We start from the raw sequence: 121,896 nt of genomic DNA, 5'->3' as shown, positions 1-121,896 counted from the left end.
ACGAATAGTTGTCAAAGGCAATTACAGTTACTGTATATTCTTCTTTTCATCCCTGTCCATGACATTCTCAGTTTTATAGCTAATGGGTGTTTTAAAAATGCTACTACATCACTCCTCTTTGTGGGCTCATTAAATCCCATCTAACTCTTTGCTTACAAGGCTCATAAATTTGAGAGGAAGATTTATACTGAGACCCTGCAACTTAGTTGCTAATAATAGGGAATTTGGCAGTATTGTGGCTTAGCTTGCTATGCAGTATTATCAGAATGCAATGCAAACAGAAATCAACCTTTGCAAGTGAAGAGGGCGGAGGTGAAAGAGACGTAGGCCTGGCTTTTACTTCAGGTGCCTGGTCATTTGTTGCCTCAGGCTTTAGTTAGTCATTGGTTCTTAAACTTTTCCCATGCGTTTATCTATTTTATTGGCTTTTAAATATTCTTAACATTGTTCTACTGTTGTAACTTTTAGTCTTGCACTATTTATTTGTACTTTACAGTGCTACTTTAATCTCACTCTGTGAAGCACGTTGTTTTTACAAAAGGTGCTATATAAAGATATTTGAGTTGAATTGAGCAACAGAGCACGTTCATACGGTGTGTTAGCATGTGTCTATCTCTGCCTTTTACCTCCAGAACGCACCATGGATTATCTGGCAAATTTCTGGTGAACAACTCATCTCTGAAATGTTCCAGGTTACCTATCCTATTTGCAACTTTTTGAACCATTATAAACAGTATTCATTGAGTAGAAACCACCATTCAGAAGTTGAGGCAGAGACCTGATGTGTCCCTCATGTAACGAAGCTGGTGCTGAAACCTACTTGTTGAGGCAGTGGAGTTTATAGTGAGGTGCTGGGCCTGAACTCTCTGGGAAGCCAGTGATTCATGTACTGAAGCTCCAGTACTTACAAACTACTTATTTTATGCCACTCAGGTCATTCACTCTAACTTGAATAATTTCCTCCTCTTTCTTTTTTCCTGTCACACCTTTTGTCCCTAGTACTCTGTGCACTGAATATAATGGGATGATGTGTTGGATATATGTGTGATTCATGGAAATTTTCTCACCCTAGAGGAAACTTTCTTGTCAGAAGCAGCCCTATTTCAAAGGCACTTCATTTAAATACATGCAGTTATTTGGCTTTTATCCTACTTTTTTGCTCTCCATCCCCTGCAAAACGCCCAATTCCAGGAGAGAGCTTTAATATCTCTCACAGTAAAGATGATACTACATGTCATTGTTCTGTGAAAAAAAAAAAAAGATACCAAACTTGAATATGTCTGTGGCATAAATGCTAGATATGCAATTGATATTTAAGAACACCTTGACTTTAATGTAAAATTCCTACCTGCTGTAGAAAACAGGTGCAAACATTCTTAATATATATCATGTTCAACATGTAGGGGTGTGCACTATCCACAGCAGTATGCATGGTAGTGTATAAATGGATTTGCTATTCCTATGGTACATATATTTCTCAGGTGAACAAATGAATGTAGCATGCATCCCCTTATACACAGAGAAACATGCTTTGACTCAGTTATGTTGGAACACTTCGTGAGGCCGGGTCTAGCCTCCTTTCTTAGCTTCAAACGTGCCACACATACAATAAGTTCTATGCATTAATATTTGGTGCAAATTCTCAGTCTGCAGTTTATCTGCCTGAACTGTCGCCAGCTGTGAAAAAGAGATGCAGTCTTCAGTGATTCACAACAGACGAGCTGAGTCTTTCTCAAAGAGGGGTAATTTTGGGATCCATCCACCATGTATGTAATAATAATAACTGCAGTTACTATCAAAGCATCATCTATATCAGTATGTGCCGACATGTATCTACAAGTGAGAAAGTATATAACCCTATCAAAAGCCACATTATAACTTTTATATGATTTATATAGTTTATAAACTCATGTTTAATGTTACAACAATATATGTTGTCATGTGTATTGGTCATATTTTGGTCATTTTTTCCCCCCTTATTGCTGATTTTAGATATTTGAAAAACTGCTGCAAATTCTGTCACTTTGACCAGCAGCAATCCCAACAAAAGTGTGCATTCCCAATGTCCTTCAGTACAAACATCCATGTATGTATGTTTATGTCTCTGCTATTGAATTTGAGCTGTGAAATAACCATAAGGAGTGTTGTATTCTCTATGGGACTGTTAACCTAGTTAGAACTGCATGCCATATTTTCAGTGCCATTACATGCATTCATGAATCTTAAAAATCACTAGCATTATCTCAATTTTCCTGAATAAACAAAAATCATTACTGGAGACATCTTTAGAATTGTCGCTCTGTATAATGCTAACCTTGTGTCTTTTTCCAGTTACAGTACAAAATACAGGATGTGTGTGTACTATGTGGCCAATGATGCGGCCAATATTTATGCAGAAGACATGTAATTCTGCTTGAGTCAGTCTAGTTTACATACACTGTACGTCAATGTCATTGGGGACAGATACTACTGCTATGTAATTTTTTCATGTACTTTGTGCACACATTGATAAGGACTGTATGTAGTATATATTTGTGTGTCTATACTGATCTCTTTTTGGCAAACTCGGCATTAGTTTGAAAATGTTTTTCCCATCTTACCAAGTAATACAGTTTTTTTTTTTGTTTTATTAACAATTTCATTCCACCAGGCCTTTTTCTGGGCTTTTAAATTAGTTGGTGTTGTGATATGGTTTTGAGTGGTAATAGGATTGGATGTGTTTAGATGAGAGACACAGGACCTGAAGAGCCTCCGGGCATGACATTCAAGAAGAGAGAACACAAGAGCGTCTTCAGCCAACGCGTGTGGTTTCCTAGCTAAAGGTCAGCAGCAAGTAGAGGGCTGAGATCGAGAAAAGGTCAAAGGCTCTTTGAAAATGCTGGTAACAAAATAGCAAGTATCATAAACAAGTGGAACATATCAGGTCCCTGAACTGATTATAGAGCAAATAGTCCCATTAGTTTTACAACAAAATATTGTGAACCGAGGAGATCCATTGACAGGCCGAGATTTTGAATAATGTGCCAATGAGTCTGTTGCCCAGACCAGTGTTGGAGAATGTCACAGCACTTATGGCACGGACAGCATAGATGTTAATGTGACATTTAAACCAGGCCACACAGTTGGATGTCTTGGCCTTCAAGTTTACATGGACACTGTGTCCCATGGTCCTCTAAGAGATATAAACTAAACGTCTGCTGTCACAAACATGACCTCACATGGTCAGCATTTTAGCAAACCATCAAAGCTAACCTTCGCTCAGTTCAGTTATTTCATTATTCAAAATCAGTTGTTGGTGCAATAAGTGAATAAAAATAAACTGGAAGTTTTACAATGTACTTTTGCCAAATCCAAGGTACTTCAAAGGGCTACATCCATGTGTGGTAAAAAGATCCACCTTTAACTTCATTAGCTAGCAAAGTGATATGATGAAACTATTAACGCCACTTGGTGCCTGTATTGTGCGTACATATTGTATATACATAGTTTCAGTCTGTGTATTGATTCCTTTTAATGGTGTCTTATTCTATCTGGTGAAGTGCAGTAAGATGACTTCTAATAGTGGTGCGTATCTGTTCTGAGAACACCTGAGTGTTGCATTTAGTTTCTCTGATATGCCTCTGTTGTTGTTGTGAGTGTATTTCTGTACTTGAATTGTGAAAAGAGGTGTTGAACTTATGGATACCTTTCATAACAGTGGAATTGCAACAGTCTTATAATTAAGTGTGTATTTTGCTGTAATGTCCAGATTTTATATGTCATTGTCGATGAACCAGTCTTCAGCTAAACCCCCTCACATAGACTAGTGGCAAACTTTGGCTGAGACAGTCTGTTTCTCAGTCAGAAACATAATAGTTTCTGACAGGGTGTGTGATTTCCTCAAAGCCATTTAGATATGGCCCAGGTCTCCTAAGAGCTAAAGACAGGATTCAATAAGTAATGCCTCAGCAGGCCCCAGCACCTGGCGATCCCCGTCACCCTCTGGCTGACTGTAATCATTTGTGATAGCCCCCGTACGATTGTTGGCCTCCCAACAGCACATGTTTCACTCAGGCTTTTAGACGGGCATCAAAATGCATTACCTCCAAAGCAGTAGATGGGGGCCCGGATGCGTGAAGCCAGGGTGGAAATAAAGACATTAACTTTGTCTGCTGGCCGAGATTGCTGAGCTTTTCTGTGTGACATTAGAGCCTGTTAGACATATACATCAAGGACCATTAATGCACTTATGTTCAGTATATGCTGGCCATTGTTATACATACATTTCAGCCAGCAGATCTATGTTGTCTATGTATATAGGTCTGAAATGTATAAACTGTTTTCTTCATTCTTCCCTGTCTATATCCTCTAACTAGCTCTCTTTCTCCTTCAAATTAAGTGGAAATAACTTGGTAGATCTTCGCAGGTTCTCTGCATATAGTGCTATTGAATGGTAAATATGGCTTTAATGACTTGGCAGCGGGGGGCTCGGCTGTTTAATGAGCAGGCTCTCCTGCTCCACCATGTTCAAATACGAGCCTAATTTGATTTTCCCTCTTGACCTCTATTCCTCTCAGAAAACAACAAAGCACCAGGGATTCTTTCAAACGTGTGTAGAAATTCAGAGGTGTGTGGAGAAAGAGTGGATAATGATGAGGTATTGCTTATGAGGATATGAAGAGTATTATACCCTTGCTAACACACACACACAGTATATAATGCACGCCTATTGTGTTCATTTATACATGCATGCACAAGGTTTCAAGGGCCAAATTAATGTTAACTGTGAAAAACAAAACAAAAAAACTCTTAAAGGAACAGTTCAACATTCTGGGATATACACTTACTCGCCGTGGACAGTGAGTTACATAAGAAGTCTGATACCATGATATCTGTCTATTGAATATGAAAATACCACCAGCAGCTGGTTAGTGTAACTATATTATTCTGAACCAAAAGAGTATAAAATGACAGCTGTTTTGTGAGGGTTTTTTTGCAGGACTAATTCTTGGCCAGGCACAATAACTTACTGGATTTTACGCTGGTTGGCCAACATCTTTTAGAGCCAATAACGGTGAACTATCATTTTTACAATTAGGGTTTTGAATGGATAAACACGTATATAACGGAGTATATGTGCTGGTTGGCAGATTTTGTTACCTTTGCACAGAGCCAGGCTACCTTTTATTTCCTGTTCCAGCCTTGTGCTACAACGTGCTAGCCATAGCCATATATTTCAATAATATGCGAGCACAGCGTGCAAGTAAAGATTACAACTGACTGTAATGTTTTTTCCCCTCTACTGATAATTGTTCAAAATCTACAAGTTGCACATTCCACAAGCTGCAATATGCCAATCACAGTAGAGATTCCAAAACAAACACGATCGACCATCTGATCATGATAATTTTTTAAGGCACATGGACTCCTTGGGGAAAAAAGTTGCATGGACCCCTGTATTTAAAGGAGAACTCTGATATTTTTAAACCGGGACACCTTGGAAACAGTTCTGTATCTTTCTGACCATTGGAGAGTGCCAGTGATATGTGTACCAGACCTTCATCATGATAACATTAACAAAAACGTGGTTAATGTTTTGCAACTGTTGCAGTTTTGTTCAGTTTAGGCACAAAAAATGCTTTTTCAGGCTTAGGGACCAAAACTACCTGGTTAGATTTAAAAAAAGATCATGGTTTGGGTTTAAATAAGTATGTTATTTGTGTAATTTATGTTACATTAAGCACATAACTTGTTAATTTACGTGATGTTATGTATGTGGCTTAAGTTAAGTATGTTATGTGCTGTAAGTTAACTTACATACGTACATTAAAATAAGTCAACGGTGACTTTTGGTTTCACACAGGACATGAACTGTGGTCTTCTGGATGAAAGTCCTGAGTTTAATTAATGCTTATGTTTAATTGTGTTTAATTTTATCTTGCAGAATGCTGTATTGATCAGTTTGTTTGAGTGACCTTGGAGTTTTAAAGGGTCGGAAACATCAAAGTAAAACAAAGTTCCCTGTTCTGCAAGGTAAAATTACTGATTTTGTCAATGAAGTTTGGTGGCTTTGAAGAGAGTGATATAAAGGCTGTTTCTTTGTTTAAAAAAAGGATCTTACTCTTTAGATTAGATAGATGGATTAGATGGACTTTATTGATTATTTAACTAAAGGGTCTCTCTCTGTAGGGATCGTGTCCATAATATTTCAAGACATTTAGAACAACAATCTTAGCATGGCAGTGGCAAACACAAGCACTTTTTATGGACGTACTTTGATGGGCGCACTTACCCTCAAGGATTACATTGCAGCCATTGCAGCCTGTTTTGCAGTTGCTGGCTGACTACTACTGAGCCAATTGCAAAACTTTCTGTATCTATTAGTCATTTAGATGACTTTAGATTTATATGTGCAAAAAGGGCCCAGGTTTAAAAATACCAGAGTTCTCCTTTAAGAGTAAGAGTCTGAGTGGCATTAGTCTTTTCACCCAACTCTCAGTAAGAAAGCAAAAGAGCTTATTTCCCCAAAAAGTTGAACTTTTGCTTGAAGCATAGTGTTTATTTTATATTGTGCTCAGTAATAAAAAAAGTATTAGATAAGCCAAAAGTCTCATTTTAAATGAAATTCATAGTGGGTAGGGATAAAAGTCAGTATTTGTGTCTGTTTTTGCAGGGCTCCTGTTGGAAACCAGTCCTACGGTTTGATCCCTTAGATGTGGTAGCAGAAAGGACCACTTCAGAAGCAACAAGCAGACCATAGTGTCGCTACAGAGGAAAAGGCACAGTGGGCGTCTAGACCAACAGTAACAACCTCATGTGCTGATACCACCACATCCACAGACCACATGTGTTCTGTCAGACTCATGTTAGCTGTGGCAACCGTTTCTTTTGTTCTTTGTTGTTTTTTTTGTTTACATATTGTAGCTACTTTTATGCCACCCAATAGAATGGAAAACACGTTTAATATAATAACGTTAAAGTAACTTTTGCTTGTCCAGAAAACACCTGCTAAAAGTCAATGTTTTTGTCAGCATTTCTGTTTTGCACATCCATAGACACACACACACACACACACACACACACACACACACACACACACACACACAAACGCATACACACACATTGTCAGTGATGCAGTGAAGTCACAGTCTCCTACTGAGCAGCTCCCCTGCAGCTGTAGGGGGGCTAAGTGCCCTACTCAAGGGCAACTCAGGAATAATCGTTGAGGGAATGACTCCTCATAACTCATTCGACTTCAGCAAGAAGATTTTATTTACTGGTTTGAGAATGCAAAGCAGATTCCCCTGCTCACATGTTCTAATATTATGAAGTAATTAACCATGGAGACATTGTCATCTCTACAGAGGGTGACAACAAAACTGATGTGTTAGCTCTCAATTGTTTATTTCTATACAGAATTTGTCAGACAAATTCAAAAAAACAACCACAGGTATGATGGTCTTTGCATTTGTCTTTCCTGTGCCCAGTGTAGAGACACAGCACATAGAAACATGTCATATATTTAGCTGCACTGTGGTGAAAGCATTCTAGAGATTATTTTCTCTGAATGAGACTAGCTCGTATAATTCACGAACTGGCTTTGGGAACTCCGAGCGCAGTCGCACAAGTCTGCATTTTTCATTTCACTTTTGTTGTTAAAATGGAATGTAAGGATCTTGCAGAGGTTCTGATGTACAGTATATTTTGTAAAAAAAAAAAAAAAAAAGGCAGGGAGTAACCTTAGGACTGAAGGTGGTGAAGGGATTCAGCTCAGCAGGGCTGTGAGACAAAATGCTTTCATGACACCTGCTGGTACAGCGTTCTGCTTTCCAGACTCTCTTCCTCTCCTCCCCCATCATCCATCCATCAACCCAGCAGTAGATGCACAGAGCATAGCCCCTCTCCATTTGTCAGTGCCCATCACAAGTTGTTACATTCTCATTACATGCCTGGTGACCCCTTTGAAGACTGAAATAAACTCTGGGGGTGTTGCAAGAAACTGTCACAATGGATAAAATGTGGCCAACCTCCTGAGCAAGATTAAGAGGCAAAGAAACGAAAGGGATTACATCAACACTTTTCAGTTTATCGCTTCACACCCAGTGTTGTTGTTGTGTAACATGTCATGTTTTTATTTCAGTGACAGGTGAAACCAGTATGCTTTGGAAGCAAAAAGAAAATGAAAGAGAAATGGCAGGATAGAAGGTGAGGAAGGTAACGAGGTGGAGGGGCAATAGGGGATCAGGAGATAATATTTTATTTCTTATACAGCTAATGAGACACAGAAGGTCAAAATAAAGCAAACCACAGGATATATTAAAAAGTAATTAGTTGCCTGTAAAGCAGCTTTCCTACCATGGTGTGGTCCAAACACCCACTCTGTTTCTCAGACTAGTACTAATTTTGATCATTAAGGCTTTAAATGTGCAGCAGTACAGCTTTTGAAACAACCATTAAATCAGCATGCTTCGCTTACTGAGCCAAACAGAACACGGTTAATTTTAGGAGTTGTTAGTTGCTGAATCAATCAATCCATCAATCAATAAATCAATATTGGATAATATGCAGTGGAAAAGAATAGATCGAATATGCATGGATGTCGTGATTAAATATCACTCCAAATGCTCTCTCTTCATCACTCAATAAATAACATCATACCTGGTCACAAAGGACGCTTTCCCTAATGGAGAGCACTTGATAATGAGTAGTAGCTGATCTCTAGTGACAGTCTGATTACCGATTCTGATTTTTTTTTTTAAAAGTGGGCAAGCGTGTATGTACATATATCACCAAGACAGAGACAAAGCAGAGTGGAAGAAACAGAAAGCACAGAATAAAGACAAATGAGACGGCTTAACAGCGAATGATGGACACGTCATTTAGATCATTAGGCTGTATGGATTATTATATGGACTATATATGTTGTGTCAACTTAGTAATGTAGACTGACATTATGGTGTTGTTCTTCAATTCCAATGTAACATTTAAAACTTTGGGTTTAAAATGTAAAAGGGTGATTTTTCTGTGGGCCTATCTAAGAAAACAAGACTAAAAGTCTGCATCCATTTGAGTGGCTCTGTGAAGACGTGTTTGGGCACAGTGGTGCTTTGAGCTAAATGCTAATGTCAGCATGCTAACATGCCGAGCAGGTATAATGTTTACCATGTTCATCATCGAGTGCACCTGAGGCTGATGGGAATGGCGTAAGGTTTGTGGGCATTTGGCCATAAAACAAAATATTGTAGAAATTGTTGTCAAGCAATTTCACTTATATGCAAAAATGTCAACCTGCTGGAGGCTCTCGAGGAACAGTCAGAGGCTCACCAAAGTCAGTTAGCTTCATCCTCTGGGGGGCATGAATGTGTGCACCAAATTTCATGGCAATCCACTTAGGAGATGTTGAGATAGTTCAGTCTGGACCGGAGTGGCACAGATGGACACTGGCACCTCAAGGGACATGCAGCAACTATGGCTAAACATGTCCATCTACGTACACACTGCTACAATCTACATAACTATATGGTGCACAGTAAAATCTCCAAGGCCACATTTTACTGCTCATGACAACTTAATTATGCGCTGCATCAATAAAGTAAAGTCATGTGTGGCTGATGCAGGATTTGGGCTTCAGGTTAGTGAATGATTTTCAGATGGTATTCAGATGGATCAATATTGTGTGTAATCTCAGTCCTTGTTGTGTTGATAATGACAGTACTGCAGTTCATTTTTAGTCCCAAAAGGATGAACCCCCCCCCCCCCACCACTGGGATTTGGCTGTAATGCAATTATCCCTTCTTATTCTGCTCGATCCTTCTCGTGTTCAATCAGATTGACTCTCACACGCTGGCAACAATTCTGTAAAAACGTTGAAATTTCATCAGTTAACTCTTGTGCGCCAATGAATCCAACACTTATTGTTTAATTAGTCACCTAGACAACCGTGTAGCATGCTTTATTAATTCCTTTGTGTGTCTCTGTGTGTGTTTTCCCCAAGGCTCTTGAGTGATGACACACACACGCACACACGCACACACACACACACACACACACACACACACTAGTTCAGTCCAACTATGTCAAACGTGTTGCCTCCTCTCAGCACTCGTTGGTAGGAATGTATGTCTTTGTTCTCAGTGTGTTGGTTCACAGTCCTCTTCACCTAGACTGTTGGTAAATAGCCGTGGCCCTGGAGACAGCCACACACTCCTCAGCCCCGGTTGTGCCATTCCCGCGGATCCCTGCTGTCCAGTTCAGTGTGAGCAGCGGCGCGCAGTGTGCAGTTCTCCTAAAGCGAGAGTGCACATCACATCCCAGCCAGTCCTCCTCCTCTCTCTCTCTGTTATTCACACCGGGATGGATCTACCCTCCTAGCAGAGCACAAGTCCGCTCCAGATCCTCATTCAGGAGTGAAACTGAACAGCTGAACGTTACTTCTTCAGCTGACAAGATCCGCTTCTTCTCCGCGCATCAACTTGGATGTCGGAAACCTTCAGGATGGAAGCGACCGGGATTCACTGGCGCGTTGTGCTCCTGCTGTGCTTCATCTCCACCGCGGCGTGCAATATGTTCGCCTTCACCGAGGAGCCGTCGGAGAGAGCCGGGAAGGCTGACGGGTATTGTAGCCGGATATTACGGGCTCAGAGCAGTCGGAAGGAGGTCAACAACGAGTTTCGCCTCCGCGTTGAGGGAGACCCGGAGAGCTATCAGCCAGGGAACACATACAGAGGTTTGTGTTTGTCCAAGAGATTTACGCACAGTGCGTTTGTTGGCACAGTGCGCGCACTGTCACATAAACACTAATCTACGAGCGTTAAGATATGTAAACTTAAAATAAGTTTCTAAAATAAGAGTCTTCACTGCGACGCTAGTGTGTGTGTGTCCTGAAGGGAAATTAAATTCGGTTAGTGAAGAGATGATTCTGTATCCCAATAACAAAATGCGCATTTGAACTATTAAAAGCCAAAGGTGACAACATGACAACAATTTACTTTAAACCCACGAGTAGATATAAAAAACCTCCTTTAAGATCAAAGTTTAAAAAGGTTTGTACCCATATAAAGCCAAATCCTCTGTGATCCCTTTCCTGCTTTTTGCATGAAAGAGACTTTCATAGTTAAAAACCGATTTTGAAAAAGCCAGCAGTCCCCGATTTAATTGCTTTTGTCTAAAGTGAAAGTTGTTGGGTTCAGTTAATGGACGTGTGCCATCTGCTGTGAGAATCTCAAAAGCTCATGCTGTTTGACCTCGACAATATGTTGCACTGCAGTTGGCTCATTCTTGTCTGATTTAATCATAGATTGTTTCATAGGAAAAAAATCCAAATGGAGTTAGGGACATAACATTTTTGCTATTGAATCACTGATACTAGAATTTGTCATTATGAAGTTAAACGTCTTCATTCAAGATGCCGATTAAGTTGTTAAATCAGAAATCTGGAAATAAATGAACACTCCTTTATGTCAAAGCTGGACTGCAACATGCAATAAACTATTGTAGAATCGTACTGAAATACTGCCCGGCTGAACCTAAACCTTTAAAATTACTGCTATCTGAGCTACATGCTCGATTGAGCTTTTTTAAAAAAAATTTTATATCAGCATACATTACCCTTTATCCACCAGAGTCCAACACTTGGTATTAATTATAAATGTAACATTGCTCAGGCAGGCAGCTAATTAGGCCCTCTTTCCTCTAGTGTTTGGATTTGAAGGTTGTCATTCAGCTGCTTTCCGAGTCAATTGATGCTTGTTCTCACTCTTGTTCTCTGATTTCCAGTGATAGTTTCTGCATCCAGCCCCTCCTACTTCAGAGGGTTCACCCTTATTGCCCTGAAGGAGGGCACAGAGGGAGACAAGGACGAAGACTACATTGGAAATTTCCAGGTAAGTAGCAGCTAATGATATGGCTGCTTGTACAATCAGGGAAAAAAAGCAATTTGTGTTTTTTTTTTTCTATTATCATGGTGCATTTACATGGTAATGAATTAACTCATCCTAGTCTGCCACACATGTAGGTAAACCCAGGTACTGAATGTCCATCTGTCACATCAGTGACAATGTACTTTTCTATTTAAGACTCAGCAGTGACAAAAGGCAGCAAACCAGCACAGTTAACCACACCTGTAATGTAATGTAGCTCCGGACTACGGCACAAGCAGTACGTACAAAGAGAGAAAAATAGACAGCTTTTACTGTAGATGGGGTGGGTTGGGGGTCTTGACAGATTTTCTGTGCACAGCCTTCCTGTCTTCACATGTCAAAGTGTGATTACTTTCACCTCATCTCCCCTAATAGGCTTGATATAGCATATGAAAGGAGCATACTCTCAGCTCAGCTCCATGTAGCTGTGCTTTGCGAGGCGATGAAAGTACACTCGCATGGAATTTGAGGGGTTGTGCGTGCACAAGCAGCCGTGCAGCTCAAGTGTATAGGAAGTGCACAGTTGGTGCAGTTGAAAAGCAAATAAGAATTTTGTACAGTCGGGTCCAGCTGGAGTAGTGTAGAGAGAATGGAGTGGGGCCAAGAGTGTGAAAGGAAGAGAGAGAAAGCAAAGAAACTGGTGCCGTTACGCACATGTGATAATGACTAAATATGTGAATAATTTGTTATTGTTATGCAGTGCGAGGAGTCAAGTGGTAGAGAGGAGATTGGTTGATGGGATATGTGGGAGAGTTCAAAAAGAGGAAGGATTAATGATCATGTGACACAATGATTAACTTTATTTTAATTCTAGGATGTTACAAAGTATTATATTCTGTGTATAAATAGTTCTATACATATAACACAATGTAATGTCTATATGTCTGTAGATGCTATAACAACTCATCCAGTGCGTAGAGGTGAAGTGTAAGTTGAAAAGCTGTTAAACCTGAATGCAATATTCCATTACTAACCTTTAAATATATTCTTCTGCACTGGGTCTTGTTCTGCCCTCGTGCCTTTTAGCCTCATGTGTCCTCCTAATGTTTATTTCATCCCAGTCAAGGCTGCAGTTCAAGAAATTCACGGAGCTACACACAGCACAAGATAACATCCTGTTTTCAAAGAATGTGAAAAGAACTGAGGAACAACTAAGGAATTGATTTTAGCCATATAAAATACTGACACATCAAATAACTACTGGAGTCTACTTCACAAAAGTAAACCCTGTGTGTTCTGTGATACAGTGTATTCTTAATAAGACAATGCAAAGCCCAAATATAGACATCCAGTTTTAACCTAAGCCAAATCCCCAGTCCTGCCCAGAACTTGAAATCGTGCGTTTTCTTAGAGCAGATTTTGTAAAGAAGCAGTTGTTAAGTGGGTTTAACAGCATGTGTGGAGTTCTTTTTTTCAGACTTTTGTGAACCTGCTGGTTTCAGGCGCTACCCACATAAAACCCAATGATTTTCTTGAACCTACAGCACAATACATGGGGAGATTTGTATAGCAGCCCTCAGGCTGCGCTGATCCTAGTTGCTGCCATGCTGCGGCCCTCTCTGTGAACCTGAGCCTTGAATAAGGGACCACGAGAAAAAAAAAATAAACAGGAACATTTTATTTTTGTCCTGTGTGCACCTCACATCTCATTACCCAGTGTTAACACCAGCACGTTTTTTTTTTTCCTCCATTTGTCCTTGCAATTGATTTCATGCTGTTGTTATTTAATGCCAGCTTTGAGTGTGCTCCTCAGCCATGTGGCAGAGTGTGGCGCGGTGTGACAGGGCGCTAAACGTCAAGAGTAAAGACGGGAAACACTACATCATTTAGTTCCATTCAGTCACTTTGCTCCACACACGGATGAGACTGAGTGTGGAGTGCTGAGTGCACAGAGAATGATAGATGTGATAGAAGGATGTCTGACTGAGCCTTTTGATGTTGCCATCAAAAGTAGAGAATATATATGCCATTACGGGGACCTACCTTTGATTAGGCTCCTGCTAGGTTTCGAGAAGTTGAAGGTCTCTTTCACAGCTGCAGATGATCACCTGTCTTCTTACAAGCACCATGTGACCGAGCGGTAAAAATACACCGCTGTCCAAAGAGATATCCCTCCATCATCACCTGCTCAGTCAGTCATTCGCGGTTTGTGTCTTTTATGTGACAAAAGCACACAGAAACACACATACACATGTACACACACACACACACACACACACACACACACACACACACACACAATTCCTCCATTCTGAAAGAGCTCTGTGTGGGCCGGCCTCCAGGCATTGAGGGGAAAGAAAGAGAAAAGAAGCTGCAACAGAAGACGTCAGGCTTTATTTAACATACAGCTCATTTGAAATCTGCTGGTGTGCCTCATCGCAGCCGTCTCAGGACAGCTCCCGACTTGATGAAAAGCACTTTTATTGAGCTTTCTGGGAAGGTCAGCTGCCACTGTGTGTGTGTGTGTGTGTGTGTTCTCAGCAAGGTGAGATGAGAGGACAAGACGAGGCAAAAAATCAGGGCCACTTTGAGCACATCGTATGACTTAATTGTAGACACATAGACATAAGAGACACCGTGGGTGCATTGTCTTCACATCATATTCACAGTCAAATTAAATCTAATATTAGTACAACACAGATGTTTGCAACCTCTGTGCAGATCGTGTCATTTGCATACACTTTTCCAAAGTCCCCATGTTGTTTTAGATTGATGCTGAATACTACTGTGGAGCTGAGCGCTCAACTTCTCTAGTAATGTGTCACATTTTCTCTCGTCTCCTCACTCCGTCTTTGGAGTTGAAAGCTTGAAATTAGACACGTACAAGAAGAAATGGGTCTGAGGTCATTTTGCAGCAAATTAGTTGGCTCCTTTTTTTGCAGATTGTGTTTAATGCATTCCCATGAGACTTTGCTGGTTTTAACACATGTTGCAGTCCAGTCAGGCCAGCCCAGGATGCCTGTTAGAAACCATGGGAACATGAGGGGGGGGTATAATCCGTCAGACCGAGATAGGCTGCATGCACACGCGCGCACACACACACACACACACAGCACCCAGGCTACCCTTCTCACTCTGCTTCTCCCTCTCTCACAGACTCTAACTCACACACACACACACACACACACACACACACACACAATCCACTTTCAGAGAGAACTCATTCATAACATGGCATGACAAAGGAAATTCTCTACTGACAGCTTTATGGAGTGAGAAAGTTCCCCGTCTTTACTGCCCTGATGTCACTTCCTATCAAACAGATCCTTGGTCTCTTGGCAGTGAATATTAGCCTGCTGGCTGAGCTCCCTCATGCAACCCACTCTAATAATTTCCTGTCCATTTAAAATCAATGAGGTGCTAGTGTCTCAGGTATGCACCTGAGTAGAGAGGACAGCATGCATTTGGACTCTTCAGTTTGAGCCAGAGAGTCTGGGGAGTTATTATTATTTTTTTTTATGCTGCCTACTGTGATCAGTAATCCTCTCTGTATTAATATGGCTTCTGATTGATACAGCAACCTTTCAGCACCAGGTAGCCGCCAAGTGGAGCCCACTAGGCTGACATATGGTGCGGAAAGTGGAAGAGGAGTTCAATGTGTCACCCATTCACAAGCCTGGATTAATTGCTTTGCTGTTTGGTGTCAAATGCCTTAACTAGCTTGTTTTGTAGTGCAATACACTGACATTGACAGATTTTCAGAAGGACTGGAATGAGGAAAATCTCAATATCCAGCAACAATTACACATCCATCGATGGCCCTACCTCTCTCACAGTGGTTCCCAACCTTTTTGAGTTGTGACACCTTAAAAAGAAGCAGTGCCTACTTGTGATTCCTTGTTGAAAGCTACATATATCTATGAGTTGTGAGCTTAATTTACAAGACCATTTCAGTATTTCACAAGAAAAAAAGTAAAGATTTGCGGAGCAACAAAACGAATGTGAACATGTTCTTTATGTAGCAGAGTGCATGTTCCTCCCCCCTCTCCTGTTAATCATTTCTCAGATTTATTTTGTGACAAATTAATGTACACGTACACACTGGAGTTTGCACCAACAGAATTCAGTTTTGTTCAGTGTAATCACAGCTAAAGTCAGATATGTTTAGATAAGCTTTATTAAGGTTGAATGGTTGAAGACTAACATGATTTAACTGCTCAACCCTCAGGTTGTGTATTTTTTATTTTTGGATTATTTATGTAAATTATAATCACATGTGGATGTTTCAAGTGCTATTCATGACTAATCTCTTCGTGTGTACGTGTGTTTGTGTTTGTGTGCACGCTTTACAGATAATTGACGAGGAGGAAACACAGTATATGACCAACTGCCCCCCTGCAGTGACAGAGAGCACTCCTCGCAGACGTACCAGCATCCAGGTGTTTTGGACTGCGCCCCCTAGTGGCTCCGGCTGTATTTTTCTTAAGTATGTATACAGCAGCTGATGCTGAGCCTGATGGGCAGAGGCGAGTCCTCAGCTCAAACGCTTAAAGATACACTATGCTCTACTGGCGGAGCATTCACTCGGATAAACAGGTTTTTGTACTTGGTGAGCTGTGATTCATTATGTTAACTTATAAGAGATCTGGCACTGTGTCGAGTGAGGCTGCACCCATTTGTCAAGATCTTAAATGGAGTTTTTTTTCAGCCTGGCTCAGGGTAGATTTGATTTCTGATTACTGCCTGCTGACTATTTTCTAAGAATACATTTAGATGGATAAATGTGTTCTTTCTGCCTTCCAGGCAGCCACGACAGGGTCATCAATGAAGGCAGATTAAATACCCCTCTGTAGACCACAAGCAACATCCTCCGATCTTATCGTTAAGTTTAATTTAACATCTATAAAACACTTTTGACAAAATATAATATAACATATATGATATAGTGTAATATAACATTCATGAAGGTAGTATAGCATGACTGTTGCATTGGACATTTTTCTAAAGTTAGTTATCTAACTTCTATTCATTTTTGTCATGCAGAGTCACATGCAAGTTTAAGCCATTTAATGTATAGTACTATTGTTCTCAGGGCTCGTGAGCTGTGCTACCAGCACATATCAAGTCGACATGTACAGCTACTCTTTTTCATTACTTTCCTTCCCCCGAGCAGTGTTCAATGATGAATGTCAAATTTCCATTCCCACTTGGCTTCATAAACTATTCATTACCTGTATTAGTTATACGATTGATTGACACCAATCACTTCTGTCCACTGTGTCCTGTGGGCTTACTTGGATGCAGAAGTACAGTCAAGTTCAGCTGAAGACAGATCGTGGCAGAAATGTGTTTATCAATGTAGTACTGTGGGGAAGTAATGAGAGGACAGGAGGTGAGAAGATACTGAGGGACTGTGACTCACAAGGCCTACTGATCAATGCATTATTAAACTGTTTACGCACCCAGTCGATTCCTCTGCTGCCTGCTTTGCATCTCCGCTGTTCCTCTGCACAAAGGGATAACAAAAAGGGTGCATTTCTTAGTAATGCATGTTATTATGTGAGTGCCACAGAGTGTGATGAGTTTACCTTTTTCTGTGTCTCTGTGTTTTCAATTTCCCTTGTCCTTATCTTCATGGAGTGTCCTCATGACCCGTGTGAGCTTTCTCATACTCACACTCGTGCGACTCTTCGCTGTGGCCTCCTCTCTTTTCATCCGTCTCTTCTTTTTCATCTTCACTGTGGTGTTGTCATAGTTTTCTCACTGCAGGTCATGTTGTACAGCACTTCTGCTCCCCTCATAGACACCAGTGGGAATTTAATTCAGTTAAGCACATGGACAAAGGAAAAAGTTGAAAGTGTGACAGCCTAGACAGAGATTCTGAAAAGTGTAGAGATGTGGATGTAATACCAGGGCGCAGACAATAGTGGAGGGAGAGAGTGCGAATGCCTCTAAAAATTGTGATTACAGTGAGTATTTGCCACTGTTCTTCTCTCTACCTGGAAGTTCTAAAGATGGCAAGGTTTTTGTACGCCTCTGTGCTGCCATATGACAAAAGCTTAATTGATGTAACTAACTGACAAGTGCAAGCGCCATCATAGCAGATACCAGCAAAGAAACATGGGTACGTAAACAATCACGTACTGTGCAGTCAACAAATACGCACCAAGAGACACAATGTGATAATTGTATTATAGATTAACATAGAAAGGACATTTTCATTCCCACCACAGGCAGGGTAAATGTTTGTACTTAATTTCATTTTGTATCCCAAAAGAGCTCAGTCTGCCTGCTTGTAAAACATCATGGGTTTAAAAAAATGACATCTGGCCATGGAATTAGAAGTGCGTGTGTGGCGTGTGTGTGTGTGTGTGTCTTTCTGTTTAAAAGCTCCTGAGACTCAAATGTTATCCCAGGAATCGTGCTCCTCCCGAGTGGTTTGCTGCAGTATAATTGATGGGCAGCTGCTGTCTTTCAGATGGAAAGTCTGAGCTTGGTGGTTTGGTTCAGTCTAAGGTTGTTCCATGATGATAGGGTCAGGCAAAGATGCTCATTCAAACTCCTGAACCTAGTGCACTGGCTTTGGAAGTCTTACCATCGAATCCAGTTATTTTCAGTATTTTTTTATATGCCAGAATCAAGTCACGCCAAAGTTTCCTTCACTGTGTCTCGCTGGTATCCCACTCTTGTTTTGTGAAAATGTGGGCTTTACATTGAAGTTTTAGTGGGTGTTGTGGAACTGACCCCTGCATTACTAAAATCTTGTTTTTGCTGGCTTTCAGTGGATGACTTTGTCAGTCTGCTGCAGTGGCACAGACACATATTCAGTACAAAGAACAGAATCCAGGAAGTCCTGCCTGATGAATTATCCTCAAGTAGTGTACAGACCACCATGGAAAAAGAAAACCAAGGCACTCCGTCTTCAGGTGAGAAAAAGATATTGTGAGTTTAGTCGCCGAGCATACATACATATACAATATATATGTATAATATATGTTTTTCACCCGAAGATGGAGTGCCTTAGTTTTCTTTTTCCTTGCTGGCCTGCACTACTTGAGGATGATTTATCAGTCAAGACCTCCTGGATTCTTTTCTTTGTATTTTCACCTGCCTTATTAAATAGCACATATGCGTCGTCAGTCATATGAGTCGTCAGATCCATGCAGTGCTTCCGCCTTTTGTTATAAAATGTATTCAGTACACTTTGACATCACTGTTAGGTGTGGATACAGGTGCAACGGCACACTCCTGACAATGTCCACAAGTGATGATGGGTGCTGGGTCCCTGATCAGATCTAATTAAGTTTAACTTTCCTTTGAATCTGTTATCATCATTCTGAAACTGTACAGCTCTCAGTGGTGGCTGAATTAATGTTGACAACCTGTAGCTACAACCTGATAATGAGATGAGCAACTGGCATATGAACTGTTGATTAAATATTGTGTATGTCGTTATAATCGTTATTTAATTGTATTTTTTGTCATTTACGCAGTTGTCAGTTCCTGGGACATGTGAGCCTTGTCCGGTAAACGCACAGCCTCCCTGCATCATTGACAGTTGTCAATGTGAATGATAAAAAATAATGGAGCTGGGAACCACAGTCGCGTGGGTGAAAATCACCCGACGTTAGTGTTTTAGGGTTAAGTAGCTTATTTTTCAAATGCCTGTCTCTCCATATACAACTGTTTAGGTTAGATTATCTTAATACACAGATATGCATAGCAATTTGAATTGGAAATGTTCCTGGTATTGGTGTGACACAAGCTAAGTAATTTCTCTGAGTTGCCTCTTTGTTGGTCTTACTGAACTACAAAAACACGCAGTCCACTCACAGTTGTACTGTGGTATTACAGAGTGATGCATCGTTTAACATTTCGTTAATTATTAAGTATTAAGTATTTTGTTAGTGAGTTACAGTTAATTATTGGTAGTGATATCAGTTATTTTGACTGGCGAATATAATATATAAAGAATATAATAATAAGAAGCAGCTTCTTGAATGTTTTGCTTTTTGGCAATATGCCATTAATACCATTAATGCTAACAACTGTCTGATATGCTAACTAACATTAGCAAACAAGGCCGTTGAATAACATTATTAATTTAAATGCTATAAAACCAGCAGCACTCAGTGTTTACATGAGTAAATACGGGTGTCCAACTCAGGAAGCAGTTAGCTAAATCACAGATGATAGCATCCTTTTGCCGACTCTGGTAAAGACGGAGCTTAAGAAAGATAAAGATATTCAATATTTGTTAAAACAAAGTTAGACGTAAACACCATTCAATTAATTGAAAAAATTACATGATTATTTATATCAGTAGTTAAAGGTACATTTTAATTGAGTGTTACAAAAAAAGTGTCTGACTGAGGAAATGGGTAATGTTACAACTTATGTGTTAACTTTAGGTAGCTGTTGAAGTTACTAGCTACCGTTAGTTAGTGTCTTTATTTTTTACTTTTTTTGATGGATTTAGCTCTAAGTGAGGTCTTCCACAGAGACTAATCCATATCTAACATCTCTACCCTTGCGTTTTTCAGAAAAGCGAAAAATAGGACACACCCGTCAGATCTAAACAATGTGGGTATTTGCTGTTGAACTTGCAGGCTTCATACGCAAACCATCACTGTGTTTTTTTCTTATTCTGAAAGCTTTCGGTGCTAAAGGAAGTGTGGCCTTAGCGAAACTACTGAAAGCTTGACAGGCCGCTTACGTACGATTGGTTAGTGGCCGCTGTAGAGAGCAGCTTAGCGACGGGTCAAGAGTGTGAAATCTTGCTTGGTGTTCCCAATTATTACCCGTTATTAGTGGGGCTTTTCCTGCTGCTATTTGCTAGAAATGGTAGATGAATGGATGCTAAATGCTCTGAAAATGTAAATCTTGGGATTGTAAATCTCCCCATCTCCCTTCATTTTTATGCAGACTGTAATTTAGTCAGTATCAGATCTAATCATCTTTGTTCTAAATCAAATGTTAAGCTTTATGTCTAATTGGATTGAAAATAACTGGCTTCCACTCTACTAATTAGATGGCACTTAATGATAAAATCAAATATGACCTGAAATTGTCAGATTTCAAAAAGTGGAACTTTAGTCAGGAGCTATTGTTCCCTGTGTTTAGCTCCATCCTGGTTGTTCCACAGAGCCAAAGTAACATCAAAATAGAATCCATATATTGCAGTCACCACTGAAGATGCCCCTATCTCTTATCTTTCCATTTGTAGGTAGGAAGCAATTTATTTGTCATCTTGCTCTGGCGTGCGATATGTTGGTTTGTGCAACATATTCTGATGGGCTGTCTGAGTCAGACAGTGTGTCAGTGATCACATGGATGTCACAACCACATGCAGCTGTCAGAATCTGTTTATCTCCTTCAGCACAATGATGGGACAGATCAAGGAGGACTTCGACGGGACGCAACAGTCAAGCACACCCATAGAAATTAAATGTAAATACATTTGCTTTTGTGCAGGGGATTTATGCATTATCTGGCATTTCTATTTTTTTTCCGGAAGTTCTGCAAGAGATAGAACAAATGGAAATAATTTTATCTGCGGTTGTAGCAGGAGCAGGCAGAAGAAAATGAGAATTATTTAATCTTTGGTTGTAGCAAGAGCAGACAGAATAAAATGAGAATTTATTGTCTTGTTTTACGCATCTATTGGGCATGCAAATGGAAATGTAGCCATAGAAAGACAAAAATCTATCAGACTAACTCTTTTCTTTCTGCTTTTTTTTGTCTCTTTCTCACTCTTTCTTCTCTCTCTCTCTTTGTTAAGCTCTCACACATGCATACATACTGCCTGTCACACACACACACGCACACACACACACACCCACACGCATTCAAATCAGTGCACTTTTGGGGTGATTGGGATCGTTGGTGATGTAGATCCGGCAAAGTGAGATAGAATTTAAATTGGATGTTAAATAAGCATTACTCTGCTTGATTGTCTGGGCAGCTCAGGAAAGTGGGCAAGCAGTGAGGCAGAGTGTGCTCCTCTCTCTCAGGGAGGTATGTGAAATAGGGGTGAGATTGAATTAAAGCGTGGACAATTAGAGATGTGCTGGTGGTGTCGCTTACCTTGAATCATTTCATCCACATTATGAAAGGCCGTTTTGGCCATAAATCATACTTGCTCTCTCGCACATACACTAATACTCGCCCAGTAGAATGCATGTGAGACAGTGGAAGGGTGTGTATGAGAAAGAATGATATTTTTAGGAGAGTGAATCATGATGTGCTTGAGCGAGATTTAAAATACAGAGCGTGTATAAAAGATTGTACGTGTATGTCAGAGAGAATAGTGTTGTGTGTGCGAGACAGAACAAATGTGCGCTATATGTGGAAGAGTGTAATTGTGTGTGTGAGCATATGGTAACGTGAGAGAGAGAGGGATTTTTTTTTGTGAAAAGGAATGGCACTGTGTGTGGTGGCATGTAAGAGAGTGTTTAAATAAAAAGGTACTGTGACTGAGAAGGAGGGCAGTTGTGGCTTACAGCCTCTTGGAATCAAATAAAAAGCTGTAAATAAATAGTGAATCTGCTCATAATATGCTGAAAGGCCAAGTGGAGGAATATTTCATTTAAGACACTTAAGACAACTTAATTTTTTTAAAATTTGATACTTATTTCTGATAATTTTCCTTCTCATTTGTGAAAGCCTGTCAGAAATGCAAATGTTTTTACCTTTTCAATTAAACTGTGACACTCAGCTATTCTTAATCACATATACAGTCTTATGAGAGTATGGTGATGAGTAGAAGTGTGGGTACTAGGATATAATAGTGTGTATGTAACTAGTGTGATTTATATTATGATTCACTTTTAGTTTAAATCCATCATATTCCTCCTTGCAGCGTGCGCGATATGACCCTGCACAACCATCTCTGTTTGAAATGGAAGTCTTGCAGCGATTTCCTGTTGTTTCCCTCTTTCAGTAGAAGTCTCATCTTTTGCTCTCTGATCTTTTGTTATTTTTCTTTCCATCCATCTCTTTTTCATACACACTGCTTGCATTAAAAGGGTAAACGAAGCTTTGAAATACCGACAGTGACAGAACAGACAGCGTCATGTCAGTAGATGTGTATCACTGTCATTCACTGTTACCGTGGAGATGTGGACTGTGCAAATTGCTATCTCCCAAACCAATCGATCGGACCTCGCATGCGAGAGCCACACATACGAGCACATTGACAATTTCCGAGTGATCCAAACCTGTTGTACGACTCACATACATTCTTCCGTGCTGCTATGATGCGTTTATATGGATGAATGTGGTGTTTTCATATGTCACAGAATTGGACTAAAATAAGTAAAATGAAGTTATAGCCACATGCATCATTATCATCATCGTTGCTTGGCACTTTACGCTTTAAGCTTTTATTTATTTAATTTATTTTAGGATTTTACTGGCATTTGATAACTTACATATTGCAGTAGTTACCAGGAAAACCCACTTCGATAGGTGCCTCAGGGTCTTTACACAGGTCTCTGTCCAGGATCAGCAAGGATCAAATCCCTATGAGGCCCAGTGTTATGTTACAACACGCATATCACTGTCATTCACTGATACTGTAGAGATGTGGCCTATACAAATACCCATCACCATGTGCATATGTTCCATTTATACAACTGGCTCATCAGTATACTTCTCTATAAAATTGGAATTCTGTTCAGTGAAATGAGCAGCCTTTGAGTTTTTACACATTTTCTGTCCCTGTGTCACTACGTGTAGATTCTTGCTGTGGGGACTGCTTCTGTGATCAGTTCAGCTTAGTTTGATACTCCAGAGTAAATGGTATCCAAACAGTCGAGCTGGATGGCACCCACCTGGATCAGACCTTACCCCAGCACCTCCATCCAGCTCCTCATTGTGGGGCTTCATTCCCATGGAAACCTTCCTGCAGCCATGGCTGGTGTAAAAGCCTGGTGTTTGTGAGGAAGTTAGGTGCCTGGAGGCTTGTTTTCTGATGTTGTTTTCTCAAGTCTGCTGGCCTCTGAAAAGGTTTGTTTGTGGCTGATTTACATGTCAAGGCCCCTCTCAGACCTGTGTTCCCTGCCACCCAGTGGAACAAGCTCTTAGACAGCTCAATCTAGAGAAGCTTCCCTCTGCCAGGCCTCACATTTTGGGGAGCATTACTGTTCGTCTGTCAATCAGTTCTTATCGACACAGTGCATACCCTTCTATACAGTGTGTCTGTGCATATTTGCTTTACAAAGTGCCATTCTTCAACGCAAAAAATATTCTTTTAGTTGCTCTCTTTCTCTCTTTTTCAGTTTTTCTTCAGCTTTTCAACCTCTCATTTCTATGGACGTGTATATCTCAATGCTGATGCATGCTTTTGTGGTCTTTGTATGAGACATTGAATGCCTCCCTCTGAAAGACAGCAATTTCCCCGTGGGCTCTGATACCTGCTTTTTGGAGTATTCTGAAAAAAAAAACAAAAAAACAGGAAGATGATTATGAATAACTCTGCACCTGTTCCATCTGCCACAATCCACTGTTCAGACTCAATCAGATCTCCCAAAAGCCAAGATTTTCTGCTTTTCCTGCTGTCTGGTGTCTTCTCTCTCTTTTTATAACCTCACAGCTTCTCTAAATGTTTCTCATCTTCTCCAGTCTTTTCCTGTTGCATCATTCACCCTTACTTTTGCCCCGTGTGTCTACATTTGCACTTGCTGCTGCCCCTAACAAACGTCACTCCTCACTGCCTCTGTCTCTTCTCTTTCTTTCTGTGTAGGGCAAGCATTGTGCAGAAGCGGATCATTTATTTCCAGGATGAAGGCTCACTCACTAAGCGAATGTGTGAGAAAGGTAAGCTTCTTTTATTGACATGGGATAAATAATTTACCATGAATTTCTTATTCCTTCAATCTCCCTGCTGGTACTCTATATCACTCCCTACTGATAGTCTCTTTTTTCTCTGTCTTTTTTTCTTTCATTCTTGATTTTGATGCAGGGACTTTTCTCTCTGCTGTTATGCTCTGGCATGTGAATGATTGTAAATGAGTGTAACCCCTGGCTGTGCATGACATTGGATGCCACACTGAGCAACACATCAAAAGAACCCTGCTGCACATTCTTCCCTTTCCTCATGCCCCTTCAGCTCCCCACTTTCTTAAAACACCCATCTCCTGTATGATGGGCACTGCTCTCATGCGCTCTTTATACTAATGAGCAATCTATGCCGATCTCATGGTTTTCTGGCTCTTTTTCTTTTCCCCTCCTCTCCCCTCCCCTCATTTCTGTACAGAATCACTGTATGGAGACATTACAGATAAACCTCTGCTGGAATGTTGTGCCTGTGGAACAGCAAAGTACAGAGTCACCTTCTTTGGGAACTGGTCAGAGAAGATTCATCCCAAAGACTATCCACGTGAGCACAAACTCCTCCTTCTCAGCTCCAGTACATGTTTAAAGAATGAGTCTGGTGATGTCCTCTTTTTTTTTTTATCGTCAAAAAAATCCTATTAAAAGACATAAACCAGCAGCAAATTGTATCGTCTGTGCAGCCAAAGCCTGTTATTGTTTACTCCATAGACTACCATGACATAGACCTATGCTGTTTCAATGTAAAACATGGGCTTTGTTGTTTATTTTTAGCTGATTCCACTTACAGTAAATATAAGTCCTGAATATGAATGATTTGCATTGAGAAACAGCACCAACACTTTGTTCATTTTGGTCTCTTAATAGGATTAGTTAAAATTAACAAAAATCATCAGCCTCATCCTGTAGACTTGATTGTAGCCCCAAAAACTCTACCGTGTGCTCCTGACATGTGGGTGGTTTATCCGCCAGACGTGGCTCTGAATAGTAATCCTGGTGGTGAGCGACAGTATAGTACTATTGTTCTGTGTAATGTGTGTATAACCTTGAGCCACACTATCAGGATGTGAATGGACTTAAGGATTACACTGGCTCTCTTGTCTAAATCAGGCTCTCGCTGGTCAGATCAATACACTGATTAGAGTGGAATAAGATAAACCCTGAGATCGAAAGGAGCCCTAATTTACTGTCTTACGGAGGGAGCAGTTGGTATGTGACTCACTCTCACACACAGATACGCAAACACACACCTCACAGATAGATCAATTTATAAGAGGATAGGGCAAGCCGCGCGGTTTCTGTTTCATCCCCACTGGTGGGATGCTACAGTTGGATTTCTCCTTGCACAAAGTCATATCCTAGGTAACCAGTTACTACAACACTGCCCTCATATTATTCACTGACTGCAGTACAGTAAGTACATGTTGATCTGTCCTTATTTGAGTTCAGATGATACTTTTTTGCTACAAGTAAACTTGGTCTGACTTTTCCTTTCTGGTGCAAGTAGTACTCGGACATTTTACGCTGCTTGAGATGTGCCACTATGTCTCATGCCATCCTGCTATTTTTAACATATGTCCTTCAATTGCAGGAGCCTTAGATCATTGTGGTGACACACATTCTGAGACCAAATAATTCACTATGAAACAGGCCAACCTGATTTTTTTTATTTGCCGACATGATAACCTTGACACTTCTATTTTCTTATTCCCCTTTGTCCCCACTGTAAGTCATGCAGCAATGCATGGCTATTCAAGCCGAGCAACGGCAGCTCACTTGGACACAGGGAGCACTTCAAGACAGAGGATGGCCTGGTTGTCAACAAAGACTATTTCATGGGGTTAGCAGAAAGAGAAAGAGAAAGATAGAGTTTAACATTCCTTTATTGACCAAATAAACCTCATCATAGCAAATTTCCTCTCTCGCAAGGGAAGCAATATATGGAAGTCTATGCTGAAGACATACAGTATAGACCAAAATGACAGCTGGCTTCTATCTCCTTTATTCTTTGCTTAGCCAACACCTTTTTCCCAATAACAAAATATAAGTTTCTTATGATTTCATATGAGGCTTGTGATCATTCACAAACACATTTGCCATTTCTTTGCAATAGTCAATACACAGTAGTTTAACTGTCTAAGCATCCGACAATACATACAGCAGATGTGTGTCAACAGGGCAAAGCTGTGCCCAACATGGGCACAGCTTTGCTGAAGTTAAATGCTTGATGCTGGAAAAGCACAGTTTACTCCTGTCTGCACCAGCTGCACAACAATCTTATTGACCTTTTCCCCAGAGATTTTTTCTACTTAATCAGGGGTCTGTTAAATTGACAAGTATTGTTCTGAGGTCCAGGAATGCACCATAGATCAGAGAATCCTATTAAGCTGTAGAGAGAGTTCAAAGGGGCAGTTACTGCCTTAGCCTTATAAAATTGTACCAGGTCATTAATAAATGCTATGTAGCTATTAGCACATATAGTGTCACTGCTCTTTTCCCCTCCCTTTTATCATATGAAACACATTTTCACAAATTGAAGAAGGAAACCAGCCACAACACTGGTCACAAGCTCTAATCCCTACCAAAACTGCTTTAAAAAGGAGGAGACTTTCTCCAAGTTATACCCACCTTTGAAGTAAACCAATACTGCCTCAGCCTTAGGTGAAAGAACCCAATGATGGATATAAAACTGCTAACTGGAGCCATAATTTTAAAGCTATTTAGTTATCGGCAATGACCTCCTGCCTGCCACGATCACACATTTATGAAAGCTGGAGGCACAAATGGCCTTAACATTTCATAAAGGACCATCAACAAAAGTATTAAACACCTATGTTTGAAATAATCTTGACAGTCAAGACAAAAATGGATTGAGGCAGGTAAGTTGGGGAAAAGGCATCCTCTGCTTACCTAAATCCTACCATTTCATAAAGTTGCTTCCATAGTTAGAAAGGCAGAGAAGCCTTTAATGATCAAATAAAGGAAAAGAAATGCCCGAAAAGAAGGGATTTATTATTTTTTTTTATCATGGTCCTCGCTACATGCAAGGCACCAACCATTTCTACTTCAAACAACTACAAACATTCAGAATTCCAAAATAAACTTGTCTCCGACTTCACATGAAGATTGAAGTACTTACAAAAATGAAAGACCATCTGGAGCCTTTCCTCAAATTAATTTCCCAGCAAAAGACAACAGCTTTTGGGCCATTCTAACCATTGCTGAGATGTTACCCTAAACAATCTGCTTTGCCAGATTTGGGCTCAACATGGATGGATGGACAGATGGATGTTTGGAAGTATGAAAGGGACGAAGAAAGGAGAGCAGGAAGGAAGGAAGGAAGGAAGCAGAGTGGAGTTAGAGTTCAGTGCCATATCTTAACAAGTGAGCGTCCGACAGGCGCATCACATCGCGTAACATCGAACTCTGGCTGTCCATCAAATATACGCTTCTGTCATATTGTAAACAAACCATCCAACTACCAGCTGCGCACTCAAGATCAGCCTGGAGATGTAACCACTCCAGTAAAAGATGAGCGAGTACTTCCTCTCTTCCCACGTATATACTTATTAAACTGACGATGCTTCATATTGTGATTTGTAGACATTTCTCAGACTGGAAATGCCACAATCCAGCCAACAACAATAGTTTGTTATTGTGGACGTCAGCTCTCTGTGACCTCTCTCCAGCCAGCTGCCTCCTGATTTAGGAGAAATGGAGGTTTAGAAATGGAGGTATCATACAGATAACTCCTCATTGCAACGTCACCAATCAGCTGTTCATTGTCCATTATGGCGCTTTCCGTACGTCAGAAATAGAAACCACGCATCCGACTAAAGTTCAGGGCAATCAAGCTGATTTAGTCTGCGATGCTTCGCTCGTGTCGCTTGCTGTTAGGAAATGGTGTAATTATTTGGCTGATCAGAAGATTGTAATTGGAGAAAAAGAGAAGAGGTTTTCTGTCATGGAAAAAAAATCAATCACTCAGCTCATGTACAGAAGCTAATGACATTATCTAACGCTGAGTAATGAAGAAACAAAGCATGTGTTTGAATAACAGAACTCTAGATTGGATACTTTGATATACTCCAACAGCTTGAGCAAAAACACCCAGCACTAACCTCCCCTCAGCTGACCATTTTTCAGCTTGGAGCTCTCAAGGTGCTTCTCTGTAAACTGCAAGGCAGATGAATGTAATGCACCTGAAGCACAAAAGCATTTAACAAACCCATTGCCAGCAATAAGGGCACCTTTCACTGCTAAAAACACATCCAGATCAGGCCCTAAGAGATGATATTGACATTGCTAGTTCGAGTTCCTCAGGCAGGTTGTTCCAAATCCTGGTCATCATCAGTCTTTAACCAGGACACTGGAAGAGTTAGATGGCAGGCTTGAAGAATGAGAAAAGATCAGAAAGATTACTGGATGCCAGGTCACATAAGCTTTAAAAGTAACAGAATTCTAAAACAAACAGGCAACCAGTAAACAGATGCTGAAAAAGGAAAATATCTTCCCTCTTCGTAGGTCAAAGTGAAAACTAATTTGGATTAGAACAAGGAAGCAGACACTACAGACCTATGGCAAGATTAAATGAATGCATTTCTATAGCTCTCTGTGCCATAGAGTCAATGCAATTCATGTTCCAAAAATAGAAAAAAAAGGAAAAAACTTGCATTGGCTACAGTAAATTAATGCTCATGACTCCAAGTTATATTGTGTTAATTGGCCAAGCAAGCACAGGTTGGATATAACTGTAAACATCCCCAAAGCCACAATTAATGACCTTTTTAGTTGAGAATTTGACAAATAATTATACACCTTGTACTTACTGTAGTTAATAGAAGTTACAATTGTATAGAGTACAGTGTCATTGTTTGGCTGACTGGAGGTGTGTAATCATTTTAAGAGATGTCCTCTGCCATGGCAAATGAACTAACCAAAGGAAAGAGTATACTAAGTATAGGAATTCTGCAAACACAGAGATTAGATTATCAGAGCGATTAATCTTCAGGCTCACACTGGGAACCAGCAGAAGTCAGAAAGGGTGACTTACAGAACTGCAGCGTAAGGGTTCTATTTAGGGCATAAAAACCAGAGACAGACCTATGCCCTATCTGAGTGAACCTCACCTTGACCAAATAGGTAGTAATAATAGTGTTCAGACAAAAGTTGTTCATGCAAAGGATTCTCTCACCTGGCACAACAATGACCTTCGATCTTCATTAGTAGCAGTGAAAAGCAACCAAAGTTTATATCTTCAAAAAACTCAAAGGACCCAAGCATACATTTTATGTTGACTGGGGCTTCTAAAATCATCACGGTGCTGTGAGGGTGATGTAGCTGGATGGATCGTTTACATGACCTGTAACCATCAACAGGGATCAGTGCTTGATGAGCAGCTGTCCTTATGGCAGGGATTTAGCTACCACTGTCTCTGAGTTAATTGTGTGAGGCTATAGCAAACTTGAGCTTTAACCTCTCTAACCTCTGATGGGTTGCAGAGGTTAAGTGCTGTAACCTCTGATGCATCATCATGAATTGCTGCATTCGCTGTCTGCTTACAGGTACAAAACAGATACAGAGCTCCACAGTGCCTTTGTCCATATGTCTCTTGGGCACCCACACCTTTGCTCAGCAAGAGAGGTAGAGAGAGAGAATGAAAGGATTCAATATTTTAGTAATATATTGTAGGTGGTTTGCAGCGACAAGGAATCATTTTTAGACGGAAGCAAATCACCATTTGTCAGTAAAATGTTGCATCATAAGAAGTGTTGGTTCTGTCAGAGTAATGTACCAATCAACTGATGGACCACTGGCATCTCAGGTTGGGATGTCCAGCTAATGAGGTGTTTTATTGTCATATTTCACCAGGTCGTGCCAATCACTGGTCAGCCATCATTGGTTCCTCCCACTCAAAGCGCTATGTGCTGTGGGAATACGGTGGCTTTGCCAGCGAAGGAGTTAAGCAGGTAGCTGAGCTGGGCTCCCCGGTCAAAATGGAGGAGGAGATCAGACAGAAGGTAAGATTAACCAGAATAAGGAGATGACTGATGCACTTTTCTATATAAAGTTGAAGAGAAAAGAATACAAAATTCAGGGTCATTTAACAAATGCATTAGTTTATTGATGCAAATATTCAGCTTTCTTTTCTGGGAGTATCTCAACTAAAACTGGTAAAAAAAAATGTGTTACATAAGACCACTGGGGCCTCGGAGGATGAACCAGAGTACACACACCTGAGGTCAGTATGGGATGACTGTAGTCAATGTTGCTTTGACATTGTTGTCCAGATTGATTAGTGCTTTCAAGCATCTATGCTATTCTTAGCCTGCTTCTACATCAGCTATGTACACTTAACCAATACAGAGGATCTGGGGGAGTACCTTTGTAGGACCTGATCTGGATGTTAAAAGAAAAGGTTAGAAGGAGATTTCACTTGCTGGTGTGTCATGAAATTAGGCCAATCCATACATAACTCTAAAACACTCAGCTTTAAATTCTTCCATATCAGTTCAACTTTGATCAGACTTTGGGCTTTGGAGGTAGCATCTGCAGGAGGTATTGCTGTATTTCCTTCATCAACCCAGTTCATTAGTAATTGATTCCAACCTGTCTCCCCTACTGCGCCCAAGGGAAATTTTCTCTAATTTCACTTTTAGACTGCCTTTCACAGCTTCCACCTTCCTTTTACATATTACTTCATAATTTTTCCCCCCTATATATATATTTCTTGTATACTCTACTTTTCTTGTTCTTTCCCCACATCCTTGGCCTCTGCTCTCTTTATTATTTCTGCAAATAGCATGGTATATTTTTCTTCTATCCTACTTCTCCATGGCTGTCTTTCTCACTCTGAGAATAACCCGTGCTGGCAGAGCAGATGGCCCTGCAGAGTGCTTATTGTTGGCTAATATTGAAGGACCTGGAGTCACAGCAGATAATGAGAGCATAGTGTGAGCAATAGGGTCTCTGTGTCGTTGCCGCCTTCCCACAGCTATTACAGCAGGCTTCTTTTTTTAGTGTCATTCTCATCTCTTGGCCTGGATTATTAGATTTATTTTTTATTTATTTATTTTTAAGATTAGACCTTGGAGTGAAATGGAACTTCATTTGATTGACCAGTAAGTGTGCTGAAAAACAACAAACATTTATTATTAATTTTTAATTAAATGTTAAATGTGTTTGCAATTTCTAGAGCTCATGAATTAATTTACCCACATAATCGATCATATACAGTGGGGCAAAAAAGTGTGTGCAAGTTCTCCCACTTAAAAAGATGAGAGGCCTGTAATTTCCATCATAGGTATACCTCAACTATGAGAGACAAAATGAGAAAGAAAAAAAATCCAGAAAATCACATTGTCTGATTTTTAAAGAATTTATTTGCAAATTATGGTGGAAAATAAGTATTTGGTCAATAACAAAAGTTCATCTCAGTACTTTGTTATATACCCTTTGTTGGCAATGACAGAGGTCAAACGTTTTCTGTAAGTCTTCACAAGGTTTTCACACACTGTTGCTGGTATTTTGGTCCATTCCTCCATGCAGATCTCCTCTAGAGCAGTGATGTTTTGGGGCTGTCGCTGGGCAACACGGACTTTCAACTCCCTCCAAAGATTTTCTATGGGGTTGAGATCTGGAGACTGGCTAGGCCACTCCAGGACCTTGAAATGCTTCTTACGAAGCCACTCCTTCATTGCCCGGGTGGTGTGTTTGGGATCATTGTCATGCTGAAAGACCCAGCCACGTTTCATCTTCAATGCCCTTGCTGATGGAAGGAGGTTTTCACTCAAAATCTCACGATACATGGCCCCAGTCATTCTTTCCTTTACACAGATCAGTCGTCCTGGTCCCTTTGCAGAAAAACAGCCCCAAAGCATGATGTTTCCACCCCCATGCTTCACAGTAGGTATGGTGTTCTTTGGATGCAACTCAGCATTCTTTCTCCTCCAAACACGACAAGTTGAGTTTTTACCAAAAAGTTCTATTTTGGTTTCATCTGACCATATGACATTCTCCCAATCCTCTTCTGGATCATCCAAATGCTCTCTAGCAAACTTCAGATGGGCCTGGACATGTACTGGCTTAAGCAGGGGGACACGTCTGGCACTGCGGGATTTGAGTCCCTGGCGGCGTAGTGCGTTACTGATGGTAGCCTTTGTTACTTTGGTCCCAGCTCTCTGCAGGTCATTCACTAGTTCCCCCCGTGTGGTTCTGGGATTTTTGCTCACCGTTCTTGCGATCATTTTGACCCCACGGGGTGAGATCTTGCGTGGAGCCCCAGATCGAGGGAGATTATCAGTGGTCTTGTATGTCTTCCATTTTCTAATAATTGCTCCCACAGTTGATTTCTTCACACCAAGCTGCTTACCTATTGCAGATTCAGTCTTCCCAGCCTAGTGCAGGTCTACAATTTTGTTTCTGGTGTCCTTTGACAGCTCTTTGGTCTTGGCCATAGTGGAGTTTGGAGTGTGACTGTTTGAGGTTGTGGACAGGTGTCTTTTATACTGATAACGAGTTCAAACAAGTGCCATTAATACAGGTAACGAGTGGAGGACAGAGGAGCCTCTTAAAGAAGAAGTTACAGGTCTGTGAGAGCCAGAAATCTTGCTTGTTTGTAGGTGACCAAATACTTATTTTACCGAGGAATTTACCAATTAATTCATTAAAAATCCTACAATGTGATTTCCTGGATTCTTTCCCCCCATTCTGTCTCTCATAGTTGAAGTGTACCTATGATGAAAATTACAGGCCTCTCTCATCTTTTCAAGTGGGAGAACTTGCACAATTGGTGGCTGACTAAATACTTTTTTGCCCCACTGTATGCCTACCCAGAGACCAGTTACATAAACCAAGAGGGACAATCCTCTGCTTTGCATAGGTAGTTTATGAATTGTGAGCATTATGTACAAGACATACAACAGTTGAACTGGGCAGTGCATTGCCCTTTTCTTATCAGCAGATACAGGGAAATGATTCATAGGAAAAAATGAAACATTTTTCTCACCACCTGCGATCACACCATCACCAGGTGAGGCATGGCTCAAGCTGTAGTTATCGAGAATAATTGCTCAATAGTGAAGGGGGATTCTCTGGCACAGGAATGCTGGGTGATGATTACAGAGGCGATCAATATACATCCTCATTAGTCTGATGCTAGCAAGCTGCATGTTGAATAATCAGCCTTTGACAACACTCTGTACGTGGCTTAGGTAGCATTTATGTTTGCGTGTTTCTTGCCTTTGTGTAAGTGGGACACCCAGTATGATCGTACTGCAAACAGGTGATTGTATACACACACACACACACACACACATATATATATATATATATATATATATATATATATATATATATATATACATATTCCTTATGGTTGACATTCACAGCTGCTGTGATACCGAAAAGCTAAAAAATCTTTTGTTGCCTCAGACAACTACTGCACACGTTCATTGTATCCACTTTTGTACAGCTCAGACAACACACAGAGTCTGGCGATGCCCTTGAGGTAAGGAGGCTGGGTGAAGGAGGCTCCCTCTTTTGAGCCGCCCAGTGCTTCTCGGTAAACGCTGACACAAACAGAAAGCTGATTCTCTTTTGTGTCAGGTTGGGGCGTCAGGGGGAGCAACTAGCGATGAATGCAAAATTGATATTCATAGCCAGGCTCCACTCCAGCCAAGGGGTGCGCTGATGGGAGTGTTCATACAAAGTTTCATTTGCAGAGCCAAGCAGGCATGCAGACCGTGCACCCATGTGTGCACACAGGCATACACACACAGAGCCCTTTTTATCCTGCTCATGTCGATTCAGAATGTGATGGCTTTATTTTATTTCGGAGTTTGGTGCTCCTTCAGAAGGGTGCTGCACCGCATGTGTCACTGTTAAACTGTAAAACGACAGCTGACAGTTGCAGTATTTTGTACGTTCTTAGAATTCCCCTTTTAGAAGACAGTTTTTACATGTTGAAAGGAGATGTACGGATCAAACATGCACAATTTTCTAAATTTATGTTATCCGTTCCCTCCGAGCATTCTGCTTGGCCTGCTCATTTCAGTGAAAATATGATTGCACATCAGAGCCTCCTCAAACACAGCCTTCACCCACACAGTCTCAGCACCTCTGCACCGCACACAAGCAATCATGACACCATTCCACTCGTCATAATTGAAAGGACCTGAGATTGTAAGTGTGACCATTACGGCCCTTGTAAGAATTCATATATTGAAATGAACAACATAAACCCCTAAAGAGTGGACGGAAAGGCGCTCGGCTTTGATTTATGATTGCTTTGATTTATGCTTGTCGCCAAAGATGTAGATCAAATGTGGAAAAAAGTGTAACCTTCTGTAATAAGTGGATTATCTTGAATAGGCGATATGTCTTCAGGTTTAGTGCATCCAGTAGTTTGAGTCGGTGAGTTACAGAATGTCATGCAGATTACAAATTGTGTTTCCAGACTGTAAACAGATGTGCAATACTGTTCCTTTTGCCAAATACGAATACCCTTATCAGAGGACATGGCAGCACGGAAACGCAGCCTGGGTCCGTTGTTGTTGTCCCTCCTTTCATGTCTGAGGTGATTTGTATATGCATTCAGTCATTACAGAAGCTCAGTGTGTCACTAATGAGAAGTTTAATGAGACTCTCTCCATGGACCAGCGGCCAGGGCCAAGGCCTCAGACGGATTATGAAATCTCCTATTTCCTCTCGCAGCGTGGGGCGTTTTTCATTATTGCACAGTGCGGATGCTTACGGAATCCTCTATTATCCTGAGCTCAACAGCTGGGACACAGAGCAGAGACGACACGACTCAGGCTGGAGCCAGAAAGAGACATTACAGATTAATGACAGTAAATAGAGATCCATGTCACTCGATATAGATGTGGTCTTTTGCCTGTCGATTGCCTGGCATCTCTTTATTTTTACAAGGATACATGTGCAGATGATACTTTCACGGATCATCTCAGTGACTCCTGGGACACCCCTAGATTCCTTTGTGAATGGAAGACGCCACTCAGGGGAATTTCTGAGCAAACAAAAGTTTTCAAATTGTGCTTAACTAATGCCAGTTGCTACCTGTTTTTCTTTTTTTAGCACAGTCAAATTACTGTGTTGAAGAAAGCTCTTTCACAGTGTATAAGGAGCATCAGAGGTGTCTTGCACATTTAGTCTGCATTGTTAGCAGGAGAACAACAGGTGTTATGGACTAAAATAGCTTGTTGTTTATCGTTCTCCTACTGCTTCTCTTTCTGTGCACCTTGCAAGGACTCAAATGATAATTTTGCAGTTCAGTTGTCGAGAGAACACTAAGGTCTGCCATCTGTAAGTGGGAGGCCTGCAGTCAAGAGCGTGGGTAGAGAATAATACTGTAGATATGCAGGTTCCTCTGGGTACTTAACTCTCACTGAATGAGCAGGTGTTTACATGTGTTTCTCTTTGTACACAGAGAGTTACTTCACAGCCACTCTTCCCCATGTGTCTGCGCTTTTAATTACCTCGTGTGGTAGCACTGACCATAAATCATAGATCTTGTCAAAGGTTAAGTCTGAAGAAATTATGTAACTATTTAGTGCAGGCTGAGGGAGAAGAGCTACTGTCTATTGTATTGATCTTGGAGATTGAGGGGGGTTTGTGTGAAGGATACAGTGAATTTATTTTGTTTCATTTAATCACACCAATCAACTGGAACTTTTTCCTGATTCCTTTTCTGTTATCTCTATCTGAGGAATGTATCCCAGAGTGCCTTGAGACCAGTGACTTATGCCGTAGCTGGTTTTCATTCTATTCATGTTGAACTAAAGGCACACTTGTAACACAATGTCTCCGGAAGAAACTGTTATGTTATTGCTCAAAAGTATGCTCATGTTGTGCACATAAAAAAATCACTCCATTTATTCCATTGAGTGCACAATTACATGACAAGAGCACCCTTCAAACACACATTACAAAACTCCAAAGTGAGAAAACACTTAATAACTGACATTTTGATCATATGCGACTGGGAGTTTCCTTTTTTTATAGGACCTATGCAAGGCTGACAGATAAAAGAAGATCGAACGACTTTATTTTCTTGTATCATTAAGTTTTGTAATGTCTTTTTGAGATCCAATCTCTCATCAGACAGTGAGACATGAAACTTCACCTTGATGTTATTCAGAATTGGTCTGTCAGCCCCCACATTTGATTAATTCCTTGGCCAACTAATTATCTAAGAGATAAGAGACTATCAGGTGGTCCGTGCAGCATGCAAACATGTATGATACATCAATGAAAATCACTCCCCTTTTATCTCCCATGAAAGGGCCTAGTTCGAGATTACTCACTGACTTATAAATTCCTGTGACACCTCCATGCCCAGGTGGCACTTTGAGAAGATTATGATTGTTGAAATGTGTGTATTAGACAATAGAGTCATTCTGAAGGCACTGTGCTGTACTCCGTATTGCAGTAAGTCATTAACACGGGAAGACAGGTGGCTTGTTGAAAGAGGTCAAGCTGTGAAGGAGCTGGGAGTTTAAACACTGTTAGGATTCACAGCGGTTCAGATTTTTCCTTTTAAGCGAAATCCTTTCTCAGCCATGTTAATAATATAATACGATATTGATGCACTGACCCATCCAGCACTCTTTAAAAGGAAGCTACGCACTGAATCTTTGCCATAGCAACAGTCTTTCTATTTAATGTGGATTAAGTAATGTTAAACATGCCAAAATGGTAACGTGTATTATCTTTAGGTACATCCCAAACTCTCTATCAAAACATTCCTGAAAACATCTGTCTGGAAATATTTTGCATTTCTGTGTAAAAAGGATCCAAAGAATACACTGAAGCAGGTATTTTGTAATGTGATGTCTTTGTATTTCTCATGCATCTTTCTATGCAAGTGGTGCTGCATGAGGTCAGGCTTGCTAAAGTGAGATAGCAATTAGCTATAAAAGGGCCCCCCCCAGAGGGTGAAGTCTTGACCCCACCTCTGAGTCAAACCTTGCCAAGCCATGTGGATCATGCCAAACCCCTGTGGGTGTGAGAGCATCCAGAAATTCCCTCGCTCTTCACCACCAACCCCCCCATGACCACTTCTCCTTTGCTATTTTTTTTGTTTTCTGGGTATCTTCTTGGCTGTCAGTTTAAAAAAAAAAAAACAGAGAGAGAACACCCAAGTTAATAATTCTTTAATTTCTCTCTGTTTTATGACCCAGCAGAGATATTCCTGTTTGGGAAAACAAAGCTCTCAAAAAGCTTAATGCCTGCCTTGGTTCCCAAGACTGTTATTAAGATTGTTGAAATCGAGCAGTACAGCCACAGGCTAGCACATTTTCAAATGGAGCAGGGAAGACTTGTTTGTGCATATGTGTGTCTCTGAGTGTGTACATGCACGTAGTTTTAGCATATGAGTGGGCTGTTTATTCTTATGAAGAAGTAGAAATGTGCTACCTTATTATTAACGGTCATAAAAGCTCCCCATGCAGGTTTTTCTCAATGTTTTTGGTTAATATGTATGACTAGCATATTCATGCAGCTCTATTTGCATGTTTCCTCCATTTGTGTGTGTGTGTGTGTGTGTTTAGCCCTTCATGTTGACTTAACCGATCCTTAGTGCTGCTGGCTGGCTCGGGTCTCAGGCTACATGCACAGTCACAGGGATAAAAACAGGATAATTTTGAAATCTAAGACATCTTGGCTTCAATGAAGCTATCCCAGCGTCCAGAGGACTGAATGAAATAAGGGAGCAGGAGGAGGCAAAGGAGAGAAAACTGGACTCTATTCTCTTCAGGACTGTAGTCTCTGTCCTCTTTGTGCATCATAGCATTCAAAGATTAGACATTTGCCTTGTTTGTCTTATTTTAATATGCCAGAACTTTTCTCTGAATATTTGTCAGTTCCTGTGAGTGTGAGATGACACAGTTTAAAATTAATATTAATAAGAATTTGAATTCTAATTTATGCCAAATATTGGAATGTTTTGAGTCAGTGTTGTATGCAGTCTCCGGGGCAAATCTTTTTCCCTTTTATCAGTTATTAATCAAGGCTATTAATACATCTCTTGTGGTGTTTCATGTGTTTTTGAGTTTTGAGAACTTAATTGGAGATGGCATCCTTGATGCATCACCACCTAGTTGTGTGAATGTGTTGTTGGTGCCATAATGGCTGCATCCTGCAAACATGCAGTAAAAGAAGAGAACAAGTTGTGAACAGGGGTCAGAAAACAATGTCAGAAAGTGCTTTTGTGGAGCAGATATGAAAATAACTGCATACAATGTGGACATGGTCAGAGGGACATGTGTGACACCATATGCCCCTACATGCTCACTAAACTGTAAACAGGTTTTTTGAGATGAAAGTAAGTATTCAGTATTACCCAGTGCATTTCATTTCTATCCCATCTGTTAGGAACTGCAGCTGCTGTGATTTACTCTACATCAGTGATTCTCAAAGTGTGGCTGACTGGCCAATGGCAGCCCTCAGAAACATTTTGGCCCCTGAACAGGACATGAAATGCACGCATTATATTTTGATCCTCCACCGGCCCACTTCAATACTTTCACTTTCAACAGCCTGCATTATAATGCACTGCTCGGCTACTGTGTCCCCTGATCCCTCTGGCATGTTGGGGATAACAGCTTGTTGAAAGCTACTGGTTGCACTGGGCGCTCTGTTATGTTGTAGTGCTAGTCAACCCTAGAACACCATCATTAACGTCGGGTATGTTTTACCTGATATAATATACCCGATAAAAAAATACTTCTCATCAAAATATATTAAAGTACAACAATACATGGCAAATTGAAGTACTCTTCTTTTCTTTTCCCCTATACAACATCTTATAAAACGAAAAAAAGGTATCATGGCTCTAAAATTAGTGAAAAATTAGGGAATCGTTGACGAAAAATTCCTTAAAAAAACAGACACAATGAAACGCAATGAAAATCACATGACCACAGTCGCGTGGGTGAAAATCACCCAACGTTAGTGTTCTAGGGTTAAAGTTAGCAATGTAGAGTTTATGCAGCAACAAATTCATCATCACTGTGACTTATCTTTACTACTACTACTATTACAAACATTAATAATAACAATTGTGTGTAATAGTGATGTATGGTATGCTGCAATAACTGCCAAAAGTGAGCATTTCTCTCTCTATCCCTCTGCTGCTGGGGAAGCTTTCTGGCGGCTTAATGTTTCATAATTAAATGATTGCTTCTGGAATTATTTTGTTTCATGTGTACATTTTTGTTGTGCCCTCAGTCATGTTGACACCCTAAATTGGCACTCAGCCATCAAAACTCCGAGAACCCCTGCTCTACATACAAGCTGGTTAACATTTGGTGTGTCCACCGCACATTACAACACAAATACTCAACTTGAGGGTCTTCTCAGTAGAAATTTGAGAAAGATGTTACAGCAGAACATGGATAGAACCGAAATGCTCCTAAATGAGATTTCGGCAATAGAATAGAGACTTCTCTCTCTCTGTTTTTTTTTTTTTTTAGGTCTTCATAAGATCAAGGCCAGCTAAGTACAAAAAAACCTTCATTTTAAACCTGTGTGATCTTTTATTCATGAGGTGGCCCTGACAAATGTGTTGTCAGCAATGGCTTTACCTGTTATGTTCTCCCTATGTAAATAGACCATGGCTTTGAGTCCTTTGCCCACCGCACCATTCACTGCAATCTCCATATGGTTTGTAGGTCGGGGACCTGGAGACAGAATGTGACTTACACATAAGGACATAGTTGACCACACACATATTTCTGATACACAGATCAAGCACAAGTGCAATGCAGCTTCATACCTCATAAGATTTGTCTTAATATTGCATATGATAAACGATAAGTACAATAGGCAGCATTTTGATTGTCTGTTGTAAACACTATTATTATCTCCTACTATCATTATTTTTAGTCCACAATAGCTTTTCATAAACCGGGAAGACGGCAGAGATTAATCATTCAGAAACACTGTTTTTGTCCTGCCACAGCTTTTGCTAATTCCAGGTTATTGCTTATTCCATTACTTTTAGTGCGGCATCTTTCATGTGTAATGTTGCATTATTTTGCCCCAAATGCATTAAAAAGCTCATTACTCTCTCTGTGTTAATGTGTGTGTGTGAGCACTCTGCACACAAACAGTAATAATAGTTACTCAGTGGATATGATTCTGCTCTGCTTGTAGAGAGAACGAACAAAAACATGACGTTTATGTTATCAGCTTAGGCTGGCTTCATATTGGATAATGGATGAAGGCAATGAATCTGCCCAGCCCTTGTAGAAGTGTATTGAAAGTTGACTTATTAGTTGTAAATACTACATTGTGGTTTCTGTTTCATTTATCAAACAGCATCTAAACCATCTTAGTCCTGACTTTGTACCGTGAGACTGCCTGCAACTCCATGCCATAACGTACCTGCACATAAAGGTTAATGGGAGCAGTGTTGTGGCACACATACATAACCCATTCTACAGGCCATTTTTAGTACCTTGTATAACTTTTAGGGTCATTTTAGGTGACGAATAAAATTTTGATTGCTGAAAATTAGAATCCACTGCATTTATTTTAACCCGTGATATTTCTTCCATAGCACATAACAGTGCTCTTGATGCAAAGTCTGGTTACAGTGTAAGTTCCTGTATGTGCTGTCTGGTAGGGCAAATGGACACACATGTTACACATTCAGCAATGAGGTGTAGCTCTGACAGTCTCTGTAGTCTTACATACTCAAGTAATGTTTTGCCTTTAGCATTTTTTCATTGTTGTGTTGTGTTTTGTTTTTCTCCTTGGAGGTAAAGCTGATGTTAATGTCTCTTGTGAGTTTTGGATTGAATTGTGTATTCTGGTGCATAGCTATGTGTTGCACAGGCGTGTGTGCTTCAGTAAGGATGTATAAGACATCTGTAATGTTTTATGGATGTATGATAAACGCATGGATGGATTATATGTGGCTTTAATTTAATTTTTTTTTTTTACTAATAGTGGTCAGTTTCAGGATCATCACACACTCTGCAGTGCAGTACATTTAGCCTCAATGGCCACTGACCTCCTTACAGAGCAAAGATTCTGGAAGTAAGAATGAAAGTTAGTAAAATGGAAGAAAAGCTTTAAGAGCGACAGGCAGCCTGAACTGGGTCATCAAAGGCAGTTACCTCAATTCATCTCTAATAATATCCCCTAGCCCTGGGCCCAGGTCTGCTGGAGTTGCCTGTATGATGGCTCAGGCTGCTTGATGAATGAGTGTGCCAAGCAGCACTATAGGCTTTCAGACTGCACTGCAAGTCTCAGAGATTGCCACCGAGGACAACCACAGTCAGCAAATCAATTCACATCCCTCTAGAGAAGTAGTCAGCGCTTACAAACTCATCTGCCTTAAGCACGGACGATTCTCTTGTCACCATGTTTCCTCCCTAGCCGGAGGGATGTTCCCCTGTCCTGTTTTGAGCATGATTTGTGTGACTGAAGTGACTTCACCTATGCAGTTTCTGAACTGCAGCTTATTCTGCAGGGCAGGATATGGGAATGTCAGTGGAGATTTAATTAACACCTGAAGGCTGTGTAAGCCTTTACGCTATGTGCTGATAACAGCCAGCTTGCATCCCATTGGAATTTTGAAGCAATTTTTTATGTCTATTAATAGTTTGGAGTACGTGCTGGGACAGACAGATCAGAGATTCCTGAGCAGAACTTTGATTACAACATCAGAGGAGCTCCTATCTCACTCAGGGAAATGGCTCCTTTAGACTGAGCGAGGCTTTGGCTCACAGCTCTTAATTTCTCATAATTGTGGTGTCCTAGGGGATAGTTTGACCACTTTAAATGCAGACTATCATTTTTAGGCGGGGCAGAATCTTTGTAAAGATAATAATAATAAAAAAATAAATAAAAGGAGTAAAATGTAGTTTTAAGCTAAGTAAGTAAACTTTGTTCAGCATCTAACATTGCACTTTCACATTAAGGGATTAAGTAGAAATTCAAGCAGTAGTCATTCTCCTGCTATCACAGACTGGATGTTTTCTCTGCCACAGTCTTCCGTCTCAGGTTGTTTGATATATTATAGAAGCGACAAAGCATATGAACGACTAATATGCATAGTTCTGCACTCAGAGGAAATAAGCTTTCCTGATAATATTAATGAAGTGAAAAAATAACAGACGTATTTGCATGGTAATTAGCACTAATGATCTTTTTAGCATGATGATTATACGAGTGTGTGCTGTGGCTGATATTCCAAAGGGATCTGAAAAGGCAGAAGCTCCAGCTGTTACAGCTTCTCATGGATGTCTTCCTGATATTGCAGATGTAACCTCCCTCATGTTGTTCGCATAGCCACCAGGAGCTGAAAATGGCCATTAGTATATGTTTCTCCAAAAACAGTGTGAATGATGTTGGCAACCTCCATAGTCATCTCCTCTATGCTGTTGTGTCAGTGTCTGATTGGGTTTTGTGGCATGGGAGATGCTAATGCGGTTTAATTTGCATTGAAAACCTTGTCATCTCCGCTACCTCATGTGTTTTCTAGAGCCAGACCCTTGGAAACACGATCATCACTGTGAAAATGAAACTTCAACCTTAAAGAGTCTCCGTTATTTCACGGACAGCAGATGCGTTCCAGAGACCTCATTAATGTTGATTCATTCAAAATTTGAATGCACAATTTCAAACACATTCCATCCACTCATACATACACACACAAGTGCGCACACAATTTATGTTGATGAGTTATAAGGCTGCAGGTCCTGCTTTGGTACACAGCCGCAGGATCATTTTCACATGATGGACCATTTGTAGCCTTGCGCAGTTTGTTTAATCATAGAGAATAGAGTAAAACCATCTTTGGTTCTAGAGGCACTGGTCTCACACATACACATATTGGCATTAAGTGGTACGCATTTAAAGTATACTTTAAAGACATATGGTGTAAAGCAGTCAAACAGTAAACATACAAAAAGAACAGTTCCCTTCATTCCATTGATTATTCTTTGTTTATTGAGTAGTTACTTTTAGGAATTAATGATGTGACGGCTCATTTTGTTTTCATCAGTGAAAACTGGTAGGCTGGTTGCAACTGCGGGCGGGATGCTGTATTCATTGTAGATGGTTTGAGATCAGCAATGATTCTCTTCACCAGAGATGCAATGTGGTGTTGTGAAAGCTGTGTGATATCGGGAACAAATGTTTGAGCTTTTTCTGGCAATTGTTAGTGTTCTGTAAAGTTTGTTCTTTCCTTTCAGGGCTGCCACAGCACAGTATGTTGAAAGTTTAAGCTAGTAGTTTAAGTTTCGTCAGCATCAAAGCAGTTGAGAATCCGCAAAAAAGGTATTGCTGGGCTTTGGTTTGTTGTGCATATCTGTTTGCACTCTAGATCAATTTATTCATGTTCCAAAGTTCTGTCGTTCTTTTGATCTCATGTCTATAACCACTTATTTTGTCTTGTTGGTGTTTAAAATTAGGGAACTGCTTTCATACTACAGCAAGAAAGGGTGGATTGGAGATCTGTAACATGCTTTATTGTTGGTTTGTGCTACATCATCTGCAAATCTGTTGATGCATCTATCCTGCTGTTATTATCATTTTGGTAGAGCACAAAGATTAATGGGGAGGGAACACATCCTTGGAGGGCCGATGTGTTTCTGGTAATGGAGGAGGATTGGAGCACTTTATGCACAAAAGATTCTGTACATTACATGTACAAGGTATACTTCATACTTTTTATGTATAAGATATGCTGTCACTAGCCAGGTATTCAAGTGCAATGCAAATTTTGACTGAATTTTCCATTAAATCTATGAAAGAAAATGGGAATCCATCCACCATCCATGTTATGGGAATATTAGGAGTAGATTCATCGGGATAAACCACCAACTTTTCCACCTCAGCCAAGTGTAAAAACCTTTTTCCGAAATCTTGATTTTTTTTCCCTCAAATTTTCAGTGTTTCCACTCAGGCTTTTATGCACAAATTGAAATCAAGTGGATGATTTATTTTTAAAAGAAAACCTTAATTCTTAGAATCAGCTGTTTGTTGATATTAATCTCCTAAAGCCTCCTTCCAAGATTAGTGAGAGTTTAAACCTGACTAGAACTCAGCAGACAGAATGTGTTTACAGGTGTTTATAGCTCAGGTCCAGTAAGATTTTTGACACATTCTGTTTTTCACCACTAGATCCCATTAACTTACATTTTGTTGTTGTCCTTTTTGGTCAGCCCATCCATATTCAGGAAGATATGCTGCGGGTAACTTTTATAAAAAAAAGTCTTTTGTCATAGTTACTGACATTGCCACTATATCAAGACAGGAAATCTTAGTGCTTCTAGTGTCATTTGCAAAAATTAATTGCCCTTGAATGAAAACAGCCAATCAGAGCAGGAGCAGTATCTAACACAGTGTCAATCACTGCTCGTGCGCACACTGCACAGAAATTTCATCATGTAGAGGGGAAAAAGAATCTGGGGATTTGAAACTCCAGGAGAACAGCAGGGAGATCGCCGGCCAGCAGTGGGCAGGAGCCTCAAGGCTCTGGGGAAACTGCGAGCCAGCAGCTCTGCCGGTCCTGCCTCCTGCCCAGGACTTCCACAGCAGGATAACTATTTCCCTGGAGCTCTGAGTGGCTCCAAGCTTCGTGGCCAGCTGGCCATTTGCTGTGGGCGCCATTGTATACCAAGTCTCATCAGTTGCTATGGTTAGCCCGCATGTGCATGACAGCCTTGTCTGTGGGAAGGGGTCTTGGAGGAGGAGCTGAAGCACAGCTGAGAAGGAGGGGAAGGGATCTTCAAATTATGAGGCTATGTCAACTGTCTTTTCAAACCTACCACCTGCTGCTTTTACACATCTTCAGATTGTATGTAAGACATCAATGTAAGTAATATGGATATTGACCTCAGCATCGACATCAGTGACTGAAGTGAAACTGCTGGCTATTTATTTAGGTGGGCCACTCTTCCTGTTGTGTTATTGTGTTTAAATTAGGGGATAATATCAAACGATTAAAAAAATGCCCTGATTTCCCCTGATTCCGTACATGCTGATTAGCTTGGGGAATCCCTAGAAGGTAAACGTAATCTTGTTCATTTTAAATGTATAATCAGTGTTACCCCCTGACAGCCAAATCTGTACTCAACACTTAGTTGAGATTCATGTAAATTTAATATTTTAAACATGCTTTGACTGTATGTGTTTAGTGCTTCTGAAAACAAATTAGTATTGATATCACAACAGAAATGCCTCCTTCAGACAGTACAGATTTGAGGTATTTTTTCTTGTTCATTCTGCTTTGTAAAAGCACTACTGTATGGCTGCCTTCCCATCCATATTCATATTAAACGATCACAGATGTCAGTGGAGCAAGCAGGCCATATTAAACCATATTAACACTGTGACTCTGTCCCTAACCATTTCTTATTTGCGATGATGCCAGTTTAAATGCTGTTTCTTGCCTAACAGGGAATTACAAATGCTAAATCAAGCATCACAAATGAAGGTTCACTGCGCTTGTCATGACTAGATGGAAATTATTCATGCAATATGAATCTTTTCCCTCCAAGATGAGAGAGTATGTCATCTGCACTGCATGATGTGTCTTCTCTAATGGATACAAGCACTTCTCTGCTCTGGAAATTACTTCACTGAGCTTTTTACATTATATATTTTTTTCACAACATAAGCTAGTTTGTTTGAATTGACAAACATATTAGAAAATAGAAACCTGTTCAGGCTAGACTACACAGGAGTAACCTACAAACAAAGTCTTTGTGTGTATATACTGAAGCTCAGCACCTTGGCATCTAGGACTCACAGGTGATTTTAGCATAATACTTTTGTATTTGCATTTGTGTTAAGAACTTAGATCTTAGCTAATGTACAACAAGCCTGAGCACCATTTCGGTAAACACCTAGATACCTATAGATGTCCTTGCTCAATGTCCATATATTGACCAGCAGAAGAATGTGCCATTGTTAAGGGAAAATGTGCCCCAAAACCAAAGATGACTGTTTAATTTTGCTGGTGAAGAAATGTGACTGATAAACAGTTTAAATTGAAAATAAGTATTTTTATGCCTCTGCGCCTCTGACAGCTGTTGCAGGAAGCTTTATACTTTCGATGCTTTCGGCTCCATCGGTATGTCCGTATGCCCCACTCTTATGAACGCGATCTAAGTGATCCTTTGAGGGAATTTTCTCAAATTTGGCCCGAACATCCACTTGGACAAAAGAATGAACTGAAATTTTGGTGGTCAAAGGTCAAGGTCACTGTGATCTCACAAAACAGGTTTTTGGCCATAACTCAGGAATGTGTCTCAGGGACACCTTGAAAGAATTTCTTCAAATTTGGCAAACATCCACTAAAGGATGAACTGATTTAGGTGGCTAAAGGTCAAGGGCTGTGTGACCCAAAAAAAAAACATACTTTTGGTCATAACTCAATAATTCATATCCTAGTTATGACAACAGTACAAGATAAAATGATGAAGTAATGACATTTAATGACATTATATCATGTCAACGGTCAAATTTACACTGTGACATCATAATGTTCTGCAAAAGCATGGATGCAAACTGCATCTTCATTGGTTTGGCGGAGGCATTCAACAGTGAGGCAGTAGTTCCTGTATGTTTTCATGACCCTGAAATCATAATATTTACCTTTCATAAATGACAGCCTGGTAGCTATGTAGCTGTAGGCAGAAATTACATCAATCACACATCATGCATTCATGCACTTTCACTTCACGCTGAAATTAGTCAGACATGGTATTTACATTTTCCAGCTTGTCAACAATGCTGCAGTCAATGTAAATCTCTTTATGGAGTCTTTGTCCACAGATGATGTATCGCCTGCATTGCTGAACTCCCCATCAACACATACCACAAGGTACCTCAGGTATTGCAATCAGATGTTTCTTAGTTGTCAAAGGTACCAGCTTAAGATTGATGTAAATATGTTTACCACCTTTTTTTTTTTTAACATTTTATGAAATGGCTCACTTATTCATGTGAAGTTCATTGTGTTCATGTGTGGATTGCTCTGTTTTGGCCTTGCAATTTTTAGCTTTAATTTCATGCTTGGTCTCCTTTTCACCTGTCTGCTAATTTGTAAAGTCTTATTATTCATATAAATCCATGTAAAGAGCTTCTCAGCGACCATTATCCGGTATGACTGCTGGAGAGTTTTCTCACTATCTTTTCACTGAGCTTTAAAAAAAATAATAAAAAGTCACCATTTGAGTTAGTATGAAGTGAAACTGGAATTGTCAAATGCTGAATTGTTTGCCTTGTTAAACAAAATTCATACTATGTATATTATGTAGTATGTACAGGCAGAATATTTTATACAACATTATTATAATCGCTCATATCAGTCCTTCATTTAACTTGGATTTTGATGAAAGTTCTGTTCACCTTAATGTCAGCAGTGCATAAACATTTGATTTGAAGCTTGTCATTCATGAAAGCCTCTGCAACAATATCTTTAATATGCATGTAGGAGACTTGTAATACTGAATAGTTACTCAGTACACATGATCTGTATGCCAGCCTCCCATTCTCATGTCCAATTGATTTGCATTTACGACTTTCAGTCTTACTGCAGGTGCCATCCAAGGCACTAATTTCTTTAGTAGTCCACTCTTTTCCTGTCTCTGTCTATGCTGTCTTATCTAAACTCCCAGTGTCCCACCCTGTCACATTCATGGAAAGTTAAATTTGCAATCGGTCTGACAGACAGTCTGTAGAATTGTTGAGTGGGTTTTGAAAAGAAAAAATGCTTAAAATAGCGACATTATCTGTAATTTTTGAAGCTAGGAAAAGAATATGCATTTTAATGGCCAATAAACCATTAATGGAATCTAGGCACAGTTCTTCCTATATGTGTAAAGTATATACTGTAAACCACTGCTTATTGTACCAGTGTTGATTTGAATATGGTAGAGATGGTTTGTATTATTGTTGTTGTTGTTTAAAGCCACATCATGGAGAATATTTGTGTGTTATAGCATCTGTCAAGTTATTTTGATGGCATAAGACAGAAAATTAAGAAAAATGAGACAAGCCGGTGAAAAGTTTAATTATTTGGGTCAAACTCTTTCACAATGTCTTTTTGGATGCTTGAACTAGGAGGGCACCTTAGGAGAAACATTAAAATTCCAGACACAGTGGCAGTAAGATTTATGTTGTAAGTATTGATAAAGTTGAAGTTACAGGGAAATTTGTTTTTGGACTTATAAGCTTGCAGAAATAAATCCTTTCAAATCCTTCAATGTGATCACTCAAATTTTAGACTGCAGATCACACACTCATATAGGAGAACACATTTACACAAGGATGTGCATTTATACTACTTTTATTATACTTATTTATACTAGTATATTGGAAAGGAATAATTACTGTTGTACGATATTCCTTTGAAGACCACCTTAACCCTTGTATTACCAAGATGCTGCAAAAAAAAGAATACTTCCAAGCAAACCAAAATGTAATCAAGCACAAAGAGTGACACCCTTTACCCCACAGAGAGGCGTCTCAACAGAGAAAATTGTGCTTCGTCTAACACTTGTAGCTATGATATGATGTCAGTGTGCACTTTATCGGTAGTCCCTGTGAATTTACACATACTTTTGTGTATTCACAAAGGGGAGCTCTCTGGTACAGTCAGTACTAATTTCCACTGATAGATGTGCTGAAACAACTCTGGGTGTGAGGACTTTTGCTAAATGGAAAGAAAAATGGGGAAAAGCTATTTTTCCACTTCATTGTGTCATGTTTTAATGGTAGATACTGAGAAAAGGTACTTGGACTGATACATTTCTACCAATATTAGTCACTTTGTGTATTTTACTCAGTTTGTGCTAGTTCTCTCTGGTGTGCAAAACAAAATAATATACGTAATAAAAGTTAGTGAATAGATCATCCAGCAACTGCAGCATTATTCATTTGCATAATTTGGTGTGATGTTGCGCTTAAATGATGATAATAAACCAATAAATAACTATGCCAAATAGATAGGTCAGGATTGCAGAGGCCTATACTAACTGCGCGTATTGCCTCACTTTGAAAATATGGTTGAGATGAACCTATTTGCCAATTTGACAACAGCCATCAGCTTATCTGTGAGCCAACGCGATAATTAACGCTGCACACACGCAGAGTGGTTTACGATGGTGTCAGCTCTGGTCACACAAACACACACGTGTGCAAACACTGACATCCACAGCTGTTCAGATTCACTTACACTGTATGACCAGGTTGGCATTTGAAAGCCAATTACTGCATGAGCAGACATGTAATCATGCCACCCTGTCAATAAAAGGCTCAGGTGCAGCACAGGTCAACATGCACAAAGACACAAATCACACATGTGGAAATGCATACAAACACACACACACACACACACACACGCACACACACACACTGCATTACATGCAAATAGACAAGAATATATTCCCCAGCTTCACAGCCGTTTTTTCTGAGACAGCACCTGCGCCAGAGACAACACAACATGTGTTATCAGTGTTTCCTCACAGGTTGAGTTTATTTTTGATGGTCTGAAACCTTCCACCTGAGGGCGTGACTTCCAAACAGCACTGCATTCACAAGTAACCACAGTCATTTGTTAAATATTATACCATTTGGGAAGATATTTCAAGTAATCCACCCTTTGAACTTAAATTTCACACAGACACATGTAAAAAACATCGAAGTACGAACAAAAATCATTTTTAGGTTTTAGGTTGGTCACATAGTTCAACACATGGGTAAAGTGACTCAACACGTCACAGAGAGCTTACTTTGAGTTTCACCATTAGGATCACAACAGGGTCAGTTACTCTTAAGTAAATTATGCTGTAGAAAGTACTGGCAGTGGCAGACCAGAGGGTCATAGATTAAACATGCAGAAAAAGGTATTGCCTGAGAAGCACACATGCAACATGGAGACCATGTGAGCATGAAAAACAACCACCCTGCACAGTTGTTCTGATAATGGAACAAAAGGAAAAGACGTGAGAGTTTTCTGTGCCAGTGGGAGAACCATGCACTACTCTGGCATTATTTCGCTGAGGCTGTTCTTAAAGACTACACCCTCAGCTCGCCTTGAGCCAATTTCATGGCTGATACCCTCAGTGTGGGGGACTGTGACAGGGCGATTCCACCCCAGCAGGACACACTTGGCCTCTGACAGTGGGCTCACCTCCAGAGTATAAAGCCATCATCCAACAGGTCAATGGCAAAATCAAAAACAAATGATCATAATCAGATGCTGAAAGCACAGGAAGCATTGCTACTAGCACACACAGTGTGTGTGTGTGTGTTTTTTTTAATTTTTTTTAAAAAGATTCTGTTTTTAAATTCACCATTCAACAAACCAGTTGGAGGTTAGAATGTTTGTGGACACGTTTTAGAAGCTTTAATACTTTAGGAAAATTAAAAATTGTCATTGTTATCATCATAAATATATGTCACATCAAGGACACATGGGAATTTCCAGCCTCACAAGTAGAGATGCCAACGAACAATTAAAATGTGTTTACTTCTGAAAGACAACACACGGTCCTTCCCTTCTGCCCGATTATAATTATAGTTGTTTTGTTAATCAGGCCAACAGTTAACACACCCCCTGAAGTATCGTTTTGACACATATTTTCAGTATCCATAAAAGTGTCAGTCAAAAAACGTAACCAGTTTTATAAAACACTGTAATAATTTTAGAAAATGTGCTTAAAATCTATACCAGAGCTGAAGACCTCAAGATATGGCCACTAAACAGCAACATTCATTAGTAATATAAATGTTTTTATAGAAGCAAGGTAAAAATTCACATTGGCACATGATGTGAACTTTGGGTTATCAATTATTAAATGGAATGCTCTTTAAATTTGCTGCCACACAATACATGAGTTTCTTTTGAATTAAAGAAAAATGTATGAGAAGGGAATGACAAGCCCTACATTGATAAAGGAGTGAAATAATTGACATGGAGCAGATGTTGTGTTATTGTATCAAATATTTACATTATATTTATATTATAATGCTGTGTGTGCATCGAGCCACAGCATTATATTAAAATATAAATATTCTATACATAAATATTTTATTGCCCTGCTTCGCTCGATTATGGTGATTTGGAGACGGTGGTATGGAGATAATTGGCACAGAGCAGATGTTGTGTTATTGTATAGAATATTTATAAAGTATTTGTAATATAGGCAAATTCTATTTATATTTGTCCACTTGGGCTGTTGTCTGACAGCAAATGTAATGGGGATTTTCACAGGAGTGATAAAAAATAGTCCAAACCTTTGCTCAAAATAAGCAAATGCTTGTTTTAAATTGAAAGTCCAAATCATGTAGACTGCAGAAATGTAGTAAAAAATATCTTTTCTGAGCCTCAGAGTGCAGCAAAGACAAAAAGAGAGAAAGAGATCAACTGTAATGCATCAGTATTCATTTATTCAGTGGATTTTATGGTGCTGCACAAGTGATGAAAGCACTATATTTCCTAAGTGCATCTATTCAAGATTGCAATAAATCAGCCTTATTTTTTAACTCTCAGAAATGTTTTGGACCAGCTCTGGTTTTGAAGGAGCTTGATGGAACTCAGGGTCATGAAGCTTAGTAAGCACAAACAATACTATTTTTCTAAAAAATTTCAATTAAAATGAGAAAACACTGAAACTGGAATCTTGAAATATGACAGCAGTGAGTAGAAGGATCTAGGTTTATTAGTAGCTAACGGCTTGGTGTACTAAAGCATATAAATTGAAAAGACACTTCTTGAGCCCATTCTAATGAGTTCCTGAGAGGCTCTTCCTTACCTGCTATGCCATGCTATGGGATACAACAGAATTATAGCTTTTGCTCAATTTTAAATTAGTAGGGGAAGTGACAGGCTCTATGAAAAGCTAACTAATGCACGTGCTGGGCAGGAGAAGCAAGGGACAAGTTACATTGCTAATAGGGTTCAGCTTTAGACATCCCTGTCATTAGTGGAGATGCACTCCATATGAGCAGCAGAAGGTCTACTTACATGTAATCCTTGAAACTCTATCCCTCTGCCTGCCTTTGAGGTATACATGGGGAAAAGCAGGGAGTGGATTTAGAAATAATTGTGCCAGTGGGAAGACTTTTTAGTAATTAGTGGTGTAAGTTGTCTAATTAAATAGTCTAATAGTTAACCAGTAGATCCGTCAGTTACTGTTCTGAAAACAGAAAGCTACGGTGGTGCTTGTGTGGAGAAACATTTAAGAAAACAAGTTAAAAGCAAAAACATAGTCGTATTAAAACACCTTCATAAAACTGGATTCAATTAAACAGAAAACAAGTTGACAAAAATAGAAAAGAAAATTTCAAAGTAAATTGAAGGCAGTTATGCATTTGCTGGCAGGCAAGGTAGGTTTCCCTTTGGAAATAAAATAGTGTACTGTTTCAGTAGCCAGGAGGCTCTTTACCTTGAAGCAATGATTTGTGTGGGAAGGGTCTAACTTTGGTCAAGTAAGTTAGTACTCCTGTAGTAATTTTGGAAACTATGCACGTCTCTAATATGTCTGTTATGTTATTCTAGGATGGTCTTGGTTACTCTATAACAGGAATGCAGTAAGTTTCCTCTGTCTTTGGTTCTTGCTGTCAGTGAATCTTATTCTGGCATACTAATGGTTTAACTGAGCACTTACACTTGTAAATTGAGAGATGCATTCGGCGTCTTCGAATTCTGTGCCAAGTTAATGATCTGTTGCACATTTTGTCATTAAGCCAGTAAATCTCTGAGGTACCAGTCATTAAATCTCGCCACAAAGCTGTGCGAAGCAGTAAAAGCGAGTTTATATATGGGAGCATACTTTAATATTTGTGTCTAATGGATGGGCACAGTAGAAGGTTGCTGCTTTCTCTCTTGAGTCCGTATGGGGGGATGTTTGAGTCGGCATACATGAGAGAGAGACAGTACTGCTAATAGAAGCTAATAATGCACTTTTTATTTAACAAATTATATTTAAGAATTTCATTTCAGTTTCTCTCACAAAGATGCAAATTCAAACCTTAATGGAAGTCAAATTACAATATAGACAAGCAAAGCCCAGAATCCAGCAAAGGTTTGTGCAGATGTGATGAAGCCATAATGCCAGAGCCAGTTATAATGAGTGGGAAAGCACTCCTAGGGCCTGTGTTCCTGGTGTTAATATGTATTTGTTTACTTCTATATTTTCAACTTGTTCCAAATGTATTTACGGTTGTAGTTTATATTTTGTTAAATAAATTGCTGAAAAGCTAAAAAAAAAATTCTATTTTTGAAAACGTGACATTTTATGACATTTTTGAAAAGCCGTTGAACTCTAGATAACTCATAGAGTGTCATAACCGATTTCATGGCAGCCTGGTGAGCAGTTGACTTACTGTATCTTTCTACATGCACAGAGAGTTAAAAGCCCTCAAGGAGGCCACATGATTTGCCTTCAAGGCTAATTCTGCTTGAATTATGTGAACCCAAGAAATGAATACATTTGTAAGGAATACATGTACATTGTTTATGTAGAACAGAAATGCAAAATGTATCGCAGGACATTTTTTTCCGTTATATTCTGTCTTATGTTCATTCTCTTAAAATGTTGGAAATAACTTAGTAAACATCACAGATGCTTTCTACTAAAACAATGCTAAGAAAGACGGAGGAATGTGAGAATGATTTATTACATTGTCAAAAGCAGTCCATTAGGGTGCAAGGTTGCCGATTTAGTAGATTAATGTTCCAGTAGGAGTTTACAAGCTGTGCTTTTGGTGGTGAAGGAGGCTATTTGCTTGTGTAACGCTCTTGATTTGCATGATTTTTTAGTCACTAAGATGAAAACTCTGAGCACTCAGCTCAAGCAACATAGAAAATAGAAGTCAATTTCAAATGCAGATTGCCCCCCCAACACAAATTTAATGAATCCGAACTCAGTGTCAGAAGTTAGTGTGTTTTCAATTGTGCAACTAAACAACACGTAATAAAACTGTTCAGTCAGCAAACTACAGCAGTATATTTTAGCATAGAATAAAAATGGTATGGTGATGTATTTGATGCTGCAAATCCATCTTCACCACTGATGATATCACTTGTAAGGAGATAAAACATGAATCATTCTGTACCGACTGGCAGATGAGCCTCTTGCCACGGCTTAGCTTGCGGTCACTGTGCTGACAGGACTGTATTATATACTTATATACTTAATTAAGAAGCGTATCCATTCCATCAAATGGAATCTGTCCATTCCATATTCGATGGAATTCCATATATTAAATGATGGGTTTCTTTTAATCAGCAAGTAATGATGAGAAATATTGGATTACATTCTCTGTATTGACCCTACAGACTTTTTACGTTTGACTGAAGACTCAATTATGTCTTAATGGAATGAGAGCCAGGCAACACTGGTTCCAGGTTCGAATCCAGGTTTGAACATGGAGTCTTTCTCTGTCTAATCTATTCTCCCCGTGCTTGTGTTGGTCTTCTCCAGGTACTCCAGCTTCCTTAGGTTCATTGGTGACTCTAAATTGCCTGTCTGTTATTATTATGATTATTATTATTATTATTGTTATTATTATCTAACAGTTCAGTAACTGAAATTTAGTCATTCAAAGTGTCAGTGAGTTAGTGAGTTTTGCTGAAATCATTGGAAAGTTTGATTGAAGAGTACAGTGTCCTGGGGTCACAAGCTGATGTGATTTCTTGGGGTAATTAGCTGGTTTCCCCTGTCCATGTAATTGTGTCATGTAATGGAAAAATACTGAAATGACAATTAGTTGTTGATGACCTTTGAAAGACCAAGTGTAACAACACTGAAACATGCCAAATGTATATATCTGCCCTGCAACTGATCCTAAGAAAAGGACATGGCGAAAACAGGAAAACACCTGGAGTTGAGTTTGAGGGCATTTGATCAGAAAACAGGAAACCACCTTGATTTTAGCATTAGGGAGGATGACCAGAAATTAGGGAGTTACCTTGGCTATTGTCGCTCTTTGTGTCTGTGATTTATAATGCTATGTTTTACTTAGATTTTTACCTTATAAGGAAGAAAACCATTTGTGCTTATGATACGCCCAATTGCCTATAATACTCTGTCTCATATCTCTTTGTGCCAGTCAACTCCTTCACTCTCTTGTAGTGTGTGTGACTTGACTCTCTTGCAAGATCTGCTGATATTAAATAACTCAGTTTGCTTTACATTGCACCGAGCTTGGTTTTATTTCATATAGCGATTTTTCTACAACAGTCACCAGTGGTAATTCTGCAGAGTCTGAACTGGACCTCCAGCTCTGGTAAACAGAACTCAGATACTAGCAAGATGTGATTGGTCCATTGGAGATTAGTGATCGAAGGAAGTATGGTGTGGGAGAGGGAGAAGTCTTAATATCTTGTGTCAGAGGTCAGGGGGAAGATGTGTTTTGATGCTGGAGTGAAGATGTTTGCAGAAGTTTAATATGTGTCATGGTATTTTTTGTGTGAAAGGGCTTTGGGTTAATGTGTAGATTTGACTGATTAAAGACTGAGTGATGTAGCTAATGAGCATGACAGCCTGAAAATGGCGCTCTGCGTTTAAAATCAAAGAAAAGTTGGTGTTATTTAAGAGATTATGGTACACCTCCATTACACAGACAACTTACATCATCGAGACTTGAATGTGTGTTGCAAACTAGTTTTTGGACCATACTTGGGATTGCACTTGTAGTATTTTCACAACCAGAGGCACACAGTGTGCCTGCTGATAACTTGTGAAGCTGGCATCAATTACATCCAATCATATCAGCTCTCCTGATCCCCGTTAAAAGTGATGCCCTGACTGGCATGACTTACTGACACTTTGTGGAAGGAGTAGAGTCCGGATTGTCCTCTCCTAAGGAGAGACAAATATTCTTATCAGAGAGGCACAGGGTTGCACCACTTTAAAATCCACACACTTGTCTACACTTTGATATTTTATAATCACTTCATAGTGGAGAAATGCATTTTCCTCACATTTTCACACCTTCAAAGCAGAATCACGCTAATCTTACACAATTTTAGGGGGCCAAGCTGATTCAAAAAGCCCATTGTATATATGGCCATTTAGGTATGGTTATTTTGGTTCAATGGCAAAATAGAGAGATTGAGGGAAAGAGTGAGAGACTGAGAAAACCGTTATGTTTCTGGGGTTGCAGGTGCAGAACATGAAATGTATCCTTTTCAGCAGTTATGAGTCATATCTTGACAGTTCAATTTGTTCTGCAAATGGCTGCCAAAAGACCAAATTGTGGAGGAAGGTCTTTTATTTGCTCACTCATAAGTGATCCTTGTCACCGTCTTGGACGCCGCTAGTAGTGAAATATCTGTTTCTCTAAAGGTCTCGCAGCAATATTTGGTTGCTCTGTTTTGCATCAGACCTTTGTTTCTAGGATCTTTTCTTTTCACCTTCTTGCAGGGAAACAGGATGATGAAAGCGTCTGTTCTTCATCAGATTTAAGAGTTAGTAATCAGTTAAAAACAAAATGAGGGAGCTTTTCTTTCAGTATATTGACCGGCAGTACATAAGAAGTTGTATTACTGTCACAAAATATGTAACTAGTCTATCTTAAGAAAATAACAGTTTTCCCAGTACACACACACACACACACACACACACACACACACACACACATTTTTTCACTATTTCAGTTCACCTGATGATGACCTGAACCAAAAGTAGCACCTAGACATTTTCACGCTTGTCAACTGCTGTTCATTGCAAAGTTCATTGCAAAAAAGTGCCTCACTAAATATGATTTAATAGTGGCTGAAATGTTTCCTCCAAAAGCAAGAGAACAGAAAGCACGCTGTGCTATCATTTGCAAATAAAAAACAACTCATAAATGTAAAGCTTCCTTAAACTTGTATGACTACATCATATTTGAATCCTAGCACAGTCACAGCTCTTCAGTAGCATTCTTGAATCTAAAATAGGATTAGTCTGCTTTGCTTATTATCAGCCTGTCAGATTTGCTGCAATGAAATTCACTAACAGAGCAAGAGATGGGTGCGCTGTCATTTTGGTCACAACATTTTTTTGGAACAAGAAAATAATATCTGACTACAGGAAGTAGGTTTACTGACATCAGTGCAACAATTAAGCACATCACAAACATACTTTCACACCTTTAGTTATTGAGAAGTGGTAATTTACATGCAGTAGTAATTACTACTTTTAAAGTTGTTTGTTTGTATGTTTGATAAGTAAGATTCACCATGAGGGATTCTCATCCTCTGTGTGTCTGGCATATACCTCTGTTCTTGAAGGTAGATACAGTTAATGTTTTACTGCTTAGACAAACCTTCAACAGGGGTTAGATAGAATAACACAAAGCCATATACAGTACAATGTCACCCCACACACTAGCTCTGCAATAAAAATGTATTTGTGAAGCTTGTAATGTTCATGTGTAACGGAGTTAAAAATGCACTTTATTTTCAATTCATGTTTGTTAATTTTATTATTTAATCATTGTGAATTTTATCTTTATGAGTTATTTTTGTTTATACTTTATTTTATAATTTCTCCTGTGGAGATTACTTTTAATCGATTTGCCTTTTTATTGCCTTCTGGGTTTCCGTAGCGCATGTGTTTCTCTAGCTCCTCCCCTTTACCCCGCACAGTACTGCTGTGCCTTGCTGGGGGTAGGTTGCGTGAGTGAAGGCTGCTGTTGTAATTGTGTTGTTTTCTTTGTAAATGTAGTCGTTTAAGTTATTATCTTCGGTGTATTTTATTTATCGATGTATACTTTTGTGTTGCCAGGCTGTTTTGTGTTGTTTTTGCCGTTAGTATAAGTTTTATAGATGTTTTTAGTGTTGTTATTTTGGCGCGAACAGCAGCCCGCCCTGTGTTAGCTAGTTTCCTTGTTAACTGTTTGTAATGTCGTTTATATGTTTAGGAGCAGGAAAGGAGAAAACAAACCCAGAAGACATTTGTTATGTTTGTCTTCTTCAGGTATGTGCTTCACTGGGTAATGTAATTCTGTTGATGTTTAATCACTCCGTCCCTTACGGACCCCCATGGTACTTTCGCCACCAGGTGGCATTGTTTTAGTCCTCTGGTTTTGAGGAGATTTGTTATATATATTAAGAATGTTTCCTCTGTAATGTAAAACACAGTACTGCTGTGCCTTGCTGGGGGAGCAGGAAAGGAGAAAACAAACCCAGAAGACATTTGTTATGTTTGTCTTCTTCAGGCTGTACTAAATAAATTCTGGGAAACAGTCTATGGAGTGGTCCTGTTGGTGATGCCCATCCACACACCCGTTACACTGGTGCCGTGACCCCTTGGATCTTCAGATCAGCTTGATGCTCGTCGCCGTGGATGCTGTGCAGCCGTCTTGATCCATCAGTTCAAGATTTTTATGTGATCAGGTTTATGAAAGACTGTGGTTTAGGACACTCCATTTTATTTTTTATGTAAAAACACAACGCAAGTACATTTAATGGTTAAACGCAGCTGCTAAAATAACAATGGATAAGTTTTCTAGCCCCACTTTACCTAAAGGTAGGGGTCTTTGGTTCAGTGACATTGCTGATAGTAGGGCTGTGGGACATTCAAAGTTCACACCTGATGGTTGCGCAGAATCAGGGTTGGGTCAGAGCCCAGGTTGTACTCCTGTTAGTGGGTTAATGAGGGAGGGTCCCCTTTCTTCCACACCCCGCAGTGATGTTGATGCCATTCACCACCTTACAGACATGGTAGGGCAGTTGGGTGCTCAAATAGGTGAATCCATTGTTGCTAAGCTAATGTCAGCTGGTGTTGTGAACATGAATAGTGACCAGCAGACTGCCTCTTCTGCCCAGGACTCACAATGTGACGTTAACAAGCATGTCCTTCCACATGTGACAGTCCATGTTAAGTCTGATAAAGTACTGCAGACATTCAGAGGTGACAACACTGACAAATACTCAGTCCAGGACTGGATTGACTTGACTAAAACTCACCTCAGAAAACAGGAAATTCCTGTGTGTGAACAGGCAGAAGAAATCACAAGCCACTTAATGGGCAAGGCCAGGGATGTTGTGAATATTGCCATGCGTTCTGATCCTACCCTTGATGTTAAAAAGAAACCTGAACTAGTATATGATGTTCTTCTGCACTATTTCAGTGAAGCCCCCTCCTGTCTCCCTCTTGCTGACTTTTATGCTACTCTGCCCAAGCACAGAGAAAATCCTGTCGACTACTGGATAAGACTCAATAAGGCAGCGGACCTAGCTCTTGACGGCCTGCGCAGACAAGGGAAGCAGACAGAGAGCATGAATGATGAAGTGGCTCTCATGTTCGTCAAACACTGCCCTGATCCAGAATTATCCTGCACCTTAAAGTGTAAGCCAATTCATGAGTGGACCTCGCGTGATGTTCAGCTGAGGGTTGATGATTATCAGAGAGAGTTGAGGGCTAGTAGCAGAATCACTGGTGCTACACAGCTGAAAAGCCAAATCGCCACTATCACCTCTGAGCAGCCCAGCCCAACATCATCCAGCCTAGCAGCATATGAGCAGTGCCACACCCCAAGTCCAATACCCTCGCCCTCTTCTCTCCAAGCCCAACGTCATGTGTGTCACCCTTCATGCCCCTCTCCAGCGCATGTCTCAGTTAAGGATGGTTCCCAACATGCTCAAAGCCAAGCCTCTGTGCCAGTTGTGGCGCAAAATCTCCAACAGTCAGAAGAGAGACTTCTCACTCGTATGGTGGACATGTTTCAGGAGATGATGGAGAAAATGCAGCAACGCAACACTTCTCATCCAATTCGAGGTGGGAGGTTCCAGCGTGCCCCTCGTGAGCGACGTACCAGAGAAGCAGGCTGTAAAGTCTGTAATGACTCAAGTCACACTACCATTTCACACTGCATGTCTGAAAGACTTTGTTTTGCCTGCTTCACCCCTGGCCACACCAGACTGAACTGCCCTGCTAATAATTCTTCCCAATCCCAGTCTGAGGGAAACTAGCCGACCTGTATTCGGAGGGAGGCAGTACAGGTCACACCACAAACTCCCATACTGATGACATGTCAGATGCTGAGACTGTTTACACATCTGTGAGAGACTCATGTAATGACGCTGAAGTTGCTGTTTATCAGAATGTTCACAGAGTTGGCAGCAGTAACAGTCTCTTCTACACAACTGTGGACATGGGTGGGACAATGAGAATGGGCGGGATGTTGGACAGTGGCTCAATGGCCTGCAGCATCAGTGAGACAGCTGAAATGAAGCTGAGGGAGGCTGGAGTGATAACAGACCAAAAACTGATTGATGTGAATGTGGTCCTTGTTGGATGTGGCGGACTTCGTGTTAAGCCAAAGTGTGCTTTTGATGTGGAGATGGAAGTGTATGGCTGTAAAATGTTAGTCCCCACACTTGTTGTTTCCGGACAGCATGATGAGTTGATACTAGGGACAAATGTCATAAAACACGTCCTGCATCAGTCCAAGCTATGTGAGTCCTACTGGAGGACAGTGTCCGGCCCCTGCCCATCTGGAGACCCAGAAACTGAACATTTCCTGTCCATGCTGTCTGGTCTGAATCCCTGGAAAGGTGAAGATGTTCCTGACAAGGTCGGTACAGTAAGGTGTAACTCAGCTACCTGCCTCGAGCCTGGGCGTGAATATCTCATCTGGGGGAAACTGCCTAAAAACACAGCTGTTTCCCCAGGAAGCACCGTCATGACAGAGCCCACTTCATCCCGCTCAGCTCCCAGAGGTGTTCTGGTCGCAAAGATTGTAACTACATTGTGGGGAGACAAATGGGTCCCACTAAAGCTCATCAATACATCTAGTAAGCCAGTGTTATTGAGGCGCAATGCAAAGCTGGCTGATGTCTACCCCGTCATGGCACTTGAGGACATGGATGTTGCTGAAAGCTCTGAGGTTCCCCTTGCTAGCTACACTCAATCAGCTGTGCCGCCTACTGCAGACGCAAATTCTGCCAAAGACAAACTCATGTCAGTTGGGCTCAGTAGTGTTGATATTCAGTCATGTGAAGTATCTGAGGACTGCAAGAGGAGAATGGCTGCCCTTGTTTTACAGTATGAGGATGTCTTTTCACGCCACCACCTTGACTGTGGAGAGGCGACGGACTTTGTGCACCGCATTCACCTGTCAGACAACAGACCATTCAGGCTCCCATACAGGCGAGTGCCCCCTGGCCAGTACCAGAGGCTGCGCCAAGTGCTGAGTGAGATGGAGGAAAAGGAGATCATCAGAAAATCGACAAGTGAATATGCATCTCCATTGGTGCTCGTGTGGAAAAAAAATGGTGATCTCCGAATCTGTACAGACTTTCGCTGGTTGAATAAGAGAACCCTGAAGGACGCCCATCCCCTTCCTCACCAGGCGGATTGTTTGGCGGCACTGGGAGGGAACTGTCTGTTCAGCACAATGGATTTGACCTCCGGGTTCTACAATATGCCACTCCACGAGGACGACAGGAAGTACTCAGCCTTCACCACTCCCATGGGCTTGTATGAGTACAACCGTCTGCCGCAGGGCCTCTGCAACAGCCCTGGGAGCTTCATGCGCATGATGACCAGCATTTTTGGAGACCAAAACTATCTGAGTCTACTGTGCTATTTGGATGATCTGTTGGTGTTTGCACCTGATGAGGAGACTGCCTTGCAGCGGTTGGAAATGGTGTTTGAACGGCTGCGTGGTCATAACTTAAAGCTGGCCCCTAAAAAGTGTTTCTTTCTCAGGAGGTCTGTCCGGTTTCTTGGCCACATAGTGGATGAGAATGGTGTTTCGACAGACCCCAGTAAGATTGAGAACATCACAAACATGTCACCCACCGATCTCATGGAGCCTGATGGTGTAACCCCATCTCAGAAGCGGATACGGTCCTTTTTGGGGATGATTAATTACTATCAGCACTTCGTGCCCAGGTATTCTGCCATTGCAAAGCCGCTCTTTGATCTGCTGAAGGGTGGAAAAAGGAAAGGCAAACTGCATGTGAATAAACTTTCATGTAGGAAGTTGTGTGCTTCTGACTGGACGGCGGAGCAGGGACAGGCTTTTGAACACCTGAAGTCCTCGCTGATTCACAGTGTTGTCCTGGCTCATCCAGATTTTACCCGTCCCTTCATGCTGTCAACTGATGCATCCCTGGATGGCATAGGTGCTGTTCTGTCTCAGGTTCAGGAGGGTGAAGCACGAGCCAGACCCATTGCTTTTGCCAGCAAGTCATTGTCTCAGTCCCAGAAGAACTACCCAGCTCACCGGTTAGAGTTTCTGGCCTTGAAATGGTCCGTCTGCGACAAGTTCAGTCACTGGTTGAAAGGCCACAAATTCACAGTCTGGACTGATAACAACCCGTTGACTCATATACTGACAAAGCCAAAACTAGACTGTTGTGAGCAGCGCTGGGTAGCCAAGTTGGCGAGTTACAACTTTGACATCAAGTATGTCCCTGGTCAACAAAACATTGTGGCTGATGCCCTGAGCCGTGTGCCATTTGTCAAGGAGAATGTTGGCCATAGACTGCTCGCTGAACCCTATGCAGGTCTCCTCACCGAGGTCAAGGATGTGTCAAATTCCTCTGTCCAGAATGCCTTCCGGTCATCCAGTGGTCACAAGAAACCCTCTCCGGTGAGCATCGATGCTCAGTCCACATGCAGTCCACTACAAATGCACACTCAGTCTGTTGCGAGGGAGGATGTGTCTGCTGTACTACAGTCGCACACTGAGTGGGATGCTGGTCCGAGGGCCCGTGCTATTGAGGTGTTGCAGTACCTGCCTCAGTTGGTTCCACCTGGACAAGACGCCTTACCTGCCTACACTGAAAAGGACCTCCGTGACAAGCAGTTGGAGGACGGAACTCTCTCTCGGGTTCTGTACTATGTTGAGAGACGTCGGAGGCCCTCCAGGAGAGAAAGGTTTAGGGAGTCTGTCTCTGTAACAAAATATTTGAAGCACTGGGATAAGCTAACTGTGTTCAACGGTGTGTTATACAGGACTTCAAGGGACCAGAAAACCAAGGCAAAGCGCTTCCAATATGCTGTCCCTGACTCACTCAAGACTGAGGTTCTGCGGGGAGTACACGATGGAGCAGGACATCAAGCTCAGTTCAGGAGCCTCAGCTTGACAAGACAGAGGTTTTTCTGGCCAAACCTTGACAGAGATGTGAGAGACTATGTTCGCCATTGTCAGCGATGCATTGTCAGTAAGACAATCGAGCCTGAGGGAAGGGCCCCCTTGGAGACCATAAAATCAACAAGGCCGTTAGAGCTGGTATGTATTGACTTTTGGTCAGCCGAAAACTCCAGAAACAAGTCTGTTGATGTCTTGGTGATAACGGACCATTTCACAAGAATGGCTCAGGCGTTTCCATGTAAAGATCAGACAGCTAAGCAGGTGGCGAGGGTTCTCTGGGACCGGTATTTCTGTGTCTTTGGTTTTCCTGAAAGGATTCACAGTGACCAAGGCGCTAACTTTGAGAGTCAGCTTATAAGTGAGCTCCTCAGAGTCTCGGGTGTCAGAAAATCACACACAACCCCTTACCATCCCATGGGAAACGGGAGTGTGGAGCGATTCAATCGGACCTTGGGTGCCATGATCCGTGCGTTGTCCCCCGAGGAGAAAGCTGATTGGCCACGACGCTTGCAGACACTGACCTTTATGTATAACTGTGCAGCCCATGAGACAACAGGTTACCCCCCCTTTTACCTCATGTTTGGCAGAGTACCCCGTCTGCCTGTTGATATTCTCTTTCAGACTGTCCTGCATGACTCTGCTGTGGTGAACTATGACAAGTATGTGATATGTCTTGCCAATGACCTGAAAGAGGCGATGGTGATTGCTCAGGACCATGCTTCAAAAGAGCAGAAGAGGCACGCTCAGTTGTATAATAGGAAAGTGAGGGGATCAAACATTGACGTTGGCGACAGAGTTCTCTTGGCCAACAAGAAAGAAAGGGGTAAGAAGAAGCTTGCTGACAGGTGGGAATCAACCATCTACACTGTGGTGGACATTAACCCAGAGACGCACACATACCGGATCTGCGACACAATCACTGGACAGGAGAAGGTGATCCACAGAAACCTGCTCATGCTGGCCAATTTCCTCCCTGTGGAGGCCGTATGTGAAACGTCTGACCCTGCCTCTTCCGTGCCTGCTACAGAATCCTCAGTCCCAGGAACTGATGATGTTAGAGAGGATGGAGAGATCGTGTATGAGAGAGAGAATGAGACATGTGCAGCTAGTGTGAGCCTTGTTGCTGGAAGTGACGGGAACTCGCCTATAACTGCAGGAGAAGGAGAGAGCCCTTTAACTAATCCAGAGCTTGTGGATTCTGAGAGGAGAACCATAGACTGGATCACACAGCTATCTGCACCAAGCCTGTCTGGAGGAGAGGTCACTGACTTAGAGAGCACGACCTCTGACCCCCGGGACTGTTCAGTCTCACCTGAGAGCCACACAACGGATCAGTCTGTGACTTGTGACTCTGCCCCTGTGACTGTTGTTGACGTGCCAGTACGTGTGAGACAGCCAGGCTCTGCTCTCAATACCACGACACAGACAGACAATGCCTCAGACATTCTGCACACTGCTGACCAGACCTCGACCTTGCACTGTGACCGTTCTAATGCACAGGTTAGGTCAAGATTTGGCCGTCTGGTGAAACCTGTGAACAGGCTAATACAAACCATGTCCAGGCAGGACGTTGTTCAAGACAAGTTCAGTGTTAAAGCTGTTTGCAAATCTGTGTTCCAGGCTTTTGCTGACTAAAATCTTATTCAGATAGCCTATGCCCCTTTTGGGTCTGTGAGTTTTTGTATTGCTGCAATGTTTTTCATGTCATGGGTCTACACTACACTTTGTGTCGGGGTTTTGTGGGGTGTACAAGGCACCCTGTTGACAGTTGCTGGATTGAGGGATAAGCGCTGCCCTCATACCACTTCATCCTTATGGGATACATTTTGTGTTGGTTTTCTCAGTGTTGACCCCTGGTAAATTGTGAATTGGTACTGTTTTGTATAGTGTATACTGTGTAGTTGGCACTCATGTTCGATTAAATTCAGTGGGGGTGGGTGTAACGGAGTTAAAAATGCACTTTATTTTCAATTCATGTTTGTTAATTTTATTATTTAATCATTGTGAATTTTATCTTTATGAGTTATTTTTGTTTATACTTTATTTTATAATTTCTCCTGTGGAGATTACTTTTAATCGATTTGCCTTTTTATTGCCTTCTGGGTTTCCGTAGCGCATGTGTTTCTCTAGCTCCTCCCCTTTACCCCGCACAGTACTGCTGTGCCTTGCTGGGGGTAGGTTGCGTGAGTGAAGGCTGCTGTTGTAATTGTGTTGTTTTCTTTGTAAATGTAGTCGTTTAAGTTATTATCTTCGGTGTATTTTATTTATCGATGTATACTTTTGTGTTGCCAGGCTGTTTTGTGTTGTTTTTGCCGTTAGTATAAGTTTTATAGATGTTTTTAGTGTTGTTATTTTGGCGCGAACAGCAGCCCGCCCTGTGTTAGCTAGTTTCCTTGTTAACTGTTTGTAATGTCGTTTATATGTTTAGGAGCAGGAAAGGAGAAAACAAACCCAGAAGACATTTGTTATGTTTGTCTTCTTCAGGTATGTGCTTCACTGGGTAATGTAATTCTGTTGATGTTTAATCACTCCGTCCCTTACGGACCCCCATGGTACTTTCGCCACCAGGTGGCATTGTTTTAGTCCTCTGGTTTTGAGGAGATTTGTTATATATATTAAGAATGTTTCCTCTGTAATGTAAAACACAGTACTGCTGTGCCTTGCTGGGGGAGCAGGAAAGGAGAAAACAAACCCAGAAGACATTTGTTATGTTTGTCTTCTTCAGGCTGTACTAAATAAATTCTGGGAAACAGTCTATGGAGTGGTCCTGTTGGTGATGCCCATCCACACACCCGTTACACATGCACAGTTTGTGGTATTTTATTGGATTTCATCATATTGTACTCCTTTATATGTGCATTGTTTTTACTTTATGGTGAACCGGCGGGCCTCGCTTCAGATACTGTGTGCAAAGGCCCATTTTGTATATAACTTTTAAAAATTACAATGAGATTCTACTAAATCCTCATTTCTGTTTTTGAGCAAACAGTGGTGGAGATGGGACATCACGCACCAGTGGCTGTCAGGGTCACGTCATAGGGAGCAGAGACATTTACACCTCAGGAGTGTCAGCATGAATGTTAAAAAGCACTACAGTTATGGTTTGATAAATGTGATTATAATGAATTTGGTTAAACCAGGGATGAACATTGTATTAAGGATGTGACAACCACCGTCTCGCTGTGAAAATGCATGTTGAGGCTGATGAACTTAGTGTGATCTCAGTAGCCCATTTTTAGAGCATTATGTCCTGCGCTTCATAAAATCTCCATTTCAGCCAAAGAATTACAAGTGAAATAGCACGAGTGTAACATTATTATTGCATAAACTTAACATGTGATCATTTATGACATTTTTCTAACTGTGTATCTTAATGAAAAATGGTACACTTGATTGAACGATGCACACAAGATAGCCATTACCATTGTCTGTAAACTTGAGAGCATGTTGAGTTAGTTTTCCTCATAAATGTATGGCACCATTGTAACCCATCCGATGTGGGGGTTATTATTGTTTTCAAGTTATGCTTTAGTGCCAGTTGGAGACTTATGCAGCCTTGTAACCTTCCTGTGTCCCTAGAAATTATCTGCAATGATCTGAAATGATATGAACCTTTTCTTAAATGTAATTTCCTTGGCATAGTTTGTCAGAGCAGTTATTCTGACTTTGCTCTAAGTATTGGAGCAGAACCTAAGTACCTTTCTTTCATTCCAAACTGGTTTCAGCTGTCCTTTGCATTTGTGTCATAATTCTGCCATATATTTAGTTGCAAAGTCTTCTCTCATCTTCTGTTGAGAACATTTAGTTTCAGGTTCTCTTTAACCTTTTGTGCTGTGTTTCAATTCCAATCAATCCCTCTGAAATTCGAATGAATCTTAGTTCTATAGCTACATTTTCATAAGTGCATTTCTTATCTATTTGAAGTTGCATTTATAGCTCTTTTGACCACACACACTGTACCACCTTTATCCACTGACCATAATTATTTCATAGATTAAACTGTGGAGATGGGGAAAGTCTTCCATTGATCCTTTTTAATCATTCACCTGTGAAGCGTGATGGTTCAATAGTGAAGTGCTGATTATTCCGCTGAACCGAGATTGATTTTTTTTGTCTTTTTTGTCTTTTTGCCCATCTCTCTTCTGCAGGGTGATGACGTCCTCACAGTCATCAAAATGAAAGCACAGTGGCCAGCCTGGCAACCACTTAATGTGTAAGTTATATCTCCTGCTTATCATAATGTTATCCTCATCTTTCACCATCAAATCTTCAGACTTTCATTGCCTACAACAAAATTCATAAATCACAGAAATCATGGATAATAAACTCTCTTAAATCATTATATTTTCTAACGAATCACTTTCCACATAATTAGTTATTTCCTAGCCTGTAGTATCTTGAAGGTAAAAGAGCTATAAGGAAAAGACCCTGAGGAAAAATGGATTACATTGGGCGGTAGGACATCAGGACTAGTGGAGTAAGGAACTTCAAAATCATGCACTGTTTTTTGTCATTCTGTCTTTTAAGTCAAACGGATTATGTGTGAACAGGAAACAGGCGGAGAGAGAGACATGCAACAACAACCTTAAGTAGTTTGTAGAAAAAGGAGTTGTTAAAATGTTGATCTACAACAGTCCTTTAATAGGTGGAGTCTTGGTTTCAAACAGGCTTTCCTTTTATGTCCTGCTTTACTTTTTATGTTGAAGTTCTTCTAAATACTTGTTTCACCCCTTCAGTGAATTTGTAATAGGCTGGGCTTTAATCATTCTCAAGCAACTATGCGTGGTCTGTAATGGGTCCATGGTATGGTCCAAGTGCCTCCGCTATTTTAATTTGACAATGGTGTTGGACGTGTTTTGAATTTGAAGTCATATCAAATCAGCCACTTATCTGGAATAAGATGCACTCTTTAAAACGTAGGGCACAGAAACTGTTTGGCATGCGCCTTAGTAAATACACCCACAGTGGTGGTTTAGCTCAAACACTTTTTATCTTATACCGCATTAAAATAAGTGGAACCCAGTATGTGCCTGCAAGGTAGGAAATCTTTCTAAAAATTTAATGGAATGTTTTTGAAAATAATCTACATTTATATAAAGCATCTACAATTTGTAGTTAATGGGCCAAGACATCCTCCAACACTGGTAAACTGCTTAATGTTAATCAATTCAAATATATGGTACCGTAGGTCCTAAGCTTTTTAAGGCGTAAGGTGTCAGAACAAGAAGTTAGTATCCAAAGTTGGACCCAAAGCTTGCTGATCAGGGGAAACCCAGCTCAAAGGTGCCCTGAAACTGCCAGCTACACCATTCTCACAGTGTGTGTGCTCATTTAGTCCTAAATTCATAAGATCCATTAATCTCTTATTCATGAGAAAAACAAGAAGCTTGTTGGCTCAGCTCGCTCAGAAGAACTTCAGTGGTAAAAGCCTGTGCAGTGTTATTTCCTCGACCACAGGGCGTCAAGAGAGGGCCATGAGTTTAGTCTCCAAATGGAAGAACACAGCCTGGACTGGAAGCAACAACATCCACCCGGGCTAATTAGCTCATTCTGTGCTGTATAAGCAACCAATTAATTGTTTCACACAATGATTATGTACCGCACATGCAGGAGTGTGTCAGATCAATTACGTTGGTTGGGAACGAGAAGGGGAAGGTCATTTTTTATCGATCACTACATGGAAGTGCCCTCTCGTGGAAGTAGTTAAGTCTGCATTTTACTCAACAAACTGGAAGATGTACTCTGTTCTTAAAAAAGTCATTAGAGAGTTTATTAGCTTTACATATGACCAGCATGAAAAATGCATGAGTGCATATTTATGCTAGCATATTTCATAGGTGGATCTCTGGGTTTCTGTGCTACAATTCCACTAACACAGTGTAAATATGCAAACTTTTTTGAAACACAAAAAATCGTGGTTGTCAATTCAATCTTCCAATGTTGCTTTAACAAATATGAGGATGAGAAAGACAGAAGGCGTGGGAGGGCAACCATAAGGGATATCAACAAGGAAGTGATTAAGAACGCTTCTGAGAAGGCTGGAGTTTAATTACATTAGTAGGGCTTATTTTTTAGGTTAACTATGTGGTTAACAACTGGTATGTGTGCTGCAGCTGCATTCTGTAAAATGAAGTGCCTCCTCTTAAACCAAGCATTCATTCTAATTTGACTATAAAGAACTAAGTGATTGCTGGAACAAAGGGCAAAGCGGCAGAGATGTAGAGATGTAGAGGGGGAGGAGAGTTGGGAGATGAGAAAAGAGCTAGGCTGAAGAAGTGACAGCCATTATCACACGTTACAGCTGTATGTCCACAGCAGTGCCTCTACTTAGAGCCAATACAACAGAGAAGAAGACAAAGTTGAGAATGTTAAGGTCCTCTCCACAATATAAGGTACAATAGACAGAACCATAAGAGATGTCTTAACCACTTATCCATATGTGTCAGGGTCTCTGGGCTTTTGCTAAATGAATACAGTGCTGTAGAATAGAAAAGCACATCAATATTCATATTAATCATCATGTCAATATTCAAACAATAAAAAACATAAAACAGTAAAATAAACTGAAAACACATGCCAGATGCTGGTAGTTTAAATTTCAAAGGGATATTTCTCTGCTAATTATGTGGCTGTCCAAACTGTGGAGGTCTTTGCAGTCCATTAAAACTACAATCACTTTGGCACCACAGTGCATAGTGACAGAGAAATTCTCATTCTGTTGCTAAGCGAGCCTGTCCCACTGTGCCTACATGTACCGAACCAGCTCAGCTGACAAGAGCGCAGATGTTCTTAAGATCACTTTAATTGTCATTTCACATAGTCTTTTCACTGCCATGTTATTTTGCAGCCAGACTATACGGAAATGACTTTGAGCAGAGACACTCTTTGTGTGTTTTCAACCTTTAAACGCTGTTTCCCTTCTCATTTTTAATCAGCAGTATTTTCCATCTGATCTTACTCAGCCCAAGCAAGTGACTCAGTTTGTGGTCTTAAAAGTCAGTGATTCTAAAAAGGGTGAGTTAATCAATGAATGTCATTATTCATGATGACTTCCTGACCACATGTGAGGCACATTTCTTTTCTATCCTCAAACAACCTCAAAATCTGTAAGAGGAACAAAAACAAATGTGAGCGTACTATGTACTCGTATAAAAGAAATTGCCCCACAATGCAGTGAGTGGCCTGAGTGACCCCCCCACCCCACCCCCCCATGTGCAGTGGCAGCCTGGACAAGTTTTCTGTATGCTGTCTAAATGCCGTTTTTATCAGAGCACAGTTTTGTATGTATCAGAGTTTCTTATGTCCACAGTATAAATCAAACCTTAAGAAACACGGACTGACAAAACTCACAGCCCCTTTTTCTGTGAAACAGTTCATGGATAATAGATGTGGATCCAAAATGCCTGTCTTGTAATGCCTAGTGGAGCAGTTGTCCTGTAATAAGAGATCAGATATCAGCCTTGAAACAAGTATTTTAACGATTTGAAAGATTTCAAGGAGCAGGTTGTTGGCCTTATCCCAAAAGAAGCAAAATAACATATACCATTAATAATTTTGAGCAACTGGAACATCTTTCAAAATCAGGGGAGTGCAGTCAACCAGCCTCAGTTCCCCTCTTACTGTAACCATTTGGACAGAAGCATTGTTTGTGATGGTTGCTCTGTACGTTAGGAGACAAGACCGAGGCTGATGAATTTCTTCATCTGCTAAACAGAACCTGATTAGTTTCCTTGTCCACTAAGCACTGAGGACGTCGAGGTTCTGTTTAAGTCTGTTTATAACATATAGTTGCATTTGCTGAAAGTAGTGATGGAAGTTTTATGTAGAACTTGATATTTAGATTTCAGTTATGTCGCTGAGTTAGTTCAGTTAGTCCAGTCATGTCAAATACTGACTGACATTGCGTGTATGTACTAATGTCAGTGCAGCTGCTGTAGCTTCAGTATCGCCTCTGGTTACTGCAACAGAAACTGACTACTGTAGACATATTGCATGCCTGTCAAAGGGCATCTTTATTTTTTTTTAAAGTAATGCTAACTTAAGCCTACAATTTCAGTTCCACAAGCTAGTGTTTTCAACATTATCTAGGATGACACCACACATTTTATTAAAAAAATTCCTTGCAGTTCTGTTTTGCTCATTCTGGTATAGTACAAACCCACAATTCAAACCCACTTGTTAGCGAGAAAGGACCTTTCCTAATCAACACTAAACACACACACACACACACACACACACACACACACACACACCCTGTCACTCACAAAGGGAGCCCAGATTCTGAAGCAGCAAAGTTTCTCATACACCTTAATAGAATAAAAAATTCTCAAGTCCTTACAAAAAAGCCTGACAAAAAACAAACTCTGACTCTTTGTTGTATCCTCCCACTCTCTACCAAGTTTCGCTACACACAGCAGTGTCTTCCTCCTCTAGTTTCCTCAGTAAATTTCTCTTCATTAGTCCAACCTCTCTCAATGCCACTTTTCCCACTGTATATTGGATTAAACAGGTGGCATCCATGACAGCTACTCCATGAGACTGAACTGGCTCCTAGTTGTCTCCCCACTCCCCCTCTCTCTTGTCAGGCATCTTCCTAATAACGAGAAAACTACTTTGGTGTTCTGAGGGTTACATTTGATTAGCGGCTAAAACAATAAACTGGTTGACAATGGAGTGAAATAAGGAGCTTTTGAAGACAAGAATACAGCTGTTAATGAGCTGCCTTTTCTTTTTTGCTGTTGCTCTCAGAATTTCTTTTTGGGGTTGATAACTATGGTTTATGTGTGTGTATAGTGTGGTATGGTAGTGTGGTGAGCTGTGCCCCACTTTTGGGCTAGCCCCTCTAGAATTTTTACATACTACAAACATATGAAACATAAGACTGCTATTACTATTATTGGACGTTACAGAGGTTTTGTGACAGGAAGAATTTATTAAACCAATTGTAATTTCCATGGGTGAAGAAAAACAAGTGTTTTTTGTTTCTTATAAAGCAATGTTTCCCTTGTCTTAAACCAAATAGTTTTTGTTGCATGAACTTAACCTGACATATCATAAAATACTAATTTGCCACCAACAGAAATCATTTTTGAAACAGGCAAATGTAAGGGAAAAAGTGAGCACAGGAAAATATTGCCAAATATCCATGTAGTAACACCATGACACCTACTAATATTCATATCAACACCTCTCCAAAAATGCGCTTGCCTTTGTATACCAGAAACAGTTTTGAATAACAAGCATTTCATTGGGGTTATCTAGGGTAATTAATCCCCTACTCATTTGCTACCAGACTTGCTCTGCCTCTCCTTTTCTGTCAATTACACTTTACCGTTTTGTAGAGCCCAGGTAGCTGCCTGAGATAAGCCTCAGACTTGCAGTACTCACTGAGCAGGGCCCAGGAGAGTCGATTCAAGTTGTGTGTTCCCAGGGGATAAAGTCTATTTCACATCCTCAGAAGCCATCATTAGTAGAGTGCGCAAGGGCAGGACTGACTTGGCTGAAGTCAAATGGATTTGTATGGGCACCATGACAGGTGGAAAGAAATCACTGGCTAATTGTCTATGTTACTACAAGAATCTTCCCAATTAATCTTGTATTGGCTGGGAAAAGTCGTGTAATTAGTTTAGCTGTCAGTCACTGGTCAAGACAGATGGCCAGAGGTGTGTGCGTCTCCTTTGCTGGAACAGAGCAAATGCGGTTTGGATAGATGTGATCTGGCAGTGTGAATCTAGAATATGTCAAGTAAATATGTGCCAGTCACTATGATTTTTAGGCACCGTTAAGTACTTTTCCTCGAGAGTCGAAGCTCCTCACTTCCAGGCTTCTCTAGTTTTGCACCCATTTCATAATGTTTCTTTTCATCTTTCCACTTTCATTTTCAGTGATTGTTTCTAGCTGACAGAACAACTGCATCTCCATTGAGTCACTGACATAGGTGCATTCAAGCCTCATCTAACTGTTGAATGCTGACAAAATTATAAGTCGTAAAAGGATAGGGTGTGCAGGTGTGTGAAGACGAAGGATCGGTATCAGGGCTAATTGTGGCACATTTTGATAGATTGGTATCGGCTAAAATAAACCTCATCAAATCCTTTTTTTAATGTATGGTATGCTCTGTACTATTTTGTGCACTTAAGCATGTGAGTTTTGCATTACTGCTTTCCTTTTCAACAGCTGGGCTCTACAGTGTGGCCATTTTGCTTGTATATGCAAATAAAAATTAGTGTGTGAATGTGAAACTGGAGCAAGTGACTTAAAGTTCTGATACCCGGAAATACATGGATTATCGAATCTTGGAATTTCAGGAGTCGCATTCTCCCAGTTAAATTTTCTCTGATATCATGTCAATAATTTAAGTTTATGAACTTAATAGTTTTGAACCGGGAGCTTCAGTATTTGACCAAGACCAAGTTGTTTGTAAAAGATAAGGTGAACTTTACACATTTGATCTATATTGCATATCTTCTGTTGATGTTTATATTATAACGTTTACTATGTATACTGAGTAACTTGGACAAAAAACTTTTGGGATTAAATAAGTTCAACCTCATCTCATTTTCAGGTTGCATCTTAAGTGTGCACTGGGCAGCTGTGTTATTTTGATAAATATATGTAAGTAACGGATTGGCCTTGGTATTAGCACATAGTCAATATTAAAGGACTCAGATTGGGCCTTGGGCCAAAAAAACCTGATCTGGATATGCTTTGTGTGTACCAGACTAGTGGACTGATTATATAAACCTTCCCAGTGGCTGACTCTTGCATTAAATTTCCTACAGCCTCCTATTCAGTGTATAGTGTGGTATAGTGTAGCTAGTCTTGCCCCATGTCAGGGTTAGCCTCTGTTCCACTAGCTACTGTGCAACCAAGTATTTGTGTATACTAGAAATGTTGTAAACCCTTCTTTCACATTTTTAGATCCATGAGAGAACTTCATCACTCCAGCAATAATTGGCAGAGACTTCAACACTGCCATTAACGCTCTGCATGACAGAGCAGCATCAGCGCTTCATTCCAAAAAATGTCACAAAACTGAAACAATGAAACAATATATGGCAGACTTACAAAACCCATCCACGCATGACTGCACTTTCTTTTCACCAGTTCAAAAATTTAGGATAGACTATTTCCTGGTTAGCAGCTCCATAACTGCAGATATATCAAAAACCATAATTCAGCCAATTACAGTCAGTGGCCATCCCCATTTCAGCAAATCTTCTAGCACCCATTGGCCCTCAACATCTTGCCACAACAACATTTTACACATTTTTTAGGACAGAATGGGCCTTTCTCAAGGAACATAACAGTGCCCCAGAAATAACACCCACCCCCCTCTGGGAAAAGGCAGAAACATCTTTTTCTCTTAGGAAGAATAATTTCACACTTTGCTAAAAGGACAAAAAAAATAGAATGGGAAAACAAAGTAGAAATCACACTTAAACAGCTTCACCATCATTATTCTTCATTATGTGTCTGACCAAATTCTACAGGAAATCAATGAAACAGAATGTTACAATACCTTTTTATATAGATATAATATAGGAAATCACTTAACATACCAACTAAGAAGAAAAATCATTAACATCTCGCCTCCTGGACTGAATAACTAACAAATCAATGTTACAGGTTCCCCATTTACCATAATAGATCAGAATTCCCTAACAACAAAGCACTAGGCCTGGATGGCTACTCTATACGATTCTATAAACCATTTCGGGAAACAACATCACCTCTTTTCATCAGAATGGTAGATGACATAAAAAATGCAACCTTATAGTTGACTTATATGAAGGCTGCTCTTATCTCAGTAAACCAAACCAACCAATAAGTAACAAACCAAATAAAGACTCTAGTCTTTGGCAGAGTTATTGTCCCATCTTTCTTATGAGCACAGATTTTAAAATCACGAGTAAAATGTTAGAAAAATCAAACAGAACAAGTCATTCCAAATCTGATTCACCTGGACCTTTTCAACCACATGAACTACCAACAAAATACCTGCTACTGCCAAATTAGTAAACACTGAAAAAGCATTCAGTCATGTAAACTGCTGTTCTCAATACTCAAAACAATTAGATTTTGACAGTCATTCATTTCAGAAAACTACAACTCACTCCAGGCTACTGTCATTACTAATGAATCATCAAATTTTGCGCAACAAGACAATGTTGCCGTCTTTCGCCACTACCATTCACCCAGAATAACAAGATTACACGCATCCTCATCCACTACCACAGCTGCAGCAACCCACAAAATTAATCTTTATACAGATGATGCCATCCTACTCTTCAAAAATGAACTTATCTTTAGTGGAAATAATACAGTTTTACGAGATTGTCCTGTTAAAGTTGTACAGGATTATAGCATATATTTTGGATTTAAGATCTCAAAAAAAATCTATAAAAAAAGTTTTGCTCAAATTTAAATTTGTTAAACTTTTTTACAATTTTTTAAAAGCAGAAACAGAAACAATCGTTTTAGAATTTATTTGAGGTTATAAAAACACAGATTATAAAAAACTCACTCTGAGTGGAGGTTTAGGCCATTCAGTATTTAAGATTAATATTGGACAGCTATTGGGCATTGGCATACTGGCAAAGGGCTTCTTTAGACAATTAATCACACACAGCATATGTCCTTAATAAAACCATATTCCTCATGGTCCTCCAGTCTTTTCTTCTTTTTTTTTTTTATATAAGTCAAAGTTTTGCTGTCAGAAGTTCACTGAAGATTTTGACTTAAACATATTTACATTGTCCCTATTTTGATTTACACCACTTTGCCACAATCGTGTCTTTCTGCCAGCAGTACTGGTCAACACATTTGCTACATGGTGTGAAAAGGTATCAAGTGCATAAAGAAGTCTTTTGGTCAATTAAGCTTGAAATCCAATCGACCTCGCTATAATTTTTTTTTGTTATATGCAACTTATAAGCCATTTTATGTCCATTTGTGAGAGATACACTTTTTCAGAATTGCTCTCTCTTTCACCAGACAGTAAGAAGCTTATCACCAAATAATTGAAATTCTTCCCTAAGAATCCTGCATCTGTCAACTTTATTAATAAGAAGCCTCGGGAAAATTAAATAAATGTGGTGCTGATAAAATACGGAGGACTGCACTTTCCCATATACACATTGTATATATGGGTATATTGTTCAATAAAGAGCAGACACAGGTTAATTCAGTTCAATGTGATTCACTGTTTTAATTATTATGAAATCATGTTACATAAATTTTACCCTCTGATTCTCCAATTTATGATAAATATGATCCGAATAAATACATTATTGCATATCCATTCTGGGGTATACCATAGGACTCTCTCCTGACAGGGACTTGGCTCTCTTTGGATGCTCAGAGGAGTCTTTAATTCTTCCTTCACACATTTAAACAGCTCTTTTGAAGAGCAAGGTGCTAGCAAAAAGGCTTATTCTCAAATAGTAGATGACACCAACTCCACCCCGGTCCAAAATGTAGTTGCATGAATCTGTTTTGGTTATTCACATAGAGAATTAATTAATTAAAATGTCAACATAAGTGGGAAAAGTGGGAAGAATCTTGGGGTCCCTTTTTGACTGCATTTGTATTTGTATATTGATTGGATTGTTTCGTCTTTGTTTTGTTCCTTTATACACATATTCTTGATGAACACCTTGTATGTAACAGCCACATGTGGATGATATGTACTGTTATGAGCTTTTGTGTCCTTGACACTCAATTGTGTATATTTAAGTTGTGCTTTGTGCATTGTTTTTGTGTGGTTTATATATCATTATTATAATATATAAAATATCAAAATTCCTCTGACCCACGCATACACCCTGCCAGTGAGCTAATGCCACCCTGTCACTACTATCATTTTCAGAAAAAAGAAAAAAGACATTAACAAAAGAAGCATAATTGAAGTTGTCTAGCAGTGCAATTACTTATTGATCAGACTGAGTTTTGAATATCCTAAGCACTGCTTCAGCAAATCTTCCTGCAGGACTGAATTGGAGGCTGTAGGGAAATAATGCTGTTGCCATCTGGATAACTGTTAACTTGGTACACTGCCAGTAAAATGTCATCACTTTTTAACTTGGGTATCAGAAACTTGTCATAGTTTTCCTCTTGTGTTTACACTTTATTGGCCATTTTACATCACGTTGCTGGTGACACAATTGGAATTGTAGTTCATGAGGAGCAACTAAATTCATTATTAGGTTTGGCTTCATTTAGGCTGGACATCTCATTGAAGGTGGAGTAGGCGCAGCCTCGCTGCAGGTCTTGTGAAGGACACAACTTCATGGGCTGCACCCTTCAGAAGTTGCCACTTGTCATTAGGCTAACATTTCTGTCTCTCTCTTACTCACACTTACTTACAAACTACTGTGATTCACAAAGACCTCATTGTCACTGTTTTCCTCAGGCGAGCTGCCCCCTCAGCTGAATTCTCAGTGGACCGGACCCGTCACCTCATGTCCTTCCTGACCATGTTGGGGCCCAGTCCAGACTGGAATGTGGGTCTGTCTGCTGAGGATTTATGTACCAAGGAGTGTGGTTGGGCCCAGAGGGTGGTCCAGGACCTGATCCCCTGGGACGCAGGCACTGACAGTGGGGTGACGTACGAGGTCAGTGTGGACAATCAAACATTTAGATATTTATTACTAAAAATTGTAGCTCATTGAAGCCTTATGCCACTTCAGTAATATGCTCCCAAACGTGCATACTGACTAACTAAAATCACATCGATTGAAATGTAGATTTTGAAATGTAGACTGTTCAAATGTATTAGATAAATAACTTGTATGTGTTAAAATGTAATGTTGATCATTATTTTAATTAAAAATTTGGGGAGAAAAGGAACTTCCTGTCATCATCATGTAACAAAAATAGCAGGGTCCCTCTGAATGTGTGACTCAGGTTACAACCCTGCAATCACAGCCTTTTGCAAACTGTTATTTTCTCCACCTTTTACCCCCCGTATAGCCTTCCTTCTCACTCACATCACCAGCTGAGTCTCCCCTTAACACTTGCAATTTGACCTTGTCATTATACCAACCTCTTCCTCTTCCTCTACATTTACAATCACCCCCTCTCTCACCTCTTCACATACCGCCAGTCTGCAACAATTCAAGTGTCATCACCCATCCAATTCTCCTTTAACAGCCTTGAACGGCTTCCCCTTCCACCCTCACCCCGAGGTGCGGTCTGCTGCGTGCTTGGTATCTCTAGTCAGCACTAACAGATTAGACTGTGTGTGTGTTTGTTCGACCAAACTCTATGACGACATGTGTGAAACCTTTGGCTGATGCCTCGGAGCTCACAGATGAACCCACTGAACTGTGCTCTCCTGCTTGTTGTGGCCAGCTTCAGGAATAATTCTTCCTCTTTCTCACACACACACACCCTCCTTTGTCCATCACACCTGTCCTTGCGCACAGACACTGTGTGGCTCACACGGACTAAACTGAACTGCACTGTAAGGGCATCTCAGGAATATTGAGGTACCTTCAGTTTGTGTTTTGTTTAACTAGACCAACAATGTCCTCTGTTAGGAGACTGAAAGGAGCTGTCAAAAATACTGAAGTCTATTCATGCTGGTGTTTTCTAATTTTTTTCATTGCAAATACAGCTTCAGCTTGCTGTGCCATGACTGTATAGTCTGATGCATTCATTGTTGGACAGCTCCATAATCCTTAACAACAGCAAAAACATGTCACAGGAAAACAACTGTAAGACCTTTTGTAAATTGAAAGTGCAGACATTTATTAGTATACAGTGGGTATTTTCAAACTGTGAGGTATACCTCCCACAGGCAGAAGAGGCAGAAGGCCAAGATATTTCGTGTGATGAATTGAATAGGCATTCTTAAAACCCGCTGATTTGGCCTGCTAATCAACACATTCAGCAGTTGGAGCTGCAACAGTGGCCATGACACACGGCTCATGAAGGCAATTAAGGTACTTTGGTGCCCTCAGCACCTGATCTCCGCAATTAGTGTCAAAAATCGTACTTCCTCTTGAATTCATTACTCTGTCAGATCTGAGCCTACGGACTTGATAAACATCTTTTTAGAAATGGTGTGATTTATACTTTCATCTGAAATATCATTATCTCTGATGTCCATCGGATATAAACGTCAATGAATTTGCTTAGAAATCATAGAAAAAATGGGAATCAGGACAGAACCTACAAGTATTATGTTTAAGTTTTTCAGAAAGTTCAATGAAATAAGCCATCTATCCAAAAATACTTACAGCCGAGGATAGTGGAGCAGAGGCTATTCTGGAAGTAGGGTGGGACTTGGCTCTCTCTTACAAAATTGTTAAAGGCACAGGCCTTTAACAGAGTAATGAGATTCATCCTTTGTGCCATTACTTTTACTGTATCTTTTAATTAGTGACCACTCATTACCCTTCTCCTTATCTCCCTCTCCCACAAACACAAACAGCACAGCTCTTTCCCTGATTTTTTTTTTTTTTTCTGGGTGGCCTCAGTCGGGGGTGAAGGATGAGCTGGTCTTCTGCCTCCAGACAGCCTCTGGCGGTGATGCTTCTATCAACCCCATGCTGGCAGACCTTTACTGTTGACTAATAAGAGCATCTCCCGTATAAACTACAGCACTCCTCCACAGCTGCTCTTCGACTTTGTGACTTGTCCTTTGCGTGACTTGTGCTGTGTGTAACTTTCAGTGACTTTGTGCTCATTGTACTTGCACAAATGTATATTTCATACACATCCTGACAGTGGCTTATTTTTGAAATCCCAAAGATCCACAGCTTTATGTTTTTTTTTATCTTCTTCTGTTCCTCTGGGTGTGTCCATTAGTCTCCCAACAAACCCACCATGCCCCAGGACAAGATCCGTCCCCTGACCAGTCTAGATCATCCACAGAGCCCATTCTACGACCCAGAAGGGGGCGCCATCACTCCCGTGGCCAGGGTGATAGTGGAACGCATCGCCAGAAAGGTCTGTTTTCCTACTTGATAGCCTTTGTATCACGAATGCAGGTGATTGCATCATGGTAGCACATTTTAACAGATAAAGGTTAACATTCAGACCGTAAAACAATGTTTCCGATTGATAATCATAATAATGTGCTATCAAAATTTTAATTATATTGTGCATATTACTGCAGAGGGCAGTACAGTGACCCAGCGATTAGCCCTTTCATCTCATAGCTTGCTTTATTTGTAGTTTGAGATAATCCTCCTCTTTACATACACTACATACTAAGTTTACTCTTAGCATTGATTCAAAGCAACGCTGATAAATTAGAGGAACATGAAAATAGAGCTGGCATCCTTTAATATCTGCCATCGAAGTGAAGTATAGATGCCTTTGCAAGCTTCAAAAGCAGAGACACAGAGGAAGGGAGAGAGACCTTTCCTTCCTCTTTATCACTGCTCAGCAGGTACAATGATGAGTTCAATCCTGCCCATCAATACAGCTATTGATCAGTGTTGGATGTACTTGTATTTGTGGTATGTGCGGTAGGTGTTGTGATTCCTAAGGTGAAAAAGAAAAAAAAAAAACGTGGGACACCTGCCAACAAGTTTGCCGCTTTGCAATTTTTATAAACATGAAATATAAGCATGCTGAATTAGAATTTGTTATCAAATGCCAGTTGTTAGTAATAGTAAGTAATGTGCACATCAGTTTCAAGTACATCAAACAACTCTATTTCAAAGTAGGTAAGGTATAATTATAAAAATGGAAATGTGATATTTCTTCAATCAGTATTTTATGATTGTACCGGCTAAAGTCATCTCGTGGCACCATGTAAGGGTGATACCAGAGAGGCTAGAAAGGTTAGCAGTCCTTCAGTGGCACCTAGAGGCTGCTGTGGGGAACTTGGAGGATATTTTTCTTTATTCTGTCACCCTTTCACCTCAGCCAGTTTCTCATCATTTACTCACACAAACAACACACACACATTCGCATAAACTCAGTTTACACTTGAATAATGCACGGACATTCATTCTTATACAGTATGTCTTCTCCCTGAGCACTGTGTGGATATCATGGTTAAGAGCATTTGTATGCTAATGCTAACCTTCCAGTTTACCAGCTATCACTCTCTCTGACAGCTATCAAAATATATATATATCTATAGGGCACAGATTGAAACCCATAGCAACAGAGCATTTACAGAGGGCTGGAATATGTCACAACAGCACTGTGTATCTGTGTGTCCACAGGGTGAACAGTGTAACATTGTGCCGGACAATGTGGATGACATTGTAGCAGATATTGCCCAGGAGGAGAAGGAGGAAGGTCAGGATCCTGCTCCCATTTCTCTCTCTCTCTATCTGTGTTATACAAAATTAGTAGTAACCAAACAGTTTTTGCTATTCTTCATTCCCTTTTCCATCCTCCAGATGATACTCCTGAGACATGTATCTACTCCAACTGGTCTCCATGGTCCGCCTGCAGCTCAGCCACTTGTGAAAAGGGCAAGCGGATGAGGCAGAGGATGCTAAAGGCCCAGCTGGACCTCAGCGTGGCCTGCCCACACACCCAGGACTTTGAGCCTTGCATGGGGCCTGGATGCAGTGATGAGGGTGAGTATCTATCCAAAGACTGAAGGTTACTATTTAAATTCATCAGTTTTCTAAATATTCCACCAGCACTTTCATGAGCATCATTAATCTCTTTTAGAATGTGTATTGAAATTTCAGGATTGTTGCCTCCATTCTGACACGCAGAACAGTTTTTATTGTTGTTGGCCATCAATAATAGCCAAGGTACTATTTTACAGCAGCAATTAAATGCGAGCAGAAGAAAAGTCAAGGGGACCCCTTTGTTTATATAGGAGGTTTTTATTTTTAGATATTCAAGTTAAATTGTGTGATGCCGCTGAATATATTTTGTAAGATGATAAAAGTACTCAACAAATGATGTGTGCTGGTTTTTCAAGGTTTGCTTTTCTTTTTTCATCTTCTCTTTTTATCTATTTGTCTCCCAGCAATACAGTCCCTGACAAAAGTCTTGTCACTTACCGAAGTTATTGGAACAACAAATAACAACTTGACTTGTAGTTGATCAATTGGAATCTGAAATGGCTTATAGAGGCAAAGGCCTCTGGATTATGTGTATTGTACCAAAATAAGGTTTTGTATCATTCATTGAGTTTTATCATTTAATTAGAACAGAAAGGATTAGAACAGATTTGGCTTGGACAAAAGTCTTGTCGTGCCTTTAAATGATTCAACCAATCACAGATTAGAGCTTCACCTGTGACAAATATTGTAATTAACACATTCCCAGGTGTGTATAAAAAGAACCCCAGCACACCAGACCTTCATCTGAAGTGCAACCTGACCTCTCACAACATGCCAAAGATTCAACCACAGATCAAAGTGCTGATCATCAAGAACCTGAAGACCAAGTCTGCTGCTGAGGTGGCAGACATCTTCAGTGTATCCAAACGACAAGTGGAGAGGATAAGAAGACAATTTGTTCATGACAAGCCCAGGTCAGGCAGACCCCGTAAGACAACTGTTCGAGAGGACTGTTTGTTGCTTCGACAGTCCAGTGCCAGCCCTTTTTCAACTGCAGCAGAGCTGCATGAGAAGTGATCACCAGAAACCCCTGTATCTCGAAGAACAGTTTGTTGAATTCTCTCACGCAGTGGTCTCCATGGCCAAATTAATGCTCAGAAGCCAGCATTAAACAGAAGGCAACTAAAAAATCGTGTTGCATTTGCAAAGGCCCACAGCTTGGTGAAAGGATGGACAGAGGAAAAGTGGCAGAAGGTAGATTTTTCTGATGAATCATCCATTGAACTGCATCCCAAACGCAGCAAATACTGCAGAAGACCTGTTGGAACCCGCATGGACCCAAGATTCACCCAGAAAACAGTCAAGTTTGGTGGAGGAAAAGTCATAGTTTGGGGTTACATCCAGTATGGGGGTGTGCGAGAGATCTGCAAAGTGGATGGCAACATCAACAGCCTGAAATATCAACAAATTCTTGCCGCCCACTACATTCGAAACCACAAGAGAGGGCAAATTCTTCAGCAGGATGGCGCTCCTCCTCATACCTCAGCCTCCACATCAAAGTTTCTGAAAGCAAAGAAGGTGCTCCAGGATTGGCCAGCCCAGTCACCAGACATGAACATTATTGAGCATGTCTGGGGTAAGATGAAGGAGGAGGCTTGGAAGATGAAACCAAAGAATCTTGATGAACTCTGGGAGTCCTGCAAGACTGCTTTCTTTGCCATTCCAGATGACTTCATCAATAAATTATTTGAGGCGTATGGATGCAGTCCTCCTAGCTCATTCTTTTTCCCAAGGGACCATAGCTTTATGCTGTGATGTTATTGTAGCATGTTTGTGTATTCAAAATAAAATATAATTTCTACCATAAATTTTTTTTGTATGCGACAAGACTTTTGTCCAAGCCAAATCTGACCTTTCTGTTCTAATTAAATGATAAAACTCAATGAATGATACAAAACCTTATTTTGATACAATACACATAATCCAGAGGCCTTTGCCTTTCATATAAGCCATTTCAGATTCCAATTGATCAACTACAAGTCAAGTTATTATTTGTTGTTCCAACAACTTCGGTAAGTGACAAGACTTTTGTCAGGGACTGTACATGACAAGTGTAATGGATTCCTTTTGTCCATTAAAACCATGTTTCTATCGCCAAGAAACATACACAACAAGGTTTTAGTTATTCAGCAGGTTACTCAAGGTTCCTGTAGTGGTCCAGTTGATGTTGAATGATGTTGAAAAAGGATATACCGCTGCAACCCACAATAAAGAAAGAAAGTAAACTTAAAAAACATTCTCATACCTTAAATGATGAATATGCAGAAATATTAAGACACCCACTTACAATAATGAGGTAAACTTTTTTTATTTATACAGCACCTTTTAAAACTACAAACACAACGTGCTTTTTGTGGGTGGTGTTTTAAACACTTCAGGATGCAGCTAAATGAAAAGTCAGGCAAACAACAGCATAGAAGATGAGACATAATACAGCACAATAAAGTAATTCACTTTCACAGATGGTCAGTTTTTGTCACTTTGTCCAACCCTGCTGCTCATATTTTCCAATTAAATGTGCTAGTAGCCTATAGCACATGTACACAGGTGTTATTCTTTAGCATCGACACATCAAATAGCATCATGGAATGACTATGTGTAAAAAGGACTAGAATTCCTACATATTTCACCTGATGTGGTTGTTACTACCCTGAAATTAAAGCTGAAAGTTTGCATTGTAACGTTACAATCGCTGCTTTATTTTAAATCCAGTAAGTGTTGTGTTAATACAAGAAAAAAAGTCACTGTCCTAAAATTTATCTTCTGCCACTTTACATCCACACTCAAGGCTCAAGTGCTATGGGACAATAAGCCCAATTCCCAGAATTAAAAGACTCAAATGAGTCGTTATTGGCCTTTTATTCATTTTTTACATTTCCAAATAATTTATTCATTAATTTTCCATGTCATTACAAGGGTTCATCTTCTCACTGTGCAGTGACATTTCTGCACACATGTAGACAGCTGGTGTGTGTAGTGTGCACATTGTAGTGATCTTTTAATATTCAAATTAGTGCCCACTGCTGCTAACTACAACACTAACTACAACACTACAACACTAACTTAATGCTGATAAAATCATGCAAATATGCAATACAAATGCCATTTCCACCCTTGGATATAAAGCATGCAGTGACAAACTACTGAGCCCTGGCTGTTGGTCAGGTTACGCGGTAGTAGCGTCTTGCATCACTACTTTATTTCACCTTTCGTTCCTTTTGACTCTGATGTAACTTGTCATTAATTGATCTCCACTCATCAGGTCTAACTGTTTTTTAGATTAAAAAAACCACAACACGCTATTTTTAAAAGAGAAATAGTTTTTATCTGCATCCGTAGCTGTTCTTCTTGCTGATGGAGCTACTTACTTCTAAACTTCTTATAAGCAGAAGAGTGAAGCAGAGCTGCTACTGACATCCATTAGAGTTGCCTGTGTTCATTAGTCTAAAATTACAGGCATAAATCAGAGTAAATGATCCCTACATCTGAGACTATTGTCTTTTTTCTGTGCTGTCTGTCTACTGCATTTGAAAAAAAAACAAGACAGAAGTTGTCATTGATTTGTGTGATGTTGAACCTGGACATTTTTAATGAGCCCACACTGACAGCTTCAATGATGTTCAGACTTATCATGATTGCATAAACGCATAAAGCAGAACAGCATCCAAAATTAATGTACAAGCTATTTGTATTCACAAAAAAGTATCAGGTTCTAGTATGATTACATTTTTTATATTATTATTAGCCCCATAGAACATTTAGTACAAAAAATCCAGCTCACAGTGATTTACATTGTGAGAAAAAAATTGCAGACAACTAAAACCCCATAATATACACCTACAGTGGGGCAAAAAAGTATTTAGTCAGCCACCAATTGTGCAAGTTCTCCCACTTGAAAAGATGAGAGAGGCCTGTAATTTTCATCATAGGTACACTTCAACTATGAGAGACAGAATGGGGGGAAAGAATCCAGGAAATCACATTGTAGGATTTTTAATGAATTAATTGGTAAATTCCTCGGTAAAATAAGTATTTGGTCACCTACAAACAAGCAAGATTTCTGGCTCTCACAGACCTGTAACTTCTTCTTTAAGAGGCTCCTCTGTCCTCCACTCGTTACCTGTATTAATGGCACTTGTTTGAACTCGTTATCAGTATAAAAGACACCTGTCCACAACCTCAAACAGTCACACTCCAAACTCCACTATGGCCAAGACCAAAGAGCTGTCAAAGGACACCAGAAACAAAATTGTAGACCTGCACTAGGCTGGGAAGCCTGAATCTGCAATAGGTAAGCAGCTTGGTGTGAAGAAATCAACTGTGGGAGCAATTATTAGAAAATGGAAGACATACAAGACCACTGATAATCTCCCTCGATCTGGGGCTCCACGCAAGATCTCACCCCGTGGGGTCAAAATGATCACAAGAACGGTGAGCAAAAATCCCAGAACCACACAAGGGAATGACCTGCAGAGAGCTGGGACCAAAGTAACAGAGGCTACCATCAGTAACACACTACGCCGCCAGGGACTCAAATCCTGCAGTGCCAGACGTGTCCCCCTGCTTAAGCCAGTACATGTCCAGGCCCATCTGAAGTTTGCTAGAGAGCATTTGGATGATCCAGAAGAGGACTGGGAGAATGTCATATGGTCAGACGAAACCAAAATAGAACTTTTTGGTAAAAACTCAACTTGTCGTGTTTGGAGGAGAAAGAATGCTGAGTTGCATCCAAAGAACACCATACCTACTGTGAAGCATGGGGGTGGAAACATCATGCTTTGGGGCTGTTTTTCTGCAAAGGGACCACGACGACTGATCCGTGTAAAGGAAAGAATGAATGGGGCCATGTATCGTGAGATTTTGAGTGAAAACCTCCTTCCATCAGCAAGGGCATTGAAGATGAAACGTGGCTGGGTCTTTCAGCATGACAATGATCCCAAACACACCGCCCAGGCAACGAAGGAGTGGCTTCGTAAGAAGCATTTCAAGGTCCTGGAGTGGCCTAGCCAGTCTCCAGATCTCAACCCCATAGAAAATCTTTGGAGGGAGTTGAAAGTCTGTGTTGCCCAGCGACAGCCCCAAAACATCACTGCTCTAGAGGAGATCTGCATGGAGTAATGGGCCAAAATACCAGCAACAGTGTGTGAAAACCTTGTGAAGACTTACAGAAAACGTTTGACCTCTGTCATTGCCAACAAAGGGTATATGACAAAGTATTGAGATTAACTTTTATTTATTTTATATGTTATTGACCAAATACTTATTTTCCACCATAATTTGCAAATAAATTCTTTAAAAATCAGACAATGTGATTTTCTGGATTTTTTTTCTCATTTTGTCTCTCATAGTTGAGGTATACCTATGATTACATGAATTACAGGCCTCTCTCATCTTTTTAAGTGGGAGAACTTGCACAATTGGTGGCTGACTAAATACTTTTTTGCCCCACTGTATATTTCACCCATGTGTAAAAAAAAAGGTTGTGGGAAGGAAATGTTAATTAACTTTTAATGTAGCAAAATGATCCATAATGAGGTCTGTAGAACAGCTGTATGGTGAGTTAGGAAGCAGCCACATGAAAGACAATGAAAGCTGATTTCAGGATCTGTCCTAAAACTAACTGGAACTTAACATAAAAACAAAGAGCATGTGAGCTCTTTTCTTTGGTCCAGTTAAAACTGTTTGTAACATTTTGAACAAACTCTGCCTGAGAGTAAATACACTGCAGCAATCAATGTATCTCAGATAATGGTGCTCATTTTTTAATAATTACAAATGAAAGTTTCTTGCTTTACTTACATTCCTTATGTACAACTGGAAAGTTAGATCAGACTCAATGATTTATTTCCTGCTCTGTAATTTGCAATGTGACATTGTGACAAAGTGAATTGTAATGACAGTGACCACTGCTTTATTGAGCAGAACTTAGTGTTTCTTTTCAAATCTAATTAATCTTGAATAGGAAATAACAAACTCCATGAACATGAACTGTAATGCTTTCGTGTGTCACCACTTGACCTCTTGCTTTCAATCTATGTCTTAAGTGTAAGTTGGTTAATCGCAAGACAGTGCATTATGGAGCTAAAATTAAAGTTACAGGAGACTTGTTTCTTACTATGTCCTCCTACATCGTTATGTAAGAATACATGTGATGTGCTGTGCAAATGTTTTAAAGTTTCACAAAACCTCACCAAAGTAAAAATCACAGCTGATTTTTCCAGAAGTCCAGATGAGAGGGGTGTTTTAATTGAAAGCAAATCAAATCAATGACGACTATGGAAACAACTGAGTCTTATGTTGTAGGTTGCTATGGCAACACACAAACATGGCGCACACTATAAAGGTCCATCAAAATTGACACACTTAACTCTTCTCCAGTACACCATGCTTTATTCACCAACTGGTTTTTGGCTGTCTTTCCTTCAATATAAAGGCAACAGAGGAATCTCACAGCCATAAATTTTATATTGGACTGCGATGAGCCTACCAGCAACCAGACTGACCATACACTGACGAGTATCAGTAACCTGAAGATCAATACACAGATCCACTCAACAAGCCCCGAAATGACAAAAGAAGCTGCACACTGCACTCTGTATACCTGTTTCCCTGGATAGAGAGACAGGGAAGATTTACCCATGCAGCAAGCTGTAAAATGTTACATGCCCGCTCCAGCTGTAAAACATGTTTCATAGTCACACCCACAAATTCACACAAATCTCCTTTTTCTTTGTCACTTGGATAAGAATAAGTTCTGTGTTTTAGATTCTTCCACCTGTATGATGTCAGAGTGGATCACCTGGTCTCCGTGTAGTGTGTCGTGCGGGGCGGGCTCACGTTCCCGGGAGCGTTATGTGAAGCAGTTCCCTGATGATGGCTCAGTGTGCACCCTGCCCACAGAGGAGACTGAAAACTGTGTGGTCAATGAGGAATGCTGTGAGTTCTCCCCCTCTCTTTCCATGTGTCAAACTTCTCTGTTGACACATGATCTGCCAAATGTATCAATGCATACTGTAGATCCAATATAAGTGGCACCGTTGGTTTATCCTACCTCGTCTTTCCTTCTTGGCCTTAGCTCCCAGTAGTTGTCTGGTTACCGAGTGGGGTGAATGGGACGTCTGCAGTGCCACTTGTGGTCTTGGCATGAAGAGGAGAGAGCGCATGGTGAAGATGCCTCCTGCAGATGGCTCCATTTGTGGAGCAGAGGTGCTAGAAGTGGAGAAGTGCATGATGCCAGAATGTCGTGAGTAGCAGCGTTTTGAGGACCACAACTATCCTCGCACCTCCTACACGTCAGATCTGGTGAAAACTGTCTCATTAAGCAGTCGGGCACAAGGGGCCAGTAGTCTAACTGCAGATCCACAGAAGTACTGATGAGACATTCTTTTCCTGTAGACAATCAAAAAGTTTTTTTTGGTTGTTTTTCTTTTTCAGATTTAACTCTTAATGAAGGAATTCAGAACAATAACCAAAACGTTTTAATCATCTTTTGTCCCCTTGTCCCTTCATGATTAAATTGCCATTTGCTGTTCAAAAAAATAATTGAATCAGTTCCGTCCCAGTTAAAAGATTTCACACACGCCAGTTTTTGATGTCACAATACACGTCTGAATGCTAGAAGTATGTGTTACTAAGTGACTGCTGACTGTGTGCAGACACAATCCCCTGCATGCTGACTCCATGGTCTGACTGGAGCGACTGCAGTGTGACTTGCGGGAAGGGCATGAGGACACGACAGCGCATGCTCAAGTCCCCCGTGGAGCTGGGAGAGTGTACGGAAGAGTTAGAGCAGGTGGAGAAGTGCATGCTACCAGAGTGTCGTAAGTAACACACATCTGTACACGTGTAATCCATGGAGATGAATGGTAATTTCATTTTTGTTAGAAATACGTATTGTGCAGCAATTCTAAATTTACAGTAATTTGGTGCTTGATGGTGGAAATGAGAGTTGATGTGCTGCATTTCACATTTAAAATGGAATTAAAACTCCTGTCAAGCACTTTTAAATGACAGATATGAATGTTTTAAATGAAATATTAAAATTAGGAAGGTTAAAATTTAATTTAGGAACAATGTCTCCATTGCGTAGTTTGTTCTGCTCTATACTTATTGTGGTCACAGGATTCTGTATCAGAAATGTTTTTTCATGTTGTGTTTTTATGTCAGAAAAAAGAATATTGTCAACAATATTTCAATATTTAATCTCTCAAATTCAGATATTGGTACATTGGTTTGGATCTACTTCTTATTTACTGTCTGTTTTCCTCTGTTAAATCCTGACAGATATTCCATGACGAGCTGTGTGATTATCAAAAAAAAAAAAACGTGAAGTAGGGGAATATTTTTTAGAAATATGCCCCTTAAATAGAATGTTGGCATCTTTATCAGTCTTGAAATAAATCACACTTGACTCCTCAAAGAAGCAAGAGAAGCTGTTGCCAAACCAGCCAAAACCATAAACCTGCAAGGATTTTAATACACGCATAAATCCATGTCGTGTGTGCTTTTTGTGTCAGTGCTTGTTAGTTTACTGCAGCGGTGAGGATGCTGCATCAGAGCCATGTGGTTCTGTGAAAACAAATTACACCCTCCGGGAAACCAGAAAAGTATTCTCCGTGGTGCCGCTGTATAATTTAAGATAAAACGCACTATATTCCTATTTCCCCTGGATGTGGATTCATATATAATCCATTTGTATAATTTGTTTTACCTTCCTTCGTCTTCACTATCTACCATCCTCCTCATCAGTTACCACTCTCACATCACTTTTCTACTCTGTCATAACTTCCTCTTTCCTTTTTGTTTCCCATTCTGCCTCCTCAGCCATAGACTGTGTCATGTCAGAGTGGACTGAGTGGTCTGAGTGCAATAAGTCCTGTGGTAAGGGTCACACGATCCGGACACGCATGGTCAAGCTGGAGCCTCAGTTTGGAGGAGACCCCTGTCTGGAAACCATCCAGAGGAAGAAGTGTAAGATCAGGAAGTGCAACCGCGGTCAAGCCAACAGCGACGAGAAGAAACGCCGCAAGGAGCAGCGCGAGAAGAGAAGGAGCAAACAGGGCAGAGCTGAGGTGGCCTCCGAGCATCCAGGTTGTCATCCGTCCTTGTTTCATCAGAACCAGATCATTTTAAAACGAATGACACGTTATTCTGACAGTCTCTTGCTTTTTTTTTCTCGATCTCTACCTTTAGGGTGTAAAATGAGGCCGTGGTCGAGTTGGACAGAATGCACCAAGCTGTGCGGTGGAGGTATTCAGGAACGGCTCATGACAGTGAAGCAGAGGTTCAAGACGGCCCAGCTGTCCAGCTGCAAGGACAGGAAGGAGATCAGGGCCTGTAACGTGCACCCCTGCTAGGAAGGAGCTGGCGTAGAGGGTGGAGGGAAGGATGACAGTGGGGCTGGGAACAGGACAGGGCATGGCACAATGTCGCACAATGATCCAATGCACTCCGTTTAGGGCTGAAATGGCACATACTTGAATCTGTATTGGTTAAATCCAGAGCTCGGGTCAGTCGAACTTAAAGATCTCACTGGAAAACTCTGGATTTAAACTTGGCCGATTCTGTGCTTTCAAACTAGCTCTGATACACACACACACGACTCTTTTGCAAGGTTACTGTAAACTTGTTGTGGTATAGTATATCTTGACAAATATAATTATGAAATATAAATTGATTTAATAATAAGATAAAGAACTGTTATATCTTGTGGTATCCTTAAGTAGTACAGTATACTCCAGACTTCAAAGCACAGGTGCCCAGCCATTCCAGTGTTTTATATGCCTTCGATCGTTCAGTTGTTTCTAGGACACAAAATGCCCAGTTGACTTTTTACCCAGCTATATTGTTGTACATGTAGATGCACCACGACTGAGATCTATATGATTTGGAGCATTTTTAGAAGATTTTGTTATTTTTTTGCTGTTGAATTTTTTGATAAGAATGTGTCCCAAGGTTCTTACCAAAGTCTTGTGTAGATGTTTTCTAGATCTCTTCTCCTCCTTTTCTTTATCTCTGTTCCTCTAACATATTAATATTTTGGAATAATATCACCTTTACAATAAAAGTAAATGTGACAACTTGTTACTGGATCTGTCTTTTTATTTGGGGGTTAAAGATGCAACATAGGCGGCTGATGGTGTACACACCTGCTGCCACTAGGTGGAGCTAACTAGCTTGGTGAATCCTTATGCTGCAATGGTGCTCCTTACCTCTTTCTATAGATAGAACAGCCGCATGGGGGCAGTGTGTTGGCTGCAAGATTAATTCAGATAGGTAATTTATTAATTTTTGTGTTGTAATTTGGTATAAAAGCAATACTTGAAAACAGCCTGAAGCTATATGCAGCACTATATAATATTTACCGCAGCAAAGTGGATATCTTTTTGTCAAAGGCAACGGAAGAAGAAAATGATTTTAGAGTGATGACTTTCTAGACAGAAATTGAAAGCATTCAAAGGTCTTTTGCTACTTTACTGTATGAGAGGGTGTACTCTCACTTTAAAGGAATGTGAAGGCTGGGTTGCAGCAAGCTTTTATGTACATGTGCCAGCTGAGATCTCGAAAGAATCTGCGCGCCCCCCCCCCCCCCACACACACACACACACACACACGCCCCCACACCCCACCCAGTACACACACACACATACTGGTGTAATCGGTTGGGGGGAGGGGATGGCTTTCCTCACTGTGGAACTCTGGGAACAGGGGTGAAAAAATTCAGTACACACACATCACAATGCCATTCCTGTTTCCATGCCAACACAACCACACATGGGGGTAGCCAACACACTTCACAGGCAATGGAAACATGGAGGGGGAATTATTATGGCTGCGATTAAGCTGTTAAAAATGAAATTGCTGTGGAGACTGTGACAAGAGGTGGATAGGTAAAAAAAAAACCCAAAAAAACAGAAAGCGATGTGAGCTTGCTTATCTCTGATTTGAAACCCCTGTAGACCTCACCCAGTCTAGTGCAGTGCAGTGCAGGGTGGGGATTATGGAGCCCAGCTGCACTTCTAAAATCAGACTGGAGATCAACTTAAAGATGCAGTTATGCCAGTAGACCTTCTAAGTCTCTGTATTATAATGAGTTTCCTCTGTCTGTAGACATTTCGATAAATATTTATATTATGGGGTCAGGCCACACTGCTCACATTAAAGCTGAACTCTCCGACCGCTTCCCCATTTAGCCAGTTTCTCACTGAGCTTGCAAGTTTTCGATAACAGAAAAACTAATGTCCGTGATGTTGGGATGGAGGTACTCACAAGTAGCATCACCCAGCTAAACCACCACCATTTTGATAGATTGGTATTATTTTTATGCCATAAAACCTGTAAGTTGCAGCAACACCTCTATTCTTATTTATGCCTCAGGCACAACACCGTGTGGTGAAGGCAGTGCGTTTATGTCCAAGAGGTTTTACAGTATCTATAAATCTCAGCAAACATGGATCATTAGTCTCTGATATATTATTTATAAAATCGTTTCATCTTTGACAAACCCTTCCCATTATGATACAAATACTAATTTGATCATCGATGACCACACCGTGCTAAATCTGTGACAGGGCTGCAATTCTTTCAATCATCATTTTTCTAAATGGAAACATCTGTCTGCATGGGAAAGTCACTGGATCAGCAAAGTCTTTAGGATTCATCATGTGGGGCAACATGAATGTCTATTCCAGCTGTTGTACCAATACGTTCAGTACATGTTGAGATATTTCACAGAATAAGCGAAAGCTTTGACCTGCTGGTGGCACTGGAGAAAAGGTCAGGGAATCACAAAAGTCATTTTCCCTTCAATCCACTGGGGACCATGAATATCAGTACAACATGTCTTCTCAATCCACCAAATGGTTGTTGAGATAACGTCAGTGTGGACCAAAGTAGGATTAACCGACCGGTAGACTGACACTGTCATCCCTTGAGCCATGCTGCTAGTGTGTCTAAAAGTTACACACAACACACAAGTGAATTTATCCTGACAAATTTGATGGTAAGTTATTATCCAACATGCCACAAGAAGAAATAAATGTTGTGGCTTCAGAATAGGGGAGGACAGGGTTAGCTGTTTCATGGGTTGGTTGTCACAATGCTTATCGCAGCCAAATTAGAGGGCGCTGTTTCATCATGTTGATATACACTTCCCCTCTAATGTGGAAATGACTATTATAAGATGCTCTGATGAATAAACCATGGTCTCCCCTTTTTCATTTTACTAAGATTCATCTGATTAGCAGTGAGAATGATTCACATCTGATACCAAATCAAAAAGATTTGCTGCCTCTCTGTCTGGCGTCTTCCTGGTTATCAATGCTCACAGAAAAGAAAATGCCTTCACAATGAATCCAGCTTTGCAGCAAACGAAAAACACATCGATTTTCTTGACTACTGAAGGCATATCATTTCCTGTGTGTGTGTGCTTGTTTGCAAATACATAGTTGCCAATTATTTGGGTACATCAAGCTAAAACCAACGCAGTCTGGGGCAGCAGACCTAAAATGAAGCCTGACTTCAAACTGAAAGTTCTAATATAACTTTTGTGTTTTTGTTTTCTTTTTTAAATTTTATGGTGCTGCTGAGATTTGCTTGTTTCTAGTTTTTTGCCATCCCCATTTATATTACCCATTGATTTTGGGCTTTACAAATCAACGTGACTTGACTTGACAAATAGAGGCTGAAGCCTGTAGCTGTTCTGTCGAGAGCCCATGATTGGTGTGGCAGGAAGATAAAAAGTTTTTTGTGAAGAGATTAAGACCTCTGTGACAGTCTTGTGAATATAATGTGGTTTCTGCTGTTTTAACCCATTAACTACAAATTGGCACACCTAAGAGCAGCATTTATGAAAACATTGGCTACCTTAATGTTTTAGTTTTATTTCTTACCTTCCAGGCAGGATCATTTCATTTCTGTGCACGGAAAAGGAAATGATAGATATGTCACATTTGTTTTAGATAAGTAATTAAAAGTGAACAAATTGCTATTTTTGTATCATAGTTACATCGTGTTCATATCCATGATGTAGTATTTAACATATGTGATTTATTATTCTAAGAGCATGTCAGGTGTGATATTTCATGACTTTTTTCGAGCAATACCAGGATGAAGGAACTATTCAACTGATGCAGATCGTAGCGAACAAGGAGTGAGAAAGAAAACACTTTAACTTTGACCCCATGTTAGTCTTGCTTCTAAACTGAAGTGGAAATGCTTGGATGCATTTTCATCTCTGATACAAAATAAAATTGAACCAAAAGTCAGTTTAATAGTTTCCATTTTGTTTGTCTGTATACCTCCTCTCCTACGTGTTCACTGGCTCACATGCTTGTTTAATGCAGTACATCAGCGATATATCCTCGTTTAATATGTGTTCTAAGAACCATTTTATATAAACCAAGCCTTGTCCTCAAATTGTTACATGACAAATAGTCCCATGATTTGACAAGCTCTAATTTCTGTTGAGCAGTTTCAACAATCACTTGTCTCCCTTGAAATTATTCTGAATGACAGGGACAAGCCTCAGCTGAATGGGGTCTGTTATATAAAGTGGATTATTATTGTTTTCTTCCATTTAACAGCAGACATTTTGTTTGGCTTTGTGAGCCGTGAAAGGAAAAAGCTGTGTGCAACTTGGTTGGTGGGTGACTGAGCTGGCAACTTGTGCTAGCTTTTGGTTTGATTTGCCCTGGAGCCTTTTTGAATGTGACAGGGTCAGTCTATTCATTGACAAAACCTACAAAAGGAAGAGGGAAATAAATCCAGCAGCCTTTCAGGTGTTTAAACGAGGAAGGAAATACAGGTATGGTGTAGTTTCCCTTTTTTATTGGCCGGGCAGCCATTTCCTCCACCTGGACACAGAGGCAGAGGAAATATAGGATTTCATAACCTAATAAACCTCAGAGGGGAAATCAATATGGTGGCTAGCCCTGCAAAAGCTCTTTTCAGCAAATTTATAGACCACAGCAACAATCAATGTCCTGAGTTTATAACCTGTTAAGACTTTGAACAGGAGGAATCTGAGAAATGTCAGTTAGCATTAGAGCTTATTCAGAATATTTACTTAAACAAACAATTACAGCCTGTTAGGCAGAGCCGGGGCATTTCTGTGTGAAGTTTGCAGCCCCAGGCAGCAGATGAGGGTATGGCTCATTATCTGGCTCCAGTGTTGTGCATGTTTAATTTCAAAACAGAATTGGCTATTCTGCTTATGGTCTTGCTCATTTTTTTTCTCTCCTTAATTTACTGTCACCCCTTTCTAGTGCTGGCAAACACTAGGAAAACCCTTTTACAGTGATAGCACAAGATGATTTTCCTGTCATGTTATCTCCCTGTTGCTGGGGAAACGCATTTTGCAGGGATTCACAGGGCACTAATCTGAAATTGACTGGCATTCCACAGCAAGGCTGTAGAGACTTCAGGCTTCTGCAGAGCCTGATTGTCATTGTAAATTAAAGTTTGAGTGGGTGACAACACAAATGAAAAACAGAACATCAAATAATATGAGATTGTTGTCAGACGTGCTAAATAGTTTAGCTATTATAGTCTCAAATTATAGCTGCAATTATAATTCATAATAATATCTGCTGATGAATTTACTCTAAAGCTTGTCTCACTTTGTTCATTGCCTTTGTGAGCTACAATCTCAACAAGATAAAGGTCTGGGATTAATCTATTTCAGAACAGCCCTAATGCCCCATGGGACGTGCAGAAAACTTTGGTAGGTGGATAGTCTTTCACCCTGTGCATGCCAGAGTCTATATCAGTTTGTGGGCGTTGTATGGTGAATTGGCAGATTCTCTCTGCACGGATGGGAATGAAGTCCTAGTGATGTACAAATACGGCCTCTTATACCTCACCATGCCTGTTGGCCTGTGTATAAACAGTGAATGTGGTGGCAAATACTCACAAACATTTCTGAAAATTGAAAAAATAGAAAGAAAAATGGGAACATTAAACCTACTTGGACATTCTAGTTATCTAAATTAAAATGTATCCGGCTGTAATAGTGTGTGTGAGTAAGGGAGAGAGCAATAAGGGTTCTCTTCTGTTTCTGTGTAACACATAAATCAAATGATGTGAGTGTCTTTGTAAAGGTGTGTTGCCTTGAGTACATCCCTGTCATACTCCGGATATCAATGGGGAACTGAACGTTTTGCAGTGTTACAATTCAGCTTTAGGCTGTCATTGTTACCATGACAACACAGCCATCACCTTAGTAATAACACTTAAGGTATCATATGGACTTCAAAGGGGTAGCTCGCACATGTCTCAATAATTCTCCTGCCTTCAAAATTGCTTTTCTTCCGTTGAGTCACAGACGATCTCGAACCAAAAGCAAGATTTTGCCCGCTGGTTCAAGTCAGGTTTCGTGTCGCCGTCAGCATTGTGCCACATTTAACGACTTTTTAACAATGTAGAATACTTTACATCAAAGAGCTTTCAACTGTTATCCAAATTTCAATATTCACTTTTAACTTCCAAGAGTTTGAATGTTGCCTTAAATCACATTAAAAATTTGTATCAAGGTGTTTTTTATTTGTATAATGGTAATAAAAAGTGGGAATTCCAGTGAGGCACAGATCATGGTGTATGTTTATTAAATAATGTTGGTACGCGTCAGTAAATAGATCTGCTGTTTTCTCTAGAGACGATTTTATAATCCATTCTAATGTCTTATTAAACAATCCTCATTTGTTTTGAGACAACACTGTTGTTTGTTGTTTGCTTGTGTGTCCATATGTGGATGTGCATACAATATGTTTGTGCGGTTACATCCAAAGAGAGTATGAATCCCCCCCCTCTCACCAGATCTGTTGATTCTTTCCCTCCATCCAGATTGGTCTGGGTCACGATGCATCAGAGGGAGACGCAAAGAAAAACCAGCATCACACATCCATCTGTTATTGTTATCAAGTATTAGAACAAAAAAAATCAGGTAATTAGGAGACACCACGAGATAAAAAGCTCCCACAATTTTGAACAACTATGTAACTTGAGGCTGCGTCAACAGATTGAGTTCCTATTTTTTGAAGTATCGGGTTTAGCAGTTTTCTCCCTCTGGTGACATAGCCTTGAGATTTGGATTCATGTCTCTATCCCTGTTAGTTTGATAGCTGAAAACAACAGTTTTGATAGTCATGGCTAAATAGGGTAATTGTCTCAGGATAAAAATCCTAGATCCAGATTACGACCAAACCAGAATCAATTATTTCATGGCCTGAGGACTATCGGTCTACTGAATTTCATGGAAATTTCAGATACACTACAGACTATCTGACACAAGACATGACCTCCTCTGCAAAGTTAATTATTTTTGTGGGTGCTTGCGATGGATATAAAACGATTTTGTGAAGTTGTAAGGTTGGCTGTAGGCTAATTTATTCTGCTGGTGATCCTCTGGTACTTCTCACTTTATTTAGCATTGCCAAGACTTATCAAATGCTTTGAGACCTCAAGGTTGGGATAAAACTGTTTCCTCATTCAAAGACACATAGCGGATCAACATGCTTCATGTCACTCTTTTCCACAGAATGCTGCCAACCCCAAGCATAGCTTTTGGCTTACAGTATTTCACACATTTGTTAATACTCAATTTATTGTATGTTCGTTGAGAGAGAAAGTCACACGCAAGAGGACACACTGTTTCATCAAGGGAAGTGTTGTTTTTGTAGTGCCTCTGATTGGCTGAGACCCGCTCTCGTCTTTGCACACTTCCTACGTTGTACACAGTCTTATATGCTGCTCACATGTGCCATCGGGTCTTTCACGGCTTCTGGCAGGTCACACAACACCATACCACAAAGGGCAAACAGAGCTAAGATGGTGCTATGGTTACAGCAGGGGAGGGAGCTTTTTCCTTACACGTTGCCATCAACAAGGGATGCTTCTTGTCCAGACTGATTCTCCGCAATAGAAAGAGCTCACAGGTCAGCCAAAACCCTTTTGGCAGCGCTAACACGTACTGTGGTGCTGACCAGACTGTGCTCGGTTAGTGTGAGCAGGAGGAGCAAAGACAGATTATCTGTGAATCAATGAGTAAAGCTCAGTGGAAGAATGACCTGTTTATATAAGCTAATGGCTCCCAGAGCAGCACCAGAGCATGTAATGGTTCCTACTAATGTTTTCTCACATCGTTTAAACTCTCTCTCTCTCTCTCTCTCTCTCCCGCGCTCTCTCTGTAATTCTCTCTCACCTCCTGTCTCCTCAAGGAATTCTTTATCGCAGAGCAATATAACTCCTGCTTCTTCAAATCCTGTCTTTTTCTCCCAAATTGACTCTAGTGCTGCTCCCTTTAACCGAAACGTTTCAAAATATGTTTTTTTTTTCAGGCATCATTTGGCATTGCAGGCCAGCACGTGAAGTGGGAAGTGTGTGTCGATGCGTTGGGTTGTATCTTCTGCAGAATAAGCTGATTCAAAGGCAAAGTACCTGGGTGAGGAAGAGTCGTACGCAAACATGCTTCTGTAAATCTGGCTCTCACACATATGCTTTGCTCCATCCAGCCCCACTGATCAATAAAGACGGACTGCATATCAAATATCAATGGGGCGATTCAAGCCAGTGCCTCATTGACGGCTGTGCCTTTTCTGCTGAATGATACAGTGATCTGTTTGGACAATACTGCTGAACACCAAAAAGCTCACATGTTTATATCTTTTCATGACTATGTGGTAGCCTTCAGTCTCATTTCCTTTGAATTTTCCGTGATGTGGAAGTATTCCATGATCGTAATGAAAGTGTGCAGATGCAAATGAAGCATGAGGAGAACTTAATGGAAGCGCGGACCGTGGTGTCACATCCGGAAGGTTTCAGTAGGACTGGTGGAATTGTTTGTTCAGACGCTTCATCTGAACATCTTCAGCAACATCTTCTGAGGCATGCAGCTCAGCTCAGACAGCAGGCTGCTCCATCTCATGAGAAATATTGACGCTGTTGAAAAGATGCCTTTTCAAGTGTAAGCAACACAAGCAGAGAGTGGTCTCTGACTGCCATCGCTGCAATACTTCTATTAAACGCATATAGATTCTTTCCTCGCATGCAGTTAGTGTACGTGGAAGAATGAGTGGAATATTTATTAAAAAGTGTAAAGAACTGACATGATATTGTGCCACTAACATGGCTCAGTGGTGCTCATATGATGCTACATGTCAAAATGATGTATTGTGGCAGCTATTCTTTTCCTGTTAAGAGACACAGTTGTGCCATTTGTCATGGTTATTTGCATCTTAACAGGTTCTGCCACCCTTGTGACTAACACTGTTATCATATTGCGCTTCACAGCCATACCCCAAACACACAATTTCTTAATTAGCTTACTTCTGTGTTGCTAAGCAATCTCAACTGTACCAACAGATATAAAAGCCAAAAGCTGTTTTTTATTGAAAGATCGACCTCATTCATAGATGGTTTTGGCTACAGAGGATGTCACTTTTTCCACAGGACTTACTGAGTGAAGCATTCACGTTGAAAAAGCACTCTCCTTAGAAATTTATATCTGAAATTTATTGCAACACACAGACGAAAATTTTAACAGGAATTCATAACTTTGTAGTGATAACAGTACCAAAGACTCTGGTCAGCTATACTCTAACTCCACATGGTCCACTGAAGTGTAGATGGAACAGATTTCTAACCAAAAGGCATCAGTGGATTCATCAGGTTCTCCCTCTCCTGTGGTTTGTTAAGTAATAAACGGGTAGTTAGTCTCAGTTCAGGCCATTCCCAGCTGTTCTGCACCAGTGCTACCCTAATTTGACACTTGGTGAACAGAATAGTGATCAATCCCTTCACCTAAGAATGGAAACAGACGGCCATAACCAGAGACATAAGAGCTATAGAGGTACTTGCTGCACTGTTACCACGGCAACAGGCCGTGCGGGCTGGGGGTTGGGGGGTTGGGGTGGTTTGGGGGGGCTCATCATCGGCTCCCTGAGATTGGCTGTTAGTGGTTTGGTGCAATGGTTCAGCGTAGTTGGCTGTTCTGCCCTCAGAGAGACACAGAAAGTGGTTGACTGATTTTCAATCTACCTTGATCTGGTGGAAGCTGCGCAGATTCATGATGGAGAAATGGGGAAGACTGTAGATCTGACAAGTGACAGCGTGGGATAATCACCAGGAGCTTGAATGTATGATTCAATTACATAATGGCAATATCAGACTTTACAATTAAAGAAGCTTCCTGGTCCTTTTGTGTACATTACAAATCGCTGTGGTCTATTTACACTACAATGATGGAAGGTAAGGGCTGACAACTGTTTGCTTTTTTATTTTCATGATGAATATAATACTACATTTATGGCAAATCAAACACACCAAATAAAATCAAATGTGATTACCGCTCCTACTATACTAAAAGGTGATGAACAGATTAAATATTTATTACTCTATCATATCATGCATATGCAGTACTTGTATGTTCCCTAATTGCACTGCTGTGACTATAATATTCAGTCAGTGAAGCTTGTTGTGCATCCCTCACCACGCTGAACCCAGGGGACATGTGTGCAATATACACATCCAGCCCAACAGATTCTATCCGATAAAGTATTACTGGCAGGGTAACACAGTCACAGACATGAGATATCTCACTGTCCCTCGGTGCATACTGTATGTTCAATACGAGTCCAGAAAACATGCATTATGCAGTATATCTAAGTACACACATTAACACAAACAGATGCATGCTTGCACACACACACACACAAACAGACACATGACTGTGAATCTTAGCCCTGCCCTGCTCCCCTGAGTCTCCTTACAGAGCTCTCTCACTAAGATGCAGACATACAGCAAGGATAGTTACTACATTGTTCACACTGGTAACCGCCCTCAGGATGAGGATATCACTCAAACACAATCAATCACAGGCTGCTACACACAAAACCTCCAATATATTATTACATGTTGTTCACAAGTGTTCATGCTCACTGACAACAAGGTGCAACCATCCTCCTACTGAATGTAACACCCCAATTACTTATAGCATTTTGTACTTACGCATATAATACTTTTAGAACAAATGTCATTTAAAATGTGTTTTCAATGACAACAAGAAGAAATGACTGATCTGTCAACAATAAATTCTCCAGAAAGAAAATAATATTGAGGAAATGTTATTTCATTCCCCGATTATTTCATCAAACTGTGACAAATAGATGTGGTAATATCAGCTCCATTGTTTCCTCATGTTTATGCAAATTATTTCATTTCTAATTGCTATAATGGGCCATGACCAAATATGGAGCATCTGGGAGTCTGCTACAGACTATATGCCGACAAGCAATTTAGTGTTTTGTGAGTGATTCAAATTGCAATAATGATTAGCAATGCAACAACATTCCTCAGTACCCCAAGGCTAAATGAAATGGAGAGCAACTAAGCATTGCAAAATGGGCTCAACCTTTCAAATGTAATTTCATTTTATTATCAAAAAATGAAGGAATTCTGTTTCACAGCTGTGGGGCTGTGTGAAGGCTGTGTGAAGCATCAGCACTGTAAACAGTTGTGTCACATATAGTGCCAATACAAGGGGAACATAACTCGTGCTTTTCATATAATTACGCAATTTATATTCTACGATCAACAGGTGTTGTATGAAAATTCGACGTATAGATTTTACACTGTACTGGCATGCAGCTGTTATAGAGATGGTCACTTGGGGGAAGAGATCTATTAAAAGAGCGAGCTGGCATCAACTCCAGGCTCCTTGTGTCGATCCCCTGAAAAACATTGACATCTGATGGTAAAAAACAGATACGCACAGAGGTCAACAATTGTTCAAACTGTGTCATGATTTCATATGAAAGCCAATTTAATTTATCTCTGCCCAGTACAGTAGATATGCCAGCAGGAGCTGGAAGCTCTGTTTATCTTCCACTCTCCCAACTAAATCTTTGTTATAGGAGCATCCTCCCACGAGCCTCAGCAGGTTTAGCAGGTGTTAACCTCTCTCTGGGAGGTTCTCTCCTGAGGCAACACACAGTCTAACAGAGCAGCACTTCTCATTCCCTGTGCAGTTAGCAGACTGCCAATCACACAGGTGGAGATGATGGGCAGGCAAATGAGTCTCCATCAGTCGCTATATAACTTTCTGATCCTGTTCAGGAAACACACACACACACACACACACTGATTACTATCTTTTGCATTGTATTAACTATGCACGTGCTTCAATACAATATTTGCATTTTCAACAGCCGAGTTTAGCTTTATGTGCATTGTGGTTTCAGAAAGGATACTATGTGTGTGTCAAGCATGCTCCAAGGTTTTGGTGTTCATATATTCATGTGTTTGGCACTTTCAGGACTCACAGAACAAACTGATCTCTGTACAAATTTCTCAAATCAAACAGTTTTGCTGTTTATAAACTCATGTCATGTTGTGTTGCAGTTTAATGAACAGTGTGCACAGACATGTCACAGCAATGGATATTTCCACAACAGCGGGTCATCACGTGACTCTTGTGGGGCCTCTTGTTCCATTAGCTGTGGGTGCAGATACTACTGTTGCAATTTAGAGCAATGGTTTGTGGCGCTCTGGGACAGTTATTTTATATGCCTCTTAGGTCGTGATATATTTTTAAAGGGTGTTGTGTTACATTGCACTATATTGTAAAGCACTCCTGTTATTTTGTCTGCCTCCTGAGACGGACAAAAAGATGATTTCAGCTCATGAATACAGCACAACTGTCCAAAAGAGGTTTGCAGACGGAAAGCCTGATTATGTAGGAATCTAACAGCAAAATAATCTTTTTTTTCTCCCTGTGAATGTTTAAGCTTATCAAAACTGCATCTCGGCCTTAACATTGTGTCAGCTCCCTGTTTTATTATTGTGTGACAACTGCAGTAATGATGGTTAATGAGTGTGAGAGATTGTTACCTCTAGCCACCGTCTCGGCAGGCCTCGGAAAGTACTTGCTGTACAGAAAGTAAGATGAATCAGTGCTGTGGGAGAGAAAAGTTTCCTCATGGTTCATGAGCTAATCTCATGTCATCATACGGGGAAAACTATCGTGTGATATATTCAGAGAAGATAACAGCAGCGGCATCATATTTGCTTTGGGAGCTTGAGAGCGTGAGATGGAGCCCCAAAGCATGTTGCATTCCAAAAACATGCCTCATGTCACTGCTCTGTTACTCATTGTAAATGCAATGAGGAAAGCACCAGAGGTTTGTAAGGTGTGTATTCATGACTATAGTAGACATGAAATATGTGATATGAAAGTTTAGACTAGAACTAATGGGACTCAGGCTGTCTCTGGGGTCAACTTTTTTCATTTGCTTGTCCTCTCTTATGTCTTGATACAGTCAAATCGACATCTATGAGACCTTTGGGCTTCATGTTCAGAGGAAAGAAACACACAGCAGACCTGATGCTACATGTTCAACCTACTGCGAGTCAAAAAATGACTCCCTGATATAAAAAAAATCTAGCCATACATATATCATATGTGCCACTGGCAATTAACAGAATCTAAAAAGCAAGACGGAGGAAAAGTAATATCTAATGTCTAATTCTATCTAATTAAATTCTCTCTGGTTACAGAGAATAGCATATGCCTTTGTAGTTATTTTTAGCGTCATTCACATATTAGTTTGCATTCAGGCATGCAGACAGGATGGTGGCCACGCTTCCATCCAGTTAACACTGAACGTTTCAAAGTCGATGCTTTCATGCCTGACATTAATTGCCTATTTCTTTTTAATTAGCAGATGCTTATCTTCAAATAAGATGATTGGAATAAATGGACAATTTGGTGCACACTTGGGAATTTGCAGGTCTGATTGTTGTTCACATAATGGCACAGTCATTTTCCATGTACTATTAGTGCACTACTGGCTGTACTGCTATTATAGCAGTGGCTGTCACAGTGTCCTGGCTGCATCATTACTGTACATCGATAAGTCTTGTGGGATACAATGTTGGAAATATGCCATAGATGACTCAGTGACCATAGATGTAACTCTGCAGTAAAGCTGTCTCATCATGCATTATGAACATACTTCAATTCATCAAATATCATAGTGGTATGTAGTTATTAATAACATAAAATAATGATTATAATTTTCCAGGTTGACATTGTAATTGCACGCTGCTAAGACAAACTCGAAAGTAGTCTACTCGATACAGCCTGGTAGGTGCTCTGCATGGAGTCTGTCCACTGAAACATTAGTGCTTTAAGATTCAGAGTCACTATTCTGAAAACCAGTCTGACTGCTAGTGGCTATTCATCTATTATTTCCGTTATTTTTTAATTAGAAACACATAGAGTGACTAAAAAGTAAAGGCCGGAAGATATTAAATGACTTGATTAATTGTTTCCACTACCTGGCTCACTAGAGTATACTGGTAGCAGCATACTGTAAAACTTTTAATTCCCGAGGGCAAATACTGCAGTGCCTGCACATGCCACTGCATGTGATCATGTCCAACAGGAAACACTCACCTCTGATGCTCCCACTGTCATACTGTAGCAGCCCCCCACACTTAACTCTTGTTGAAAAAAAAAAAAAAGATGTCTTTGTGTTTGAGTCTGTATGAGTGAGTTGGATAATTAGCAAATAACAGTGGGCTATTAGTTGGAAGAAGCTGAGCTCAGCATTCTGTCGTTCTCTCTCTCTGTGTGCAGGCCACAAAACCAAAGGAGGAACAGGCACTTTTTGTCTTAGCTCAGCAACAAAGCCCAGGGATGGTAAGCTGATACCCGGGGGCTAAGTGTGTGAGTGATCATATCGCTCAGTGGAAGGCTCCTTCGTTATAGACAGAGCATAACTGGGATTATACTGTGTCTTGGTAAAGTCCTGCAGCAATCATCTCAGAGATCATTGTATCACTTACGGAAATCTCTAAGCCACGTGCGACTGATACACGTTGTTCAGTTTGATGTAAGCAACATAGGTTTAACTCTTGCCTCATCTTTTTCAGGTGTTGTTTTTACCCTCCTCATGATCACAGGGGAATACAGCCTTGGCAAGTACGTTTAACACTCCATCAAAAACAATGAACAAGACTGAGCTTCTTCTTCATCAAGACAACAATAAAAGTATGAATTCTTGACTTGTAAGTACAGCTACCCATCAACACTAATTGTTGTCTCACATGAAAAGCTGACATGAAAAGTTTTTTTTTTCTCTCTCTCTAGTACCTCAGGTTATAAATGCACTAAAGGAAGCTAAATCGATGAAACCACCGGTGTAATGGAGTGGACTGTTCAGCCATTTATACCAGCTCATGCTGAAGTGGTGACTGAATGGGTCTTTTATCTTTTGCAGAACAAATTGTTTGAAGAGTATAAAAAAATTCAGTAATAATATTTAAAAAAAAACTTGATGGTACTGTGAGAGCAAGTAATGTTTTGCCAGTTCAAAATATCAAACTGTCATGATGTGACACCTGCATACACTCCCTTTCTCTTATGTCTGCGTCTTATTGTGTTGCCTTGGCTGTAGCCCACCTGCCCACAAGGCCCCTTTGGTCCGTTTCCTGTACACCTGCTTCCCATCAACTGATTACCCCTGTGACCCCGCTACCAGCCTGCACAGCTGTCTCCCTCTGGCTCATTATGCTCCCTGTAACTCTATAAGAGCATCTCCCCCAAGAGGGACTCATCGCATCATCTAAGCTGCTGTATAGCCGAGGCCATTCTAATTACCGCACCTTGCGCCTTATCTGCTTATGTGATTACACGTCGTCTTCCTCGTCTCACAAGTCTCCTCTCGCATCGCGCCAAGGTGCATGTGTGTCGACCTTCACAACTTCACAGCTCCGGCATAATTTGGGTTGTGCATGAGAAAAATGTGCCGTGGAACAATCTTGTCAAAAACTATATGCATTTCTATGAGGCCACGAGCACAGTAGTGAACTGCGCTGACAGAATAATGACTTTAAGACTCAGATGTATTTGTGCAATGCAACACAACTGATGGCTTCTGACCAGATTCAACCGCTAAGAGAGGAGAGGATGTATAATGTAGTGCTACCGCAGTGCTGAGGTTTTTAATAGGAGCCGTGATGATCCTCTTTTCAAAATTCCATTTCAACATATGTGTGTAATGAGCTCACAGTTGAAGGTTGTGCTACCAACATACATGAAACAACTTGAGGTATTCATTAAGGAACCCCACCAGTGAACACTAAAACACTGTCATATCTTTCTTTTAAATGATCTCATTAACAATTAAGAGCTGAACATCAAAGGAAATACTTTTTTTACAAGTTCATTTCTGTGATATTTGCCTACATTAGACAAAAATAGATTATGTTATTTAGCAGTTTCTGTCGGTTTTATGCAAGTATGCCAAAAATGCGTAGCCAAATTTAACATTTCTAGTTCTTAAATTCTAGTTCTTTGAGCATCTATGTCATCCTTGGATGATATATGTACAGCACACAAATCCCAGTCTAAGAAACCTCTGTTGGCTTTATGGTGAATGAGTGTATTGCCTGAGTGTATTTTTTTTCTCTCACTTACAGTTTATCCTTCGTATCCCCTCCCCCCACATACCAGCTCCCCACATTATTCGGTTCTTCATTTACACAGTGTGATCTCGGTCACCGTCTCTCACAAACCAAAATATCTCGAATTGGCTTTGCCTTTGTGCCTTTTCGTTTTTGGAGACCCGTTACTCAAACCCTCAAGGCCTCTCTTTTAGCCACAGAGAAAAATAGAGGCAGAGAAAAGAGCAATTGAGATGAGAGAAAATTCCTTCTCATCCTCCTCCTTGTCTCTGCACAGCTCCTCTACGAACCACACTTTGTTTGATTCAAAGATTGCTGTGAGGCTCGGACAGCAGATGTGAGATTTGATGGAAAACAACCAGTAATGAATCTCTTCAACACTCATCTATTCACATGTATGCTGTTCTCCCTTCACTGTGGCTGATGGATCAATTTACCAAAGCAATGCCTCCTATTCTCCCTCTTATGTTTGCACTTAAAACTCCATCTATGCCTTTTACTATTGTAATCCAGTGTTCTTCACAATTAGAAGGTGTGTGACTTTGTATGATAAAACTATTTCAACTGATCACAATTGAACGGGCGATTTTTTTTATCGGAAGTAAAGGATTTTTAAAAATGTTTTATTTAATTTTATACATCCAACAACAAAAACACATGATAGCACTAAAAACCCACATATGGAGATAAAAAAATAAATAAAATAGTAGTAAATAGTTAATCCTGAGGTAGATTAATAGCACCAAGGACCTTGCCTAAGGGTCTCATTTTTTATATGAGTCCATACACACATATGTAGGTACACATACATTTCAAGTTCATCATATATGTAACTATCCACTAACACTCACACGTTGTGCTTGTGTACTCTATACATACAGCGCACAGCATGAAAAATCCACATAAAGGCGGAGATAATACAATGATACACAAACTTAAGATGCACAAATAAACACATGTAATTACTGATTCATTTTCTCCTCTTGCATCTTGACTTGTTTAACAAAGCTGCACCACTTACTGATTATACGTACTGAAGGAAACATTTTTGACGTCTCCATCTCAGGGATTCACTCAGCGTGAAACACGTGTTCAGGAGATCATTACCACCAAGGCGCCAAAGCCCTACAACGAATGAGGAAGAGCCAAGCCATAGTTTTATTGAGATAATCTGCTCAGCATTGAAAAGCCGGAGGCAGAAAACTCACACAATTTCTCTGATCACAGGAAACATGGAATTAAAGAATTAGAGATCCATAAAACAATAAATATGTCTCATTACAGACTTTCCTCAGAAATAGGTGTTGTGATAAGTTAATTCCAACATGTAAGGGTATATATTAAACAAACAAACTATCATATTTGTTATTATAATCCATCTTAAATCTACCACAGCTCTTTGCTTGAATATTGTTTGGTGACCTCTCTTCCATTTTGTATAAGTATTTGTTTAAATGCAAATAGGCTGGTTTGCTCATTACATCATCACATCTGATTGAACTGCAGGCTTTTTCTTGTGTGTCATGTGTATGTCTGTACACATTTGGCTCTCGAAGCTTGAAAATCCAAACACGGAATTAAAGATCCAAACCAATCATGGTTCGAAACATCACACACCGACAGCCAGTCACAGAGGCACTTCACTCTGCAGGAACAGCAGTCCTAATACTCACTGATTTCACGGCTGACTTTGGTAAACCGAACAATCAGGTTTTTCTATCTGTGCTAGCATAAATGGGTATCAATAGCTTCAATTCTCCATCATCGGCGTCTTATGACAAATGCTGCTCTGTAGACTGAGACACACAGTGTCTGCATGTTTGGCAGATGTTGACTTTGACTTTCTTCTCATCCCAAGAATGGGCTGTTCTCTTATTGATCTCTTGATTTCAGGGATGGCATAGACACCAGAATGTACCCCTGGAATGGGTGGATGGATTGATCAAGTGAATGACTGAATGATTGATTGGTTGATTTAAATTGGGCATGAAGTAGAGGGGGAATAAACTCCTTCAAGGTAGTGTGCAACATGAATTGATGATTTACTTTCTGATGGAAATTTAGAAAGAAAGTTCTTGATTTTCTTTTATTTTGGATCTCCATCCTCATCCCACTTGAACAGAGTGAGAAATGTCCAAACTCATGGGATACAGTCTATGCAGTGTCAATAGTATCTGCGGGCACTGGTCTTTTATCACTCTGAGGACACTGCCCCCGTAATCTCCCGAGCTACAGGCTGGTAAACCGAAAACAAATTTAGTCCACAAGCAAAAGAAAATGAGTTAGAGACAGAGAGAGAGTTGTGCTACGAAATGTGGAGCAGTTTATAATAAAAGAAGACAGCAAGAAGAGAAGAGGGAAATGATTATGAAATAAAAAACAAGGAGGAGGTGGAGTAGAAAAAAGGTGGTGGAGCATTAATGGACGGTGTGGAGGAGAGTGGCTGACAGAACGAGAGTTGAAGAAAATAAATGGGTGAAGAGTGCCTTCTGTCTTCTACAGTTACCATGGACACCAAGAAAGCTGACTTACTGCTGAGTGAAGATTTTTTTTTTGAATGGAAAACACACACACACACACACACACACACACACACACACACACGCGATTACCACACATTACTGCCATCAAACCCACTCTCTCCACTCTACTAAACTGTTCAAAGAAGACGAATGTATTTTACATAAATAGCATGCCAACCACGCTCACGTGTTCTCTTCTGCGGACACAAAGTCTTTTAGGATGCCTGCCAGGCTCTCGTTAATACAAGGTAGGAGAGCACAGCACACTGTTTGTAAGGCAGCAGAGCAACGAGATGAACGCACACAGGGCCACACCTCATTAGAAGTTGTATTTGTCTTTGATGGGAGATGACTGTCGGCCCTCTTTATTCTTGGTGGAACAAGCATTAAAACCACCAACACAGTAAGCTCATTTATGTGTCATTTTTCATCCCCCTCGTCGCTTTCTCTCACTGTCTTTTATTTTATCTTTTGTTCCTCCCAAAATGACCAGAAAATGTGGCAGATCCTGAAGTACCGATACATCAATAAAAAGCATTTAGATGAGGAAATTCTGTTACACTCTTCACTCTGTTGGCATCATCTTTGTTCTCGTTCCTTTGTCCAATAATCTCATTAATGATTTCTATACATCCCCACTGCATCAAAGCCCCGTTTTACATCATACAAGAAATTATTCCTCAGTGTGTGTTTATGTTATATAGATAAGCCCACATACACATAGATGAGCCCAGGCTATTACTTTTTCCACTCAAGTGTAACAGTATGCGCCCTGAAACCACACAGATTCAATGCATATTGGGGTTGTCAATCACTGAAATGAAGGTGAAATTGACTGTTTGCCTTTAGACTACTTACTGTGCGGTTGAGTGACTGCATACCAGGAATGACAGCAGAGCAGTGCACGCTCTTCGAAATATTGACATTGATTGTCCCAAGGAGACATTTATGAAGCTGTTGATTATAATTATGCTGTGAGCACTTCAGAGACGATTTGGACCAATAAAAAAATAAAGACAGGGAGATAAATAAACGCTCCCCCTCTCTCGCCCCTTGCACGGGCATTCCTAATTCCCAATTAGTTCAGTGTATGGGAAGACAAATCATGGACGTCACTGCAGATGAATGCATAGCAGCGGCTGTCTTGGAAGGGGCCACAACACGAAGAGCTCAGTGTGAAGATCATTGTTTTCAGCTGGGGGGGGGGTGACAAGGATTCCACTGCGATGCACTGGTTTTACTGGTGCGTCTCCTTTAAATTAATTTAGTCTAAACTTACGTGTGCATCATTACATCAGCAGGTAGTTATATCTCGCTTGTTGCATCAAAAAAAAGGAACTGATTTCACAAAACGAAAAAAAAAAAAAAAAAAAAGCAAAACCCCAGATCATGCCATTCTCTGATTGGCCACGTGCAGGCACGTAAAACCACACCAGCTTTGTCGTGAAGTGATCGGCGTCCGCTACAGGTAGTCCTGCCCTCACATGCAGCTCTCTCCACATGGAGTAAAATGCTGCTCAACTTTTCCTGAGCCTGTTATCGCTTGAAAGCTTGGAGGAGGAGGAGGAGGAGGAAGAGGAGGAGGAGGAGGAAGGGGGGGGGTTGGACTCGATGGCCACAGACCTCCAGCTGCAAAGATTCACTGTAGCGAGAGTCCGGCTCTGAGGCGCGCGCACACACACACACACACACACATACACATCTCAGCACCTTGGACAGCGCACGGCGCCGCAGTGGCGATGTGTGGATTCAACCGGTGGCTTTCGAGCAGAGCAGCGGTGTGAGGGGACCGTGGGGCTGAGTGTTTCATAAAAGCTGGCCGAGCTCCACATGTGGGAAAGGCTGCTGGCTTCGCGGACCACTCGGACCCGTGTTTCTGCCTTCTTTCTGAAGCAGAGCCTCTGCGTCGACTCCATCGCGTGGGTAGGCGTGCCGCGTGGTTGACTCCAGAAGCCGTGCTGAGCGGCGTGGAATAGGTGACTGTCACGCGGGCGCTGTGGTGTGGTGTGGTGGTGTGGTAGTAGTAGTGGTGGTGGTGGTGGTGCCTAAGAGACCCTCCATTTGTGAGGATGCTGGTGGGAAATGCCTGGAGACAGAGATGACGAGATTTGTCAAAAGGCACTTGAACTCCTGTCAGATCTTTGCTCGAAGGGGGAAGTGAACAACGAACACTGCCTGGATTTTATCTACTATTTCCGAGACCTCGCCAGGCCACGCTACACGGATTCAGGTGAGGCATCATTTGCACGCTCGACTCAACGGGTGCACTGAAGTGAAGGCGCATGTGACTTCTTCCATTGAATGTCATGCGCCCTAAAACTAAATAGGTGATCCGAGCTGCTGGTTCGAGCGCTTTCACCACCGACATCCTTTTGTTCGTGAATTCGATCTGCACCAATTTCCTCACACTAATTATCTAGTTTAATTATGTAATTTCTCTTGCTGCCAAAACGCACTTGCGCGGACAGAGCCTCTGCTGAAATTCGAGGTCTAACATTTTTAAATCTTAAATGCTTTTTATCCACGTGAGTTCACATTCTGCAAGATTCAAAAATTCGTGGCATTAGTCGAGTTCATTCTCCACGCACACACACTTGCTGTGCACAGATGCCGGCAGTGATGTCGTGCAGTCACACATAATGACACATCATATTAAAGTGCATGCAGCTATAGGCAGTGTTCTCTTCCCTGGAATGAGTTGTTCTTGTACCTGAGCTCGCCGGTGGCAGTAACACACTTTCTGCATCCCACTTCTTTGGAAGTTTACCTCAGATTGCTCCCCTAAAGCCCATGGGCACCGTGCAACATTTAATGGATTGATATAATGAACTTTAGGTAGATCAGTGTTGCAGAAGAGGGCGTGAAGCATTAATGTGACCAGAGAGTCACGCTTCATCATTGCCACCTCCTAAAGCTAACCATCCTGCGAGCATGTGTGTGAGTGAGTGTGAAGAAGGGAGAGAACAAGCAAAGTAACAGCACAGCGACTGCAGTCCTCCATTTATCTACTCAAGTCATTATTACTTCCTTTAGTTTGCATGATTGTGAATTCCCACTCTTTACCTCTTGCTGTCCCCCTCTGCAGCCTTTTCCCTTCAACCCTTCCCTCCTGTTTCCCCTCCATCCCCCAGTCTCCCAGCTCTCTCCTCCTCCCTCATTCATCATATAGGCCAATCTTGTCATGTCTTGCACTGACAGTTTGAAAGGTGGAATTGCAATAGTAGGTGCTGTGGTGGAGTTAGCTATCAGGATGGCTTGCCTATAAGATTTAATTTCAGTTCCAGCTGGCATGTGTCACCCAGCATGGTGGCAGCGCCCATAATAAAATGACAAAGGAAGTAGAAAAAGGTGGCGAAAATATCAAAGGTCCGACACCCTTTGATCCACAGTTCAAGGTTTGGATTCAGTGTGCTTGTCATGGGTCCTGCCCATGAACATTTATGTGTTTTCACAAACACAATAGTTGAAAGCCATACTGATATTTCTTATTATAGGCTATTTAAAATGGCGATGTGTTTGTGACCATCTCATGAGAACGCCTAGTTCTATAACAGAAAGATAATCAGAATGATAAATTAACAAGTAAGTAATTGGAATACACTGTGTAAAGATGAACGAATATTATATTCCTCCCTTCTTCGTATGGAAATCAACATTCATGTAAACTGTAAAACCTTTAAAGGAATAATTAGATATTTCTGGAAATATGTTTATTAGTCCTCTTACTGGGAGTTAGATGAGAGGATCATTACCACTCTCACTACGGTCCATTAAATATGAAGCTAAAGCCAGCAGCCGGTTAGCTTAGCTTAGCACAAAGACTGGAAACATAGCTAGCTAGCTATGGCACGACCCTCATAAAAGCACAACTTTAACAAATGAGATTCAACATGTTCAGCGATGGGCTTTAGAAGTGCTAGTAGGCTAATTGAATTACCTTTGGGTAATCCAGACTCCCCGTGTCCTTCTTTTTGTGGTCTTTATGCTAAGCTAAGCTAACCGGCCACTGACTGGAGATGAATATTTAAGGTGAAGGTGGTATCTATCATTTGTCCTAGGATCTAGGCAAGAAAGTAAATAAGCATATTTCCCAAAATGTAAAAGAACTTCTCTAAAACTCAACACTGACTTGTTCCCACAGCCGGATTCAAAGCACTGCTGCTTTTAATTATTGTCATCTAATTAGTTCGACGTAGACCATCAGGTCAATGCAACTACAGTAACATCCTGTGAGGATAGAAACCAGCTGTAGTCAGGGCCCAGAGGACAGCCCATCACAACCACTCACGTGTAACAGTACACCATGTTGTGTACTCTGTGTTGATATTACCTGTGCTACAAAGAGAAAATTAATTTTCAATTATTGTATAAATTCAGCTTTCCTCACAGAGAGGTATGATTAAGGCAAAGAACAGCATCTCATGAGGTAGAAGCTCCAGATATTGCTTTTTCAGCACTTGCTCGCCTCCTACACTATTGCACCTTTGAAGATCCTGTGCTCTAAAATTGGTCCTCCGTCTTTGTTGTGATGCAGTCTCTGAATCCTTCCAGATGTCTATAGATTCCTCTCTGAAAGGCAGCACCTGGGCGGCCTGCCAAGCTAACTGTGGGCTCAGTGTCCTCAGATGGCAAGTCCCTCAATTTCTCCACATTATTCTCCCAAATCACACATATTCTGGTGTTCACAGAATCTCAGAGCACAGAAAGGACAATTTGTCTGAGTTCCCGTGTGAGGTCTTATGACAGCGCCCACGCACATAGAGCTGGTCCTGTTTTAGGCAGTGCTGTTGGATTTGGAGGATGGGTAATGAAAAACGCAATACGCATTTCATTATTTTAGTCTTTTGAGATGTGTTGTGACTGAAACCAAACAGTCTTTACATGTCTGACAAATTGTCTCATTTACTTTTAACTAATAAGCACATTAATGACCTAACAAAGTTTTACAGCTTGTAAAGCTCACCAGGCACGATTCCTGATTGCATAAGATGTTCTGTAATTTGAGTTACTTTTAAAAACATTTTTTTTCTCTTGATGAGAAATCCTGTCTGTCATATCAATAAAATGAAACATCATCAAAGGCTCAGAAACACCACTGAAATTGTATACAGCTGTGTAAGTGGGAGGAGATGGGATGTTTCAAAAAATGTCAAAATGCTGGGCTGTATAATTTAAAACAACAAACTATTTCAGTTAAAAATCTAGTGGCATATCTTGATATCCAGGAATGTCTGATGTTATAGAGTGCAATAACCTGAAAATAAACGGATGAAAGGATGAAATGTGATGATTGTAGAACATTGTTTACTTGAAATTCATCAGGCCTCACTGAGGGCATAGCAACAGTTCCACAAGACTTAATGGTAATATTATCTTCATATTACTACAGTGTACTGTGACACAGGAGGGGAATAGTGTGTTTTGCTTTAGATTAAAGTTACGCTGGACTGTTACAATCACATGTACATGGTTTTATTGCAAAACAGTGAGATTAACAAGCTGTTTGTGTTCCTGACGTGCACCATATCGCTGTGTTACAAATTAATTTACACATATGTATGATTGTGCCAGTGTTAATTACAGTCCAAAGATAAAGTATTGGTGCTATCTTTTCAAACCACAGGTTGTTTAACTTAATTAACTAAACTCTTCATAAAGTCAGTTCGTCACTGAAAAGACACATGATGATCTTGTCAGCTCGTAACAAAAAAGACACTACTGTAGTCATCTATGCATATTCTCTATTCTGGTAATCGTAACGGCCTTACTTGACACGATGCTCATTATGTTTATTATGATTATTATCTTTATTGGCATGCATTTCCTTGAAATCCTGGAGTTTTTGGCTAATAAAGTCGCACAATGTTCTAAACAATGTGAGGGTTGTTACTCAGGAAAAGCAATCGTTAGTGAAATGGGATAACTTTACTCATTACACTGATTATATACGAATTGCTTTTCTTTTGAGTTATTTGGGTTTTTTAAAAAAAAAAATCCTTTCAAATCTTCATCAACATTGACTTTAAATGGACAAATACAAAATCCCTTAGCTTTATTACTGTAGGCAACCAACAGTCTGTTGCACAGTCAGCATATAAACTTGGAATAAGTCTGTATCACTGCCCTGGCAGAGAATGAGCCTTAGCCAATAATAGACATGGTTAGGATGATACAGCAGACTAAGGCTATTTTAAAAGCAGCCTAAACTTTTCAAAGACAGATTCACTGCAGTAAATTAAATTAACGTTACAGCAGTCATGCAGGGATTGAAATTCATTAGCATTATACACAGAATGTTACTGTAAGCACAGACTTGTAGTGTGAATTTTCTCAAAATGTTCTGCAAGAGACGGTTCAATAGATGAACAATGCATTACCATCACTGGACAGGTTTTTATTACAAAATAAGAATAGTTTGTACCCTCACAATGTTCTCACAGCTTCAGACCATCTTCTCACACAACAGTTGTTGCTGGGCAACAGTTCACTTTGCACATGAATATTATTTTACAATAATATTATAGTAAAACAGTGTTCAACTATCTAAGAATAGGCTAATTGTTACCTTTGATTTGTTGGCATTATTTAGCATCATACGAGAATATAGAAAAGAATCAATATGTAAGAAGTGTAAGTAAGTGCACTTTCACTAAAAGTCAATAATGTGATCACAGAACATTTGATAATTACATGTAATACTGCTTCAAAATGAGACAGCAGTGACCCCCTGACCCCTAATGTCGGTAATATTATCAAGTGAACATGTGAGCATCTACCACAAGCTCCACTGATGCAGACTATGAGATTGCTAGGCAGCTGATATGTGTCTGTTAGTTCAGCATCATAAATAATCATTAAAACCTTTGAGGGGATTGATAGGATAGGATTTGAAATGTCCAAGCCTGGCTAAATGCAGTACTCACAGACCCTTACACAAGAAGAAGTTATTGGTCGCTGTAATCATTCCTCCTGTCCGTACTAGTAGTGATGTGATTGCAACTCCTCTGTCCTCCTCCGTATAAATATGATATGATGTGGTGCTTCAGCAGCCTGAGTTAGCCAAATGAAATGGCAACTGTCCAAGGTTTTTGTAGAACAAAATTCCCTCTTTGTGTCAGTATCCCCCAACTACAGCTCAGCAGGGAAACAATTTCAAGGGAGACATGGGGGAATTTTGTACTCAAAGGAGCATTGCTTTTGAAATACCCATTTAATTTGTCCATCACAGATTAATGTTAGCTTTGGCTGAACTTGTGGAGTGTGGACCGTAGATTCCCCACATTTCCCACTGTAGTAAAGCAGGAAGGATCACTACATGGCAAGATGGCAAGAGGGGAAATGATTACAGTCCTCTTTCAATTGACGTACAGTTGCACTCAAAAATATTCAACTTCCATTGCAAATTAGGTGTATTGGCAAAGTTCTTTCAGCTGAGTTCAAAGAACAACTCAGACAAGAACTATTGAAATAGCTCAACACAAATAATATTGCAAGTGGTTTCACTGAATTCAACACAAAATATCACTTTTAATGACTACTGCAGCCTCAAAATTATTCTACCCCCTGAATTCCTCATAAGAGCACTCACTCTAATTTAGCTGTTGTCTCCTGTCTCCTGACGCAATTAATCAAGGGTGCCATTAGTTGCATCAGGTGTGCTTGAGATAGAACACATCAAATACTCAGACTGGCTAGGGGTTTGTTCACAGAGACATTTGGTTGCATGTTAGAAATATAAGTCTAATATGATAAGAAAATTGTTCACAAAGTTAAGAGTTGAGATCACTGCCTTGCACAAACAAGGAAAATTATATAAAAAGATAGCAAAGGCACTGAATGTTCCTAGAGATACTGCTGGACACATAGTTCACCAGTTCCAAGCTAAAGGAGCACTGGCTGCACTACCTGGACGGGGCAGAAAGAGGAAGCTGTCAACGGCAACGAACTTTACAGGTCTATGGATCAGTTTGGAGGAAGAAGAATGAGGCATACGCTGAAAAGAACACCCTGCATACAGTGAAGCATGGCGATGGCTCAGTGATGCTCTGGGGCTGCTTTGCATCTTCTGGCACGTTTTGAGGGCAAGATGGATTCAATCAAGTATCAGGAAATCCTACGAGGAAACTTCATGTCGTCTATGAGGAAGCTGAAGCTTGGGCATCATTGGACCTTCCAACTGGACAATGATCCCAAGCATACCTCAGGGTCCACCAAGGCTTAAGAAAAAGTCCTGGAAGATACGAGAGTGACTGAATTGAATCCCACAAACCCATGAATATTTGAGAGCTGGTGGCTATTGTGATTTGTGGTTTGAACCTTGAACCTTTCTGTGTGGAGTTTGCATGTTCTTCCTGTGCTTGTGTGGGTTTTCTCCAGGTACTCCGGCGTCCTCCCACAGTCCAAAGACATGCAGGTTAGGTTAATTGGTGACTCTAAATTGCCCATAGGTGTGAGTGTGAGTGGTTGTCTGTCTCTGTATGTCAGCCCTGTGATTGGCTGGCAACCAGCCCAGGGTATTCCCAACCTCTCGCCCAAAGTCTGCTGGGATTGGCTCCAGCTCCTCTGCGACCCTTAAGGATAAGCGGTATAGACGATGGATGGATGAATGGATGGATGGAGGCTATTGCCCATGAGGAATGGGCAGAGATTCCTCAGGAACGCTGTCAGAACCTGGTGTCTGGCTATGCATCACATTTGCAGCAGGTCAGAAGAGCATAAGGATCCACTACAAAGTACTAAAGGTGCTAATCAAGAAGGGATTTAATAATTTTGAGACTGCAGTAGTTATTAAAAGTGGCATATTCTGTTTGGAGACACCACCTGTAATATTAGTTGTGTTGAGCTATTTTAATTGTTCTTGTTTAAGTTGTTCATTGAACACAGTTGAAAGTTTGTAAATTTTTCCAATACACCTGTAACCACCTGCAACTGTATGTATGAGTATTATGTTGTCTGGCCCTATCCCATTCATTTAGAGAAGTAGTGGGCAAAACGTGGCGAAAATGGTCACACATGTGCTGTCCTGTCATGTACATACATTGGTATGACAATAAATGTAGCCTTTTTCTTGATGGCCAAATGATCTGGACTTGAAGGCCTTTAGAGGTCAGAACAATATTAGCAATGCTACTTATTACTATTTTACCACACTCATCATTATCTGGTGATTGCAAGGCAGCGGCCACCCTCCAGTGGATGTTTGTGAAAGGTTACTGCTTAAGATTAGATTTGATTAAGATGCAGTGGACACCATATCGCTCACGTGCAGACTGTGCTATAGATGTGCTATGTTGTGACCTGTGAAATTTCAGTAATCAATCAATCTTTCTGCCTCATAAAAACTCAAGCATAAACACACAGATGGAGGGGCCACAGCATATACAGAAGAACGCGTATGTTTTTGATAAATACTCACTGAGATAAGCTCAAAAAAGCGAATCACAGAAATGTTCTCAGTCCTTGTTATACCATGGCCTACATGCTCACTGATTAAGTCCATTTGCTGATATGAGTAGTTCATCAAAAGACCGTTCTGGACTGCTTCTGAATCTTTAACTTTCAAATGAAACCAGATGATAACAAACATAAAATTCACTGCAAGAGACATTAAACATTATCGAAGAAATATTTTTATCCTCACTGCAAACTCACATATGATGTGGCAGTATTTTGTGGTACTACTCAGAAACCAATTTCTTTTTATTTCACATCATAAATCATGTTCAGGTTTCTTTTTAGCAGCGCACCACTGATATCACATCAGTGCGCATTAACATGGCCTGTGGCTTTAAAGATACAGTTAGTTTATGACCTAACACTGACACAGAGATCTTTTAAATGAATAATTAGTATGTTTTAGTATATATTATTACTTATGTTGTTCAGAATCAGAAATAATGTGTTTAAAGTGAAAAAATATTTTGTAATAAAGCATTGAGGGCTGTGGGAACCTAAAAGAATGAAGAAGTAAAGCAAATTTCAACAAAACACAAGGGTTAAATCTTAATACTTAGGTACTCCTTCTATTTGCCATGATGATATAAATTCCTTCGACTGATAAGAAAGTTAACAAAATGCATATCATTATTGTACAGAGGCATAGATTAGAACCTTTCTCTCTGTTGTGTTGCAGCAGTTCCTATGATATATCTTTCAAAAAAGAATTCTTTTGGGAAAAGTCACCCACTTCTTGAGGATAGAGATGATTCAGAAAGCCCTTGATGACTCTGTTGGTTCACACTTCACCAACCTTTCCATGGGGACTTGCGCACCCTGTGCTGGTGTAAACAAATGCACTGCAGGAATATTCAGTGTCATGCTTTGAAACCATAAACTCTTACTTGACAGACCAAAGCCTGGTGCGATACTCCTGTAAATAGTTTATACTCCCACAGCCACTGCTGCTGCTCCTGCCCACAAGTACATTAACATTCATATATGGTATGCATGATAGTTGCCTTGACCTTTTTTGCTGAGAAGTGCATGGTTTAAGTAATACTACAGAAGACTGGTCTGTCTGGTTGGGTTTTATAACTGGCTAAATGACTCGTAGCTTATCAAACTGTTATCTACATGTTGCTGGTATGTGCTTTGTATGACTAGCTGAAGAGATTTCTTGCGAATGTTTGTGTCTGACACAGTATCAAATTCTCCTCTAAATCTGCCCATTTTAATGCTTACTTTAACACAAATTTGGTTGCTTTGTGTTTATTGTGTGTTAATGGCTATCTAGCCTTTCTTTTCCACTTGACAAACAAAATAAGTTGGTTTCTACCTCTCAGTGTTAATGTTGACAAGCTGGCCATTTTTCTTTGTCAGTGTTAATTTTTTTTTATACAATTGTAACCACAGGCTCAATATAAAGAGCTTCAAACCTCAGTTTTACTTTCCAAAACTGTTTTTATATTTTAAATTGATGTCGATAAAGCAGCTCGCCCTCTTGACAGTATTCCAGTATGAACAGGCATTTACGCTGCTTTTTAGGCTGCTTTTGTTTTAACACACAGTTCCTCCTCTTATCAACAAACGACTGGAAATTAAAAGCACGGCACACACTCCACTTGGGGAACAGCTATAAGGCTCAGGAGGACAATTAAATAAATGTAGTTAATCCTAATTAATATTGTCGAGGATTCTTTGTAACAGTTAAGAAAAGAAGAGGAGAAAATCCCACAAAAAGCTTACTCGACTATTATAATAAATCATGCTTTTTGTTAGGTGGTGCGAAGAAGCTTGATTTGTCTTCTTTAATGTATGAAATGCCAGCCTGACATATCACATACCCATGAGTGTTATTCTAATAACACTATGATTTTTTAAAAAGGGTTTTCATATTACTTAATAAATAAATATTGCTACTGATGCCAATGGTAACGCTGTAAAAGTATAGCTTTGTAACAAAGCAGAGGGCAAATTTGTTCAATTCATTGTCAGATCCTTTTTTTTCTGTTTCTCTTGTTCCCTTCTCAGATATATCGGTGAGTCTGTTGTCACTGGTAGTGACTGCCTGCGGCTTGGCCCTGTTTGGGGTCTCCCTATTTGTCTCCTGGAAGCTCTGCTGGATACCATGGAGGGAGCGTGGGCTGTCCCCCACCACCAAAGAGGCCC

The 121,896-nt window shown here is 40.4% G+C and overlaps 2 protein-coding genes across 2 annotated transcripts in view; both read left to right on the top strand.

The window, feature by feature from the left end:
- The first annotated feature begins 10,473 nt into the window (after positions 1–10,473).
- spon1a (spondin 1a) lies at positions 10,474–92,299 on the top strand. The gene is made up of 16 exons (XM_070836237.1): positions 10,474–10,705; positions 11,755–11,861; positions 16,190–16,323; positions 24,583–24,656; positions 25,096–25,218; positions 30,543–30,691; positions 67,904–67,968; positions 78,169–78,370; positions 80,571–80,711; positions 81,944–82,019; positions 82,124–82,306; positions 89,072–89,242; positions 89,382–89,549; positions 89,962–90,126; positions 91,130–91,396; positions 91,499–92,299. The coding sequence occupies exons 1-16, from the start codon at positions 10,474–10,476 to the stop codon at positions 91,660–91,662; spliced, it is 2,421 nt and encodes an 806-aa protein (XP_070692338.1). The 3' UTR covers positions 91,663–92,299.
- A 20,072-nt stretch (positions 92,300–112,371) lies between these two features.
- syt9a (synaptotagmin IXa) overlaps positions 112,372–121,896 on the top strand; it is a 22,986-nt gene continuing 13,461 nt past the window's right edge. The window contains exons 1-2 of the mRNA XM_070829795.1: positions 112,372–112,519; positions 121,759–121,896. The exon at positions 121,759–121,896 is cut by the window's right edge and continues 358 nt beyond it. Coding sequence (XP_070685896.1) covers positions 112,372–112,519; positions 121,759–121,896 — 286 coding nt within the window. The remainder of the gene's footprint in view (positions 112,520–121,758) is intronic.

The sequence above is a fragment of the Pempheris klunzingeri genome, chromosome 1 (assembly GCF_042242105.1).
Source record: "Pempheris klunzingeri isolate RE-2024b chromosome 1, fPemKlu1.hap1, whole genome shotgun sequence".
NCBI lineage: Eukaryota > Metazoa > Chordata > Actinopteri > Acropomatiformes > Pempheridae > Pempheris > Pempheris klunzingeri.
This window is presented reverse-complemented; position numbering and strand designations above follow the sequence as displayed.

Bases quoted from the DNA above. Each gene is read 5' to 3' on its own strand.
- spon1a (XM_070836237.1), top strand. From the start codon at position 10,474: ATGGAAGCGACCGGGATTCACTGGCGCGTTGTGCTCCTGCTGTGCTTC. The intron at 30,692-67,903 runs GTAAGATTAACC...TCTCTTCTGCAG, and splicing joins AGGAGGAGATCAGACAGAAG to GGTGATGACGTCCTCACAGT. The intron at 80,712-81,943 runs GTCTGTTTTCCT...GTGTGTCCACAG, and splicing joins TGGAACGCATCGCCAGAAAG to GGTGAACAGTGTAACATTGT.